The sequence below is a fragment of the Choristoneura fumiferana genome, chromosome 15 (assembly GCF_025370935.1).
Source record: "Choristoneura fumiferana chromosome 15, NRCan_CFum_1, whole genome shotgun sequence".
In the NCBI taxonomy this organism is placed as follows: domain Eukaryota; kingdom Metazoa; phylum Arthropoda; class Insecta; order Lepidoptera; family Tortricidae; genus Choristoneura; species Choristoneura fumiferana.
This window is the reverse complement of record NC_133486.1, coordinates 4,785,440-4,929,618: the sequence shown is the minus strand read 5'-3', so window position 1 is coordinate 4,929,618 and position 144,179 is coordinate 4,785,440. Positions and strand designations below refer to the sequence as shown.

The 144,179-nt window shown below is 38.1% G+C and overlaps 3 protein-coding genes across 5 annotated transcripts in view; 1 reads left to right on the top strand and 2 right to left on the bottom strand.

The window, feature by feature from the left end:
- The window catches only part of LOC141435730 (uncharacterized), an 80,803-nt gene extending 75,750 nt beyond the window's left edge, over positions 1-5,053 (bottom strand). The window contains exon 1 of the mRNA XM_074098495.1: positions 4,315-5,053. Coding sequence (XP_073954596.1) covers positions 4,315-4,798 — 484 coding nt within the window. The 5' untranslated portion in view covers positions 4,799-5,053. The remainder of the gene's footprint in view (positions 1-4,314) is intronic.
- Positions 5,054-23,056: 18,003 nt separating this feature from the next.
- LOC141435705 (protein FAM114A2) lies at positions 23,057-38,212 on the bottom strand. The gene is made up of 10 exons (XM_074098453.1): positions 37,820-38,212; positions 37,253-37,495; positions 36,714-36,896; positions 35,074-35,272; positions 33,823-34,074; positions 32,882-33,007; positions 29,771-29,906; positions 28,889-29,074; positions 28,568-28,691; positions 23,057-26,825 (listed from the first exon to the last, which is right to left on the bottom strand). The coding sequence occupies exons 1-10, from the start codon at positions 38,003-38,005 to the stop codon at positions 26,751-26,753; spliced, it is 1,710 nt and encodes a 569-aa protein (XP_073954554.1). The 5' UTR covers positions 38,006-38,212; the 3' UTR covers positions 23,057-26,750.
- Positions 38,213-41,957: 3,745 nt separating this feature from the next.
- On the top strand, positions 41,958-142,193 carry kibra (WW and C2 domain containing protein kibra). Of its 3 annotated transcripts, XM_074098450.1 has the most exons (20): positions 41,958-42,329; positions 62,097-62,206; positions 75,523-75,617; positions 123,094-123,202; positions 125,552-125,726; positions 125,976-126,821; positions 127,562-127,697; positions 128,017-128,119; positions 128,437-128,538; positions 128,769-128,870; positions 129,363-129,480; positions 129,703-129,886; positions 130,806-130,959; positions 131,557-131,648; positions 133,032-133,177; positions 134,830-134,940; positions 135,707-135,823; positions 136,968-137,117; positions 138,065-138,259; positions 138,696-142,193. In XM_074098450.1, the coding sequence occupies exons 1-20, from the start codon at positions 42,202-42,204 to the stop codon at positions 139,072-139,074; spliced, it is 3,552 nt and encodes a 1,183-aa protein (XP_073954551.1). In that variant the 5' UTR covers positions 41,958-42,201; the 3' UTR covers positions 139,075-142,193. The 3 variants fall into 3 exon arrangements, with proteins under 3 accessions (XP_073954551.1, XP_073954550.1, XP_073954553.1); XM_074098449.1 differs by lacking the exons at positions 41,958-42,329; positions 62,097-62,206; positions 75,523-75,617 and adding an exon at positions 121,171-121,878; XM_074098452.1 differs by lacking the exons at positions 41,958-42,329; positions 62,097-62,206; positions 75,523-75,617; ... (2 more) ...; positions 138,065-138,259; positions 138,696-142,193 and adding exons at positions 121,171-121,878; positions 133,807-133,912 and having other exon boundaries at positions 134,830-134,915.
- Positions 142,194-144,179: the final 1,986 nt, after the last annotated feature.

Here is a 144,179-nt window from a genome sequence, read left to right as displayed (position 1 = left end):
CTGCCACTGAGATGAGACTGTTTCGCTTTTGTAATTGTTTGTTATATTTCTTTTGTTTTATGTTAGTTTTAATGTAAATAATGTTGTATTTATTTTATCTCTTTTGAGTATTTCTGTTTTACCGCACGTAATTTTCACTGTCTGCTTATCCTCTATATAACCAAATGTTTTTTCCTAACTAGGTTAGCTGGAAGAGATCCCTTTTAGGGATAAGCTCGCCTTTGTTCTCCTCTCTGTGTATTTGTATTTTTATTTTTATGTGCAATAAAGAGTTTACATACATACATAGCTCCCAAACGGATGGATCGATTTTAACGCGGTAGTTTTTAATCGAAAACTAGTTTAATCAAAATGGTTTTTAGCTAAGTCTCAATAGAATCGGTTCAGCCGTTTTGAGATATTAAACTTTGAAATGACAATATCAGGGGTGTATTTATAATTTTATTCAGATAGTAATTCGTTACAAATTTCAAGTCAATTTAACCATAAGAAGCGAGTGAAATTCGATTGCAATTTAAAAACAAGTAACTCAACTGCATGTATACGAAAATTGCAAATCAAATAAAAGCTTAGCAAAAGATGAAACAGAATAGGTACTAAAGTTTCATTCGTAAAGGATTCATTATTGCACGAGTGGTTATAGTTCTCCAGACAATATTACATTTCATCGCTGAACACTAAATCCCACAATGGAGCTAGGGCTTTAGTTTTAACACGGGTCTAGGCGGATTGAACAAGTCTGTAGGGCTACTACGAAAGTTCATATATATCGTACTCCTGCCGACGCTTATATTATTTAATACGAGAGTGAGAGGGACGGTCGGTACGATACGATATTCGATTTTTGAATTTCGTAGTAGCCCTGCTGTTTAAAGCTCTACTCGGCAAATAATATACACGTCGTGGTCAGATCTCAATATGGCTGGTCATTTAATAAAATGGCTGAATTTCAATTATAGAGTGACAAGAGAGTGGTGGCAATTAAATTAAATTAGGATTGGCAACACATATTACGCATTAAAAAATATCTGTTAGAAGTATGTAACCGTGGGCACAAATACACTGAAATTTTGTATGCGGACATCAGGGACTCAGTGCAGATGAACCGTGCAGATGAACCCCTCGATATTTTGTCAACGGTTCGAGGTTCGTGCGCACGTCAAACTTCGATAGATATTTTGAAAAGAAAGAGAACCTTTGCGATTCGCGTATTCTTGCGAATGTGAACACCCTGATTTACTTTTGTCACCATTCGATTTGAATTGCAAAGCTGCTCGTGAACGCTGGATTTTCGGGGTTGCCAAAACAAAGTTTGTTTTACATCGCTTGTGCCGAGACAAAACTTGCTAGTCACGCTATGACAAAAGGCATAAAACTTTGAGTAGGACTTCGCTTTCGGACTGTATTAGCGTTCTTGGTACTTAACACATCTTCCACGCAACATTCTTACACGCAGATAATATAAAATTAAAACAATTTCTGCGCTCCTAAATCTTTATGAATAATGATAGGGCTGAACACAAATTAAATTATGTTGAACGATGCGCCAGACACGATGCATCCTGGCTTTATCTCGAACCTCTCTTGGCTGTGTTCAGATAAACATGTATGTGTGTGTAATTCAGAGGCAATACTACCATCTTGTTTAATCAGGGTGTGTACATTCGATACAGCTGTTAGGGATGTCACTGGGTTGGTCTTGCTGTATTGGGAAGAAAAGTGATCGTTGTTTAAATCTCGAGGAGGGATTGACCAAGAAGGTTCTTGTTAGCTAAATATTGATATTTTTAAATTATTCTTAAATAAAGAACACACCACAACAGCCGTGGAACTAGTAGACAGAGGGTCCCGTTAAGAAAAAAAGCTTATGCTTAAGAAAATATCGGAGCAGCGATCAAAAAAATAAAATCTGATGCTCATGAAAGTTATTTTTAATGGACAATTCAATTCAATTTATTCCCATAACAATTGACATTGTGTTGGATATTAAAAACTATAAAATTTAACACCTTTTAAAACTTAATAAACATAAATATATAAACAAAAAACAACAACTGAGAAACTGTTAGACATCCCTACCGTGGCCCACTTTAAAGAGAAAGGCACTTGTTCAAATAGAAAGACCAAGTGAACTTTTTGAGTCGATTATTTGCTTTCTTTAAAAACAGAAGGAAAATGGGAGCCCGGTGAAGAAACTTTGTGCAGGGCTTAGAACCTTTGTCTTGAGATTCTCACGCGCAGGATTGAGACGTGCCTTGATTATTCATCGAAACTGCCGTTCAGAATCGCGTTGGGATTATATTCAGAATTCCTTACATATTTGAGCAATACGTCAAACACCGGCGCAGGTCCACCGGCGGAGTTTTAAAATTAATTATATCCTATCCTCATCCTATTAATATTACAAACAAGAAAGATTTGGATGAATCAAAGAGTTTGGATGAAGTTTGCTACATAGATGCTTTATATCCTGCATACTTTTACACTGGTAAATTACATAGTTCTCACAGGGTGGCGATGGACAAATTCTTCGTCGACGTATCGCGGGCTAGTTGGATTAGTTTTACCTACTGAATACTCATGTGTCTATGGTTTTCCTTCGGTTTTATTATTCAAAATGTGGTCCCGCGCTTGACGTACAATGTGAGTGAACACCGATCATTGTATGGAATTATTTCTCAGCCACAATTCAAATTCAAATCATCTGTTTTTTTTTGGATCAAAAGAATAATTTGAACTTGAGCAACACTCTAAACGTTTTACTATAAATGGACTGCTATAAAGTTGAAGTTCCGAGTGTATCGGTAAGCATTACATTTAATTTCGGAAGAATGTAACGTTCCCATGGGATAATTAGAATCTCGCTTGAACTGTGAACAGCGGCCGGAACTGTGTTAATTATTTCAAGCTTAATTAAAAGAGAAAGCAGACCTCCCAAATAAAGGTCATGATTTCAAAAAATCTATGGAATATATAAGTGATTTTTACATTCCTTGTTGGAGTAAATCTTTTGAACTTATATCAACGGAATCTCTATTTTTTTTAAGATTTAATCGTAAATTGATAGATCAATGAATCATCTGATCTCGTAGCAAGCTTTAAATTTGCTCTGTGTCTGTTAAAAATGTTGCAATGCAAAAGAGTTTTGATCTTTATCTAGTTGTCGATTGTAAAATTTGGTAGGTTAAAGGTAGGTTGATGAAATGACATAAGCAAAGTTTACACCTACAAGAAATATCGTGCAAGTTGCATTACGTTGCGAGGCCGTAAAAGGAATGACTTTGAGGTGATCAATCGAGCGCAGCAATGTAATGCTACTTGCTCGACTTTTCTTGCAGATCTTAAATTAGAACAAAAGTTGATTCCTGAAAAAAAATTATATTGTACATAGTCAACTTGGTTAACTGGCCATTGATGCACTTTGTTATATTATGATAAGGTTCACAAATGAGCTGAGTTTAGATGAAATATTAGCGATTATACTTATTAAAACAAACAATAAAACAATGTGTTACTGAAATTTATTACCCAAAACAACTACCATAAAGAAAATATTTGTTAACCTAAGTTTAATAGCGATATCGGCAATAAAACATCGATATATTTTGTCCAAATTAACTCTTACTTTGTTGTATGGAGAACGAGTTCCGTTTATTTTAGGAACGAGCGAAATTTAAAATACTTCAGTCGTCCGCAAATCTACTTTGGTAAATGAACTCGAGACTTTAAATTTTCAGACGTCATTTCCTGTTAAATCTACTTTAAATCTAATTGAGGATGTGGGAATTGGAACTATGATTGAAGACCTAGCTGTGCTGAGATGTTTGGGAACAAATACTGTTGCTATAGAAGAATCAGACTTGGAATTTGTATTATAAACATATCAATATGCTTTCTAGAATCTAGATACTATTGTAGTGCAAACGAAGTCATATTAGCACTGTTAAACATTTAAAAATTAACTTTTGCATAAGTGTCAATCATGCCTATACCTCTCTTAAGCAGTATTATCTGTTAAAATTGTATCTTAAGACATAGTTAGGTAATATATAATGTCTACTTACATAGACCCAGTAACTGAACACTTCAAATTTGCAGGAATTAACGATGTGATCTACTGATGTGTTAAGTTTATCTACTTGCAGTAAATGCAGTACCTATCTATCAGTGGATTGGAGTGAACATTTTCGTTGAGTTATGGATCTCCTCGGATGCAACACCTCGCAGTTACACACAACCTTTGTCATAGATACTCGTCATCAGTGGTCCCGTAAAAAAATTAGGCTTTCGGAATGAAGTGAATTGGTATCTTACCTGTCATTTGCAGCTGTCTTCTCGAAGCAGGCGTGCGGGGTGTACGCGGCGTACGCGCAGCGTGAGGCGTGCGCGGCGTGCGAGGAGTTCGCGGTGTTCGTGGTGAACCGCCCGCACTGCCCGCGCGTCTTGGACTCCCCAAAACCCGAAGCTCCGTGTTCCCAACATTCCCTAAAGCTTCCATCGCTGATCTAGGACTCGACTTAGGACTATCCTCTTCCATAAACTTCACCGGCGATTCCATCTTAGACGCCTTATAAACGCATTCCGTCTCAATATCGAAGTTGAATCTCCTGATGAAGCGCTTCCGTTCCCTCGCATACTGCTCCGCCATCATACGCCTTGTTTCATCCCGGTCCGGCGCACCGAACAAACACTTGCAACTCCCGCGCCGCCTCCTCGGTGTATTCGCGTTCCTCAAAGCTGCCATCCCGGTAGACACTTCAAATCTCCTCTGCTTCGGGGTACGTCCTCCCGCGGCCATGGCAATACGAATACGTCAGGTGATCAAGACTGGTTTGCGAACATCTGACTAATAATCTCCCGAGAGAAAACAGCTGTTCACGTCGATGAAAGGGAGGATGTCGAAACGCGTGGGTTAGAGCGGGGTGGGTATAACACCTGGCGATGAAACCGCGCCAATTCTAACCTACAAATTGTATGCGCGGCGTGGTTGGCTGGCGGCGTGCGCGCGCGCTTACTTCCCGTATGAGACTGACGCTTACTTTCCCGCGCTTCGCCTCATGCGCCGATTTTGGCAGTCAGTCACTTGGCGCGCAAACTTAACAATGGAACCAAGGACGCTTTTTGTGCGTCTTGGGGCACAGGTGAAGAAAGGGGATGTTCAATAATATAATAATACTGCCCCAGTACAAGTGTTTCTCAATGCAACAGGCCGGAGTTATTTATAGACCTTGACGTTATCGGCTGTTGATAACTGAGCAATTCGGAACGTTATGTCATGGATTGGATAGACTTGTTTGATTTTCGGTCTGGACGTTCTTTGCCCTTGTAAATCACATTGTCGCTGAGCGGTTAGTTTTAGATAGGACTAAGTAAGTATATGATTGATAATACTAATTACTTGGTATTAATTGCTCGTCTTTCTGTAATAGCTATTGAAAGTGGAATAACTTCCTAGAATTCCTACTTAGTAATACCACGTAATACAGGTATTAATATACTTACTAGGAAGTCCCAACCTTGATATTGTATAGCACAACAACTTATGAAAATAAATATTTTTCATTTTCATTTTAATTTCAAAAATACTAAAATACTAAAGATAAATCTGTCAGGCTAAATCTAAAACAAAACATACAACATTTTGTCGATTTCAATTTGTTTTAATGTATTTTCAATGTATGATGGTCCCATTGGAAGATCAGCGCCATTGGCAAGAAAGGATTTGGGACCGTTTTATTTTTGTTTTTAATTGTGATTTGTGATACTTCGGGTATATAAAGTGTCGTGGTATGTATAAACTTAGCTATAGTTGCCCTCCTCAAAAGCTTTGTTACTATCGCAAAGGCAGCAACTTTTTATCAGCTATAGTTATATGTAGGTATGTTATGGAATAGGTTACATTCGCTGATGAATCATAAACTGGGTAGGTACTGAGGCAAATGATCTAATCGCTTCGTCAAAAGAACACGTAGGTACCTGTGTTCCGAACCACCTACATTATGGTTTGACTAGGGTTACCACATGAACAGTTCAAAAGTCCGGAGAAAAAGCCTGATTTCCGTCAGAAAATCGTGAGAATAGGTCGCGATTTCCGATTTTTTTCTTAAACGTAGTTTACAATCAAGAAAATCAATTATTTATATTATTATTGTGATCTTGGGCCTCGGGGGGTCATGGTCAGTTGACGCGGGTCACAACAAATGGCCAAAGTTGATTTTTGATTTTGTGACATTTTAATGAAAAGATTTAAAAAGTCCTCTATTTTATTGAAAATTCTGAAAATCCTGAGATTTCCCGGGATTCCCAAAATCCGGCCGGAATCCTGAGAAGTCTCAAAATCCCGAGATCTCAGGACAAATCCTGGGATATGGTAACCCTAGGTTTGACCTAATGGTAATATTGTATCTAATACCTTTAAACTTGTAATTACAGTGCGATTCGGGAGACGAGAGCAGGACAAGGCTGTAGAGGCCTCAGTAATTAACTGATTTAACCTCCACACTTTTAATTGCAGTGACCGTACACTTAGAAAATAATTTAATACCAACTTTTTGTTTTCAACATTAACATCAATCGTTCAAAGGTAGAGATCCCTTAAAGGGATAAGTTAGTCTTTGTACATCTCTTTCTCTTGTTAACAGTTAACTGTTAATTTCAGAGTTATACAATAATACAATACAATCTTATTGCTTTTAGCTTTCTATAGTTGAGCCATTGAAATATTATCTATGTATATCTACATGTACCAACAAGTTTACTTAAAAAAAAACGTTAAGTAGTACCTATACTTTGCTTTAGATAGATTGAAAAAAAAATGCAAACTTATTTTTTGTTAGGTTTTATTTTTAACCCCTGACGCAAAAAGAGGGGTGTTATAAGTTTGACCGCTATGTGTGTCTGTGTCTCTCTGTGTATGCGTGTGTCTGTCTGTGGCACCGTAGCTCTTAAACGGGTGAACCTATTTAGATGCGGTTTTTTTTATTTGAAATCAGGTTTTCTAGCAATGGTACTTAGACATGTTTCATCAAAATCGGTGAAGCCGTTTTTGAGATACTGAACTTTGAAGTGACAAAGTCGGGTTTTCCAACTTTTTGTTTTTGGTTAGGTTAGTTGCAAGACTTGCAAGGGATCCTCAGATCTCGAATTCGCCTAGCACTTGGCCAGTTTTCCTGTTAGATCAAACTTTATTTGAATCCTAACATGTTTTCATTTACCTACAGATGTTCTGTTTGACCTTTTTTTAGCATTGACATATTAATATTCTGTACCAATCGATAATTAGAAACCAAAACATTAGTTTCGACGCTGAATAACTTAAAAACCAGAAACGCTACTACGAAATTCGAAAATCGATGTTTGTATCGTACCGTCACTCTCACTCTCGTATAATACTATAAGCAACGGCGGGACGATACGATACGAAATTCAATTTTCGAATTTCGTAGTAGCCCTGCGCAGGCATGATATCATCGAAGGTGTAAGTTTTACGGCCAGGTAACCTAAAAAACTGGCTAAGTGCGAGTCGGTCTCGCACACTGGGGGTTCCGTACGAGTCTAAAAGAAATCGAACCAGTATGATATATACTTATGAATCTGGAAAGAGGAGATTCGTAGAAGAACAAGGGTCATCGACATTGCCAAGCGAATTAGCTCGTTGAAGTGGCAATGGCAGGCCATATTCATATAGCACGGAGAACCGATGGCCGTTGGGGCCCAAAAGTTATCGAATGGAGACCGAGGACGTCCACCACAGCTACACCCGAAACACAGGATCTCCTAGCCTCCTGGAACCCCGGGTCCTCATTTGAGGACATTTTTTTTTATTACTTTGCTTGATTGGTGTTCGGTTCAAATTGTAAAAACAGAAATTTTACGTCGGGCCTCAGGAGGCTAGTTCGGGCAAAGTATCAGATAAGTGATAACTCACGGCTGAAATCGAGATAAGCTCGACATGTTTCGGGCTAATCCGTAACCCTTCGTCTGGGAGCAACGCAACTCGGCGGCAGCTGCAACACGCGCACTGCTCGAAACTCGATTGCAGACGTGAGTTATCCGATACATTATCATTCAATATGAGTCTCACGGTTTATCATTTAACATTTTACCAACGAGATGTACAAAGCAGGGGCCCTACCACGCTCTCTTAATGCGATTCAGTTTAGGCTCTAAACTGAACTGCATCGCTATTTCGTACCACGACGTTACTTTTGCGATTCAGTTCAAGCACGGTTCAGCGACAGCGATACAGACATTTTCATTCACTCACTTCAAGCGGTTTTCGTACCATGACGCTTAACTTGAGTGGGAATTGAATCGCTTCAGTGTCAAATTTAGCGATTCAGTATAAGTTACTCATTCTGTCAATTCTTTTGGATCGCTTCAACTTCAACTAATGAAATAAAACGAATTCAGTGTTTTACGGTGCAAATAACAACTTTAGTATGTTTTCGGTGCATTAGTGGCCATCGAGTGTTGAATTACAGCCCAGAAGTTGCTGGCTCTATTATAAATGCTTGTGCTATATTGCACAATATTTGCAATACAGCAAATCTGCCCATTTTAGATTTGGGACCCTTGCCTCAATACCATAATCGCCGTCTGCAGCAGGCGGCTACCGAGCCGCTGCTCGAGGACGCAGTTGTCATTGATGAGACGGAAAGAAGCAACCCACAACTGCGACTCGGTACAGCCATAAGGAATCGCCTTGTTCGCCGATTATGGGAAGGGAGAAAATCCTTGTGTTGCATTTCTCACGATGATATAAATAAATACCTAAACCTAAAACGATTTTTTGTTAACACTTATTATGTTTAAGACCCCGCAGACTATAAATAGTAATGAGAATCCCACCAAAAACATTTCATATACACGAGAGTGTATGAGTTATTTATTATTAGAGTCAAGCCCCTAGCCAGTACCCTTAGTGTAAGTTTTCAGTTACAAAATACGTCTCGATCGCATTCGCGTTAGAATCTCAATTTGTATGGAAACACGAACGGCGCCTCTAGCGGAACGTTTGAGATGTTGTCACTATGTATTCACTCTCTCGGAATTGCCTACCTACGGGACAGGCCTCGCCTAGTGTAGGAGCCAGTGAAAAGTATTGTGTATGAAGAGCTGTTAATGTACGTTCATGAACTTGCTACCATTGTTATTGTTTTTCACTGTTGTTTTTTCTTTTGCAAGAATGTTTGTATGTTCTTTCCATGTATCAGCCCTCCTGTAAACCCTACTTTATATGCAATAAATGATTACTTACTTACTTACTTATTCATTATTAGGCAAAAACTACGTAATTGCGGAAATCTTCTTTATGAATAACCATATTATATAACAGGTGTAGGTAAAGGAGAAAATGAACACGTTTGGTTTGTTTTCATTTTTATTTCACAAATAATTAATTTACAAAAATTCAAAGTCAAAGTCAAAATATCTTTATTAAATTTAGGCTATAACAAGCACTTATGAATGTCAAAAAAAATCTACCACCGGTTCGGAAAAACCTCTGCTGAGAAAAATCCGGCAAGAAACTCAACGAGGTATATTTAGCCAGTCTGTAAGATGGAACTTTAAGCTTCCCTGTGTTTCTAGTAGCCTTTGGGTTATCGACGTTAGTGGGAAAATCACATATGTTCTTCCTTACATATTCCTTCCTAATTTCTTGCAGTCCTGCGCGCAAGGTCTCATTTTTCTCCCGAGCTATTTCAGTTAAGGCCCGGCGAGCCGTCTCTTGCGACATGGGGGGCTCGCGGCGCCGGCGCCTGGGTCTCTGGGGCGGCGAGCCTGCACGTTGTCGTGCTTGGATGCGGGCTCTTGGACTTTGTCTCGGACTTCGTAGGTACTCACGACATTGTGCTTCTTAACTCCTCATTGATTTTTCAGTGAGAAAGGAGACTCGTCGATTAGTGACAGCGTAAACATTTTATTTGTAATCAACACAACGGTTGCTAAGAACACGAAATGACATAGAGTTATGGTTTTGCAAAATAAAGAGGTTTTAGTATACAAAATTTGGTTTGCATATAGCGGCATCCCTTTCGCGACTTAGCGTTTCAGTTTCGGACCAGAGACAATATCGGTCTTTCATTCACCTGTAAACCATTGAGACTCAGCTCTGAGAAATAAACGTCGTGGTACTAATTTCGACGATTCAGTTTAGGTGCCTAAATTGAACTGCTCTGCGTTTGGATCGTTTGTGAAAAGATCATGGTACGCCTGCAGGTTTAGGGTGGATGCAGTACCATTACCATGAATTTACAGTGACCGTACTCGATAGCGACGGCGTAAATTATTTGTATGGAGAATTGTACAGTGCCTTTAGTGTAAGTTTTCGGTTACAAAATACGTCTCGATCGCGTTCGCGTTAAAATCTCAATTTGTATGCAAACACGAACAGCGCCTCTAGCGGAACATTTGCGATGTTCGTGTTTCCATACAAATTGAGATTTTAACGCGAACGACATCGAGACGTATTTTGTAACCGAAAACTTACACTAAGGGTACAGCGCCTCTACAAATAATTTACGCCGTCGCTATCGAGTAGGGTCACTGTAAACTCTTGATAGTGGTACAGGCCGCTTCCAATCTGTTGTATTTGAACGGGTCCGGCAAAATACCAGGGGGGGCTACTAAGAAATTCGAAAATCGAAGTTCGTATCGTACCGTCCCTCCCACTCTAGTATTAAATAATATTAGCGTCTGGGACGGCAAGATACGAAATTCGAATTGTGCACTTCGTAGTAAAGGGCCAGCGCTGCTGTGGCAGCAATGTCGCACACAGCACATGCTGAATCGGCGCCTTTTGCGCGGCTGTGCCGACATAACTTAATTTATGTATGTACAAGCTTTTGCCCGCAGCTTCGCCCGCGTAAAATTCGGTTATCGCGCGCTGTTCCCTCGGGAACTGTGCATTTTTCCGGGATACAATTTTATAAAAAAAAAACAATCATCTACCTCACCTACGCACTTTATCAATTGGGCTTCAATCACTCCTGCTGGCTCGTGCTGATGGGACCTAATTGAAGACATTCCTAGCGAACGCAAAAAAAAAAAACAAATCGGTTCATTAATGACGGAGTTCTGAGGTAACAAAAATAAAAAAAAACAACTGAATTGATAACCTCCTCCTTTTTTGAAGTCGGTTAAAAAGTAGCCTATCTCACTCTGGCCCATAATCTATCGCTATGCCAAAAATCACGTCGGTCCGTCGCTCCGTTTCGACGTGAAAGACGAACAAACATACAAACACACACACTTTCGCATTTATAATATTAGTATGGATTTACCTAACATATAGGTAATGTTTGTTTTCTTATAATTCTCAAGTCATGTTATGAAAAAGTTTTTTTAACTATATAAACAGTTTACGTTTCATACTAACTTAAACCGGAAAAATCAAAACATTAGTCAATTTACAACCAACAATATCAACCATATGCCACATTTTAATTAGTATAATTTGTATCCACGTGGCCAGTTGACCACTCAACAAAATATTAATAACTAATAACCAAACAGAATTGCCGATACAATAGAGTTAATTGATACAGGAAATCATTACAAGCCAAAATCACTAATTGAAAAGTGCAAACGGATCAGCGACCGTGAAATTAGGGTGCGGTATGTCATAGCTTTAGGGTTCCTTCTTGCATTTTGAAAATCTCCTAATTCTTAAACGTCTGATATACGTGAATAAATAAATAAAACGTGTTAAATGATATTGTAACGGACAACTCACGTCTTAAATCGAGTTTAGCTAGACATGTTTTGGCTATTTCGTAGCCCTTCTTCATAGGAGCACGCGACCCGGCGGTTGCCGCAACACTACGCGCCACTGCTAAAAAAAAGAAGAAGGGCTACGAAATAGCCCGAAACATGTCGAGCTAAACTCGATTTAAGACGTGATTTACAATATCATCTAACATGAGTGTGTCTCACGGTAGTTTCATGTTTAAAATAAAATGTAACATTCAGACCCGAGAGAAAACATTAAAAAAAAAGTTTATTGCCAAAAAACTTAAATTAAATAAATAAAAGAAAAAAATACCGTAGTTTGCTAAAGGTTTGGCAATGGGTACCAGTCTCAGCTTGTGCTTGTGCTGGAACATTCGTGTTATTCATACAAATATCTGCTCCGAACGGGTATTGAACTTGGGATCTAAGCTTCGTAGTCAGTTTCTCTAACTATCTGGCTACCAGGTCATCAGATACACGAGCAAGTTCGCTTACTTGTGGGCTCGACGAACTTTATAACTCGTTAGGTTTGATTAAACGCAGTGAAAAAGTTCGTCTAAGCACAAGAAAGCGAACTTGCAACGCTACTTGTTGGTATGCTTGTTACTTACCTACTTACCTACGTGTACGAGTACCTAACTACCCCTAATTTGTCAAAAATGTACTTTAATTTTATTGTAAAATACTTTTATTTACAAACTATCTAATATACAAGACTAAAACTATTTATAAACTAAACTATGTTACAAAAAAAAAGTCATCCAAATTTTCTGCCCCAGGCATTGACCCCAAGACACTGGCAGCATTACCTCTCTGAACTGTTATTCCTAATCTTTGTCAAAAATTTAAAAGTTCATGATTTAAGCCTCCTCGTAATTTCGGAGTCCTAAAAATTCTATGTATTAAAAAAATAAAAAGCAAGCCTCAAATTGTGTCCATATAGTGTACACTGCCAAATTACACGTAACACGGAAAACTAAAAACTCTTGAAACAGTAAATTTTTGTTACGTACGAATTGTTTTTATCGATTCACAGTTAAACATAATCACGTTATTCCACAGAACCCGCGTATAAATTTTCTAATACTTATTTACGCTTCAGTGCAATGTTTAATAAACAATCTGTCAATACATTATTATTGTTTTGCCTTGTTATTGTTTACTGGGAAATAACATCTGCGATTTTTATTCCGACGCACGCGATAGTTAACCGCTGTTATAACAGAAAAATATACTCGCTTGATAAATTTTTCTTTCGCCATAAACAATAGTAGTTTATTCTTTGAGCGTTTATCGATTTAATTGTTGATATGACCCGGCGTTGTCATTTTCTTGCTCCTGGCGTGGCCTGGCGACGTGGCCGTGGTCCTGAGTGGTGGTATCATGGACTGACGGCCTCTTGGAGAGGCTCAGAGTCACACAACGGTCTTTGCTCGACACGAATATACAGCACAACGTTGTAGCCCGAAGAATAATATGCAAGCCGAAGTGGCCATCGCTCGAAGAATGGATCCGATGGGGCAGAAAGTTCTCGAGCGAAATGTTGGCATATGCAGGCCTCCAATTAAGCGAACCAGTCGTTGGGGGAGAAAGGTTCTCGATTGGCGACCACAAACTGGTAGGCGGAGCGTTGGCAGGCCTCCCATTAGGTGGACTGACGATATCAAGAGAGTTGCAGGCATCCAGTCGTTGGGGGAGAAAGGTTCTCGATTGGCGACCACAAACTGGTAGGCGGAGCGTTGGCAGGCCTCCCATTAGGTGGACTGACGATATCAAGAGAGTTGCAGGCATCCAGTCGTTGAGGGAGAAAGGTTCTCGATTGGCGACCACAAACTGGTAGGCGGAGCGTTTTTCAGGCCTCCCTAGGTGGACTGACGATATCAAGAGAGTTGCGGGCATCCAGTCGTTGGGGGAGAAAGGTTCTCGATTGGCGATCACAAACTGGTAGGCGGAGCGTTGGCAGGCCTCCCACTAGGTGGACTGACGATATCAAGAGAGTTGCGGGCATCCAGTCGTTGGGGGAGAAAGGTTCTCGATTGGCGATCACAAACTGGTAGGCGGAGCGTTGGCAGGCCTCCCACTAGGTGGACTGACGATATCAAGAGAGTTGCGGGCATCCAGTCGTTGGGGGAGAAAGGTTCTCGATTGGCGATCACAAACTGGTAGGCGGAGCGTTGGCAGGCCTCCCACTAGGTGGACTGACGATATCAAGATACTTGCGGGTTTACGTCTTATCTTTAATATACTTATGAAAAAAAATGAATCCCTATTTCCCTTGGTCACGGCATCACGCGTGAACGGCTGGACCGATTTCGCTAATTCTTTTTTTTGTGTTTGCTATTATCAGGAGAAAGTTGTTATAAAATAAGATATAGAAAATTAAAAAAGAAACAACAACGGGGGCGAAGCCGCGGGCACCAGCTAGGAGGTATACTTATAAAAATCGTGCCAAATGAGATATCCTTCTTTAGTCTTCTTATTTTAAGAATTAATTAAAAACAAGCAATTAATTAACAAAGATTATTTTTTCCCGACTGCAAGGAGGGTATTGTTTTTCGCGCGTATCTTGTGTGTAATATTCTTTATTTCCGCATATCTCAAATATCGATACAGGACCAAACACAAACGGTTTACTTAACGGTAGTCCTTCAAAATTTGATGCAATGTTATGAAATGCAGGCGGAGGCATGAGATTGAATGATGGGTACCTAATGCATTTCATAACATCGCATTAAATTTTGAAGGACTACCATGAACATGTGTTAAGTAAACCGTTTGTGTTTGGTCCTGTATCGACATTATTCATTCAATTCTGTTAGCTTTTGATTATTTTATTTTTTCGTCTTGTTGCGATCTTTTCAGTTCATTTTACCTTAACAACTGTTAGGTATATTTTGCAGGCGGGTTTTTTGATTTTTTTAATTATTATTTTTATTTAACAGGCAACTCTTCTTGGGCGATCATTCGAGCGTTTCAACCGTCCCATTTTCTGGACACTTTTCTGTAAAAATGGCCGAATATTCTGATACGTTTTTTAGTTATCAGGAAGAACTACAGGAACTCTAACAAATAATAGAAAACGACATCAAAATCTACAGCCGATTCGTAAAAGATGTAGCCAGGAGGTTGAAACTTTCGAATAATCGCCCTCTTCGATCTTCGTCGATCTCAACTCCTCCCCCACCCTAACTTTATTTTTCCAAATTGTCCCCACGCACAGCAACAGGACAAAACTGCGTAATGTAAATTTTACCAACTTCTTGCGAATATTCTTCTCGCGTTCTAAAAATGGCGGAAACGTCACAATGCACGGGCGGTGCCACTTCCGGTACACACGAGCACATTATGCTGGATTGCGCACCTGTTGTCCCTCTTGCCTAAGTCTTAGGTGTGGTCCGTATGGGCAAGTCTGAAACTATAAGATACACAAAGATCTGTACCTACTTAGGAACCATGCCATCAATTTTAGTAACAAGAAAAATTGCAAAGGTACATAGATTTAAAAAAATTGTACTCAGTTCGGCAATCGAACCCTATATTATTAGGTTATTATTAGATATCGATTGTATAGGGCATACCTAACCAGTATTATTATAAATATAAAACATGATATTAGATATTATGAAACACTAGCAGTTGCCCGGGACTCTGTGCGTAGAGTTCGTTGATTGCTATCCCGCGGGAACTTTGCAATGTTCCGGGATAAAAACTATCCTATGTCCATTCCCAGAACTCAAACTATCAGGATACCAAATCTCATCTAAATCAATTCAGCCGATTAGACGTTATGAGGTAACAAACAAGCAGACATACAAACTTTCGCATTTATAATATTAGTGGGATAGTAGAGTTTATTCCAAAACTTATTCTTAAACATCTTAAAGTAAATCTCTTAACGCTTTTACACTTGCGCACGCGTCTGTCCTTTACCTGCGTGGTGCCAATGATATTGTCTCACGCGGCCACCGCCATTTTTTTGCTAGTACCGACCTACTCAGTACTTTTTTTATTTAATTTTTATGGTCACAATGGAGTGTCTAACGCAAAAATGGATGTTCTTCTGAATCAAAATCAAAAGTTTATATTCAAATTAGACTTTACCGTTCAAAAGCTAACTGGAAGATGTCCCTAGGGATAAGTTCGATTTTGTACCTACGTCTTATTCTCTTACAATAAAGAGTTATAACAATACTATACAATAATATAATGCCAGCAGCCAAATCCTGCCTGTTAGAAAAAAAAAATGAGTTTCTGTTAATAAATCATGATTACTTTTTCGACTTCCATTTTCACCTCGACCTCCGAAGAGGCCAAGCTCAGCTCTTCACCCACCTCTATCTGCCTCTGCCAGCTGCCTCCGTTAAGAAAGCCGCTGTTATACTTAACTTAGCCGTAATTTCGAAGGGCAAGGATTTTGCTTATAGGATTTTAACTAAGACCTTTGTGTACCCATACTTCTGTAAAAGAAATGATAGTAAAATTGAGTATTAAAAGGTTCCACCGTGATACATAATAATAATAATAATTTTATTTTCAGACCAGGTCCATACAAATTACAAAATTAAAATACAATAAAATAAAGAACAGTAGAAACTTAAAACTAAAACTGAACTAAAATAAAACTAGAGGTGCGCATGCAAGCGCCCCCGCCGGCTTAACATAGGGCTGTCCCATCGCTCGGCCAATGCCACCAGGATGGTGTTGGGGCTGGCGCAGAGGCGGGCGCGCAGCCCATCAAAATAAATCAGTTTGTTCGACTGTGAATTGATTGTGCAAATTGAAGTGGCAATGGGCAGGCCACATCGCTCGAAGAACAGATAACCGTTGGGGGAGAAAAGTCCTCGAGTGGCGACCACGAACCGGAAGACGAAGCGTTGGCAGGCCTCCCACCAGGTGGACTGACGACATCGTGAGAGTAGCGGGAAACCGGTGGATGCAAGTGGCAAGTTGTCGTTCATTGTGGCGTTCTAAGGGGGAGGCCTTTGTCCAGCAGTGGACGTCTTCGGGCTGATGATGATGATGATGATGTTCGACTGTAGGTACAGTCTCGTGGTGTCGTTCTCATCCGTTTACTGAGAACTGCGTTCGGTAGCGGTAGCTTACTACTTTATTTTCTGCCATTTCCCATAAATTTGATCAAATAAAACCAGCGTTATCTTCAAAAGAGATAATATTATTCAAGATGCAGCCCGAACTGGTTTTTTAATTAGTCTAATTAGTTGAGCCTTTCCCGCGTAATTAAAATTAAGAGTGGCAGCAATAAAAAATCTACTACCGCTTTATGGTGGGTGTTTTAGGGTAACAAGCGAGGACGCGTTTAGAAATATTATAGTCATTATCAGACTCGTATTTTACATCTTAATTTTACGCCAGTAGAAAATTAAGGCACAATGTGACACGCATACTAAACTTAAATTTTAAAGTTTAGGTTTTTAGGGTTCCGGAGCCAAAATGGCAAAAACGGAACCCTTATAGTTTCGCCTGTGGTTTCGCCATGTCTGTCTGTCCGTCCGTCCGCGGCTTTGCTCAGGGACTATCAATGCTAGATAGCTGTAATTTTGCACGGATATACATATATGTAAATTAAGCCGACAAAATGGTTAAAAAATTCAAAAAAAATTTTTTAATGTACCTCCCTTGGACGTAAAATGGGGTGATTTTTTTTTCTCATCCAACCCTATAGTGTGGGGTATTATTGGATAGGTATTTTAAAACCATTAGGGGTTTGCTAAGACGACTTTTCGATTCATTGATTTTTTTGCGAAATATTCCACTTTAAAGTGCAAATTTTCATTAAAATCTAGCGCCCCCCCCCCCCCCCCCCTCTAAAATCTAAACCGGTGGATGGAAAAATTAGAACAAACTCAGGATGGTAGTAAGTATTTCAAACTTTCAAGAGAGAGACCGCTTGACGCTCTCAATACAACTTTAAGTGCTAATATTTTCAATGGCCATGCCATACATTATTCTCACCTGGCGTTCTTCACAGAATCCTTCCTTCCGGTTCTTATTGCTTATTTTATTGCTAAAAGTTATACATTAGTGATTGGAAACATAATTTATGACCGTTACAAGAGCTCTTGAGTTGGTTGGATTATTTAAAGATGTTTCGTACACCTTTTTGGGCTTAGCCGAAAGGTGTAGAACTGGGTTCGGTTTGATCCTACCCAAAATGAACCACTAAGGGCTTTGATTGTTGAGTATACATGGAACATTTTTGATAAATATTTGTAGTAAACAGTTGAATAGAGTGCACCGCTGCCTACTCTCACATCTCCTACCACGAAATTCGAAAAATCGAAGTACGTATCGTACCGTGCCTCTCACTCTCGTATTAAATATTATTAGCGTACCTAAGCGGGACGGTAAGATACGAAGTTCGAATTTTGCACATATTTAGAATAGGGTCCCTTAGTAGCCTTTTACGACACCCATGGGAAGAGATGAGTCCGTCCTATTTCAAAAACGGGTATAGCAAGGACCTTAAGTCCAGACTACGAAATTCGAAAATCGAATTTCGTATCGTGCCATCACTCTCTTTCTCGTATTAAATAATATTAGCGTCAGCGGGATGGTACAATACGAACTTCGGTTTTCGAATTTCGTAGTAGCCCGTCTGACTTGCAAGTAGTAACATTTTGTCGAAAGTTGACTACTTATCCGACAACTTGTAGGGTTGAGCGTTTTTTTTTAAAAGTGGACCATTTCTTTCAAAATGGGTTTAATTTTTTCATACAATATTAATTAGTCAGTTTTGTGAACCCTATACCGAGTGTAAAAAAATGACACAAAACAGACGTTTTGGTTTGGGACATTTTTATAAACTATCGGAATCGAATGTGCTCTTGATAATAATTGAATAGGAAAAACAATATATTTTCTAAAATTGAAAAAAAAAAGGTAGCTACAAGTTTTAAAGGTAAGCATACACTACAATACATTTTAAAAAGGTAAACACAATAAATCCATCTAGTACTATTATTTGCAAGCTCAGTCGAATTCGAAAGGACCCTTTTGGCTCTGAATACATCATTATGGGCAAGCATGCACTGTGTGCCCTTTTTTGGACACGCGCGGCTGTGTCCGTGCGTGTGTGTGTGTGTGTCCGAAGAATTGATTTGTCATTCAACAACGCCATCGTTATATCCGCCTTTTGTTGTGTGATATATGGATTGATTTTAGGGTTCCGTACCCAAAGGAAAAAACGGGACCCTATTACTAAGACTCAATTGTCTGTTCGTCTGTCTGTCTGTCACCAAGCTGTTATCTCATGCACCGTGATAGCTAGACAGTTGAAATTATCAAAGATGATGTATTTTTGTTGCCGCTATAACAACAAATACTAAAAACAGAATAAAATAAATATTTAGGGGGGGACTCCCACACAACATAAAACGTGATTTTTTGGCCGTTTTTAGTTAATGTCTAATGTTGTATAGCCTCCTGAGACCCGGCGTCAAATGTTTAATGCAAGAATTTTAAACTTAATGACTATAAAAAAAAGTGGACATTTTATTGGACATTATGTGCAAAATTTTGTACGCGTGGACTTAGGAGGTTATATAATGGTACGGAACCCTTCGTGCGCGAGTCGGACTCGCACTTGGCCGGTATTTTATGTTGACGTGAAAATGTTACAATTTTGTAAGAATATCATAAGAAAACAGGGACTACGTGAGTTTCATTGGTAAAGTGAAAATACTAATAAATAAATATGACACTACCGTGAAACTCACTCATATTAAATGATATTGTAACGGATAACTCACGTCTTAAACCGAGTTGAAAAATGTAATAAGAAATGAACCTTCCGAATAAATCGTTTAATTGTCTAAGGAAATCAAGGAATACCTAACATTCCTATTTTTTTTATTTACTTAATCCTTGCAGAACTTGCATTAAAATTTGTCTACTTAAAATCTACATGCAGACATTTCTATGTAAATATCAATGTATATCATATAAATGTATTTTTTGACAATTGTTGCCACTTAACTTGAAAAATAAAATGTCGCAAAAAAGTTGTCCATTTGACACTTTAAAATTAATTGATACAGCGTCAATTAGACTAATTAAAAACGAGATAACATATCTAAATGGACCGCAAAAAAACTTGTGTCGGTATGAGGATAGTAAATCGGTAAATATAATGAGAACCGACTTACTAATTGGAAGGAGAAGACAGAACGAAAAAAGGGCAAGTATAAAAAAATGAAATGAACATTTGGTCCTTTCAGCCGGATGTCATCACTATGTTACATATGTACTTAGATGGATATAGAATATTGCATTATAATAAATAATTATTACTTACCTGAAAGAAAGAAAGAAACAATGTTTATTAACGGTCCCAACAGCTATACCACCACCAAACACAAAAAATAATAATATATAACTAATACAAGTATAATCTATTTGCACTAACTAACTTGCAAATATAGAGACGTTTATATCTTAACATAATACAGGAAACACGTACAAAACATTTGTGAAGTTATTAATAAAATAAATTTATAGCTCGTTTGAAACCGGAAACCTGACAAATTGTCGTTGATCACAGGCAATATTTGACAAATGACACAAAACTAACGACATGCGTGTCACAGAGCAATAGAACGACGCGTGTCAAAATTAATTATCGTCCAAGCAAATGAAAACACGTGTCTTTCTCAATCAAAACAACTGGTCAACCGTTACATGACAGAGACCATATTTACAGGGCGTAAAGTGCATCATTACCGGTCCAGTAATGCTACTATCAATTTTACAGCCGTATAATGATTGCGTTGGCGCACGCTACGTGTCAGGATATTGCCGCTGAGAGTAGGGTAACTATAAATTGAACTTAATTTAAAGTCAAGAAAAAAGGGCAACTTGATTTAATATGTGCTTAGTTTGGAACTGGGGTACCTACTTGATTGACGTAACGTTGGCCCCTAACATTAATAATCCAAATACCTTTATTCAATTTAAGCTATAAGAATTCGGGAAGAGACTCAGCAAAGTATACTTTTTTTCCACAACAGTTCTGCAATGTTATTTAATGACTTACATTACAAGTATTTGACACATCTAATGATCTACATTTTTAACGCAGTAGATAACACTATTTGAAGTAGGAGATCGTCAATGCGGATCGGAATTATTGACAAACATTTGCATGATGATATAAATATTCATTAATTTTACACAACTTCTTAGATATCAATGTATTTACCTTAAGTAAAATAAAAAAACGCAAGTCACAAACAACTGTTTGGTTTTAACCATGTTTTAGTGACTTAAAGCATTCTTTTGTTTCTAGAAGTTTTTGGCTTACGTTAGCTTTGCCGAAATTAGTTTACGGTGTTTTGTTTTATTCAGTGTTTTTTTTTATATTATTTCTACAGCTTTTTATTCAGGTCAGGATCATAAATCTCAGGTCGTCTGTATTAAACTTCAAATGTTATCAACAAAATTCCAAGGTACCGAGATAATCTTGCGGCAGCATTGCGTTACATCATCCAACCACCACTTACAACCCGTTAGCTTAGCGATCCCGCAATGTATACGATTCTTGCGATTTACTCGCACATGGCCTTTAGGCATTGAGTGAATAACTTAGCATTCGAATCTAGACACGTTTTAGGTCATTACTTTGTCTGGAAGCTGTCATTCGATGCAAATTATTCGATGTCGAGTTGAGCGAAATAAATTGCCCGTATGTACCTACAGCCGCATCGACTGTTGTTTTGCTTTGAATATTATGCTAGATTGTTTAGGTATACAGGACGTCCCATGGATATGCCACGTGGAGGAAAACTATCATAAACAGTGTACTACATGAAAAGTTTTCTTGAGATAAGACTTCATTTTGTTTCTAAAAACTGCAATGGAAAAAATTTAATGCTACGTTTTATTCCCATACTAGCTGTTGCCCGCGGCTTCGCTCCCGTTGTTTTTTTCTGTATTTTCTTCCATAAGAATCTTCTCCTGACAGTAACGAACACAACAAAAAAATAATTAGCGAAATCGGACCAGTCGTTCCCGAGTTTTGCGCTAAGCAACACATTTTACGATTCATTTTTATTTATATAGAAGATAGATAGAAGATACATAAGTTCTTAAAAGCACGGCAAAGAAAAGGCTATGTATTAATTTTCGGCCATATCTGCCAAAGGAACGACAACCGTAGTGTAGGCCACCCTTCGGCCAGGTGGAGTGACGATCTGCGAAACGCTGCTGGTGGACGCTGGATGCATCGAGCGGAGGACAGGCCGCAATGGCCCTCATTGAGGGAGCCACAGACCTCGATATAGGTCCAGCCGTGGTCTGTAAGGCTGATGATAAATTACCCGGAAATTATAAATTTCATGGTCTTCATGTTGTTTAATGCTATGTTTTATGAAAAAAAACCGGCCAAGAGCGCGTCGGACACGCCCAAAATAGGGTTCTCCGTAGCCATTACGAAAAAATTAAGTAATATTTTTCTAAGGATTTCGTACTTTGAACGGAATATTCCAAGTTTAGGTATATTTTATACCTTAGGCTACTATTTACTCTAAAACTCACGCGCGCGCTTATCTTTATAATCTTATATTTATAAATTCTATAAGTACCTAATAAAATCTTGCAAGTTCTGCAGTACCCCCCCGGCAGTACCCGATGTTGCATATGTTTATGGGCGGTGGTGATCTCTTACCATCAGGAGACCCACTTGCTCGTTTGCCATCCAATCGATTAAAAAAAAAGAAAGTTAAATTCGACCAACTTTCAGTGGTTGGATTGACTTGAAATTTGGTATACTTACGTAAATTAAAGAAAAGAAAGAAAGAAAGAAAGACATTTATTCACTTACACAGAAGACACACATATACAGCAAAATTAACACAAATAAAATAAAAAATTACAGAAAAACACATGAAAACATTAAATACAATATACACAATGTTGTGTGTCCCCGCGAAAGTGAAACGGTCGCTGACTCAGCATTACGTGACAATACAATAATCTGGTAGTGACATCCTGGTAGTCCGGCCAGGAACGTCTCTACAGGACGGAACTCTTCAACGGTTAATGGCATCGACTTGAAATTTGGCATGCAAATGTAGTTTGGGTGACAATACAAGTAAAGTCACCAAAAAGTACAGTCAGCGTTAATACGCTACTTACTTACTTTTAATAAAGTATTTTTTTTTAGCAAAGACTTTTTTTAATTGTCATCTGATCAGACCGTCCCTCCGAACATTCATCGGACAGCGCCCACTATCGTGTGCCCAGCAGTGGGACGAATTCCGGCTGATCTATTATTGGTCTTTAGAAATATTACAAATAAAGCAAAATCTCATCAATCGTATCTTTTTAATGCTATAAAAATTATAATATAAATTATTGTCTTATATTACAATCACAATAATAATAAAACATAAATAGCGGAAACAGAACATATGTGCTTTGACATACAGCGAGAAAAAAAGCAGTTGTCGTCCAAATCTTTCGATACAAAACGTGAGTACTTTGAAAAAATCTCGTATCTAAAATCAATGTCAACAAAATTGAACCTTGACATAATATCCATAAAGTTCACTCAGAAAAATTATCTATTTTGAGGTACGAGTTTTTTTTTAAGTAGTGACGAAATACTGTGTGAACACTAATTGTGGGGCGTAAACGTTTTTAAAATTACTTTATGATGATGTAAGTACAAACATATGAACACTAAATAATAAATACTAAATTTGGCACTCAAATGTATGCAGTTACAGGTAATTTTGTATGTAGAGTCAAATTTTGTGCCTTTGAGTATAATTTTATTTTTAGGAAATCTGAAAAAAAAAACAATTTACACCAATGAAATCTTGACACCTCTATATAAAATTTATATTACACTATTTCGGCGTTATCTGTATCAGGAACAATAAATTTATATAGGTCAAAAAAAAATAGTAGTAATTTTCTCTCTATTTACCTGTTTTCTGTATCGTTTTCTATTTCTGGTGTACAAATAAAGAGTCATTGTATTGTATTGGTATTTTTAAATGGGTGAGTGAGTAAGTTAAATGACTTCAAGTCCCATATCAATTTCGTGGACTACGTATAAGTACTGACTATACTATAGCAAAAATACAGATGAACACAAACGGAACGCCTAACAACTGACGGTCTGACGGGTGACCATGTCATGTTAAACAATACAAATTGACTGTGAAATTTAACTTGAACGGTTATCTTCTCCAAATTATAGAACTTTGGAACTTTAAGATATTTTAAATAAGACTTACGCGCAGTATAAGGAACCACCGTTTATTTTTTATTGTTTCTGTTACAGAAAACACCGTGGATATTAGTTCAATATGACAACGCTATCTTAAGATTGTCTGAGTAAGTACCTACTTAAATAATGTAACTGACGAGAGCGCAGCTCTTAAGTGGTCAAATTTGGAACTACCTAAGTTCGTTGTTTCCTTATTTGAACACATCAGTAATCTATTATATCGATTTTAATTATAATCATGAATTATACTAATATTCCGAGAATTCTTAATTCTGTAATCCAATTTTTGGCTCTATATTGACGTTAAACTTTCGATTTGGTTTATCCATACCGTTTTGTCATAATCGTTGCTCGTCATATTATCTTTGGTCATAATTTCAATAGTCATCATCCTCTTCCGCCCCCTTTCATTAGTCATAACTATTGAATTTCATACCCTTATTGGTCTTAACATTTTATGTGGTGATTGTATCAAAAGGTAGAAATTCAAAAGGAATATTATTATTTGACATAACGCTTATTAGTCAGACAGAACTATTGAATTTCATACCGTTATTGGTATGGTCATGTATTGAAAGGTTGAAATTCAAAAGGAATATTATTATTTGACATAACGCATTTCTGTCAGCTACTGGTACTTTTTGTAAGGGGTCACAGTTCTAACCCAACCTAACCTAACCTTTTCTGGCAGCTGTTTTTTGTAAGGGGTCGCAGTTCTAACCTAACCTACTTTTCTGTCAGCTGGTACTTTTTGTAAGGGGTCACAGTTCTAACCTAACCTAACCTACATTTCTGGCAACTGTTTTTTTATAAGGGTCCTAAAGTAAGTCCTAATCTAATCTAACCTGCTTTCTTGTCAGCTGGTCCTTTTTAAAAGGAGTCACAGTTCTAACTTTCTAATGTTTTAATGTATGACATGTATTATTTCTGAATTTTAAAATTATTCTTTAAAACATTAGAAAATAAAATGGTATGACTAATAATAATAGTAAATATAAAAATATGACCTACAATATTTATGAAAAATAAACGGTATGCCTTTTGATATTATGCTGATCAATTTTATAACTTTTGTCTTGACATAATCATTATATTTATTTCGCGTTATACCTAACAACGATTATGACTATTGATTATTATGTATGACCAAAAATAATATGGGTACCAAGTTCTGACTATCGAAAATCGAAACAATAAAATTATGGGTGCCGAAGGGATCCCCCAATTTCTACATTTCACCACCAATCTACGTGCGAATTAAGCACACACATTGTAAATATTCTACAAAGTTACATACTGTTTAGTATAGTGTACACACAATACACTGAACTCTGTCAAAGTAGTTTAGTTATGTAGTAGCAACTGTAGGTGAAAGTGGGATATTAAAATTAGTGGATGCAATTAATTTAGGTACATACAAACTTTATTCGCAATAAACACGCATATAGGTCAAGGGCAGATAAATTACGACAGAAAATTTTCAATAAATAAATATCAACTCAACTTTAGTGTATAAGCGAGACAAAGAAACCATTAAGTATTTTTAATCTTCATAAGATAACTAGAAAAAGCAAATTAAAAATGTATGCAAATATATTAAAATTCTGACAATTAGTGTACAAGTTCAATTACAATTTCACAAATATTCCTTACTACTTACAACAATTACTTGACCGTCGGAAATATCTGTGCACCTGGGGGGCTACTACGAATTTCAAAAATTGAAGTTCGAATCGTACCGTCCCTCTCACTCTCGTATTAAATAATATAAGCGTCAGCGGGACGGCAAGATACGAAATTCGAATTTTGAACTTGGTAGTAGAGCCTGACTATTTGACTTCAATGAAAATAGAGGGTAAGCAAACAATATCAGATCAAAATAACAATAACACACTGCGCCTATGCGCTGCTATCGGTGCTAAGCACAGATATAGATTACACTAGATAACGCAAACACCTCAATCTGTATGAAGACCAACCGTGTCACTTTTTTATATCTACTGTGACGGCTCAAGAGCGAATTAGCGATGTGAATTACCCGATGTCCGCGCAAAATCGATTCAAATGCGCCGCCCGCCCGCGCCGTGGGGCTCGAGTCAGTCACTAGTCATGATTAGTCAGTTAGCGGTCAGTCTTTGTATGGGGCCAACCCCGACGTTTGGTCGGGGTTCGGACACGCGAAGTAGATGGATTTGCGTAATCTAGTGTAATCTATATCTGTGGTACTAAGGGTGGTTTTACAGTGACACTTTCGCCAGCGCGGTTAGTAAACGCAGTCCGTAAAACTATGTAAGCGATCAAGCGAAACGAAGTCAAACTGTAACGATCCAAGAGACGCAAAGCGCTGGCGAAAGCGTCACTGTAAAACCACCCCAAGTACGCAACGGGACGAGGTGCGGGACAGTGTGGGGTTACTAGAGATACGTGAAAAATAACGTCACAATGGAAAAATCACAGTGATCCGCCGTCTAAAGCTGGGTCCACATTTGTATAATTTTGTCGTATCGTATCTCCGTCGCGTTGCACCGACGCGTATCAAGATCGCTAACTAGCGATCGCTTTTTGTAACTTTAACGACAGCCGCGGCGATAGTAACGTTTTCACCCATCTCTAGGGGTAACTATAATGTAGTGAGATAGGTGCTTAGATTGAAAATACAAACTGAAATATAGATGCACAGAAAAACCAGAAAATAAGACCAGCACTGGGGATAGGTGCTTAGACATTCCCGACCGGTTTTTTCCTAAAAAAAGTAACCCCTACATTACACGGCACCGATTTGTAATATTGGCAGAGCCAACTGGAATGCATTCTGTATGTATGTAGAACTGTTTCCGGCCTGAAAAAAGAATTAAAACTATATTATTTACGACATAATAATATGTTAAAGCAAATCGACGGGTCTCAGACTCTTCTTCTTCTATGAAATTTTACTTTTAATGTAGTTCAGGATGTGTATCTAAAATGGTTATTCCAATATCTTAAAAATTCATATAAGAGGTTGAGTCAGAAACCAGTCGATATTTGAAACAGTATACAGGGTGGAAAAACGCACACACTGGGGTGAAGACCAAAAAGTTGCACACCGTTAAAGCTGCGTTAGCAGGTAGTTATAATTTCCACTAACTTTTTCCATTGTGACACGAAAATTATCCATACAAATGTATGATTAATTTTCGTGTCACAATTGAAAAAGTTAGTGGAAATTATCACTATACCTTCCGCCGCCTAACTTTGCCTAAAAGTTCATTGCCCCGACTAATACCACAAAAACTATAAAGTTATAATTCCAACAATTGAATAGGCACTATACCGTTAAGCGATTCGAACACAATCCGGGAGTAACGTAAAGACGTCGCATAAAAAATGTATCTCAAAAATGCGTCAAAACTGAGTATTAAGTAATGAACTTTTAGGCAGATTTATATGCCGCGTGGTATACCTGCTAACGCAGCTTTAACGGTGTGCAACTTTTTGGTCTTCACCCACTGGCGAGTGCACTCAAGTCATTCATTGCTCTAATGTAGTGGTAATCAAATGGGGTCACTGACACATACACAAACAATTACAAAATAATATCAAGACGTAACTTTAAAGGTACGGCCACATGCAGCTCCTCGACGCTCGTTTGCAGGGATAAACCTGGTCACGTGACCCTATTTTGAATTTCCCGCGACTCAAAAACGTAGAACAGCAGCGTCAAGATGACTGCTTGCAGGAATTAACTTGGTCTTGGAAGCTGATTTCTTAACCTCCTTTTGTGGCAGTCGTGACAGTGGTACAAGTAAAAGAAATTGGAGTGAATGAAAACAAAAAATAACAGCGTTTTTTCGAAATTGAAGAGGTTATTTCGCGCATGTCACGTGGCTTGATTTGACGCTGGAAACGATCGTCGAGCGGCTACATGTGGCCGCACCTTAATAAAATAAAAAACGTTTTAAACGTTTTTTTCAATTAACTGTACAATCTGATTTTTAGTACTATTGAAGCAAATAAGTAGAAAATCTACTGACTTAACAAAACAATTGACGTCCGAAATCTATGAGAAATTTGCGTTTTAACAGGTCATAAAAAGTACAGCCACAGCGGAGCGTGCAAAAATATTGACACGTCCTACCGGCCCTATAGAGCCAATAGAGTCGTATCATAACGTTTTAACGCATTCACTGCCACCGACGCATATATGCGTTTTCGGAACTTCACCCAGTGCCGCTGTCAATGCTGTCATAATTATTCATACATCTGGAACGCACATGTGCGTCGGTGGCACCTGTGGAAGTCAGGTGGCAGTGAACGCGTGAACGTTTGTGTTTGTGGTATTTTGACTAAGAGTCATAAATCAGATATTTATCAGGTAATTTTGCGTCAATTAATAGAGTATTTATACTCTATAGCAACAGTATTTAACCTTTCTTTTGTATGGACCACAAATGTGTAATAATGTGTATTTTGTGTGTGTGTTGTGGTAATAGTGCAGCGAGGGGCAGCATTGAATGTAAAAAAACATTAAGAATATTTTTCTTTGCCAGATGAGCCGCAGGTTGAGTATAGATAGCTCTATAAATATTATAAGAGTCTTACCTCTAAGAATATATTAGTGATGTAAATGTTAACTTGGTCTTTGTTCTCCGTTTCCAACGTGTTAAGTTTTTCCGTAAACAGCGTTGCCAGCTCGCTGATATGCTTCGTCAGAACGACTGTCATTCTGTAAAAAGAAGTTGTTACTTTAAATCGTCTTTTTCTTTCGCCTCTCTACAGAGCGATATATTGTACTGAAATAATTATAACAAGTAAATAAGATTACTAGTTAAAACTACGGTTTTGGCCACCAAATTCGGCCAAACGAAAATTCAGTGAACGGTCAATTCGGGGAAGAGGTAGTTCGGTGAAACGATAACTTACTGCGTCAAAGCGTCAGATTCGTCCGCGGTGGATCGCCGAGGCTTGACCAGTAGCATCTCAGCAGTTTTGTGGTACACTTCTACTGCTAACGCTGTGGCCTGTGCCAGACTGCTGACTGCTCGCTTATAGACTGTCTTCTCGGTGGCGGAGTCTGCTGATAGCCAGTCTAGGGCTTCTGTGTATTGCCTGGAATAAATTATTCAAATGATAACTTAATTTTGATCCAGTATAACCCCCGACTTCATCCACCGCCTCAAAGAAGTTAAAACGCAAGGGGGCTCTACTACTTATTTTGAATATCTATTTTTATCGATATAAAGGAAAACTGGACTGAGTATAGTGGTAGCGCCACAGAGTTGAGGACACGCACACAAGAGCATGTCATGTAAATCACAGCGGGATTTTGACATTCACTCATTCGCTTAATTCATCCTCCTTTTAGGGAGCAACCACGTGAAATCGCTCGACGCTCGTTTCCAGTGTCATATCTGGTCACGTGACATATAGCGATAAAGCTGAAAATGTTGAGCTTTATCGCTGGAAGAAAAAACCTTTTTAATTTCGGCTAAAACACTGTTATAGCATTTAGCATTGACATTGACATGTTAATTTCTTTTCTTTGATAAAAAATTAAACAAGTTTACATCAAAAGAGGGTCATGTAAGGTTATCATTAAATTGTATTAATCATACATACAATAAAGTTAGTACAAGATTAATCATACTCTCCAACCCTAACATAAAACTGTCATATGCTACGGTTTTGCTATCTCTTTTGTAGGGTATGGTCATCATTCACTGGCACTACCTGTACCTTTTATATTTTATTATAGATTTATCTCTCAGGACTGAGGTAGATGGCTAAGGCCGGCCTCGGACTCACTTGACTAAAGACTGGAACTGCAGCTTCACTCCTATGTCCCTGGTGGCGGCGAGCAGTCTTTCATGGAAGGCTTCGGTTTTTGAGATGTCCTCAGATTCTTCCTCCTCATCCTCTTCTTCTGGCATCTCGCAAAGCTCTGAAGAAACAACGTACAGTTTCGTACAGTTAAGTGCAAAAATATGTTACCACGGTCTTAATTATATTAAGTCGGAAAGTGAGTCTAATTTTTGCACTCGACTGTACCTACGACGTTCATAAACAACAATAATAGACTACCAGATTACACCCGGTTCTTAGTTGAAGTTTAAAACATAAAAACAGACAAGTGCGGGTCGAACTCGCGTGAAGAGGGTTCCGTGCGATGAAATATTTTAATAATTGTATATATTACTAGCTGGTGCCCGCGTCTTCGCCCACTGTGTAGTTTTTTTTTATTTTCTAAGGGGCTGTTTCACCACCCATTGATTAGTCTTAACTGACGGTTAAATGTGATGCCGTCTCCGTCTATTCGAACAAAACAAATAGAGACGGCATCACATTTAACCGTCAGTTAAGACTAATCAATGGGTGGTGAAACAGCCCCTATTTCTTACTTTTATTGGGCAGTTAGTAGCACGCAAATTGTCAAATTTCATAAGGCCGTCAGGTTGACCAACCTAACACTAGATTTTTTTACACTATGCAGGCTAATTTTATAGCAAAAATACTTGTGTTAACTCTTTGGTGGTGCAATTTAAAAAAAACTAAAATTGCAATAAAGGATTTTCATACATTTTTTCTGCTCTAGAGCATAAAAGTCCCGCTTTGTGCTGGGTATTTAGTAGAGCATGAATACCGGTATTCGATAATATCGAAAAACCGGAATATCGGACCAAAATTCCGATATTAACACAACCGATATTGAAATCGTATAATACCGGTATTTCGATATTTTCGATATTAATCTCTAAATAATATTTATTTGGTTTTTTAATAGAGTATTGTACTCTCAACACTCTCAAAAGTCACAAATTAATTACTTATTTTATTAATAGTATTATTTAAAGTAAATTAAATTAGAATCTACGATTTATAAAGATTACCAACGATACCTTGATAGGTACCTATGACAAAACCGCGTGTCATCACGTGCCGTGTCTTATATCTGCACCTGGCCATATAGTAAATGCATGGGATTTATTAAAATAAATAAATAAATAAATAGAAATAGAAACGTTTATTCGCTAATTCGAAAATACATATTATAAGTAAGTACACTTAACACATTAGTACTACTGACAAGGGTCAGGTGGCGTAGCATGGCGTCGCGTTTTAGTAGTGTGTTCCTACCTATCTACCGTGAACCTGCGACTTTAACCAGGTCATCCGTCCATCTCGTTGGTGGACGTCCTACGCTGCGCTTGCCGATCCGCAGTTCTACATCGAGAATCTTTCGGCCCCAACGGACATCTTTTCTCCGTACCACTCCGTACCATACGTCCTCCATTGCCACTTCAAAGAGCTAATTCGCTTGGCTATGTCGGCAGGCCTCTCTTCCCCACTGGGCACACTGGGCAAGCGCCCAGGGCCCCGCGATGGTTTGGGGCCCCCTAGTCTCTCCTCCATTACCAAACGATAACCTAGCTACTCTACTCTCGCCTGAAAATCAGGCTTACCGAATGCAGCATGTTGTGCCCAGGGCCTCTAATAGGTGAAAGAGGGCCCTGTACTCAGTACAGTGTACTGTATGTCGGTGACCCTTGTTCTTCTACGTGTCTCCGCATTTCTGATTCGATCCCGTAGAGAAACACCAAGCATAGCTCTTTCCATAGTTCTCTGAGCAACTCTGAGCCTATTTAAACATATAGTAATCACCACGTCTCGGATATATATGTCATCATCATCACTGGTAACACACATTGGTTAAAGACTTTCGTCTTAAGGTACTGAGGAATTTTGGACGAAAAGTCATTTCCGTGTTTCCCAAACGCTGCCCATCTGAGTTGGATTTGACGATTGACCTTCTTCTCGAAGTTGGACCTACCTAATTGCGGCTTGTCCCAGGTATACATACGCGTCAACAACTTCAAGAATCTAATTCTCAACCAACACACCACACGACACCACATGGACATTCCACATGACCTTCGTCTTGTCCATGTTTATTTTGAGGCCTAGGTACCCGTTGGAAGACTCGATTGAGGCCTTCGAGCATCGTGCTTAGTTCTTCCATCAACTTCGCCATGACCACGATATCATCGGCAAACCGAAGTTGAGTGATGTACTCGTATTATTCGCCGTTCATATTGATGCCTTGTCCTTTCCATTCCAGAAGTTTGAAGGCGTCTTCTAAAGCGGCAGCAAACAGCAGGGCTACTACGAAACTCGAAATTCGAAGTTCGGGTCGTGCGGTTCCTCTCACTCTTGTATTAAATAGTATAAGTGTCAGAGGGACCGCACGACACGAACTTCGAGTTTCGTAGTAGCCCTGCAGTTTCGGAGATATGCCATCTCCCTGGCTTACGCCTCTTTTCAAGGGAATCGCCTTCGAAGTCTGTTCCTTTATCTACTCGGAATGACATAGTGGCGATTTTATACAGACACTTCAACACTTCGATATACCGATAGTCAATACGGCATCGCTGGAGAGCCTCAAGCACCGCCAACGTTTCGACCGAATCAATAAACATTAGTTTATCGGAGTGATACACTTTGGATTGTAAAGCCTTTAACACAAATAAAGTTCAAGATATATTTGAAATAATCTTAGCTACTTAAGATTGTCGGTACCGGAAAGTTTTGTTGCGGGAAAATCATTTATTTTACTTTAATAATACGAATATCGAAAAAATATCGAAATACCGGAAAACCGGTATTTGAATTTTCGGTATCGAAAAAATACCGGTATTGGAAAAAAGGTCCGATATTAGATGCTCTAGTATTTAGTGCGGTTATAATGAAATTAAGGCACAGTTGGAAGAAAAACAAATTTTTAGGTCTTTATTTGTGTCCCACAGCTGGGCACAGGCATCGCCTCTTGACGTCCACATCTCCCTTTCCAAAGCTATATTCGGCCACTCGCTCAGTTCCGCGACCATGTCGTCTACAAAAACAAAACGGCTGAATATTTACCAGCGACCTGTTGCAGAGTTTCTTTGATGTCCTGCCTTTTGTCCGGCTCTGCGCTGCGTAAGCGCTCCTCGATACGCATGCTTACTTGGCGAGATAGCATCTCCAGCGCTTCCAGATGTACAAGGCCTGGAATACCAAATAGATCACGTTCAATAGATACAGGGCAGGGTTAACCATTAACCCCATTCCAGGCCCCGCTAATTTAGCTACGCAAAATGAATCATAGTTTTATATGAGGGACTAATTTAAAGACAAATAGTATTTTTCACGACTACAATTGATTTTGTACCATATTATAAATGTAGCAAGGTCGAATATTTGCGTACATTTATATGGTCGCTATATGCACTATGCCTGGAAAAGGGTTAAGCAGAGTACGCCAAAGATTTAGAAGTTTAGATATATCATACCATAATTTCACCGTGCTCAAATGTGTCAACTTCGAAATAAATGAGCTCACTCCCTTGGAATCATGACAGAAAAAGTAATGTTGGCAATTACTGTAAGACAGAAAGAGATGGCTACTTTCTCAGTAGTACGCCGTAATTAATAAATTAAAATTCAGACTTTGTTAACTTTCTAACCAAATTATAATTGCCAGCAATGTACAGCAAAGTATATTGACAAGTAAGTGTAAATGACAGCCGACAGATACTTTGATTATAACTTGTCAATTTACCTGCTGTACATTGCTGGCAATGGCAATTATAATTTGGTTAGAAAGTTAACCAATTCTCAATTCCAAATTTTTAATTACAGAAATACATAACTTTAACCTCCCTTAAAGCCTGGCTGCCGGTAACACACTGTATGAGAACTTTTCTTTGTATTTTGTTTTCTCATGTATTGTATTAAATTTGTATATATATACACATAAAGAGTTAACATACATACTATTATAACTTATAAGCGATACCTATTGCAAATACACTATATCTCACCTTCAAAATCATCGAACAAGTTCTCATAATGCACTTCCTTGGCCTCCCTTTTCTCCTCCTTGACCCTATCTTCCTCATCAGCTCTGGACTTGGCCTCCCTCAGCACCTGAGACAGCACTGGCTTGTCACCGGCATCCAGACCCAACATGGCCCGTTTCTTGGCCAGCCCTGGATCGCCATCTTGTAGAACTTCCATGGTCTTCTTGCCTATGGTCTCCAGAGTGTCGAGGCCGCCTGCTATCACTTTTGTACCTGGAATATGACATGGTTATGGGTATTTAACTAGTATTAACAGTCAATGAGGTTGGATCTCTGGAATATTAACTCATTTCAGGCTTTTTTTCGCGATATTCTAAACCCTATTCATCGTGCTATTCGTTGTTAGATGATTTGGGACCATTTCGTGAGCGTAATTCAATTCAATTCAAATTCTTTATTTCGGACAAACAGAGTATCCATAGTGTGTTAGTAATTAAACAAACAAAACAAAAGATAATACATTTTAAACTTATTCTAGTGTTAGTATTTAAGGACATACTACACATTGACAATAAAAATGACGATAAAAATGCGGGTAGTTGTGCGCCGGTGTTAGTTTCGCCGGGCAGTCGCGCGAGCAGATCGGTGGCGCGTAGTGTGCGTGTTGCGGCAGCCGCCGAGTCGCGTGCTCCTGTGAAGAAGGGCTACGAAATAGCCCGAAACATGTCGAACTAAACTCGGTTTAAGACGTGAGTTATCCGTTACAATATAATTTAATTTGACATACTTACTATCTATGTTACAAACTGCGGCACACTCTTTATCTGTTCAGTCCAATATTTTAAGATCGGACAATCAAATCTGTCAGCGATTTCCTTCAGTATGCTGTTGGGACTTCGTCTCACACGGCTTAGTAATGAGACTATATCTTTCCGCATTCAAGTAATACGTAATTTTTTAGTTTAATTCTATACCTATAGTATTTTGTGTAATAATGTGTGTTTGTGTATGTGTGTGTATGTGTGTCCCGTGATATTTATTTATTTATATATTTTGAAATCACAATGTCAATGTCAATCGAGTCAATGAAGTCCAAGATATAATTTTTGGGAATCCTCACGGAATTTCTTTGCAGACGAAGTCGCTGGCTACAGCTAGTGTTGTATAAATGAAGACCACTGTGTAATTTTTTGGGAATTCCTGTGGGAATCCTGGATCTATGGTTCACGCAATCAAACTCACGGGTGAAAGCTAGTACTGATATAAACTTACCTGTACTCTCAACAAACTTGGTGACTCCGGACAGCAAACTGCCAAGTTGGAATGCATCACCAGCGTTAGGATCGTTCTCCGTCTTCTGCGGCTCTTCAGATCTGTTTGGCTGTGGCTTAGATTCATTATCCTTGGCCCTCCTGGCCAACTCCTCTGGATCCGGGGCGCCTATGCCAGTTTCCAGGACTGTTGATATGCCCTGGAAATTAAGTACTACATCTATACATATAATGTTCTATCAGTTTCGAAGAATGTAAGTATCTAAACATATACATATAGCGACAAACGAATTTTTCACAGACGGAGTCGCGGGCAACGGCTATTAACACAAAGTATAACAGAAGCCTTAATTAGATAGTCAATTAACCCTTTAACCGGTACCTTATGAGGTGCGACAATGATAGCTATAAATATATCCCAACCATTATTACAAATTAAAATTACATAATTAATTATTATGTTATTAATTTTTATTCATTAGTCGTGGTTGTTCAACTAGATGTTCTTCGTTACCTAAAATGTGGTGTGAAATTTCTATTTATAAATCTATTTAATAGGATTAAACAAGCTATATACATGAATATACATAATTATATGTGGGCGATTTTAGCAGCATGTAGAGATGGACGTTATTTCACATCACCATATACAGTAACTGGTGACGTGCTGAATAACCAAATCACTGGTTTCACATCAAGCGACTAGTGGTGATTTTTGTAACGAGCTATTTTTGTGGTGATGCGATTTTCGCCTCAACATTAAAAACGTCACGAGTAGCACAGAGTAAAAATTATAACCTTAACTTTATACAACGTCAAAGAAACGATTCTTAGATTATGAAATTATTAACATTACACCGAAAAACGATGCTTGTGATAAATAACGTCATAGCTCAATAGATTGTAACAAATTTCGTTAAATTAAATACTAGTTTCATTTCTAATTCAGTTACAGTGACTGTCACAGAACGCGTCACTGCAGGCAGTGAAAGAAACTGGTTACTAAATTCACTGGTTTTAGTAACCAGTGACATGATTCTTGTCACCAGTTTCGTTTTGTTTCGCTCAAATCACGTAACGACCCACACCTAGCAGCATGACAGACTCGCAACCATCACATGGCTCAAAATTTCAAACTAACTATAAACAAACTAAAAAAACAAGTGCAGTGATATGCTGCCAGTGTATTATTTATTTGAATAATAATAATATAAGCCAGACATTCTTAAAGTGTGCTCCAAGGAGCCCGGGGTAACCATGAAAGTTTTACTTTAATCAAAATAAATATTCAAGCGATACTTGGGAGTTTACATAGACCCTTCATTAACCCTTTAACCGCCACTGTCTGAAATATAAGACAACAAATATCTAGCTCATTTCGCCGCAGTCTTCTAATAAAGACAAAATGTCATACAATAGTTTCGGTGTAGGTGGCGATACGGGCACATACAAATAAAAACGTATTGGCAGTTAAAAGGTTAAACGAAAATGCTAGCATCAAGTTTTGATTCATTTAGAGCTTAGACAATAATTTGAGAACTTCTGTTATAAGCAGCAGTGAAGGCTCTTGCTTCTGGCATGCTGCTACCAGTGATAGCCTACTGGTGACCTGTTGTTAAAGCAGCCTAAAGTAAGTTTTACCTGTGAAACTTGATTGGTAATGGTAGAAATGCCAGCAGTTGCCGTGCTCAGTAGGGAGTCTACGCCCCAACCCCATCCCCACCCACTACTCTTGTTGGAGGCTTCTGCAAGACGGTCCGTGACAGCTTTGATGTCCGGTTCAGGTTGCCTTTGCTGTGTTGGTTGCGGTTTAGATGATGGATCCTAGAAATTTAATCTATATAATATCTTGCTTAGTAAGTAACCTCGAAAATCTAGGCAGTTATATTGTATGGAATTTCATTATTGCCCCTTTTTTAACCCCCAACGCAAAAAGAGGGGTGTTATAAGTTTGACCGCTATGTGTGTGTCTGTCTGTCTGTGGCACTGTAGCTCTTAAAGGGGTGGACCGATTTGAATGTGTTTTTTTTTATTTCAAATCAGGTTTTCTAGCAATCGATTCAGCCGTTTTTGAGATATTGAAGGTTCTATTTCCGCGCTGTCTACTGTATTTTAGCCTGAGTCACACAGTAATTTTATTCAAAGCTGACTGATTATGTTCATTTTTCTAAAAAATTTACATTTTTGCTAGTATCATCGTCTCCCCAGTCATCGAAGTCATCCCATCCAGTATCCTGTGTGCTTTCTATTGGGTTCTTTGCTTCACTTTGTTTCTTGATCACATTGGCTTTTTGGTTGTCACTTGGTTTATTTTCAACTTTTTTGCTGGGCGCTGTGTTAGCAGCATTAGTTTGGGAGTCTTTTTTAAGTTCTGCTTCATTGTCATCAATGTCGAAGTCGTCCCATCCATCAGTTTGTTTTTCCTGGAATTTTTGTAATTAAAATTATTAAGTTATATCACAAATAACAGACTGATAAATTGATACAACAAACCTATTTTTGTTTTTAGAACCAAACTTGGAGCCGCAAGAGAAGTAATAAAATAAAAGTGAGTAATGATTGGAGCATACCTAATCAATGTGTAATAGGTACATGTATGGATAAAGAATTTGTAATATTTATTGGTTTAAAGATAATCAAGATAATTAAATCCCTAGATGCAAAATAGGACTAGAATGTTTTTCCTAATTACCTATTGCTGAAAATATTGGGCTTCAGTAGTTAATTTTTTTAGTGTGTACACTTACTTCTTTTTTCTTGGGTTCTTCGATTTTTTTCTGTATCGCACCAGCAGATTTTTTTGATTCCTGATCGGACTCTACAGTATTGTCACTATAGTTCGATGAGGAAAGTCGTTTTTTTCGTTCCTTCTTGTCTACGGAACCGTGTCCCTCGTCTGCACTTTCGAAGTCATCACTATCACTCGATGGCATGATCAAATATCACACTTTTTGATTTATTATTTAAGCAAAATATTGCAATTGAAGTGAATGAAATAAGACTACGTGTTGACGAAAATTTGACAAATCAGCCAGCCAGCATTGACAGCCCACTCGGGTAGCAAATCATTGTAAACTAATTCTATTACATTTTCATAACTGTCATTTAAAACTAAATCTTAAATGATTGAGTTAGAGTAGATACTTTTTTATAGCATTATATAAGTAAAATAACGTAATTAGCATCTGTCTTGTCTTTACGTTCCGTTTCAAGCAAAACACTGTAACAAAAAAAAAACTTGAGATAGTGCTTAGAAAATAGATACAATTCCTTATTGTCTTGTGATTATGGCTTAGGATTTAGGCATTTAATATAAATAAACATCTAAAAAGACTTTTTGCGATTACTTATTTTTGTTTCTAATAAGTACATTATTTTGTCACGAACTGGCATTAAAATTTATTTGCCTAGATCTACATTACATTGTGAAAAAAAAAGACTAACGAGATTTTGTTTTGAACATGTTTTGAAAATTTTAGTTGATATTTTGTGACATGTAAAATCATAAAAAAAAATAAGATTAGTGAATAAAACACTACATAAAAGTGTGCTTATTTCGGTTGTGTAAAAATAAAATTCGTGAGCAAAAACTAGATTTTTATATTGTTATCCTTCCAAGGTTTTTAAAATAAGGCCTAGCCATACCCAGGATCTTTAACTACTTAGGTAGTGGAAAAAAGTAAGAATTTGGAGCATTCCGGTAACGATAACATTAGTTTAGTTTAGTTTAGTACTTACCTATCATGACAGACACGTCTAATCTATTGGCATTATTGTTTTATGACATGCAAACGATTATCAACTTTAGGGTGGTTGACCACATATTTGGCTGATGGTACAATCAACCGAGTGTAGTTATTGTACGACCTGGACAATGCTCGACCGATTTTGTACGACCTGATAATTCAATCACATGTCACTTGGAACACGGGTCGAGCTTTATCACCCTGTACCGATAATGTTCAAGGTGCTATTGGACAACCTGATTTTGTACGACCTAATAATCGGAGCACACTTTTGACAGCAAGCAATCGATTCGCACGATTGATCATGTTTTTCGTGTACACCGAATATTAATAAATTTAGTAGAAAATAACTTAATTTGGTCCTGGCGCTTCACCGGCCGCTGCCGCGGCACGCTCGCTACGCTCGCTCGGCTCGCGCATTGTGGTCACAATTCGACCTAACACAACCTAACACAAATCTATGGTCATTCGATTCGATTGGATTCCGATTATAACGACGTACAATAACAGGTCGAGTATTAACAGGCCGAGCAAAAATTTGGACACCCTAATAATGCACGACCTAATATTGTACGACTTGATAATTCTAATCCAAAATGAGTTCGTATTATCAGGTCGTACAGTGATGGCTGAGCAGTATAGGGTCGAGCATTACTGGTTCCCCAATCAACCTATCAGGATTACGAATTTTTATGCCAAAATCTAAATATGCAGAAGAAAATGTTCTTAATGTGAAGAAAGTATCAGAATATTATCACAGAATATATATTAGTACTTACTGATATTATTCCCATTTCTTGAGTGTTCCTGCTGCCACTGCTGTCGTAACAGAGTATCAGCACAAAATAAGTAATAGTACAAGTATCAGTTATGGATTTCAAAGTGGAAACGGGAGCTCAAAGAAAATACTGATACAAAATTTCCTAAGTGAGTGGTGTCTACAATCGAATATAAAGACTTTCTATAGAGGTGAGACGTATTTACTGGAATAGGTTTTGGTTTGGACGCGTGAGTACGCGTTTCCGCCCGCGATTCTTTTAGCGTACGAGTATTTAGGAGTACGGCGGCTGACAACGTTCCGCCAACTTGAAAACAAGCTGATGTACACTTTTTAATTGAAAAATTTATAAAAATTGCTGACAGTCCTAAGCCTGTATGAAGTATGAAGGGAAGTTTTTAGTCGGTATTTAATATATGTAAAAATTAAAAAAAATATGAGACTGAATTGTTTGTGACGTGGAATTAGATTCGATTTTGTTCGATAATATTCGTAAAACTACAAAAACTAGTACGATGTATACGCAATCACGGGCGGGAGCGTATTTACGGGATTACGCATGAGTCAATTGAGTTTACTCGTAGATACTCGTGGGCCTAGTCTTTGGATCTAGTCTTTTTGTGGACGCGTACTAGCAAGACTCAGTCCGCGTTTTGCCTAATACGTCTCACCTCTACTGTCAACTTGAAAGTTCGACTTTAGCGACATATACATTTGATAGGAACTTGTTTAAGAATTGATAGGTCAGTCGTTATGCTATCTATCAGTGGAATATAAACAGTCCTCCGAAAATATTCGTCGTCAATTGCCTTTTCTATTTTGTAAATTTTTAGAAGATTTTTCAATTTGACATGCAGATTTGGGGGGTGGGGTCATGTGTCCCTGTAACCCTCCCCTTCGGGCCGCGCCTGCTTCACTAATTAAGGAAGCATTACATATTACTTTGTCAGATACAATATCTTTGAAGATATTATGATGTTTGTATTACTTTCTATTCTACTCCGATATCATATCGGCTTGACGACCAGATGGCCTAGTGGTTAGAGAACCTGACTACGAAGCTTGAGGTCCCGGGTTCGATTCCCGCGTCGGGGCAGATATTTGTATGAAAAATACGAATGTTTGTTCTCGGGTCTTGGGTGTTTAATATGTATTTAAGTATGTATTTATCTATAAGTATAATTATATTTATCCGTTGCTTAGTACCCATAACACAAGCTTTGCTAAGCTTACTTTGGGACTAGGTCAATTGGTGTGAATTGTCCCGTGATATTTATTTATATTTGATAATGCCTCTGCAATACTTGAGTAGGTACTTATGATGCCCAGTGTCAAGCATGTAGTTATATACCTATTAAATTTTAGAGTACCTACCCGTTATGTCATCCCAGTTCTGCTGTATCGTCTTTCACATCATCAGTGTCATCAGGCATTGTCATCGCAGCTAAAACCAGTCGCGCATGGAAGTAGGTATTTCATGCGTCAAAAGTTACCTACCTACTAACCCACTCGGCGTGTGTTTTCGCCATTATTTTCGCATACCTTTTTGCGTTTATCCATATCGCTTCGCGGGAATCACCCGTGTTCGCCAATTCGTCTGAATTGAATCAGTTTTCATCATAGATAAGGGTGTCGAGAAACTATAGCGTAATATTTTTTGTAAACATATTTGTAATTTGTTTTACTGCATATTCTTATCAAATTAAGGGGGCATCAATTAATCTAATTAATAAAAACATATTAGAGACTGGAGACCTCGATAGTGCCTTGATACTTAGGTTCTTTCGCAGTTTTTTTTTTACTAAAAGTTGATGGGTACTTATTAGAAAATAATACAAAATAATTTTAAATTGTCATTACTTCATCACTAATCATTTGCTAAATTACTATATACCCTAGAACTATGATCTTTACATAAGCACATTACATCTACATAGTATACATTTTATTATCTCCTAACAAACAACAAACCTCAATGCAAAGTTGCCTACTATAGCACATCACATTACAGTCTATACTTTGGCGAGTAGGTATCTGTAATTTGTATGTATGCCTATACATACCTACGCTGTGGAATGCGCGCTATACACGACCGTCTATATGTATTTATACAACGGAATCGTAAATAGATTGAATGGGTAGGTACGTACCTAATTTTTGCATACATAGGTCGTCTCCTCTCCGCTGGTGTCTGTGACTGTAATCAGAAGTTCAGTGAACAAAGTTGAATCGTGGAGGTTCGCGTGTTTTCAAGCAAGAAGCTATATAATGTAAACATTAGGTTGAGAGGAATGCATTGAGACAGTAGGTACTGCCTGGTTGAATATTATCATGAGCGCTGATAACGTAGCGGCGAGTCGGGGCGGCTCAGTCAGCGATGCGGAGCCGCTCGGTACGGTCGTATGCATCCTAGGTGCGGTCGGTGAAGTGACGTGCAGTCGCGCCGTGTGTTCGCGTACGCGCCGCATTCCATCGTGGGGGCCCTACGCCGCCATTGGTCGATCCTGCGTGACGTCACGCCTCATAATGAGGTATTCAACATGGCCGTGTAGCTAGTTCGCGAGTGTGCTTCGTTATTCGTTTGAATGGATTTAATCAGTGAAATATGCCAAGGAGACGAAACGGTGAGATACCCTTGCCCGACGGATGGGATTACGCGAGGGACTTTGACGGGAAATTGTATTTTATCGATCACAACAACAGAAAAACTACGTGGATCGACCCGCGAGACAGGTAAGTTTTCCGAAGAGAAGTGTTAACCCGTAAGAGCCCCATGTCAAAACTTCACATTCCAATGAGATTTATAACGTTTCCCGATTGAATTTTCGCAAAGTGAACTATCAGATGAAAGTGTTTTTCGTATTCTCGGCCCTAGTGAACTCGCAAGTGGTAAATATAGTTTTAAAATAGAATAAATCGTGAAAAACAAAGTGATCGTTCGTCGAGCTGGCGGTGCCATCTGGCGGGAAATATGCGCGACTTCGTCGATTTCACACGACATTCCACAATTTAGTGACAACAAATGAGCTAAACACAAATTATGATTACCATTTGTTATCCTTCGGTATGCGCTTTGTGTAGTGTTGTGTCGTGTGGTGTTAAAGGGTCGGTTTATTTTGTGAGCTTTGTCGGAACGCGCCTAATGAGGCCACAGAACTGGTTCATAGCAATGTTAGTCGTCGAACTGGCGTAGAAATAATTCTATGAAGCGTTCATGTGCTGGGTATGAATGTGGCATGCTGTCGAGATGGTTGTTGATTTCGTAAGTTGCCGTGTTTGTTGCGATGCGTGGAGAGCGCGGTGGGAGATGGAATGTAATGCATAGGCAAGTTGCGCGGTGTGAATGACAGGCCGTAGAATGCGGCCCAGGCCTGCGGCGATGGTCGCGCCTTTCTAAAGCGGCACCCCTTCCCCCCAAAACCCCCTCACCGCCTCACTGCAGGTGCTCTACACAACCCTATAAAATACCGATCATGTCTCTAGCCGTATCTACTTACCATACTTTAAACGACAGCTGCCTCATTGTCTTAAAAAGTTGACCTTAAAATTTTCGCACCTGCAAGGTGCTGTTAAATGCATGGGCATCTTATTGATCTAAAACTGAAGATCATTCATCCTGTTTTGAGATAAAGGGCCTTTGTTTATTTATATAAACTCGCCTTATTAGGTAGGTATATTAGTATTGCCCTACACTACACTACACATTTATCCTACGTCTGAAGGTTCATATTAATTCATTTGAACCGAGTTGTACTCGTACTTAAGTCTCACATAAATAGGAGTCACTACACTGCTTTTAATATCGTATTCACCGTAATGAGTACTGCATAAAAACAGTTGCCAACAAAATTTGTAGTTAACTGCAATTATGTACTAGTTATTACAGTTAAAGTGTTGCCATCATTGATTTGATACTTAGGTATTTCTGTAAACGCAAACTCCAATGTCTATAAAGATGTTGAAATTCAAAGTAAATTTGTAGTTAAGTGAGAAAATCTCTGGTTTCTGATCTCAGTGCAATGACACCACAATAAAATTCGCCGCAGACGCAGGAAACATAAAGTGTTATATTTTATTGAACCTTTTGGCAAACTGCATTCCGACCCATCGGCTTGTATGAGACTGGCTAAGTAACATACAAAAACTCTTGAGGTTATCGGATTTGCTTGTGGACCATTTAATTAATGTGTATTTTATATTTTTTACTTCTTGTTAAATTCGTTGAACTCAACGAGTTTCATATCTACTGGACTTGGTTCTTCATCAACCTGTATTGGGAATTTGGGCTCGCCCAAAGCCTGTGCAAAACTGTTATGAAGCTGCGAAAATAACACACTCCACAACCACAACAAACAAAGCACAATACGACAATTATTATTCGAGCAACAAAAGAGAAATCCAAATTGCACGTTATTTTGACGTGAATTTTAATTGGGGAGATGTTAATTCAGGCCATATTCCAAACACAAATTGAGACCATGTCCAAATGGAGAACTAACAGTCCAGTTGATGTTAGAAATGAATAATTACTGGCTATTAAAAACGAGATAACAGTTCAAAATTGCCTAAGGACTGCGCATGTGTGAGGGGGTATCGTGGATGTCACTCGACATCCACTTGTGCGAAACGCACACAACAAACCAAGCCACTAAGCCAATTTATTAATGCTAAAAATAACCCGGCTACGTCTCCGGCGCATACTCCGTTATTAACCATATACCTGGAACCTAAACATTTTACTACGAAAAATATGTCCTCACGCGGTTACGTACGACCCACGTGATTCGGTCAGAATTCAATAATTAAACACCAAGAATGTTGATAACTTGGCAGGACTGGTTTTGTTTTACATTTAGATTTCATTCTTATGATGGTTCTGCCAATGTCACATACCTACCGTTTAGCCCTGAACTTTAACAACACAGTAGTTTCAACAAGCAAGATGCTGTTGCGATTGCGATAAGTAGCTCCTAGCTTCCCATAGTGTCTGTGTCTAACCAGTCGTTGCGTGCGAACAAACATTTAGCGTTTTTCGCGGATCTCACTGGTGTAATGGCACCCGAGTTACGAGAAGAGAGGCATTTGCAAAAAGGCAAAAAGCTAGAAGTGCAAAAAATAACGATACAAGCGTTCGACAGCTACGCATTGTAAATTGAGGAAAAAACAGTCATTGTCTCGTTAAGCAAGGAAGACAATGTAGCGTCGATTAACCAGCGAATGGGAACTTATACCTGTGTTTGACGGCGTTTATTACTTTAATTGTATCGGTTGAATGCAGTTTCACTGCGGCAACAGCAACACATTGTTTGAGTCGCATTCCAGTCCAACGTTTTGATTATATTCCACTCCTTTTTCTTTGCCACCTCTGTTGGTTCTTTCAGGTAGTGATCTTAATATCCTTCGACTATTTTATCGTCAAATTATTTCACGTTCACACTAATATCTGATAGAATAAAATTACGTATCTAACGCAACTCTATTCCGTATAACCGTTGCAACGTATCACATATTTTTAGTGCTTTGTCTTATCTGATATAATTGCCTATGACTACTAAGTGTAATGTGTAGGAAAGGAATATTTCTGCGTACTCCAACCCGTTCATCGTTGATGCATAATTCCAGGTTGCTAGTGAAATCTGCAAGCGAGTGTAACAATGCGTGCTCTAGGTGTAGGCAAATCAGACGTGGGAAACCTAAGGATGCCTGTAATGGAATTTGCAATGCGGATTTGTATGTAACACCGGATAATGCATCCCGTGATGGCTAATTATTACGCCTTCAGTGCTTTAATTAACTTATTAAGCGTGGCTGGATTGTTCTTTTATTGCAGATTTCTTTTTATTACCGCTATTTCCTAATAGAATGCTAACTCGTGATTAAGGAATTTTACGTCTGTTGCGCAACATGTTAAAGCGGTTTCTTGGTGAATGTTTCTTAAATAATCAGACTTTATAAATTGCAATGTTTTTGTTTCGTTTAGTATCAAAACAGTATAAATCAACGAGCTGAGTGCCGACTGCCGAGGTTAGCTATATTAAACTGATCTTACTTTTGTGTCGGCCCAGTGTTCGATTTCTCATAAATATATTTGCTTATTGGTAACAACGAAGCTCTCTTCGTAGGATTGTGTAACCTAAGTGTGTGTAAGGCATCTTGCGGATACTTCCCACGCACTACACGCGTTCCCTCAAGCGTGACGTGTAAGGGGCTGGGCATTTTACTGCGTTTCTTGACTCTAATCGTGTTGGCACTAAATAACTCGGTAATTTGTAAATCTGGCTCTAAAGTGGCTTATAATCACATGCTTAAGCCCTGGATCACTGTGTAGTTATTAAACTCTTTATATTATAGCTATATTGTGAATGTTTAAGTGATTTTACTATGTTTAATTCGATGTTATGAGATTTCCGTTTACTTTGTTAAATATTACAGTTGTGTAAAATTTAGCGGTCCATTTGGAAGATTTTAATTTGTTGTCTGGTTCGTCTCTGATCAAGTTGCAAATCAATTTGTAAACATAACGATGTTGCTGCCTACTAAAGGTTACTGAGTAGATACCTATTGAGAATCGAAAGTCGTCTTGACTCGCCGCAGTTGTCATAACAACACGTTTCGATGTAATTTTTCGATCAAACAAACTGGCGTACCGGAAAAGGTGGTTTAATGATAGTATGACTTTCAAAACAAAAGACCAAATTTTACTTATCATGCGTTTTAATAGGTATTTCTTGCAATTTAGCTGCATCACCTACCTATGCTTAAAATAAATTGGATACCTACTTCTTTGTTTTCAAGGGAACTGGTGAAAATGATGGCATTGTTCTTTTAGGGCGTTGTTTTAACGATACCTAAGATACGATCTGTAGCTTCTGATGATGCATCTTTTACACCCATTTCCAAGACAGCCTTTGTTTCCATGTAAGATTGTGACACAGAATTTGCATTTGGTTTCGTTCAGGCCTGTTAAGACGTGGAGTATGTCAATGCTTTATCCGGAATTATGTTATGATCCTTTGTCACGATAAAAGGGTTGGCCACATTCTTGTCTTCAGTAATAATGATAACCTTATATTTTTAATTGCTTAAATTTATTTATAGTTTCCGAATGTTTATCAAATTTTAGGCCAATATCACTACAAGCACATTCTATTTAGAGAAAGAAAGGTTAGTATTACGAAACATATCAATCAAGACTACTAATAGTAACAACTCTGAAAGTCAATGGTCATTGCGTACAGTCAAGTTCATAAACTTGTGAGCAAAAATTTTACTATTAAAATATCCTAATACGCTCCTACGCCGTTAACAATAGTCGTGTTCAGATATTTTTGATCAAATTTTTGCTCACATACAATGACAAAATAATAAAACATGTTTCACTCACAGTGTCTTCACACAACCATAAATAAAGGGTAAGAAATACAAATAATATAATACAGAATGATAATCAAAGGTACCCAACTGAAGTTGAAGTTACCCACTAGGTTGTGAAAATACTTTCAGCAGTGTAAATACGAACCGGCAATTACATTTCTCTTTGACACCTCATATTGTAGATACTAAAACTTGTGTATATTAGTGTGATGAGCAAATTACCCGCTCCTTTATGTACTCATTCCCTGAAAAGGATGGACGGTGACAGAATGCGCGTATGCAAAAGTTGGGCGCGTCTCGAGCGAAATAGTGTACAACATTGTTTACTTTGCGCATTCCTCTCAGATAAAGATGTCCTTGGCGGTGTGTGTGCGCATGCGTAGACGCACGCGAGTAGGCCAATTTTACTGGCTTATTCGTGAACGCGATTTTAGTTGAACCCTTTGGTAGATTTTGTCGTTTAATCCGGCTATATTCAGGTTATTTTTATGTTTGGGATTGTAACAGGTTGAAATTTGTCGTACTTAATTAGCATCTTGTAATGTTATAGCCTAGATATTATTTAAATTATCTTCAATGTAGCAATTCGTACGTATTATTAGTTCCTAGTTTTAGAGGGTTCGTTCGTAATTAATAGTAATAAAATACATGGCTGTGTTTTCTTCAATCTTTGTACAGTTACTTAGGCAGACGATTGGGTCAGTATTTCTATCGTATTTATTTATTACCAGCATGAGAAGAAATAAAATGATTACAATTTATGCACAACGATGGAATACCTGCTATTTATGTGTAAGTCAAATGCGTACGTTTCTGATCTGCTATAAGTATAGTAAATCCTCATAGTTTAAAGAAATCGATGATTCAATTTTAACTTAATTGGTGAATAGTTAGACTTTCTAACATAAGCTCAGGCACGTAGTGCAATTAGTTAATGCCATGCTGAATTCTTCATGCAGTTGTTACCTACTGTTCAATGCTTGGAAGGTTTCTTAGAAATATTCGCGGTTTATCAAAGTGTGATGACAGAGTAAAGTTAATGTGTCTAAAATCACGCGTGTTTAAAATTTATCTGTATAAGTATGTGATAAAACGTGTACTGCTCCCGTTTCTAATCGAAATTGGCATTCCACGCTTATCTTTGCCGTCATAAAAGTTAGTTATTTGCTCATAAAACTTTTCACAGTAATAAATATAAAACAAAATGTAAAGAGATTTACTCATTTAAAAACAGTTTTACATAACAAACGCTAATATTTTTTTCTATGCTCCTATAAAAGGTTTGAAGTAAAATTTATAACTCCAATGTTCGATTGAAGATGCTTTTACTATTAATAAAAATGGAGAGATAAACTTGCAAAATATGGTGTGTCGTGTCGACATACCTAGCTGGCTCTGAGTACGGGCCTATGGAATTTCTGTTTGTCTTTCCATATAGGGGACTGTTGATAAATCGTTGATACTCGTCGGCCATAAAACTGATTAACTATTTGCATGATTTGCATAAGATCATTTGGTCACGTCGCCACAGGAGGACGCCCAGACTAGCTTAAGAATGTTGACCATTTAATGTTTCCTCTATAATGAGCATTTAAGATTTAATGTCCACCGTAAAATGTGCGATCCTAATCTGCTGGGTGATAGAACGAAAGCGATTTTTTACCGCTATTCGACTTAAAAACGTCAAATAAAAATTAAATTTGTTATTTAATGTCGCGTACATTAATGCTGATGTAAATTCTTTTATTGGACGGTTAAGATAATCATCTTCTTAGACGCGACTCCACGGCAATGATAAATGTGTCTGCTGCTGTTGGCTAGAATCTAATTTCCGGGGCGTCTCAGCTATCATTTGCAAGCCTACTTTTTCAAAGAAAACATTGTGAAGTTTGTCACTTAAATTGTACCTATGTAATCTTCGTATTGAAAGCGAGAGGTGCGTTTCCTATTGCTAAATCAACGTTCATCGTCATCTTATTTTAATTTTAAATCGATAATTTTAAATAATTGAAATTATACCACGAATGGTTTAAATTCTTCTCGTACAAATACGGAGGCCGCCGGAGGCGAACGGGCACAAATCCTTGATTTTGAATAAATTGTTAGCGGCTCGCGGTTTTGAGCGTGGGCGAAATACGCGACCGGAACATTTCAAACGATATCAGACCTTTTGACATTCTAATATGTACCGTAGCCCCACGAAATAGAAGGCTGTTCGAACTGGCCCGCCCGTAAAACTACGTTGGTAAGCAAAGTGATCGTAAGCGCTGTGGTATGCGAACCACCTGTATACTTAACGACGATAAGGAGCTGACAGAATATGGCCCTGTTGGTTGAGCTCCATTATACGTCAAAAGTGGGCTCGAGCACGTTTACTAAACACGTTTCTAAAAGGCGATTACTTGTACAGACATTACTGAGAATAACTAATTGCTAATCGACGTTTAATGATAGAATATAATAAAGGGGTATCAATTACTTCTAACAATACCAAAGATAATTTTCCAAATTAAACAGTTACAGCATGCCGCCGTAGATTTGCAAGTGCCAGTTTCCTTCCTAACCGAGCTATTAAGAAATATAAATCGCTGCGAAGACTGAACATTTTTCAAGGCACATTCGAGTTGCCCATTCACAAAACAATGGAACGAAGAATTTTGCGAAGCGACGTTCGCAGAAAGCGGGCGTCCCCCATTCATTGCCGCGGCGACGACGTATTCAACGCGCTGGTGTCGCTTATTATTATTATTCCCCTTGATGGCGGCCTTAAGGCTTGGGCCAGTGTCAGTTACGATGACAGGGTTGCGGTTTATTCTGCAGAACGCCAACAGTTTGACAGGAGCAAGAAAATAATTTTGGGAATAAAAATAAAAATAAGTCCTTTTCTGCCGAACGCTGTTGCAGGAGTCACGACACACTACGACAAAGACAAAACATGTTATTATTGGTTAGAACTATAGTCTTATGTTATTAGAGGATATAAAATCGCACAGAATGACAATAAAAGGAGAATATACATAACGAAGGAGGGATTTAAAGTTAACAGGGCGAGGAATATAAGGGGGAGGAGGTCATACAAAGAGGATGACAGCTTCGAACATTCGAAAAATAAATGATCAAGACAGCCTTCATCTAAACCACATTCACACAAAGAGTTGTCTTTCACACGGATCTTGTGAAGAAAAACAGGAGTACATGAGTGGCCCAGTCTCAGTCTACATATTGTTGACGTGGTTGCTTTATTAGCGGCACGGAATTTAAAGAACCAGGGTTTGGCGGGAACATTATCTTGGACATCAGAGTAGTGAAGTCCTTTCATCTGACTAGATCTTGTCCAGTGAGCGAGCCAATCTGAATCCAGTCGATCCTTAGCTAGAGAGGTCAAATCATGGGAATAGCACCTGAACTGGTCTAGGCAGCCTGAACGGGTCGCATCTTTAGCAAGCTGATCGACGGTCTCGTTGCCCCGGATTCCAATATGACTTGGGATCCAGGCCAACGAAACTCTCACATTCTTACCAGAGAGTCCATTAAGAATTTGCTTAATTTGAAGAATGACCGGGAATTTAGATTTACTACGCAATTGATTAGACATTATGGCTTGTAGGGCGCTTTTGGAGTCTGAAAAAACTACGCAATTATTAAGATTGTGCGAGTCTATATATTTCAGGGCCTCGAAAATTGCCACCGCCTCGCCAGTAAATACAGATGAGTATATCGGCAATTTATAGCTCAAAATAATCTTGAATCTGGGTATCCAGACAGCAGATCCTACACAACCCTGGCTTGGAAGCTGTGAAGCATCCGTGTAGATAGAGGTCCAGTCAGGCCAGTCTCTAGCAATGACACGACTTAAGTCTAGGTTAGGGGAGGGGGATTCTCTATTAATACCAAGGTCAAGTGAGATATTAGGGCGGAACATGATAGCATCATATGGGGTTTCAAAAAGAGGGTTTATTAACCTACACTGAAATATAGGGCACGGAAGACGAGTTATTTTTACGAAACTATTGACCAGACAGGGGGGTCCTTGTGAACCCAGTAAGGAGAGGCAGAGATTAATTCAGAAAGAGACCGAAGTTTAGGGATTAGAGGGTGGGAAGAAGATTGCATAATTTTGATGACATATTTATCAGAGAGGAATTGTCTTCGAATAAAGAGGGGAGGGTCGACACACTCAATTTGGAGAGCATTTGTGGGAGATGATTTCATCGCTCCAATCACTAAACGAAGACTTTTATATTGGATTTTATCCAGGGAACTTAAACAAAATTTATTACAAGGCTCTAAGAGAAAGGACCCATAATCAAAGTGACTGCGGATGAGGGCATTATATACAAGTTTTTGAGTGTATGGGTGTGATCCCCACCATACGCCAGACAAAGAACGAATGATGTTCAAGTTCCTCTCACATTTCTTCGCAGTATGATTGATGTGATGTACACCTGACATTTTGGTATCAAGCCAAACGCCAAGAAATTTGACCTTATCCTGAGCAGGTATACGGGTACCATCACAACCAATAGGGATATCTGGAATGGACCTTTTACGGGTGAATGGGACTACTGCGCATTTTGGGACAGAAAGAGACAGGCCATGCTCTATTAACCACACATTCAAATAGTGAAGTGCCGAAGAAAGGGGAGGGACAGCATCGGAAATATTGGGAACTACGGAATATAAACAAATGTCATCAGCATACTGAAGGATGTTACAAAATGAATTTACTGACAATTCCAAATCATAGGTATATAGGCTATACAAAAGAGGACTAAGGACAGAGCCCTGAGGGAGGCCCTTATAGACCACTCTGGGGGGGAGGGAGACATTATAAGATGAGATAAGGACTGATCTGGCCAAAAGAAAGTTGATTGTGAAGTCAACTAACCTCTCCGGAAAACTCAGATGGTGCAACTTTTGCCTGAGAAGAGGGAGAAGTACGTTATCGTATGCAGAGGAGATATCTAAAAAGACCCCCACTACAGACTCACCTTTGGAGAACGCAAGGCGAATGTCGGTTGTGAAAATGGAGAGACTATCCATCGTACCGAGTCCTTTACGGAATCCAAACTGACTTTTGGCCAGAAGGCCCTTACTTTCTGCCAGCCATTCTAGACGGTTTTTAATAAGATGCTCTAAAATTTTTGCTAAAGCAGACGATAAAGCAATGGGGCGATGACCTGAAGGGTCATTACATAATTTTCCTGCCTTTAAGATGGGGACAACTATTTGCAATTTCCATTCCTCAGGAGGGGAACCAGAGAGAAAGATATTGTTTATAATCCCAAGGAAGAATTGTTTAGAATTTGAACTGGAGTTAACTACAAAGGAGTAAGGGATCCCGTCCACGCCAGGGGATGAATCCTTAAGCTGATCGGTGGCTGTAAGGAATTCCTCCATAGTAAAAGGGGCGTCGAAAGAACTAAGGGTAGAAGAAGAGGGAAGAGACCAGACTGGAGATATTTCCTCAATGGATGGGACAGAGGGGGGTGCTAACTTTAGAGCGAATGTTTCAATCCACTCTGAAGGATCATTTGATAGATTTGATTTCGGGGTAAAAGCGCCACGAAAGCGCCTGATACCTTCCCAGACTAAAGAGGAGGGGGAATTAGGAGAGAGACATTCACAGAATTTTTGCCAACCTAGCCTTTTTTTATTTTGGAGGAATTTGGAGGTTTCCTCTGCTACTTTCTGGTAATGCAAATAGTTCTCCCTCGACAAGTTGGTAGAAAGGAGAGCTTCAGCTTCTCTGCGCTTTTTAACAGCCGCAAGGCATTCAGCGTCCCACCATGGAGGAAAAGGGATCTTTTTTGAAGGATTTTTTTTTAAAGGAATTGATTTGTCAGCCGCAGACAGAAGAGCTTTTTTAAATCTTTCATACACTGAGGATACATTATTGGGGTCAGGGGAAGGAATAAGAGATATTTCCTCGTCTAAGGCAGATCTAAAATTGGGCCAGTCTGCTTTTTTGGTTTGATATTTGAGACGAGGAGGGAAATAAAAGGTGGGAATCGGGTCAGGAAATGATACCTTGATGGGGAAATGGTCACTCCCCAATGTGGAGGGGATCACTTGCCAAAAGAGTCTAGAAGAAATTGAGGGAGAACATAAAGTAAGGTCAACAGCACTTTTTGGGTTTTGGGAAGGAAGCACACGCCTTGTTGGGGAACCATCATTCAGGACACATAGATTAAAGTGATCAAAAAGGTCAAGAAAAGCAGAAGAAATTGAGTCACTAGTATGGGAGCCCCAAGAGGTATGATGTACATTAAAGTCTCCTAGTATGATGATGGGGGGAGGGATGGAAGACAAGATGGAGGAGAGCTCAGCAATCATACCTGGATGGGGATCAGGGATATAGAGAGACAGAAAGGAAGTATTATTAACCCTTACAGCAACTGCACTAATAAAGTCGCTATGAGGGGGGATGGGAATATGACTAAAAATAATAGAGCGGGCAACTAATATAGCTGCACCACCATAGCCATCCCTCCTATCATCCCGGAGACAGGCAAAACCATGCACTCTAAAAATAGAGTTAGGTTTCAGCCAGGTCTCCTGAATGGCTAGGAGGAAGGGTTTATGTTTATTAATCAGATAGATCAGTTCATTTTTTTTATTGTAGATACTACGACAGTTCCACTGGAGGAGAGCTTGGGCCATTTTGTGAGGAAACAAGAGATAACAGTTGGTTCAATTTATGATGCATGTTGTTCGGTAAACCGGAGTCAGAAAAGCGTGACAAAATGTTAATTAGTGTGTTGAGCAGAAGCTCAATGAGATTATCATTAGGGGAGTTAGGCTCTTGATTTAGTGCACAACCATTAGGTTGGGAGGAAATGGGATCACGGACAATATTATTATGGGCAATTCTGTCATAACCTGGGTTACACGGAGGAGTATGAGTTTTTCTATGAACTAAAATAGTTTTCCGGTATGATTGGGATGAGGATGGAGCTTGAGAATGAGATTGTGATTGAGGGAAAGGGGGAGTATTATTAAATGAACCAGGGGAGGGAGAATTCAAAGTCTCAGAGAAGGTCTTTCTTACCTGAGGGAAGCGAGCAGAGGATTCAATGTAGGAAAGGTTTTCCTGGGACATCACCATTTTAATATTGCGCTGCCTTTGTTGTTCTGGGCAAGAAATGTCATTAGCACAGTGGTTACCAAAGCAAAATAGGCATTTAAGTGTAGGAGAATTACAATTTTCACCAATATGGTCAAGAGAGCATTTATAGCACCTAGATTTGGATCTGCACTGAGCTTTGACATGGCCAAAACGGCAACAGTTGTTGCATTGGATCGTTGGTAGGAGGTAACACTCCACAGGCAAACTGTTGTAGAAGCAGAAGACCTTTGGAGGCAGACTACGGCCACTGAATGTAAGTACCACTGATCGAGTAGGAGTCCACGTGGGAGAATTATTCTCACCAATGGATTTCCTACTTAATCTGCGGGCCTTAATCACGCGTCCGAAGCCCTGGGGGACAGTCACATTTTCCACCACCTCCTGCATCGACCACTCAGGAGAGATATCCCTAATAATGCCCATACGGGTCACGTGGAATGTGGGAACAACTGCAGTATACTCTGCTGAGGTAAGGGCAGGATGTAATAGGAAATTGTTTGCATGTTCCGCCGAATCAAACTCGACTGAAAAACGGTTGCGCCCGATTCTTTTCACTCCGTCCCTAACAACGCCGTAGATATTGTTTCTATATAAGAAATGCCCGAAATTTATAGCCCTTAAAGCAGTACCTGAGGCTGGGTCACTCTCTGTTCTCTGGACGTTAATAATAAAGGGGCCAGAGTCTTCTGTTGAATATGATGACTTCAGCTTTTCGAAATCCGGATGTGTGAATGTCGTTTCGTAGGAAACTGCAGGAGAATCGGATTTTTTGGCAGGAGGGACATCGGGATCGACTAAAGGTCTTTTACCGAGCAGAGGAGTTTGAGGCGCATGAGCTGCCTGGTTTGGAGGGATACGGGAACAGTCAGGCCCACCACCGGGATCTGGATCCAAAGGATCCAGGTCCATGTTAAAACTACCAGAAACACTTACACTAGGACACTCACAAACAAATCTAAATAACTACAGGATAACAACAGCGGTTCTAGCACGAAAAAACTCCGAAATACTAAAACCGAAACACAACGCTTGCTACCACCATAAACGCTGACAGCAGAATCCCCCTTTGTTTTATTATTTTTCTTTGCAAAATAAATATTATATCTGCAAATAAAACTATAATATAAACTCCTGGTGTCGCTTACTTGTTTAACCATACCATCCGGTCCTGTCAACTGTCAAACACATCGTTCTAATAACAGCAGTGAATGAAACCACTTGAGTATTATTGCTAATGTTTAACTTTCTATCGCTGGGAAAGTACCTATCATTTGTGAAGTCGCGGAGCCACGGACTAACGTAGTTACTGACCATTAGCAACATTGCTGGCATACTGGCAGGGTCTTTGTAATTGCCAACTACCTAAAGCTACAACTACGTGCTAATATAAATTCTAAAGTTGTCCAATTACTGCTGTTTTGTACTGTTCTCTAAAGCTATTTGTTGTGTAGTTACACTGTTAATGCTCTACAAGGAATCTCTTCCCATAAAAATGCCTTTAAAGTATATGGCGGTATGATGGAGCAAGTTTGAGATGCTTTGCGGAATACACGCGCATCATTAGAGAGGTATTATAAATACCACTAACTATAACGATTCAACTACTTTTTAATTCTGCTATAGATATAGGCAGAGCGGAAATAAGTTAGGATAGGAGGGAGTCCAAACTGACTCTAAAACCAGAATATAAGGGAGTGAGTTTAACGTAATAACAATTATGAATTCCTAGATCGTTGCGATAGTGCAAAGCAAGAGCAATTCGTCATTGTATCGAGACATTATTTAGACTGGGTTTCGTGTTATAGTAGCTGAGCGGAACGCGGTCGTGATACCGTGATATTGTGTAGCCGGCGACGACGGCGTGACGAAGGCGGCTGGCATGCGTCGTGAATCAGAGGGAAACCTTATATATTCTCTGTTTATGCAATGCAATCCGCTGTCCGTCCATCCGTCACTTGGAGACACCGTGCAACATTTGAACAGGTCTAACCACTTCCGAATGTGCAGGTTTACTCTGATGAGTTTTTACGCGTTAGCTATTTCGATGACCTGATCTAGACTAGTTGGAAAGAAAGTCAAGGTTCATCTTAGCATATTATGACGTTGGAATCTGTGTAAGTCTTGGGGCATTTGTTTTTAACGTGTGAAGTAAAATTTTAACGCAACGCAAATCCCTTTGTTGAATAGAAGTACCTAGAAGTTAAACTAACTTTTATTTATAATCCGAAACACGTATTTAAATGATACCATCAAGAGCTAAAATACATTCACAACAGCTGCTGTCATTTTATGTCTGAGTTCTTGACTCTTCCTTCGTGCATTAAGGTTATTAAAAGATGTTTGCACTTAAAGCAATAAATGCCTAAAAGGCGTTCTGTATCGATAATATTCAAGACGGACGACTGTTTGGTCTTAACATTGTAACGCTAAAGTGGGAATAATGAATGTTTTAACAGAAATCATTTTGAATTCCTGAGCATTCAACGAATATGATATGTATGAAGGACACATGAATACATGCGGTCGCAAGACGACTCTGATGTATGGGCGTTACACGTCTCAGTCTCGACACAACACACTTCACACTAAAGGCGCTGGAATGTCATTTGTCAATGATCGAATAACGTGTGACGTCAAAGCGACACATTAGCTCCCCGTCCGCATGCCATCACACTATTATCGTAATTTTAACCACTTTCAAAAGATTGCTGCAGCAATTTGGGGAATAAATTGGGTGATAGGTCATGACGTAAGGCGTAAAAAATGTTTATGTATGCGGTTGCTGCTTTAATGCATGGTTCGGTACAGATACGAAATTTTATATTCATGGATTGGATCATCCGGTCGGCATGCTTCGTCGAACTCATTGCAAGTTGTGTTTAATTTGATTATAACCGCGCTGTAGCAATGTGTCAGCGATATGGAATGCGAGAGGAAATCACGTTGACCCCTAAACACGCTTCCTTTTTTGGACATCGGAAAGTCTGTAATCATCCTGTCCGTGAGTTTGCTGTTTAAGCAATGTCTGTGAGGAATACGTACGGCCACAAATAAGCGTATGTGTATGACATCACAGCACGGCCGTAGAATTATTTTGTTCTATTGAGGAACAACTCACCTAGCGTTATTATCCTTAGCGTTGTCCACTGACACAGTTACAGATGACGGATTATCTTACCGCCGACAAAAATCTAAGTAGGGCAATGCCCTCTCTGGGAGTAAAGGAATAAAAAACCCGAGATTGTTCCCAAAGCCCAAGGGAATGTGCATTAAACGGGCCATCCGGATTAAAATATTTCCCTGGTGGTATATATAGAGCATTGGTGTGTGTGTCGGTCTGTTGGTCTGGTCGGTCGATGTGTGAGACAGCGTGGCACCGCCTCCGACCAGACGGGATCCAAGTTTACTGTTATCCAGGATTTGGTGTCGTATCTACTTGTGGAATTCCAGTAACATTAGACGGTGTCCATCATATAGCACTATAATCTTTCAACATAATTAACCAACAGTTTGTTTCCTGGAAACGCTCTGAGTGTTTCAGTACAGAACAGCTTTATTTTAATGCATCTAACTCAAACATCTACATAGTTACACTACGAGTAGGTAAGTATTCTTCTACGTATAAGCAAAGTCTAATTTTCACTGTGGTATAAGTATTTTACCGCTACCTATCTGTTGGTATATCTAGTTATTGACTTTCGGTTTTCTATTCAGAACAATTTATACAATGAAACAAACAAGATATTATCGCGATCGCTTTTTTAAATATAATATTAGGGATATACATAGTTAGTGACTTCTTTTATAAATTCACATAACTTGCGCACAACTATATTTTGGCTGCGAATATCTCACTCAGATTCTCTAAGGTATATTTAGAAGGACCAAATGGGATTAAATAGAGCCTTTGAAACTCGTCACCAGGAGCAAGTACAGTACGAACCTTCACATCTATTTGCGGCGGCCGACAGTACATTGGCCTTCTGCTGTGCTATTTTCCAATGAGACCCGATTCGATGACATATCGAACAGAAATGCTTACGAATTAAACATTAAGTGGTAAAATTAATTCAAAGGGTAACATAGATTAGTCATAGTTTTATCCGTTTTTAACGGCGTAGAAGCGTGTTCAGATATTTTTGTTGAAATTTTTGCTCACAAGTTTATGAATTCGACTGTATATTAGAACTTACCAACAGGTCCCCAAATTTTGACATCACACCAAGGTGTGATGCAAGCACACATGCCTCTGTCTGTGTAATGTTTATCAGTGTGGGCTAGGGATTCCGTGACAGGGGTCACCATTTCCGAGAATTTTACTCGACTTGACATCCCGCTGACAGGACTGGTTTTGCCGTTCGAAGACGCAACATAGTAGCGATAGCTATCCCACTCCCTCGCACAAAGTTGCTGCTTTCTCGGTCTAAAGCGGTGTGTTCGATGCGCACACGCACGCGCCCTCTATCCTCTTTCGATAAGACTGATCGTGTTTTGAAATGGACGCCGAACGTTCGGTAGCTGCGAGGCAGTCGAAAAGCCATTGAAGTAGACAAGGAATTGTAATTTGCTTGAGTGAATTATGTTCTGCTGCGAAGTACCTAACTCTTATACACTATGCTGAATTATTCTACAGCTGTAGAGCTGAATGATTATAGATATGTAGGTACCTTAAGATCTTTTACTATTACATACATTTGGTGATTTGGAACACGAACAAAGTATTTTGGGGTTTTCATAAACGTAAAAAGTGTAAAGATGGGGAAGGGGTTTCTAAAATTCCCAAAATAATAATAAACACATCATAAAAACATGCTCCTCTGACCCTTGACGTGCACTAAATATCAAAGTACTTTACCTGTTTTGTTGCAATTTCATAAATACTTAACTGGATGTTATCACGCAAACGTCGAAAGCGTCAATTTTAAATGCACGAACTGGACATAAAGGTGGTCAATTAAACCAAAGAATCTTACTTAATAACCGACTACCGTATAAATGCCATATTAAAAGCCGAGAGAACCGTTAAGTGCGATGCGTATGCGACTCGAGGTTTTGTCGATTTCGTCACAATCGGAAAAGTGGACCCGCTTTTTTTAAGTGGGTTGTGTGGTGAATCATTGGGCTCGAATCGGGTGAGGTTTAAGTTGATCAGTGGGTTTATTTTGCACAGCTGAAGCGGAAACTCCTACATTTTAAACGTATTAATGTCATCTATTCCTCTGCTACATTTGTTGACTTTTAGAACGAGGTTTGTTCGCGGCTCCACTAGCTTGGACCATTAGATTTTAATTAAAATTAAGTACTTAAATAAATTCCTGAATTGTAGTAAATCCCATGAAAACTCCTAAAATTTTACCATTGTGATTTAGCGATTTACCGTGCGTACATCGCGATCCCGTGACAATACTGGAACATAAATAAACTATACGTTCCCGAAATAAAACTATAATTATTTACCTACATATTATTAGGTAACAAATTGTATCCAGGTCACCCACCCTTTTTTTTTTAACACAAACAAATTTTATAACAATTGTAGGAATAAGTATGATAGGTAGGCGGCCATCCATTATTACTTCACACCCATTTTGATCATGTTTTTTTTCCATCAAAGTAACACCGCATTTTCTAAACGCAATGTTGTAGTCGTAGCACCCTCTACTGGTTATCATTAATTATTCTCTATACTGTAGAGTGCACACAGCATGCCTGCATTTATCTGCATAGCTACAACTCGAAACCAGACCTTGCACCTGTTCCGATACTATGTACAGTCAAGTGCAAAAATAAGTATCTATTCGATACACTCAAATATGTTACTGCGGCCTTATTGCGTCAGAATAAGAGTCCGTGGTACTTATTTTTGAAACTTTGAATAAGTACATATTTTTACACTTGATTGTACCTGCGCTACGCGCAATTTAAGTAATGGCTATGATTTGATTTTAAGATATAAAAGTCAATATGCAGCCGACAAGGTTATTGTTTTGTAGGAAAATGTCATGACGGGCATAGACGTAGTGCCACGAAAGTTGGCCCAACTATCCAAGTTTTAAGGCTGGCTGGCTACACTTTGCTATATTTTATTGTAAATAGCTAGAGTGACGCAAAAATTGGATGTAAAAGAGTAAGTAGGTAATATTGTAGATTATTTCCGATGAATAAAAATAAATATTTTCAAAATAAAATTAATGCATGTTCCGAAGTAAGTAAAATCATAAATCAGCTATTTCTGCACTCTGCGGCATTCGTTATGTACTAGGCTTTTTACATAGGTTGGAGATACCTTAATCAACACGTTTCCATGTTTATCGAGACGGTATAGATGGTATAGAGACGTTGTATACAACAGAGCCTTTTCTTATAATATGATTCCAAATTGGAAACCATTGATTATTTCTTGTTGCTACATTTCTCAAGCATCAAAAGTAAAGTTAAAAATCCATTGTAGGTACACTTTTCCAAACATAAATCAAATTACTGGACCATATTCAAAACAAAATCACCAGTGAAATGATCAGGTAGAAAGATTCAAAATAAGTGGTAGCTTATTATTTGGAGCTAATGATGGTTCTGTGTTGTATTTAATAGCTCTGTATAGTCGTGGGAAAAGTTCACTTGCCATCTGGTTTCTTTTAAGTCTGTTAAGTTTAATTTGATATTGCTCGGTGCGTTTGGGCCGGAACTTAATTTGATTAATTTATTTTCGGTTAATTGCTTCACATTCTTATTTGGGTTAAGGAGAGATACAAATTAAAGCTTTTTTAAATATTTTTCGAGGGTAGAATCTTGATAACATAGTACATACTGCCTGTTTGCCTATATTCTATTAAATAAATTGTCTTCTCTTAACTAGGTTAGCTGGAAGAGATCCCTTTTTAGGGATAAGTTCGCCTTTGCTCTCCTTTCTGTGTATTTGTACAGAGTTTACATATATACATAATCCTACTAATATTATAAATGTGAAAGTGAAGTGAGTGAGTATGTTTGTTACTTCTTCACGCTGAAACTGCTGGACGGATTTGGATGAAATTTGGCAAAAAGTTAGTTTATAACCTAGATTAAAACATAGGATAGTTTTTAACCTGATATTCCCACGGGATAGGGATAAAATCTCTAAATAACAACCGCTGACCTTAGAGTCATAAAATTTGCTATGTAGATAGCTGGACATCTGGAATAAAAAATAGCCTACTTTTTATTCCGATATTCCCACGGGATAGGGATAAAATCTGGGACTGGAAACAACAACCGCTGGGCTTAGAGTCATGAAATTTGACCATGATTGTTCTTATGAAACGTCAATGAAAACAACTATTTAATTTTCGGGAATTCCCATGGGAATTTTAAAAATCCCGGAATTTCAATTCAGCTGCTGGACCTAATGATTTACGTGAGCGAAGCCGCGGGTAAACACTAGTATTTATTTATAAATGTGAAAGTATGTTTGTTACTCCTTCACGCTGAAACGGCTGGACGGATATGGATGAAATTTTGTATGTAGATAGCTGGACATCTGGAATAAATTAATAGGCTACTTTTTATTCCGATATTCCCACGGGATACGGATAAAATCTCGAAACTTGTTGATGCTAAAACAATGGGCTTAAAGTCATGAAATTTGAAATGATATTTTTAATGTGACGTCAATGAAAACCACGATTTAAAACCATTTTTTACTCTAGTGACAATTCAATCTGCTAACGTTATACTTTACTACCTGAAGATAGCATCAATTTTCGTTCATTCTATTACGAATAAATTAGCTAGCTTGTTTTTAAATTCATCAATTCCTTTTAACATTTAACGTCAACATACAAAAGATGGCAACAATGTTATATGAAAAATCTCTTCCTTTATGTCAGCTATTTGTCCACCCTTAAAAGCCTTGGTATTACATAGAGCATCTATGCCTTTTAATCGTAATGGTCTGAAAGAGGACAAATGCTACACATGAGTAGAATTTTGGCCTTGTATTAATAAATTCGTCATTGCAGATATACGAAGCCTCAGACGTTCGCGGACTGCATTGGCAATGAGCTCCCTCTGGGTTGGGAGGAGTCCTACGATCCACAGATCGGCCCGTACTACATCAACCACGTCAGTCGTAAGTATCTTACAATATTATTATTAGTTAGTAACGATAGTATATTTTATACATTCTATTGAATTAGCGATTTCATACTTAGACAGTGTTGGAAGACAACTAAAATTAATCTATATGTTATCAATGTAGATTAGAGACGTAAAACATTCTTTATTTTCATTTAATACGATCGGGTATTTAAACCACGGCAGCACCCTTGCCCACGATTTAAGAAATAAAAACATTCTGATTGTAATAGATTGCCTTAAATTATACTTAAATTGACACCCAATACATTTCTGACACCTCTATCCAAGTCTCATTTTCATTCAATTCAGTCCTCAACGTTGTTGCAAATTGCATATTATCACAAACCCATATTTCATGCGTTACAAAGAAACTGTTTATTACATGTAGGCTTATTTATGATCAGTATTATTTAGTATTCCGATTATTTAGTATGGCGGATGAAAAATTGTCTACGCGGGGGGCTCATGAAGGAGCTCAGTTATTCTGTATGAATTATGGATCAACTTGATTCATGTCTAGCTCGCCTGTAGAATGTAAGAAGCAAGGGACTCTGGACGGATCATAAAGTTGGTAATGTTTAAGTAAAGTAAAAAGAGTAGTTGACATAAAGTAGCTCCCGTGGTTACACCCAAAGCCTCGGGCAAGTCGAAATATTTGTACCTTACGTTGTGTCCTAGTATAATATATGGTTAGGTAATAAATAAGGATTTATAAAAAAATATAATTAAATCTCTTATTGTGAAATGCTTACCTTAGATCAATTTTTTTCAAACTCGTCTAACTTTTGGATGTGAAGCAATGGCAGCGTACACTCGAATGGCAGCGAATCTAGCCTAGCCGGTAACAACCAGTAACGGTACGCGAACGCAGGCTCGCGTATATTTTCGCACGACACGCGCATTCCTATGCATTATTTATAAGACTGCTGGGAGCTTTCCGCCATTTTCTCAAGTTTTTCAACCTCCGATAGGACCACCCGGCTTATCAACGATCATCGCAGGATAGTGGCTTGTTAGACCGTTTTGTGAAGTAGCTTGGGAAAGGTTGAAGCAATTGAATATCTAAGGCTCCTTTAAAAAAGTATTGTGTGTGTGACTCTATGTTTCTAGATAAACGTCTTTAGGTAAAATTTTAGACATCAAGTTAAGGCTCTGATGTCGATAAGTATTTTTGAAAGTTCTAGGTTAGATGAATGATTTAGAAAATATAGTTTAATTTTTTGGTAAATATATTTTTAGATAAAAACAATCACGTCATAATAATAATATGTCGAAACAAACATGTTATTTCCTGTCATTCGAGAGAATTAGATATTAATATTAAAATTAATTCGCGTTGTATCAGAATTTTAAATGCTGGAATCAAACCAGTTGGAAATATTTTACGTTGACTTTACGCAAAATATTTCGATGATCAAGTTTACCTACGTTTTAATCAATTCATCGAATGTCAAAACAATTTATAATGACAATAATAAAATAATTTAGAATCGCTTTCACGATTAGATACTTTGAATCTAAATAAACGAATTTAATAAGTTTTTCACGTAATTCTGCTGCATGTAGTTATTACTATACTTATAATGTTTTCTAAAGTAAACTCATTCAAAGTAAAACAAGAGGTCGTAAATATAAAACTATAAACTTCAGATTAAGCATAAATTATTGCCAGCTGAAAATATATTGGAATGAAACGAATAAAACTGATTATGTCTCGAATACTTTAATTTAATCCGAACATGTTGGGTAAATTGAGTCCTTATTTACGGTGTTGTCGTTTGCGCGGTGTTGCCATAAGTTAGCTGGTACATGCTTGCACGCAGGGGGGCTACTACGAATTTCGAAAATCGAAGTTCGTATCGTACCGTCCCTCTCACTCTCGTGTTAATATAAACTTCAGCGTAACGGCAAGATACGATGGTTGAATTTGCACTTCGTATAGTATAGAGCCAGGTTCTGCTTCGCATTTGCTTATGGCATGGCGATATTGCCATGTTGCTGCGCATTTTATGGGGACCCAGATTATAAATAACACATCCTGTATTTAATTGACCTTCGGAATGTGATTTTAAATTTTCAACGTTTATTTTGAACAGCAATAAAAAAGCTATAGGTGTAAATGACGGTTGACGGTAAGAATCAAATATACACGCTATGTTCACGCTATAAAATGTTTTTAGGGATCCGGAGCCAAAATGGCAAAAACGGAACCCTTACAGTTTCGCCATGTCTGCCTGTCTGTCTGTCCGTCCGCGGCTTTTCTCAGAGAGCTGTAATTTTGCACGGATATATATGTAAACTATGTCGGCAAAATGGTACAATACTCGTAAAAAAAATATTTTTTTAGGGTACGGTGACTGTACCACCACCAGTATCTGACACAACAAGCGTGCATAAATATCTGATACGACTCTATTTCTAGGGCCGGAAGGACGTACCGTGTCAGATATTTTTGCACGCTCCGCTGTGGCAGATATTAATGCTGGGGACTGTACCTCCCATAGACTTAAAAGTGGGGGTGATTTTTTTTTCTCATCCAACCCTATAGCGTGGGGTATCGTTGGATAGGTCTTTTAAAACCATTAGGGGTTTACTAAGACGATTTTTCGATTTATGGTTTTTTTTGCGAAATATTCAACTTTAAATTGCAAATTTTCATTAAAATCGAGCGCCCCCCCCCTCTAAAATCTAAACAGGTGGGTGGAAAATTAAAAAAAAATCAGGATGGTAGTAAGTATATCAAACTTTCAAGGAAACTATAACGGCTAAGTTTGCTTGAGAATTATTAGTAGTTTTACTCTTAAATAGCAGCCTATAAGGTATAAAATATACCTAAACTTGGAAGATTCCGTATAAAATACGAAATCCTTAGAAAATATTACTTAATTTTTTCGTAGTGGCTACGGAACCCTATTTTGAGCGTGTCCGACACGCTCTTGGCCGGTTTTAACTCTGTTGACTGCATAATACTGCAGAATTCCCTATATCTTCGGCTCTTCCCCTTTTCTAGTTAATTGCCAGATTGAACATATGCAAATGCCCCGTTTATGGTCTTCCATGACATGTTATATGCCTGTAGATGTTGTGATAACGAACCATGTGACCATTACGGTTAGTTATTGAATGGTCTTCGCTAATTATGGATGAAAATCGTAAATTAAGACACAGGATGCATTTATTTGATGCTGTATACAAATTTGTTACGGTAGGTCGTATGTTATAAGATGGTGGATACTCTTTAGTCTATATACAGCAGAGTTTGTAGATTTAATGCGTTCGCTCGCTTAGTTTGTATCTCTCCCGACCAATGAATGATTAGAACTGATGATACATTAGGCCGTTTAATAATACATTTTTGTTATAAGAATAATTTATAATACAAGATTTTTTGCTGACTGTCATCCATTAATACCGAATTTTCATTTTAAGTGACTAAATAATAATAATAATAATAATAATAGAAACGTTTATTCGCTAATTCGAAAATACATATTATAAGTAAGAAAACAAACAAGCTGAAATATGTGGTGCATAGGAGAAATTAGTGTCTCCTGTTCAGTGGCGGTAGAGAGGTATAGCACGCAGCACGGAATGCTGAGGACCTGGGTTCGAGTCTTTCTGGTTTTTCTGTGCATCATGTTTCAGTTTGTATTTTCGATACCAAATATCTAGTCAACCCGACCACTGGAAGTGGATCAAAATTAACTTGCAAGATTAAACAAATACCAACACGAGATGAAGTCAGTTAAATAAAGCTTGAAAACGGTGATATTTACGCAGTGGAAGCGAGCGACTTCTGTAAGTAAAAAAACTATATACTATATAATGTCGAACGAACTGAATGCACACAGTCATAACATGTATTTCCTACAACTAACCTAACCTAACATGTTAATGACTAGATGGCACCACTGGTGACTGGCCTTTGTAACATTTAGGTAGTTTGCACACGCCCATTAAGTTTGATTTTCAGACGAATTGACACAAGTAACTACTTGCATGAAATTGTGCATAACTGGCTCGGAATGCCGGTTATTGACAAAGATTTTCAGCATAGCATTAGTATACACAACGTATTTGTTTAAAGAGAATAACTGTGCAAGCTTTTACCATGGATATTAACCCTAAAACCGAATAGCGCTATGAATCACCTAATATACTTCTCAAGCGTAGTTCAAGATTACTTCTATAATATGGCTTCTGTCGAGAATGTTCTGTTGTTTTATAGCTAAAGCTACTTGGGTACCTGTACAATGTGTTAAGCATTTTCACTAGCTATTATGTTTAATTAAAGTTAGCGTATTGGTAAAGCCACACAGTGGGTATTGTTGGAAGCAGCATGCAGTTCACTTGCGAAATAATGCATTGCATTTTAGGTTAGATCGTTGATTGTTCAACAATTTGTTAATGCAAGTAAAATCCCGAATTCAACCACTATATACTTGGTTTGAATAGGTTTTTAACTAAATGTAAACAAACTTCAGCTGCCAGATTTGATACATTCAAGGATTTTAAACATTTTACTTATCTATCACTGTAATATAAACTAGACTAGAGTATTTCAATACAGAAATGAAAATGTTTAATGGGGGAATTTCAATATTTATTTATTTATTTATAATTTGCAAAACTTAAATCTATCATTACAGTCATGCCCAATGCCCAATGCGATAGACAAGTCAGATATATGTATATTGAAATTCTAGCCTAAGCAATTTAAGACACTAATTGACGTTGTTTTGTTTACATTTAGTTAAATACCTATCCAAACCAAGTTATAAGTCTGGAATCTAGACTTTAGAGAGATGAAATTTTGCACACATGTTCTTCTTGGCTTGCGTAACGTAACTTAATAGATGGAGACCTCGATGTAATTATTGGAATTCGCCATGGGAATTTAATAGAAACTCGGAATTCCAATCCAACTGCGGATGACGTAGTTTACGCGGCCGAAGCAGTGGGTGCCGGTAAACATGTTGATAGTAAGGGATAATTTGGAAAGTTTTTATGATATTTCCATAGGTATTTTTTAGAATCTTGATCATCAGAAAGCAAGAGCGTAAACAACTGAACGCCTTGTTGGCTATGAAGGAGATAAAACGTGAATTCCTTTTAAATGTTTGCCTTTTATGTACACGCCAGATTTGGCGATCAAATAATTATTGTTGGAAAATTCTTGAATTGTTTCTAAATATAGTTGTTTAAAGCCTTGTGACTGTCAAGTGACACGCGTAATGGCACTAATGGCATCTCGTGTTTATTCACGAGACGATGACTTATTCCGAAAATATTTGAAGTATCAAGTTACAAGAGGCCATTTTTTCAAAGTATTTTTATACTGCGTTCTAGCAATGTTTTTCCTTAATCGCTGAGATGTATGTAGTACCTACTCGAAAATTATGTATTTTTGGTAGTTGACGGAGTGTTTCAAAAAATTATTCCTCCACCATAAAGGGATGAGTTTTTGGTAGTCAAGATCTATTCAATCCACCAAATACCAATCCTCAATATCTATGAGTGTGTTGAGGCTGCTGGTAGTGGATGGATGCGTGTAGCCGTATACAAGGCGCAATGGCACTCATTGGGTCCTGTCCAACAGTAGACTGCTATAGGCTGATGATGATGATGATGATAAAGTTAAAACTTAAGTTTGTTCATGCTAAAAAACCTGATGAGCATCCAATTCGGATGTCTTTTAAAGACGGAAAACATGTTGTACGTTCTGAATATCATGAAAATTCTAATGGTGACCCGAGAAACGTAGACAGAACCCTCTTCCCGTGGCGTCGGGTCATAAAAAGTGATAGAAGGCTGCGTGCGGCCGATGGTCTTTTGTTTTCAAATGAGTCACGTGTGATTCTAGCACCCGACGTATTTATAGATCTGTCATGCATTTCACGTTTTGTGTAGGCTGATCGTCCATTGGGGTGTACTCGTATAGCTAGCGAGTAAGAAGCTGTAGCAGCAAATGATGAAGGTACCCATGACAAAATTAATCCGGAATATTTTGGCCGGTGATTGATTCAGCTGATACCCATATGAAAGTTTTTTTTAATTTTAATTGAGGTTGACTAATGTTTCGACGTATTTATTATTACTTTTTTATTTAGTACCTTGATTTTCATCAAAGACGTTATTTAAGAAATTTGTTTGTTTACCTATGCTTCAGAATTAAGTCTAACGACGAGAATAATACAAGTAGTACCTAGCAGGTAATTCCTGGTGTAGCGACAATATTCTTCAAGAAATGCTTCGAGTAGCTACTTGTTTATATATTGTTCAGGGCTTACTTAGATATTAATATAATGAGCGGCAATAAAAACTGGCCCTCGCATTATGCAGCAATAGGTAATTTTGTATCAAGGGTGGGCCAAATTTTGTGCCGCTGAGTATAGTTTATTATTTTCAATGCTAACATTGACAACTGTGGGTAGTTTTAGTTGACTCTACTTACGTTGTAGTTCAAATCTTAATTCAATCCAACAGCTGGAAGTGGGTGACGTTCGACTTGGAAGAACAAAAAAAATGCACCTTTCAAAATAGCTCACCACGCGTTAACAGACTGACATTTTCAATAGCTTTTATAGCATTCATCTAGTCTTCACGTATTGGACAGTAGCCTAACTCTACGGTTTACACTTATAGTTTACAGCCGTAGATGCCGCACCATTTTCTATTGATAAGTACTGCGTGTCTCGGAATCACGATTCTGAACTAATTTTATGAGTACACTGTACCGTGAATATGGACACGAGTAAACACCTCTCCTACTGTTTAATGGTTTAATTGTGAATTAAGGGCTGTAAGGAAGGCTTAAGTCTCTTGTTCAGCTTGTAAAAACTACGTTACGACCGAGGCACTCAAAACATCTGGATAGGACCCTAGGTTTAGGTCTTTCATTTTCATTACTAATAAACCTACTGGTAGCACATTGTACACTTGAAATAGCCTCATTTAGGCTTTACTTATCCATCACTATCACTGGAGAACACTAAATTGAGAAAGGCACTTCTGAGCATTTGCACTCTTGCCCAGTAGAACAGCGCATTGCCCACGTATTGTTCCTTAATAGGGTAATTCATATATCATTTACCTATCACTCCACATCGCATTGATTGTCATTTGTCGCATTGCATTGGTATAGAACCAGCAGTCATCTGTATGCAGTGGATTTGGTTAGCGATGGGTACTTTCTTGAAATCAATAAACGTTGTACCTAACATATATCAACTAGAGTACAATCACCAGCACCAATATCTGACACAGTCAAGCGTGCATAATTATTTAATTATCTGATACGACTCTATTTCTAGAGCTGGTGAGAAGTGTCAGATATTGTTGCATGCTCCGCTGTGGCAGATATTAATGCAGGTCCTATCAAACCATTTGATTCCTGGCCCATCGTAGAAAGTTATCATTGTCAGGCTATGCGATGTCACTGTGATTATTACTAATTTCGTGATTTTTCACTTATATGTAACTATTACCACACCCGATCTAGGTATTAATGACCACGGCCACTGCAAAGTGGCTGAAACGTCACGGTAATTATTTTTTTTTTTGGCAAACGAAAAAGTGGGTCTCCTGATGGTAAAAGATCACCACTGCCCATAGACACCTTCAACACCAGGAGGATTGCAGATGCGTTGCTAACCTAGAGGCCTAAGATGGGATACCTCAAGTGCCAGTAATTTCACCGGCTGTCTTACTCTCCACGCCGAAACGCAACAGTGCAAACACTGCTGCTTCACCTGACTTGTTAGCGTGATAAGTCCCGGGTGGTAATAGTTATCTAATCCGTTATTTTGTGGTTAGTATTGACAGTATTAAGATTAAAGCCGAGGACCGCATCGAAAACGGCACTTAATCTGCGCCACGGCCAGTCATTTGGTATCGTCCTTGCGTCCAGAATTGAGAATAATTGAAAGATCGACTCGTGCGCACTTTGGCTGTCACGCGGACCGCGAATGATGGAGTGATGCAGCTGCCATGATTACTGTCGCTATGTGCGGTTAAAGGTTAGCTGTAGCTAGAGCAGACTAGAGTACAGTCACCGCACCAGCACCAATGTATGAACAGAAAGCGTTACCGGTTCACTACAACCAAATGTCATAATACCAAGTTCCTAGTACGCCGCAATGTCAAAACAGATTAGTTTCAAAATGTCTAAAATTTGAAATGACTGACATCTACTTCTTAAAACACCGTATTCTTGACATGACTGTAATTCAAATTAACTTGATCCAAAAATGTCTCAATGTCGTTCTGAGCTGTCTTAATTTCGTAATCATTGTTTTTCATAAATATAGCGATGAATAACTAAATTAATTATCAACTTTGATTTCATCCAATTTTGTCTTGTTACTATTTTTAATTATAAAAATATACGATCGAAAATTTAGTACCCAGACTTTAGGTATATGAAACTACATAATACATTTTCACCTTCAGTCTTAATAATAATTCGACATTTGAAGGAGTTTTTCTTTTTACCAATTATATATTTTGGATATTGGATGTAATGTGTAAAGGTATCCCAAAAAAAATTCTATTTGAGAAGAATTAATCTGTTTTCACATTGCGACGTACTAAGAACATGGTATAATGATAATTTGGTTGTAGCGAACCGGTAACCAGAAAGCGTGCATAAATATCTGCAGGGCTACTACGAAACTCGAAGTTCGCATCGTACCGTCCCTCTCGCTCTCGTATTAAATAGTATAAGTGTCAGGGGACCGCACGACACGAACTTTGAGTTTCGAGTTTCGTAATAGCCCTGCTGATACGACTTTATTTCTAGGGCTGGTAGGACGTGGTAGATACTTTGGCTCGCTCCGCTGTAGCAGATACGCTATAGGCGCTATAGCAGGTGACTGGACGATTCGCACCACGTAGTTCAAATGTGCCTATTGAACGGAGAAATTAAAGAGATGAAAATAATTAATTTATTGAATCAGGCGTTACGAGGTTCATATCAATTGTGTGAGTCTAACAACTGGTAGCATGGTGTATGTACGGTTGTGTCACTCTGAAGATGAGCTCTGGTTGAGTTCGAAACGCGTCAGTGTATTGTGGTGGTGGTGATGTATGTTTGTGTGATTTGTGTGTGTTCTTACAGTGTGGAGGTGGAGGAACTGCATGAACACGCATATTTTGCATAAGCTTAGCTATCGTAAGGTCGCGGGTGAGCAAGGAAATTCTTTTAGTTCATGAAAATAATTACTGAGTTGACTCCCTTGTCCTAACTCAGGTGTATATAAGATTTAATTTTGTAGATCGATAGACTCACTAACAGAACAAGTCCGTCGATAAAAAAAACTAAATAGTTCGGCATTAAACTACGAACTAGGTTTATAGTGTTCTAACCTTAATGGGACAGTATCTTCTTAATAAAAAGTCGTCTGAAAACGTCTAGGTCGTGGTAATTTTCTCAAATTACTCCACGAGTTCTTAGTATCTCTGAATTAACTTCACACTAAACTTAATCTAATCACATTAAGTAGCGTGGTTAGTAAATCACGCTACTTAATGTGATAATCGTTTTATAATAACTTCAACACATCTTTACTAGGCGTTACTTAATTTATACAATTGTAATTTGTTAAATAAACATCGTTAAACATCCCAACGGTGCTTGCTGTGGTTTCACGTCAATTAGAATGTTTTGATTGTACAGCATTATTTCTTTAATGTGTATAAAGCTACTTTACTACTAATCCGCGATACTCATAAATATTAATCAGCTTTATCAATGTTACGTGAAACTTTACAAAAATCATTGCATTCTTCACTTATGATTCATGGTAAATATATCAATTTAATCGAATACGCCCTGACATGTGACATTGAGGTGTGTGTTTTATTGGGCAATTAAATATTCTAGTGAATGCTAGTTTGAAGTTATTCACACCTTTTTACAGGCTTTGGGTTTACTTATCGTTTACAAATACGGCACTGTTATTAGTAAATAAAATGATATTGTTCTCATCAAGAGAACATTTTTCGTTACATTAAAGAATCGGATAAATAAACCGTTTAACATTTTATTAATGCTTCATTCTCGATGTTCTACTCTCTCTCTCTCTCTCTTCAAGTTTAGTATTTTAACTGTTACTTCGTAATCCGCGAACAGCAATCAATTTTAGGTCATCATGTCCATTTGGCTAATTAATCTGCAGACATCTGTAGTAGCATTTCCTTAGAAGTTAAGGTGTGTTGTTTCACCAATCATAAATTTTATGTATATTTATGTGATGCCGTCGTATATGGACAAGACATCACCGATATCAGTCACATGAAATTTATCAATAAGAAGTAAAACAAGCCCTTACTCTCGTATGTTAAATTTCGTTAATCCTTTATCTGTTTATATTGTTATATCCATGAGTTTCCTGTCAACTTTCAGCGTCTGAGACCTCTCTTTTAAACAATTTGAAAATGAGTAAGTATTCTAGTTTCTAAATAATTACTTAATTGATTTAGGCGTTACTCTGCGTAGCTCCATGTCAATAAATGAACTATCTTATATCTTGCTTCTCAACAAAGGTTAAATGGAGTAGGTACCTAGAGCTACTTAAGTATGTTTGTAGTTCATTCTAGTTCTTATTTTGTCTGTTTTATTTTGCTGACTGCACTTGATTCATGCGTGCATGGTTGTTTAACTATACTGGCGTTATGCAACAGTTGCAGTCCATTTAACTTTCAACCCAGCTATGCGAGCCAAGGTCCAAAGATGGCCGGTGGTCGGGTCATAGCAAGGTATTCTTGCAGTATTTAATGAAGGAGTTACGGGCTAAGAATCTTATAATTATTGTGGTAGGCAAAATAGTCAGGTCCAAAATATTTACTTATCTAAGTGTGTTTATTCTTTGTCTAATTAGTACGGGGACGTATCTGAAAATCGAAAATTAATATATCTGAAGTTAGAAAGTTGACGGTGAAAATATCGAAAGTAGGTTAGGTTAGGTTCGATGTTTGACGGTCGATATTTTAACTATCGATATTACAGTTTTCGATATTCAGATACTTGCCCGTTAGTAGTAGTACTATTAGTTATTCTGTGCCGTTAGTACCCATAGACTAAGCTCTTCTTAGTTTGAACAAGGTCAATTATTGTCTATTGCCCCGTTATGTTTATATTTTTTTGTTTTTAAATTCCTGTTATTTTTTGCCCTCTTATTTCACGTAAATCTGCATTTTTACTAATTTTCATTTTATTATTTACAACGATCGCTACCGATTTTCATATAAGCCTACTTGCGACTTTAGTGGGTTAAAATTGAGTGCATACCTACTTTTCGAAAGGGCAATGCGCCCTTTGACTGGTCGCCCTTCCATTTGCAAACTTGACCTAAATACCTAGTTATGTGTACACTGTCCTACCTGATAATATGTACTAAGTACCCTACTTACACGTATAGCCTGTGAATTCGTGGGTGCTAGTTGAATCATGTGCTTTATAGATATTTTATGTATTATCTGTATAAATATCTATGCTTATTCGTTGTTTAGTACCCGTAATACAAGCTTTGCTTAGTGTGGGATTAGGTCAATTAATTCCACCACTAATATTATAAATTCGAAAGTTTGCAAGTCTGTTTGTTTGTTACCTCATCACGTCTAAACCGCTGAAACGATTTAGATGAAATTCGGTATAATAATAATAATAATAATAATGATGATTTATTGTACAACAAAAACAGTAATTTACATTCATATGAGTTTAGATCTATTAAAAGTACAACTGGGAAAAGGTCAACTTTCTGTCCCCTAAACTAGGTAAAAACCTGTATCTTAGGGGCTAGAGCATTTCTCCGACTTCTAACAGACAAATAAAGAGTGAGGACGGAGTTCCAGTCAAACGAACAGTACAATAAATTTACTTAAAAAACTAAAATAAAACTTAATTTAACACTAATATACACCAGCACATGCATACCAATGTGGTATGGTATTAAGTATACAGATAGTTTGAGCCCCGAGAGAGGACATAGGCTATTTTTTTATAAAATTGCATAGTTCCCGCGGGATAGCTATAAATGAATTCTACGCGGACGGAGTCGCAGGCAACAGCTAGTATTGTTAAAAAGTCATCAAACTGTTATTATTAATCCTTGAAATCTTATGTGCCAATTAAAAAAAATACCATGACGAGCAAGTAACATCAGTTTCTATAGAAAGTTTTTGCTGACTCTTAGGCGTGACTAAGGGTGGTACGTGAGGCCAACAATGGTCCTCTGACTTGTCAGCAACTTGCTAACATGATAGGATACAATGATTGAGCTCAAGTACGATCCTGAGGCTTTCATGTTTTTGTCACAACATCACGCGAAGGTGTCAAGGACTACGAAAACAGTTTGTGGCCGATACGCGACGCTGGAGGCGCTACGATATGCACATGAACTGCAACCTTTTACTTTGTTCTTCCGCTACCACAGCGGTGGCAAAGGTTGTAGTTCATATGAACCTCCGTAAAGTATCGCTTTAATCAATCAATATGATATGTGTAATGTTTAATATTCCGTAGTTTGAAATTGACCCGGTTAAAATGTGTATAGGCTTTATTATACACAAACAAATACACAAGCAAAATGAAATAAGCCAAAAAAAATGCTGAGGAAATGTGTCTTATAGTTAAGCAGCGTTTCCACCAGAGATGTGCGAGGGTGTGTTGCGAGGAATATGTTTTTCATTAACCAATAGAAACGCTTCATTTACCTCGCCTCGCTCCGCTCAGCTGCTTCCACTAGAGATGTGCTCAGCTGTGCGAGGATGTGTAAATGAAGCCTTTCTATTGGTTAATGAAAAACACATCCCTTGCAACACATCCTCGCACATTATTGGTGGAAACGGTGCTTAAGTGTTTAATAATAACCAATACATATGTGAGACTTTCGATGTAGATGAGGCCGAAGTTTTAGCTTACTAGCTGTTGCCCGCAACTCTGTCCGCGTAGAAGTATGAAAATTACATCCTATTCTCAGACCTACCGAATATACACAAAAAAAAACATAAAAATCGGTCAAGCCGTTTCCAAAGAGTTTGGTCACAAACATTTTTGACCCGAAAATTTTATATATTAGATTAGTTCATAGGCCTAAATTCTAACTATCTGGAAATATAGACGACGGAAGCAAGCAGGTCTCACCCCGTCTCGCGAATCTAGATGGTCTTCGAATAAACATTCCTTTTTTTTGTTTTTTTGTTAGCCTATTTTTGTGTCCCACTGCTGGGCAAAGGCCTCTCCTCTCTTGCTCCACTCTTGCCTATCAAACATTCCTTTAACATTTTTTTTTCTTTTATTTACAGAGGTGACGCAGTTAGAAGACCCTCGCTTAGAATGGCTGAGCATACAAGAAGCTATGCTGAGGGAATACCTCAATACGGCTCAGGAGGCGCTAGAGGTGAGTCAATCTATGTTTACAGCTGACGGTTTTATTTTAGCGAATGGTCGATCAGTAAATTTTGCTTACTGCAGTCGGCGCTTAGAGCAAACCTTTTGAGTAGATTTGTTCAAAATGTTATTAATACCTACAAGAACCATATCATTTTTACCTTTACCTTTTTTAATTTCCTAAAATGTTATCCCTAGTAGGTGTGAAATCTTCTCTTTTCTATCAGTTTCTAAACCTCAAACTCGATTAAAAGATTATAGACGATAGTCGAAATATTTGATGGCTAGACGCCATTGTATCGTCTTATCACAGCCATCGGATTAAGCATCCGAAACTATTGTTTACTTATCAAAGGCCACAGAGCTTCATTATTGTAATCAGTATCTTAAGTGGATGATGCTATCGTGCTACTGGCTTCGATATTGCCTCGATGGAATCCATTTTAATGCATTGTCTGTTACGTTCAGGGTGGAATCGTGAAACACCGGTTTGTCGGCTTCCTTTGGCGTTTAGATTTAATTATAGTTTTTTTGCTGCATGAACAATTCAGTTGCATACTGTTCAATTTACGTATCTAATGTGCGTATTGTTGAGGCACTACCTTAATGCTCCTCTGTTACTTCATTACTTCGACAGCGCTTCACTGTGTTTTGTTTTTGTTATTTACGTATCGTCAGGATCTACACCGCGTTGAAAGGTGCGCAAGGGAACTGTTCACGGACCGGGTAGACTCTTAGACTCTTTTGGTAGATTGTTGTTGTATCTTGCCATCCAGTCAAATAAAAAAAAATACTTCTTATCCTATAGGTTGGTGTTAATCGTAAAGAGAGAAGGAGAAGTCAATCTGTTATTTTTAGATTTATCATAATTTATTTTCTTTAATGAATGAACGTTCGTCTGCAGAATCAAAATGGAGGTTGAACAAAATTAATTACAAAGAATCTTGCAAATTCGTCAAAGAATGATGAAATCTAATTTAACATCTGTCTATGAGGCTCCAATGCATAAGTGGCCGTTGATAACAATGGAATGCGATGATACTGATAAGGTGATGATAACAGAAGTGGCTTATCTCGCGTAATTGTTCAAATTGAGGAGATATTGTCTGTTAGGAGAAATAAAGGTTGGCTTTTTTTGACAAATTTAAGGGTATAATTTCGACGTTAGCGACCGCGACCGCGTCACGTGACCCATAGCTGAAATTAAATGGTTTATTTTATCCATCTACGGTGACTTATTACTTATTACAGTGATTAGACAGGCAGTAAGTACCTATATGTACTTAAAATTAACACTGTTTCATGTTTTCAAAGAAAATTACATGTCTTGTAGAATGACTAGTTTATAGTAGTAGCTTAGTGAACTTAGTCACGCGACGCGGGTGCCTGCAAGTGCTGTAAGTGTTTCATAGTAATTTTTACTAAGCATTGGCTAGCAAGACTTGGTCGCGGTCGTACGTCACGGTCGCCGTCGCGGACACCAACAGAAAATGCTTCTTTTAGGGCAATATGGCCCTATATATATTCTTCATTCTCTAGATGGTTTTGTAATTTTAAGGGTGGAAACGTATATGAGACAAAGGGTGTAATGATCACAGACAAGTTTTTAAACACTTTTGTGTCGAGCGTGTCTGCCACGCAATGAACAGACAAAACGCTCGCTATGGTGACGGTCGTCCGCAACCGTGGTAGGTCCGTTAGAAGGGAGAGCCACACTATTTTCCTACACGTGCTGTGGAACCCTGTCGCGTTCAATACCACATATTTGGGTTCTCATCAAATCCGTTGTTATTATGATTTTAACGAATCATCTCACGTCCGTACAAGTCGCTGGCCCGTGAGAATCCCGTTATCGTATATAAACATCTGGCCGTTTAGTCGGGCTACGTGATGGTGCCTTAATATTATGAATGTACAAAAACGTAACGAAGGAACTACGTACAGACAGAACCAGTTGATGATTTGTAATGGTGTTATGCATAGATGGTGCTGTTATAAAATAAATTGAGCTAATAACCACTTATGGATTCCGTAGCAAGAAACATTTTGCAAAGTTTGCTAAATTTTTCGTCCCTTGGTGCATTGATTAGATTGAAATACATAAATTTAAATAAATACACCCCTTTATTTGCAAACCACCACTGGCATTGGAAAACTGTGGTCTGTTTTTTTACATACTTACACATAAATACTAGCCTTGTATTGGGATAGGCATAAGCAAAGACTACATAATGTCAAACGCTATGACCTTTTCTCATCAATTTGGCTTCAGTCGCACACAATCGTTTCTTTTTATTTCATATAGCTCGTCAGTCGGGCACATCTGCTTTTTTACAAGCTTTTATTTTAGTTTCACCTCTGTCCCGTTGTCTGTCTGTCTGTCTGTACTTAATCAAATTTTGCAAGTTAAATTCGACCAACTTCCAGTGGTTGGATTGACTTGAAATTTGGACTACTTATGTAAATCGCGTGGCAATACAATAATTTAGTAGTGACATCCTGGTAGTCCGGCCAGGAACGTCTCCACAGGCCAGAACTCTTCAACGGTTAATGTCATCGACTTGAACTTTGGTATGCAAATGTAGTTTGGGTGACAATACAAGTACAGTCAGCAAAAAAAACTTGTATTAAATATATATTTTTTTAAATAAATAATAAATATCACGGAACAATTCACACCAATTGACCTAGTCTCAAAGTAAGCTTAACAAAGCTTGTGTTATGGGTACTAAGCAACGGATAAATATAATTTTATAGATAGATACATACTTAAATTACATAGTAAACACCCAAGACCGAGAACAAACATTCGATTTTTCATCAAATATCTGCCCCGACACGGGAATCGAACCCGGGACCTCAAGCTTCGTAGTCAGGTCCTCTAACCACTAGGCCATCTGGTCGTCATTTATGTATTACTTTATCTAAAAAATTTGAACTACATACCTATCTTATGATTTTTAATAGTGAATACTATGTCAAAAGAATTTCCATTCTATTACAGTTTAATGACATCAGATTAAAGGTCATCAGTGATGACCGCGAGCCTTGATTGACGTCAAACGATTGATAGCGCAGGAATGAAAATAAACAAAAAGATGACAGATCGATCAGTTACAGTCGCCGTTGACCTTTCGGTCATTTTTATGTGTCACTTTAACGGTAAAGTGGAAATAGAACTTTGACCTTGACCGTGTCCCTTGTGATTAATTGCTTTAATTAACTCAGTTTAATAAGCTCACGCTTCTTATATTTGTTTGTTTTAAATTTTGCAAGTAAATCTTGACACAGTGCTCAGATTGACTAAAAGGTATTAAATGTATTGCGTTTGATGAGAGTGTAATAAATAATGAAGTACATATTTACCGTTAGCAAAAAAAGGTTGTATTTTTTTATTTATAAAAACTTACCTTAAATATTCCGAAAGAATATGAAGATACCATGTATGGAAATTGGAGCTAAGCGATATATTTAAGACCCTGTTTACATTATTCTAGTGAAATCGTTCCAGTGGCATGACACTGCGGTGTTCGATCGATGTCTTGTGAGCATCGCGACCCCGCAGTGAACGACACACGAACGATTTTACTGGATGTAAACGGGGTCTAACGAGTTTTTTGCAATCTACATCAAACATTATGCCCGGTTCACATTGTTCCAGTAGCATGACACTGCGGTGCTCGATCGATCTTGTGTAACTAGTTTGGATTGTGACCCCGCAATGTATGGCTACTGGCAACATTGTACTGGAATAATGTGAACCGGGCATTAAGCGCGTTGCCGCATTCTTGCCAAGTGCAGCAGCTAGCGTTATATCCCAGCCTTTTATATTCGTATAAGATATTTGTGAATGAGACTATTATCTAAAAAGGAAACGAAAATTTAATGTCAGTGTCCCTAATTGGCCTGATTATGTAACCAAACTGGTTTGGTCAGCCGTTAAATGGAAATAACACTCCCACGATTTTCGTAATGTTTTCGCACATTTATTTAGAAACCAGAAGTCGTGGGACTAGCATGAGGTAAAACTTTTTCGGCTCGTCATTTCGTAGATACAGTGCACATTAGAGCCTTAGCACACTGGCGATTTGCAGGCGAGTTGAAAGCGAAGCGAGCGCGCAACGTTTTCGCCGCGAGCGACCAACAATTTCGCCGCGAATTAGCGATTTAGCGACTAAGTCACTAAGTTGGCAACTGATATTGCTGTTCTGGTTAATTGACTTGTTGTTGGTCACTTAGTTGCTAAATCAGACGACTTTTGGTACTATGTCAAACAGTTTTTTTTTCAAACGTTTCATACATTTTGGCAAGTTTTTTTTGGTTACTTTCCAGTGGTTTTAGCGACATATGAGGTTAATTTCTCATAAATTGGTGACTTTTTGAAAATTTACTAGCGACTTCACACTTCGACCGAAAAGGAACATCGAAATAATTCACTACATCCTGCGTTGGTTGATAGAAGAAAATGTGTCATTTCTATTGTGCGTCCTTGCCAATTATGTAGATTAATCATCGTCGGTTTCAGTCACAGTCCTTTGACGTCACTGTAGTTGGTAATAGCATCAAGGATAGCTAAAGAATGACAGGGTACGTCACTGTGTGCATTTGCTGGCTGAGTACGTGCTGAGCACCATTCTTCAACTGGGGGATAACACCGCCGCAGTCATTTGTTTTGTTTTCTATGTTCGCTTCTGCTGCTTGCAGTGTCACATTTACGTCATTTCATGAGAATCAAGTTGCTGCAGATCCATTGACATTGAATTCCTCTGTTAAATTTCATTTAATGGTCGCTCTATATCGCTTTTAAGACTTTGCTTAGAATAGGGCGTCTTTCTAGCGACCTCTACATCAACATCAGCGAAAGGTAGCTGAAAGAAGATGGAAGCAAGAAGCCGTAGATAGGAGGTAATGACGCGTTTTAGGGGAGGCCTATATCTAGCAGTTTACTGCTGTGAGCCGGTGATGACAAAGTCTTATTATAGGTTAGTTAGTTAGTTCTTTCCAGCAGTCTACCAGTTTTCATCTCTCAAAGGTGCCTGTGATTCCCTTGAATTGAGCTGTTCACGTTAAACTAGGCTTCATTTTGTCTGCAAAATTTAGATCGACTCGTCGATGTGATCCATTGCCTGTACCCTTTATAAAATAAGGGACCTGCTAGAGTTAATCAGAAAAAAGTAGAACATTTCGCTTTTTGATTAATTAGCTTCATTCAACTAAATTGTTACCAAGTGTATGTAGTTCATTCAACTAAACTGAATTTATTATTATAATCCAATTCCTCCATGCTAGCGCTGTTAATGTCGTAATAAACCACTTGTTTTTCGACCGGAAAAGCTTCGCATACCGACTATGTTATATTCCATTTTATCGTCCTATTATATACTCTGTAAACAGTCTTAACTAACCGCACACTTATCGCCAAGTTTCATGCTAAACTCAACCTCATGTCTTTGTGCTAAGGAATATATAATTCTTGAAAATTATGCTCACATGAATCACTAGTGTAAAAATTCAATGATATGACAATGATGACAGAGGATAAGATGAAATACACTTCATTGAAATAGGGTCTCATTGAGAAACTTTTTAACACAGGCTTGCACTCATTCATGTTTAAGATAAGCCAAAGGGAGGACATAGTTGGCAAACATGCAAACGTCCAGAACGCGATATCTTATTGATTATGTGTGACGGGTTTCATATTTTTTTTACTCATGACGGAAAGGAGAAGGTATACGCGTTTAGGATGAGATTGTTTTGTTTGTGCATAAAATGAATGTTACCAATTTTCTGGCAAAGGTTTGCCGAGTTACATTCCGTTCTCTGTAAAGGGTGATTTATCGACTATGGTTGTTAGACAAGTTTTATACAAATAACATTTTAAACTTTCATGATTTTCACTCATAGTCAAAATACCACAAACGGGACTTATCACGCTAAAACACACGAGTAATATTTACCTCGACGTTTCAACCACATTACAGTGGCCGTGGTCAGTGGTGGTGGTGTGATGGGGTGACAAATATAAATGATCAACTGCGGGTAGTTCGAGACACTAGTGTCGGTACTTTTTGTGATCCAAGTGCGGGTAGTTCGAAGGACTCGCGCTGCTAGGCAGACTTGACATCCTACACTTCAGTCTACTCGTGATCACGGCCACTGGAATGTAGTTAAAACGTCGAGGTAAATATTACTCGTTTGTTTTAGCGTGATAAGTCCCGTTTGTGGTATTTTGACTTTAAGGTTGACTTTCCGTAGGGCGTTGTAGTTGACATTTTTTTTGAAGGAATAACTTTTTCAAAACTTAATTCGAAACGGTTAGTTTGCCTGTTGCTAATAAAAGATGGCGTTGTATTCAACAAGCTCGCTGTCGCTAAGCCGGCTACACTCCAAATATATCGCACGGTATAAACAAAATGCAGTCGGTTATTCGGATCCGAACCGTGAGTCAATCATTCGATAAGCGACCCAATTCCTAGTAAACGAGTGTGCCGCGAATAGACCAGACTGCGTACGCGCATGATAGGCCCCTTTAGACACAGAGGTTTTGATTTTACTTGATTTATCACAGTTTTGATATTTTGATAATAACGGACGTACAGCCCGTTTAATTTCTTTTTATTCGAATCTTACTTGAGCGGCATTGTAAAATAAAGTATTGAAATGTGGACTTTTATTTGTAACAGTACCGAATTTAACGATTCTAGATTAAATTCTGCCAACCTTTATTTCGTCGAGCCTCCCCGAACCAAAAATAATATTTTCATACCCCCTTAAGTTAAGTTCGGAAGTTAATTTACCTACCTAGATTTTTTCTGAAATGCACACAGCTCGCTCGCTCATGAGTCATGACATTCCTCTATGCCCCCCCTGGTCTATATGTATCGACGATACAGTATCTTGAAGATGAAATGAAAGAAAATAAGTGTAATGAAACTCGCTACTTTTGTTTTGTCTTAGTACCTATAGCTAAAAGTTATAAGGACAGCTTAAAAACATCCAGCTTGTGTGGGTTTGCTCGTGAAGAAATGAATCTTGATTTAAAAAAAAGTACGAATTGTACCCTAGAATTGAACCAATGAGACATCTTTAGTAGTACAGTAGTACGTATTTTGTTATCTGTGGCATTTTCCACTCTGTAGCTGTGGTGGAGTCATTTTATGATAGTTATTGTAAAGCTTCGTCAAAAACGCCCTTTCTGTTTTATTCTATTCACAAAGCGATGGCCATCCCCCATAACATTACCAGTAGGTACTTGTAACGTTCGAGAGAGCCGCATCAAACATTCGAAACACACCAGTATCACATCGCATAACTTTTAACCCGTCACGTTGTGCGGGAAATGTCCACCAGTTGTCTACCAGTAGTCTCTAGGACATTTCCCGCAAAAAAAGTTAGGGACTAATGTAGTCTCTAGGACGAGCGACGGGTTAAGAGTTTGCCTAATAGTCCACTGCGGTTAATAGTTCATATGTGACACTCGAACATTTATATGCAATAGGAAATCTGTTACAAAATCCCTTATGATGCACGTCACGAATAGTCACGATGAATTCAACACAAAAGGATAGAATGACATGTCTTCACGCTTACAAAACTATAATTCATTTTTCAACAAATTCCTTTTTAAGATGTATCAAAAGGCAAATTTCGCAAGCCCATTTGAATATTGCATCTGAACATTGCATAACAATGTAATTTAATTCTATGCCATGCATGAATAAAAATACGGCAACACCAGTGTAACTTGAAGCTTAGTAATGTAGAAAGTGTTAGCGCCCAGGTGTCGTAATATGTTGGCTCTTCTATGTGATCTGGCTGTATTATATGTTGCCCAGTAGCATCGCGACACTATGTGTACGTGAAAGCATTTACAATTGTTCCTGCGGCTATTAAACTAGCTGCATTGCTAATTTCAACCATAGATCGACAGTTATAAGATCCAGGGTTAGTTTTTCTAGATGAATGTGTGTTGTTGTGTAAAACACATGCATGCTCATTTATGGAAGAGAGTGTTTGCACAAAGATGCCGGTGTCCTTTGGAGTATTTGGCAATGGCAAATAGTTTGTGCCAATTAAATGTTTGAAGATTTTTTTTCTCAAACTTTTTTTTTCCGGCTTCGCTCAACAATGGCTGTCATGTTCTTGCAATGTAAGCTATGACTCGTAGTTCAGCTATTTAATATTTATTATATAAAATTACCGATGCCATGTTCTTGCTATAAATAAAATTAATAATTTAAAGTGTCCTTATTCCTGTGGTTATCCTTGTTGAAATAATGTTAAATATTTATTTTGTTTTTGTTACATTTGAAATTTACCACGAGCTTTGCGGTGAAGGAAAAAAACATCGTGAGGAAACCTGCACAAACCTGCGAAGCAATTCAATGGTGTGTGTGAAGTTCCCAATCCGCACTGGGCCCGCGTGGGAACTATGGCCCAAGCCCTCTTGTTCTGAGAGGAGGCCTGTGCCCAGCAGTGGGACGTATATAGGCTGGGATGATGATTTATTTTGTTTTGTAAACGAAGAATTTGTAATTTATTAAGTACATACTCACTATTTACCCCCAGTTTCGGATGCGTAATTCATTAGATCCACCAGAATTGAAATTCCGGGATTTCACAAAATTCTCATGGGACGTACAACCTATAGTAGGCTTCATTCGCATTTCACATAAGACACCCGTGCCACTTTTTATATTACTCTAATTTTAGCGCTAAAAATCTTAGCTTTTTATCGCGATCACATTGGAATATCGAAATAAAAAGTAGCCTGCTAGTCCAGCTATAGGTCAAGTGCAAAAATAAGTATCTATTCGAACCACTCTAAAATATGTTACTACGGCCTTGTTGCATCGGAATAAGAGTCTGTGGTACTTATTTTTGAAACTTTGAATAAGTTCATATTTTTATACTTGATTGTACCATCAGCCAAATATGAGGTCTACCACCTCAAAGTTGATAATCGTTTGCATGTCACAAAACAATGATGCCAATATACGTGTCTGTCAACTTGAAAGTTCGACTTTAGCGACGTATTCATTTGATAGGAACTTGTTCAAAAATTGATAGACTACTTATTTGGCTGATCAGCAGTTTTAGCGCAAAGGATATAAAACCGCAGCCATTAGTTTTACTACATTCTTAAAACTTGTTTTTTTTTTCAAAATGAGATCCTTTAATACCTAATAATAGTCTTACTGTAAAAAAAGTGCTATAAATTTAAAAATGCCCCATTCAGGATGTGTAAAAATTTGCTATTTCCGTTAAAACGATTATCTCATAAAAATTGTTCTATCGAGTGGTTCGGGGAAGACAGAACGCCCTGGAACTGTTTCGTGGAAACCACTCACGCTACATTCTTATATGATTCAGATAGGTTCGGTTTTAGGGAAGTAGGTAGTGCTGTACATTCATAACTTATTCTAACTGTAATTTTATATAATTAAGCGTAAGCGATGTGGGAAACGTAAGATGTGGGAATAAGAACAAAAGTAAATTGAATGCGACCATGAAGTACCTAATGTACTTTTATATAAACGATTAAGTAAGACATTCATATAGGTACATTCTTAGTCGCTACAATCTTGTGGTCGTGGTCGTTGGTCGATGATACTGATCCTGAGGTTTACTACTGAGTAAACCTACATGACGAGTGTCTTGTGAAAATAGTGGCTGTTTCCCCCTTGCTTTCCACATCCCAGAACTGGAGTCCGGAGTTTGTACTTAATAAAGCTACATATAGGTATGCTAGCCAATATGTCTGAGTATTATTTACTAGCTAAATTTGATTAGTCTTGGTGTCTGTCTAATCGTCATCCATCATCATCATCATCACGGTGTCTGTTTGTCGGTAGTCAAGTATGTACTCTTAGCCTTGGACTCACTTCTAGTTCTTGAATTCATTTTAAAGTTAATATTCATGTGTAGGTTGTATAGCAATATACATGCAGTCAGCAGTAAAGTTTGTATTAAAAATGTTTGTTTGTTTATACTCTTTATTGTACAAAAATGAAAAAACAAAAAGGTTACAAAAAGTGTTAAGTACAAAGGCGGAAAGGCGGATATGTATTTTTAAACAAAAACTTATTTTTACTCATAATCAGGGTTCGTAAAAGCGAGTAAAATTCATTGAAGTGCTAGGGTTGTCATAATTTGCCATACGAGTACGTCATTTCAATCGATGTTGGTAGCATTTTACGATCTCAGGTGGGCTATTTATTACTAAATTCGAAAATCGAAGTTCGTATCGTACCGTCCCTGTCACACTCGTATGAAATCATATTAGCGTCAGCGGGACGGCACGGCTAGATACGAAGTTCGAATTTTGCACTTCATAGTATAAGGACTTAGGTACTGCTCATGTAATGTACGTAGTATTTATACAAATGTGTAAATAAGAAACCGTTGAATTCAAGCCGCTGGCATCGACCAATATAATCTAATTTAACTGTTATATAGAACATTATATTATAGGCAGTTAATTTCCTCGAAAGCCTCAGCACCTCCATCTCCCGGGCCTTCCGAGAAGCGATGCGCGTGAGTCGATCCGTCTCGACTATCATGTTACATCTCTTATTATGACATTAAATTTAATTGCTCTGAGCACTTTGCAACTAACTAAGCGGTAGATAATTGTAGTTAGTCTAATTTAATAACGACATGTTTCTGTATAAAGCTGCTTTTGACTTTCTGATGTATTAAGTGAATAGACAATGTCTAATATTATGATTAAGCTTCTTAAAAGTTTGATTAATCCCCAGTTTAGATCTGCAAGAATCGTGCAAGTTGCATTACATTGCGGCGCTCGATTGACCACTACAAATTTGTTGGCTTTACGGCCTCGCAATGTAATGCAACTTGCACGATTTTTCTTGCAGGTCTAAACCGGGCTTTATTGAGACACGTAACTTGTCTGAAGCTACATATCGCCCGTTAAAGTGCATGGACATTCCGATAGATGGCGTTGATAATCAATAAGCAATCAAAATTAGTCTTGTTTGGTAGCTTTCAAGAATGCCCAAATGGTGAAGATTTTAAGAAGATTAAATTAGCGTGCTAGATTCATAGATGTATCAAGTTTTATCGCGTACTTAACTCTTCAAAGGGCCCTATTAAAGTAGACGCTATGTAGCAAAAATACATTTACAGTTATTCGTAAGTGGGCGTTTTGAAAAAAAAAAACTGTACCTTTTTTTGAAATTTTTGAAAAAATATGGGTTTTCCTACTCAGAATCAAGAGCACAATCGATTCCGATAGTTTTAAAAAATGTCCCCAAAAAAAATTACAGTTTTGCGACGTTTTTTTCATCTCACTCATAAAATTTTGTATGAAAAAATGGGGATATTTTTTTAAACGATCGGAATAGATTGTGCTGTTGATTCTGAGTAGGGAAAACCATATATAATCCAAAATTTTAATAAAAGGGTAGGTACACTTTTTTTGAAAACGCTCAGGTAAGGAGTGACAAGTCGCTGATAGTGCAAAACCGCGTAACTGACAATGTCTAATGCTGCGTTACTTACAAAAATTAGCTAATTTGAGCTATCACGGCTTGTATACATAATATAAACACAAATTTATATAATTTTTAAGCTCTCCTGTAAAATTTTGTCTTTAGTCAGATACGCGGCATTAGCCATTGTTGGTTACGCGGCATTGTAATATCATTGACGAAATAATTTTATTAATTAAATTCGGGTTTTGTTCCGCGTACCTTGATTTTAGAGCAGCTCGATATTTCGGCACAGTTGCATGCGCCATGATCACGAGACGACTGGAGAATTACAGGTATGCTGGTAATTGCAGGTGGTAGGACTTTGTGCAAGGTCCGCCCGGATTGCTACGCTAATTCCGTGAAGCACAGTGCTTGTTCTTTGTGTTTCGGCGTGGAGAGTAAGACAGCCTATGCAATTACGTCAGTTTACGTAGGCCTCTAGGTTGGCAACGCGTCTGCCCTGGTGTGTTTATGTGGTGATCTCTTACCATCAGGCCCTTTGCTCGGTCAAATAAAAAAAAAAAAATGAGTAATGACCGCGATAGTCTAAAATATTGTATTGACGAAATAGTTTTTCAAAAAGTATTTTTTCAAAAGATATTTGTATCATGTTATAAGCACATAAGTACCTAACATTTATTTTAATAGTAAACCCATGTGGTCGATAAATCTTTGCCCTGAGAAGGATTATGTAAACCACTCTAAAGTAGTAAAATCGAAGCTGAACGTAAAAATACCATAGTTTAGTTTACAACTGGTACCGTCACGGCCACGCTTGAAACGGAACACGTAACACTCGATAACTTGCAATCATTATTTAATCTAGATTTTGCTCATGATCCTGACTGAGGTCAAATGACCATTACATTAGTAATGAGTCATTGGCCGTTATAGAACAGTTAGCCGTGTCTAGAATTGCCAAGGCAGAGGTATTCGGAAATACTTCGCTCAAAAATATTAATGGATCAATGTATGAGAGTATGTAATTATTAACCCCTGAATGTGTTCTAACATCGCTTCCGTTCAATTTCTAATCACGTTAATTAAATTTGGTTGATCAGGACAGGTCTTTACGACGATGACATGAAAACTTTGTCACCTAAGAATAAACCTGCTACTCCCTCAACTTGTCGATCTGTCTATGTCAGGAACCATCTAAAGTGACCTCATACTGCGTATATTTTACTTAAGAGAAGTGCTAATACTGGGTATTCTTAGAAACCTACAAATTTGTACAATAAACTCGATGCGCGAGTCTGATTTGAACTTGGCTGGTTTTTCATCTATATTGAGATTTTGTATAAATTCGAAACAAGTTTTTATTAAAAATGACATTTTTAATTCAAGCATTTTTTTCTGACTACTTTTTGTCAACTTTACTTGCAATGTCACCTAAACTACCTTTGTATAGCAAATTTCAAGTCGATGCCATTAACCGTTGAAGAGTTCCGTCCTGCGGAGACGATCCTGGCTGGACCACCAGGATGTCACTACCAGATTATTGTATTGTCACGCAATTTACATAAGTGTGTCGAATTTTAAGTCAATCCGACTACTGGAAGTTGGGCTAATTTAACTTACGAGATTTAACTACAGACAGACAACGGGACTGGTAAAACTTAATAAAAGCTTGTAAAATCGTGAATGAAATATTTTTTTTGATTCGTTGTTAAGTCATCAATTCAGACAATGATCCAGTACTTAGTTAAACTATTACGATCATCTTTCTTTATTGCACTATCTATTGTAACTCGAACCGTCTCTGTCCAATGTTGACAGTGTGATGTCATCACTATGTCATCTCTTAGTGTAACGCTAACATAATGTTTACATTGTGTTTTTAAACCGAATATGTCCGGTCTGTGACTCATGCTGTATTTCATCTCATAGTCCATCTTGTGGTGGCATTTAAGTTTGTTCTATTTTAAAATATTCCGGTCCAATGCATTTGTATGTATGTAAACTTTTTATTGTACGAAAGAAAATAAACAAAATACAATAAAATTGACAAACTTGTAATCGCAGTTTCAAGTGACATTAAATGTTCATCGTTAAAAAATGTTTCGAAAAACTGGTGCAAGTAATTTTAATTTGAATATAATAAAAATATGGGCGAAGTACTTTTCATATTAGCTGTTAGTGATAGTTTATAGAAAATTATAATCTGTTTTTTTTTAGGTTAATTGAAATTTTTCGTACAAATTAGCTTTCTACGTAATTGCTAACGAAAAGTACCTAAAAGTGGCTAAACGTTTTTAGATATTAGCATAAATGGGTGTAATTGTCCATGCCATCTATAATGCCACACATCATAATTGACCTAAATCATGGTCCGTCACAATATTCGTAACAAAAAAATACTGTCAACCGTACACATCCCAACCACACAATTATTTAAATGCTCATGTAAAACAAATCCTAATACATATTTAAATGTTGCTGCCTTTTATGCGCTCTAACGACCGGTTGTGCCGTACAATTTTGAATCGAAATGCTCAAAAAAAGGGGTACGTGTAATTTGTTGTATTTTGATTATGATGGGGGGGGGGGGGTAATTGGTGGGTGCTGTGGGTTATTACTTCTGACCCGAGATGGCGTGATTGAGATCAGTAGGGCAACAAGAAGACGACGGTCGTTACCTTAAATATTATCTTGAAAACAAAGACGCTGTTTATGGTTTTTGGAAGTAGACCTAATAATTCAATACCATAGGTGCTTTTATAATGATTCTAATGAATAACTAAGCTTTGGTTTGTCGTACATAAGCATGACCCCTTTTTTTAATTAATCTGTTAGAAACAACTTGTAATAGTTGCAATGTCATGTTAAAACCAAGGGGGAGACCCCTTATCGTGACAAATTGTACCGGAAAGCTAGCTAGCAAGCTTTATTAGAAAACTTAAGTAATGCCGTTTAAAAAGAGAGTTTAAAAACGAAATCATTTACCCTTAATCATGAATGAATGGCAGTTCTATACATTCTCACAAGTTATTACTTATTTAGAAGAAGGTTAGAGCAGTTATTACTTAAAATTGGAGTAGGTACGAGTAGAATCTAGCCGAAAAGTTCTGCGGGTTCAAGTAGATGCAGGCCGCTGCCAACCGAAGCAACTGGAGGTACGTAGGTATATGGAGAAGGTCTATGTCACAGTGGACGTGCTACGTACGGCTAATATGATGATGGATGACTATCTGTTCAGTTTATTCTGTTTCTCGACCGTATTTCACTCTACTGTGCCCGCAACGTTCTGGGAAGGTTGTCCCGGACCCTAAGGCGGGCACATGAGTGGGAGGATCCCGGATCAAGCTTCCAACTTTTTGCCCCAATAATTATAGGTTAAATTGCTTCAGGGGTTTTAGGTAGTCGTATGGCCTATAGTACTTGGAAAAGGCCACGATATTCTAAACTGTTTTATCTCTTTTACTCTCGAACTGTTGAAAGACAGTGTGAGAGAGAATTTGAGTTTGTTTTTTTGGTGTTCATGTCTAGAGGCACTTTGGTATGCTCGCGTGAGATTTGAGTGGAAATGAGAAATGTTCTAAAGATCTTTGTATTTTTTGGATGATATTTACTATTGTTGATCGCTAAAAGCACTTCCGATTTTATTTCTGTGTGTTTATGTTGTGTGCCGCTTATGACAATAGCGACTATAGCGACATTTGACTTGGTTTAAATCATCTTCTTTATCTTTAATCTCAATTTCCCATTAGAAAACTCAAATATTGCGGACTTAGTAGCTCCCAGCCTCACTCTATCAAACGGTAGTCACGAAAGAGTAAACTAGCGCATTCATAACAATAAATAATGTAAATAATTAAGAATTTTACTCAAAATTTTACGCTGTTGTGTTATTAAGAAAATATCACTTGCTGTTGCCACAGAAGCTCATTCTTGACGCACCTTCAGGCTGTTCGTGGAAACAGTAATTGTGGTCATTATGACAACAAAAATGCCAAACTGACTCGGTGCGGTGCCAAGGTCCTGAGTTTCAGTTGTTTTGGATTCTCGCTTGTGTTGTTTTTTATAAAAAAAAAACAACTTAATACAATGTATTTAAAAAAACTAGAAAATGATTTACGTGGATGACATTTATTAGACAGAATTTCTAACTTAGTCTGACATACTTTTTGCATATTTTGTGAAATTTTTAGTGCCTTGTAAATAACACGTTAAATGACAATTATTTTATCATTTTATTAAGCCGTATTCAGATTGCACTAAGTAAAATTGAAATTTTTGTCTCGACTCTTACCTGTTTTAACTGAACACGTTATAAGAAAATCAAAAAGTCGACAAAATCATATATATAAAATTATTGTCATAGGTCTACAAAAAATTCATATCTATCTTTGATATTGCTGTCAAGTGTGTATTAAATGTTACTATGAAACACTATGTGTTATTTAGTTTTAAATATTTTATATGATTTAAGTTTGTATGTTGTCCTTGAGAAATGAGAAAGTCCGCAATGTCGACAAATTTCACACTAAAATCTGTTACGTAAACTCCATTCCCACAATGCAATTAAAACAAAAATACCTACTAACTTTATTAACCAATTTGATTTTAACTGCATATCTCCATTAAATTAAAGTAAATCAGTGTCTTATCTGTCTTTTATTTTTCACTCTTTGTTATATACACAACTTCATTAATTTGTATATCTAACAACCTTCCAACTTTTTGACCTACTTACACATTTAAAAAGATAACACTATTCTAAGGCGTTAACTAAGGTTTTTATCTATTAAGTTATCTGTAGTATTTGACCTGATAAATTACCTATGGCTTGTGAACAATTAGTCGAAATCCTTTGCAATCTTACGTTTTATCTTTCCAAAGTTTTACAACTTCTTTCTGAATTTAAAGCGAGGCCTTAGTTTTTATTTTGCCAATTTTTCTTTAAATGTTGTGAGCAAGGTTGGTATGTGAATGAAATTTTAATGATTATTATGCTATGTTTCAAAGTACACTTCTACAAATTGACAGACGAATAATACGATTAGTAAAAATTTCTCGAAATATTTGAGCTCCGAAGTAGCGTTAAAAATATTTTATTTTCCAAATTATACTTACCGAAAGTATACGAATTTACTAAAAAAAAATCAGGCATTTTATCTAGCAAATTGCTCTCGCAACTCTGGCAACACGCTTAGCTTACTTTTTATGAGACATTACACTTTAAGGCCATACACCACATACAGTTTTGTTAATAGTTCGACGATATCGCTCTGTGATCCCAGTGAAAAGAGGGATACTTTCGAACGGCTTGCTGTAAGGATACTTAAAATCAAGATGAAGAATCAGGACCTTCTATGTCTCATAGATGACGAATATGTGTTCTAGAGTGTTCAATTAAAAGTCATTATATTGTTGTGCATTCACGTTAATTGGCTTAAGATTAAGCACATCAACATATCCATAACCCAACAAAAAAGGCGACAGCCTCCTCACAAATATACATATCGCTTCGGCATTTTTATTACCAAGCGCATATTTATACGTCGGGTAACTTTTTGCCCGCAGCGTAACTTGGTGGCTGGACGTAACTAATATTTATTATGTACGGTCGGTTTGTTTCGTATTAAATTTAGTGTAATGACGACGTTGGCTCCCGGCGTGCGTCCGAGTTTAATCGTCTGGTCTGGACTCGTAAAGGTCCGCTCTAAACATTGTTGCTGTCCGTGCCAGATTTACTGTCGAGGGCACCTCGTAGGGCTGGCTAAAGCAACGCCCATTTGCAATGTTATTTGGCTTGCATTTTAGTAACTCGAGTAGAATTTTGACACTAACATCGGTACTTGCGTGCGTGCGTGCGTGCGTACCTACTTTTTATCCCGACATTCCCACCGGATAGGGATAAAATCTGGAATAAACAACCGTTGGGCTTAGTCATAATTGTGGCATGGTTGTTTGAAAACCACGATGTAAATCCCACTGGAATGAACTGAAATTTTGTAAAATCCTGGAATTTCAATTCAACTGCTGTATCTTAATTAACGCGTGCGAAGCCGCACGTTAACACTAGTATGTTATCTCCACGGAAGAATAAAAACAAGTGGAAGTGCAATGTTGGTGCAACGTGCGTGCCACAAGTAAGCGGAGGTACGTTTACTCGATGCCAGTCGTGTTCAACATTGCGTAGAGTATGATCACGTTTGGTAGTGTCGCGACATTCCTTGTTTAACAGTAATTATGCCGTATTGCTCAATTCTGGAATGTAAAAATGAAAGCAGGAAAAAAAACTTACTAAAGGAGGATTACCTACGTCATCGAGTAAGCGTATCGCCCCGCTTACTTGTGTGTGGCACGCAACGCTGCACCTACTTCCACTTGTTTTTATTCTTCCGTGGTTATCTCTAATATATAAAATTCTCGGATCAAAAATGTTTGTGGCCAAACTCCTTCGAAACGGCTACACCGATTTATATTAAATTTTTTGTGTCTATTCGGTAGGTCTGAAAATAGGATGTAAACTATTTTTCTTACTTCTACACGGACGGAGTTGCGGGCGACAGCTAGTATCAGTATAATAAATATAGGTCAGTTTTATAATGAAATAAATACACTATGCCGTGGCAACCCTACGCTTAGGTCTCAACTCGTCCTTTTACGAGTTTCGGTGCACCTGATGGATTTTTTTGTTAGAAAATCAATTTAAACGCTCGCGCAGCATACACACGGGACACGGCGGCTGTTACGATCGTACTTTCAACTTAACGGCTTTAGGTTAACTTTACAGCTTTTAAGACTCGCTTCCGTGGAGAGGTGTAGGATTTGAAAGTAGTGTTATTGGGAATCCATATCTCGCTCTGTTCCTGTAAAATGACAAGGTGACGTTTTTAATATAAGGTAATTGTACGTGTGCTCGTCACTGTCCCAGTAGATGGAATCTTTAATCATTGTCATTAGCAATAGATTTGACAGTAGGGTGTCGTTTATTGGGCTTTAGCGTGTCGAGCACTCGGACGATTACCTTACTGTTTTGAATATTTGAATCGTTATAATGAAGAGGCAAATTTTTTGCTCGTTTTTTGTTTAGGGGGCACCTAATTTCTGCGAAGTTACAGCTGGTTGCAAATGAAATGGCGGGCAACTGCTAATTTATTCATTTATTTCAGGATTTTTTTTTGGAAATCCATTTTTTTTTTTTTCTTTATTTAAGTCGATGTTCCATGTCAATCAACTAATTAAATAATTTGTATTGTTATCAACTATTGTGCTCGTTTTGATTTTGCCCGCATGTTCGCCCGCGTGGAATTCGGTTATCGCGCGGTGATTTCTCGGGAACTGTGCATTTTTCCGAGATAAAAAGTAGCCTATGTCACTCTCTGGCCCATAAACTATCTCTATGCCAAAAATCACTTCGATCCGTCGCTCCGTTTCGTCGTGAAAGACGGACAAACATACAAACACACACACTTTCGCATTCATAATATTATATTAGTATGGATATATAAATTTTATTTTGAATCAATAACTTCGAATTAATTTTAAGATAGTGCATAGATCAATGTGAGTGGTTGTTTCTGCATATCTCCGCTCCGCTTCGCTCCTGTACTAATAAGGCCCACGACTTGTTACGAATGACCATCATAATTTGACATTTATTGTCAAACAAGAAAAGGAAAACATCGTGAGGAAACCAGCGAAGCAATTCAATGGTGTGTGTGAACTGTGAAGTTCCTAATCCGCACTGGGCCCGCGTGGGAACTACCGCCCAAGCCCTCTCAATGTGAGAGGAGGGCCTGTGCCCAGCAGTGGGACATATATAGGCTGGGATGAAGAAAAGTGGTACATTTGTAAAAATGTAGTGTAGCCTGGGCCTTACAAAGCCATAAGAGCTCACCCTATGTCAGCATTAATTGAGTAAACAACAGCGGCTGCGACATGGTTCCTTTTGTCCCTCACTTCACATACACGGTGAAATGGGTGACATGAATCTTCTCACGTTTGCTCACTTGAAAATTATCGAAGACCGATAAGAATTAATGCTAAAATTTAAATAATCACGTACTACGTCATATAACAAGAATGTCTTACGTCACATGAAGTTAGATGATACAAAAAATGTAGGTACTAATGAGGTGATAATATATCTATTTTGAGTGCTCTACCGTCAATATTGACGCATTAAATTAATATGATTATGATGCACGTATGTGGAAAAGAAAGATATATATTAAATTATATGGAAATCTTTATGACACCTGTTAATTGTTGATAATGTGTTAGATATAGCGTATACGTTAATTGCATTCTAGTATTTGTTTACTATATCGACGCATAAGGTAGATTTTTCACAACATAAAAACTTGTTTCGTAATTTATTACAGTTCGCCTTCATGTTCTGTTTAAGAGCGCCATAACATGCAGGAATGTGATGTGATTGTTTTTTTTGGTGATACATAAATACTGTGGGAATGTTTAAAAATATTCATACTGATACATGCCAGTTACCGTTTCGGCTAATGATGTCATATTACAAGTTTCGTATAATTAAGACGTTAGCATAATTAAAAAAGAGAGCGGCCCGTGATACAATTTTTGTATCATGTGTCACCGAGTCATTTTGAATTGTAAATGTAAAATGCTTTTCCACAGCATTATAAAGGTGACTTAATAGTTCAAATTTTATGTGAATTGTGTTCGTTATTTTTTTCTTCTTTTCACTTGCTTACTTTTTGTATTTTTTATTTCAACTCCAAATTTGTTACTTTTACGGGTATCCGGGCTAGTGTGCTGCTGCATAAGTAGCGTATCGTAGTAGAAATAAGCAACCTGAGATATGTATGCATAGGAAAAATTCGTGTCTAGATTCCTGTCCAGCGGTGGTGTAGGGGTTATAGCACGCAGCACGGATTGCTGAGGACCTGGGTTCGATTCCCAATGCTGGTCTCTTTTTCTGGTTTTTCTGTGCATACATGTCTCAGTTTGTATTTTCGATACTTTATAATTATTATAAACACACCCATAAGCTTAACGTGTATTTGTTTGATAACTGAACTAAGGGCACGCTTTTATCTCTTTACTAGTGTTTACCCGCGGCTTTGCACACGTAAATCATTAGGTCCAGCAGCTGAATTGACATTCCGGGATTTTTTAAAATTCCCGTGGGAATTCCCCAAAATTAAATCGTTGTTTTCATTGACGTTACATTAAAAACAATCATGGTCAAATTTCATGACTCTAAGCTCAGCAGTTGCTGTTCCGAGATTTTATCCCTCGGGATAAAAAAAGCCTATGTGTTATTCCAGACGTCCAGCTATACATACCAAATTTCATGACTGTAAGTCCAGCGGTTGTTATTTAGATATTTAGTCCCTATCCCGTGGGAATATCGGGATAAAAGGTATCCTATGTTTTAATCCAGGTTATAAACTAACTTTTGGCCAAATTTTATCGAAATCCGTTCAGCCGTTTCAGCAACTCACAAACTCACTCACTCACTCGCAAACTTTCACATTTATAATATTAGTAAGAAGTAAGATTGTCTTCGGTTCCATTTAGCATTTAGTGTTTAGTTTAGTAGTTGCTGTAACTTGCTTCATCATCTTATCATCACATACAAAGAAAAATAGCTGTGTGTACTTGTGTATAGTTCTTTAAAAGAAGGATTGGAAAATTAAATAATATAACAAAATAAACGATTAACGTAAGACCCGTTGATGTCTTTTGTATCGAAAACCGGCAAAGTCAAATAAAGGTCGTTTCTTGAACTTAACTTTTTAAAGTCACTTCCAATTTTGATGTTTAGACAGTATAAAAAAAATGTTTTGAATCTTCCTGGAGCCTCTGGCATCGCCTAAGTTATGTTAATGGCGGCTGGAGAAATGTGATCAATGCGTCTGAGATAGGGTCTTACATTATACGGTAGCCGGACGGCGCAGGCGCGTTATTTATTACACGAACGTAGGGAGACGCCATCTTGTGGGAGGATGGATTTTAATAATTGGGTTGGGTTGAGCGTTGCGTTGGTGAAGGGATTTTGAGAATAAGGAATTGGAATTGTGAGTGTTAATCAATATAATGCCCGTGTACTAAAGCTAATCTAATACTACAATTTTTTTTCGTATACTGAATAATACTCACGCGAAATACTACTCTTATTATAAATAAATACATGTTGGTGCGTGTGCGTCTGTTTGTTACTTTTTCATGCTAAAAAAGTTGTATAGATTTCACTGAAATTTTGTAGTGGTAGGTACCATCAGTCAAAAATGTGGTCTAACACAATAATAAATCGTTTGCATGTCATGAAACAATAGTAGCAATAGACGTGTCTGTCAACTTGAAAGTTCGACTTTAGCGACATACTCATTTCATAGAAACTTGTTTAAAAATTGGTAGACCACTTATTTGGCTGTTGGTACATTGTATCTAAGGAATAACATGTAGGATACTTTTAGATATTGTTACGGCGCCGGGATAAGGTTGTAAAATCCACAAGCCTCAACTAATTCCTCTGAGCCCAGTTTCTCAGAGCATATTAGTTTAATAATGTTTATTAGTAAATTATTAGTGTTTTTTCTTGTAGATTGAACGGAAAAATTAAACAAAACACTAATATTATTAGACTAATATGCTCTGAGCAACTATACTTGATTTGGATAGGTATTTAACTAAATGTAAACAAAACAACGTCAAAATGATGTCTTAACGCATTCACTGCCACCTGACTTGCACATGTGCCACCGACGCACATGTGCGTTCAAGATGTATGAATAATTATGACAGCGGCACTGGCCGAAGTTCCGAAAACGCATATATGCGTCGGTGGCATTGAAATTCCCCCATTAAACTATCTAATCATTTACATTTCTGTATTGAAATACACTAGTCTAGTTTGTATTAGAATGATAGATAAGTAAAATGATTTAAATCCTTGAATGTACCAAATCTGGCAGCTGAAGTTTGTTTACATTAAATTTGAATTAAATACTTATCCAAACCAAGTATAGGCCCTATTTATGCTGGGTCACGGTCTGATTTCTATAAATTCTTATGATAATTTCAATTACATTTTGATCCCATAATTGTTCTAATGATTTAGGTAGTATAATAATATTATATTTTCAATTCCCATTAAAACACTTATCTAATTATTTGTTCAGAATCATAGGCTAGTTTAATTATGGTTTAAACTGTAATAACATTTTTAACTAACATTTAAACGACAGTTAAAATGAGAGTGTAACTTTCCATGCATTGTATACTTGCAATCTAACTCACTGTACCTGTTTGTATTTCTCTTATACCCACTTTGATTTTGTTAGCATGACCGTTTGCGCATTTAATTTAGTTCTTTTGAAAAATATGTTTTCTCAGTACTTAAGTGATTTTGCACTTCTAATGCTCGTAAAGTTCGTGTTTATGCTGGATCTAGGCGACATAAAGTGACTTTTTATGCTCTAGTGCATAAAATAATATCTTCGTCTAAGACCAAGGTAATCAGGCGTCAACAGGCACAAACAAAGAAGTTTCTATATATTTTTTAAATACATTTTTAATTTATATAAAACTAAAAATGTATAAATATATAGTAATGCACGAAAAATAAAATGTACATAGTAAGTGAACAATTGTTTCCACTGTTGTTATTTCATTTCCTCGCCATCGAAGTGAAAAGCAGAGTGTAAAACTCGAGCATTAAACCCATTTTCCCCTTGACGTGTCTATCCACCCTCGCCGTACCGGCTCGGGAATGTCTTCGGTAAAATGGTTCGTTTTATGCTCTTGTTGTACAATCTACTATTTAATCTTATGAGGAATAATAGGTATAAACCTAGTGAAAAAATCATAATTACTGATTAAAATCGAATGCGTAATTAATTTACTATCATGCTTTGCTTACGTTGCGTCGTCACCACATATGATATAATTTTCACAAAACTGTACACTTCAAAAATATATCTTTTTTTAATTTACTCTTTATTCCGGTATTGGAATAGTACATCTTTGCAGTCGACTGTACTTTGTCGATGGGCCGGGGTCATGAGGTCAGTCGATTTGAGCTGAGATTCCACGGCATGGAATGACTTGAGAGATTACCGTAAGATTTTGGTTCCGTATTAGTAGTTAAAGCAGCTAATTTTTGGTTTGGATCTAAATATAAATTAACATAGCGCATACAATTCGAAATATTCAAATTTCCAAAATAAACTTTGTATTAAACAAAATCTAGTTTCGTTTTAAAATGAGAGTATTTCGGATTGTGCCAGTTTCATTCTAATATTAGTTTTGTTATTTGACTACCGGATGGCCAAGTGGTTAGAGAACCTGACTACCAAGCTTGAGGTCCCGGGTTCGATCCTCGGCCGGGGCAGATATTTGTATGAATAATACGAATGTTTGCTCTCGGGTCTTCGATGTTTAATACGTAGATATTTATCTATACATATAAATATGTTTGTCCGTTGCCTAGTATCCATAAAGTACAACATTTGCTTAGATTGGGACTAGGTCAACTGGTGTCAAATGTCCCACGATATTTATTGTTATTATTTCATTATTATCTTGTGTGAAATATTTTCTAACAAAAAAAGTTATGGTTGGACAGTTTAAATCGAAATGTCACTTCATCAGATCACGATTTAATAAGCTCTAAACTTTTTTTTTTATACAATCTTCTAATCAAGTAATTACAATATTAGAACATTCCTGAGACCCTTCATTATCTTCTTTGAGACTCTACTCGGGAATTCGGTCTTTGTCCAGTGTGTAGAGACGCACGTATAAATGTCCAAAGTACCTCAATCGTTTTATAAAAAAAAAAAAAATATTCTTACTTTCGTTCGAATTATATAGAAAGATAATTATAAATTATTAAATAAAGATGAGACATTCAGAACGCGTATGGCACCCAAAGAACCCTAGCACGTGCAATGCAAGGCTCGCAACACACGGCATGGGCTGATGGTTGCTACTCTGTCCATTCCAGCTGTGGCTCCCCGCCTTATATGTCTCTGCATTGCGGATGCAAGATTTGACCTGACGTCTGGGTCTTTTATGTTACACTAGCGTTTACCCGCGAATTCGCTAGCTTCAAAATCCATTTCGACAGTGAAAAGGAAAACTACCAAAGCGCCAAAATGCAACTTTTGGGAAATCTCGTATTTTTAATTTTTACTATAAAATTAATTTCAAAGGAAAATCTACCAAAGTGCCAAAATACTATGTTAAAGCTCCATTTCCATATATTTTGGTCTGAGAAGGGAAATAAAACAGTATTTTAGAAAAAAAATACAGTATTTTTTTTCTTTTCTTTTCAACAAATTTTTGGGTGCTTCTCGCACAACTTATTAATTTAGTATCATTTTTAAAAGCCGCATAGACCGCGTCAGAATCAAAAATAAAATTAAAATAGATAAGGAGCTATTTTTTTTTTGTTGAAGTTAAATTTTGCATTGGCAGATTCGTTTTGAAACAGCACTATTGTGACTATGCTGCACTGAATTATTGTGTGCTTAGTGTTAGGCATTTTTATTTTGAAAACAGTATTATGTATATTTACTTTATTTTAGTTTAACAGTAAAAAGTTTAGTTTAACAATATAGTTGGCAACCCTACTCGTAACCCCTAGTATGCTTAACTCCGCTTATTTCTTGACACAGATATTATTATGTGCCAAATTTAAGGCTATCTTTTTGTATTTAACTAAAGTGACGTTTATGTAACTAATAATAAAATAGTGTCAGGTATTCTTGATGTGAATAATTAAGTTAAAAATGTGGTGGTTTGTACAATTATGTATGGTTACCGGTAGCCGGTCGTGAGTTAAGTGGTGATTATTTTAATTTCTGGAGGCGACTTAGCAAGATAAATAACTGGTAATGCTAACTGCGATACAAATGTATGCGAGTGAGAGATTATGCTTCATAGTTTTAAAAAAGTTTTCTGCGCGTTCGACGAAGGGTGGATTTTTGTTGCCTGTTTAGTTTTTTTTTAATATGGTTCTGTCCATCGGAACGCAATTTTGCCAGTGTCTGGCTTTTGCCGTCGTGAATTAAAAAAAAATCTAGTAGTGGTGATGAACGATAACAATGCAAATAGGTGGATTTCGGATTTTGCAGCGTCTGAACAATCTGACGGTGCCAATGTTGCCAACTTAGCGAATTTGTCCTTAAGTCTAGCTCCTTTTTTCATAGTTTTATATTTTTCAGTGAATTTTTTAAAAAGATTGGTGACATCTACGGGAATTTTTGAGTTGGTCACGATTTTGAATGGGCGACTGTTGAAGTTAAGTTACTTAATAGAGTTCTAGACTACTAAACTTATTTTTTAATTTAAATTTTTATACATATAAAGTTTTTTTAAATTAAGTATGTATAAAAAGTAAGTGTGTGTGTGTGTGTGTGCATGTCGTAAGAGGCGACTAAGGATATAGGTTTAAGGTATACCGCAGGCAACAGGGTAGCAACCTGCCACCATTGTACCGTTTTTGTCAAACTTAAAACCTAAAATTGCTAAAAGTGGTTCCGAAGCGGTAACGTTTCGTGCCTACCCCATTTGGAAATATAGGCGTGATGTTTGTGTGTGTGATGTATAACGAAAAAACTAAGAAATGACTATAGTCCCGCATGATTTACGCGCAAAACGCGGCGTCATATTAAAATTCCTCAGATAAACCTGCGTAACCTTTAATCGTTGCATCGGACGAGGCGTTAAAGGTATAATTAGTCATTTAAGTATTACAGTAAATGTATATCTTAATCTAAAGAATTCCTATTACAACTTTTATGGTAATCGTTTGCGGCATCACGAGTGGACTCTACGCATATTTCTCTTATGACTAGGTAACTTATTTCCAATGCCAATGACATCGCATAGATACTTCAATGTCATTGTAAAGTAGTAACATTGTAAAACGGATTTTTCCGAGTTTGTCGTGTTACATATGGTATAGGTAGCGCTGCTGTATGTAGACAGACGTGAGTTCTATAATGGCCTGAGCCTGATTAACAAAAAAATACTTATTAAAAAAATTTTTTTTTTGAGATTATGAAAAAGTAACCGTTGCATATTATAACCAAGTTAAGTTGAAGGTGTCGTGTTTTGAAAAGTTTAGGAACGCTTGGTTAACTAGCGAGTTGGGCTACTTGGACTCACAAAGTTGGATTCCTTGCAAATTTGTAGCTATCTTTGAATATCCAGTGTTAGCAGAGTCAAGAGGCAAAATGTACTTGATATATGAAGAGGTAGAGGTTTAGAAGAAGTGAATTATTATATATACATCCCTGAATTATTATTGCTAATTTCATATATTTTTTTTCTGTTCTGTAGTATTTAAACTGATTTCAATAATTGATAAATTCATAAATAAATACCAGTTTTTAATAATAACTATAAGTTTTTTATCATCCGGTATCCGGCCGGATAGTACGCAACTATCCGGTATTCGGCCGAATAGTAAAATAGTGGCCGGATAGGCCGGATACCGGATAATGGCCGGATATCCGTTGCATCTCTACTTCATATACCTATCCTCGCACAGCACATCTCTGGTGGAAACAGCTGAGTGGAACGAGGCGAGGTCAATTAATCGTTCCCATTGGTTCATCAAAAACACATTCCTCGCGACGCATCTTCGCACATCTCTGCTAGAAACGCAGCCTTAAGGTACGGAACCCTAAAAAGTAAAGTTATTCCGGAACGCATCCATAATTTTATTATGAAGCATGAACGCGGGTCACAGAGCAGCAGGGCTACTACGAAACTCGAAAATCGAAGTTCGTGTCGTTCCGGCTCTCTGACGCTTATACTATTTAATACGAGAGTGAGAGGGACGGTACGATACGAACTTCGATTGTCGAATTTCCGAGTAGGCCCTCAGTAATGCAATGGCGTCTCGAAATAAAACGCTCGGAATGTTTATCGTCCGAAATTCTTTAAGCAAGGCTCGTAAAAGAAATGCCGGGTTATGTACTAGTATATTTTGGTCTTACGGTTTTACTGTATCTATAGCCGACCAGAAAGGTAATTTTACTAAACTCTTTCATGCATCTTAATGTTCGTCGATTGTTTTTGTTTCTTCATTTTTCGTACGTTAAATTATTTGCGTGCCGTCAGAGAAACTGAATAGCGTATAAGGTGGAACCGTTTCGCTGCAAAAGTCACGTTGACATCCCAGGCATGTGCTAGAAAAATCTTATTAATTATGAAAAGGTTCCACGCGATTCAGTTTCACCGACTGTACCTACTAGAAATGAACTAAGTCTCGCTTTCTCAAAGTCAATACAAGCCATGTCCTTCAGGGCGACTAGCAACAGTGAAGGCTGCCCTCGCGTCCTCGACCCGCGCGACGCGTGCGCATTGTTCCACCGCCGTCTTATGTTACACGCCGTCATAAAATCACGCTGGTGACACTATACTTACTGGGTACGGAAGGACAAGTCTCTAGGGCTAGTTTTTTTTTAACTATGGCAGTACAACGACGTAATATACAAACGAGGAGTGCCCTGTACCTGTAACTATTAATTGAGGTATTTCTCCACTGCTGTCATTGACTCATAGTGATTGTATTGTCTTTGGCAGCTTTTATTTGAAAATTAACTATGTCTGCTCTGGCCGGCTGATAGTTGATAGGTGTATAGGATGTGTTAATATCGCGGATTCTTCTTGGCAATGATGGACTTTCCGGAAGCGCTGATAGTACAAAAAAGTGACATGTAAAAGAACCTTTTGCGGCCTACTTGCAGAATAAACGTTTACATTTTTTTATTTTAATTTCGATATGTAGTAACTTTTGTACGTGCTCTATGAACTAGGTTCGCAACTAAAATGGGCGCGACACCTTTTACAGTTAGTGTGAAACTACAAAGAGCTGTCAACGTCAGCTACCAGCGCTGCACTGAGAGGTGTAGTAATATTTTGTAAAGAAATCAATGAACTACGAGTAAAACTCTTTCCCTCACTACTCAGTTTCTACACTTCCAAGACATGTTTTTATATAGAAAACATGCAGATACGGAAGCTTATAATTTCTTAAAATTACAACTTACGTATGAAAATCAATCATAAGTAAACAATATAGAATCATCATTTTTTTATAGTAACGTTCTTAATAAGTGGGGGTTGACAAAGGGTTAGTACCAAGGACGTGTCCGCGGAAAGTCCCGATGCGCTCCCACCCTACCCCTATGCGCTGTAACCAGAGATTGTTTTCTCGTCGCGTGCGCATGGTCGCGAACGACCTCCGCGCCGGACCTTGCCATCGCAATTATGCATTTTCATACGTTTTAACATACATAGCTTTAAGTATCATAGAGTTCGTGGGTCAGTAGTTAACAGCGAAGGGATTTAATCATGGTTTTGTTATTTAATGACGTTTAATACATAAACTGAGATTATGGAAGTACCATTTTAATGTCTCGTAAGTCCAATCGAAACCTAACACCGCAGACAGATTTATTATTGTTTTTTTTCAATCAACATGACTTCACGTCCTTCGAGGCGCTAAGCTTTAAACACTGGACTATCAGAGTAAAAGATAAGACAAGTTGAATTTACCCGGTCACCAGCATATTTTGCATGTATTTTCTGACATATTGTGGTTCATTTAGGTTCCTACTATGTCAAAGTATAGTAAGTTAGAGCACAATGAAAGAATAACTTACGAGAGAAATGCAATATCACTGAAATAAAATTGCTCTACGTTGACGATATTATTTCATATTTCGAACGCATTTGTTTTTTGACTTGCAACTCTGAAAGGATTCGCATGTTCATTTTCAAATGTTGAGTATACGATGAACAGTTAATTTTTTTTAATGCCTTCTTTTATATATTTTATGTATTTATATTGTTTCGATTATATTAATAAAAAAAAAAAAAAAAAAATAGGGGCAATTTAGTTTATTTCCCGTACGCAATTTGTAGAATCCCGGTTTAAAATCAATACGCAGTCTCCGGCCAACGTTCATCGTATTTACAGGAATACTTACTCAGATTCGCAGTTATTTTCCATTTATTTCAATGTAAGTTACTCGCGAACGGACCGCCTAAGGCCGAAATAATAACGTTTGACGGTAATACATTTCATGGAATTACACAAACGCTAGCAGATAATCAAGGCATTTGATTATTGGATTCCATCTCGCCTGTCACATCGATTACAACTGACTGACGTGTGCTGGTTTGAATTTAATACAGAAATAGACGCGTGAGTTATAAATGCGTAGACATTGCTTTGAGGAGGTGAGATTCGTATCGAGTTTGACGTAGGTACAGGAGAAATGAAGCACATACCTTGGTTGAAGCACAGTACCTTTTCGTAATCAATTTCGCTGTGATTTCTTTGGCAAATGTATGGGATATCAACGATGACATTAGCAGTACAATAGTTCCAAAGGTACGCGATTCTGTTTTTATGACTGTATCTAATAGTAAAGCGTAGGTTTCCTTTTGTAGTGTCTCTAAGAGAATATTGTCAATATAAGCAAGTAGGTACCAAGTAAGTAAGTAAGGTAGTTGCCACTTAATTGACTGCCTTTTAGTTATCATCACGGCAAACTTAGGTATGTACACTACCGTAAAACGGGGTGAGAAATGATTGCGGGGGGAGTAGCGGATAGAACTAATATTTTGTGTTTTCACTTGCTACTTAAAATTTCTGGCTCAGCTTGCTCTAAAAGTAGCTTAGCTATATTTTTAGATATATTATATATATCTCCTTTTTTCTGGTAATTTGTAATCGTCTTTTTTTATCCCTTCTGGACCCCACTACGGGGTGAACTGGGATTTGTCTATATTGTCGTGTTTATTGTTTAAACTATGAAACTAAACGACAGATAATCATTATCAAACTAAAATTCATACCACCGGAACATTTTTTATCTATAAAAATCAACTTGCCGCATATGAAAATATTCTTTTATCTAGGTTTGAACTTCAATTTTGTCCCTAGTCACCCCGTTTTACGGTATTATTCATAAATAAGCACATTTTCACACTCAATAATAATCGTTAAATTTGTTTATTGTTCGACGCGACACTACAGTATGAGACTTCAATTCTTCATCCTTGTTCGAGGTGGGCTATTATGTATACCTATCAATTGAAACGAAAGACCATTAGGACAGAATATTGTATTGGAAATTTAGAATTCAAGTACAATTAAAGAAGCATGGAACAATAATCATGAAATTGTACAGTTGGTTTTCGTATCTATTCCTCAATGCATTCAAACCCTGTAATCTCTGCCTGTGCCTCAAGGGCTGAAGCAGGTTGTCTTCGAACTATAACTACCCGAGTGATTTATAACCTGTTTAACTGATGTACAAATTGCTATTCCTAAGTAAATTGTATTGGCAATTTGCTAAAGGCTTGTTGAAGAAAAATACTTGTGAAATCGTAAAAGATGTTTAACTTTTGCTGTGTGGATTTCCTTTTAGCTCTGTAGTCTACTCTGCTGGTTTGTTTACGAATATTATTTAAGTACTTGGGTAAATTATATTAAATTACTAGCTGTTCTCCGTGACTTTGTTTATGGAGAATTGTACATCGTCTAACCGCGGGAACTGTGCAATTTTCTAATAAGAATCTTCGTCGAATAAGAAAAATTGCCGAAATTGCCAGGCGTTCTCAAAGTTTGCGCTTACCAGCATATTTAGTAATTCATTTTAGTTTATATAGATGAAAATAAAGAACAAATAAAATGTCATTTATTATAGTGGTAGTAACTACTAATAATACCTCCTATCTAATATATAAAATTCTCGGGTCAAAAATGTTTGTGATCAAACTCCTTCGAAACGGCTTGACGGATTATTATGTTTTTTTTTGTTTATATTAGAATAGGATGTTAACTATTTTTCATACTTCTATGCGGACGGAGTCGCCTGCAACAGCTAGTTTTATGTAAAATACATTAGTTACCATTAGGTGCAGATCAACAAACTTCTTTATAGGTAGGTATAGATACACTCTAATTTAATACAACAAAAGCATAATAGAGTTACTATAGCAAGGAATGCAACTCATTATAAACGATTGACGCGTTAGAATCCCTTTCAAGTCCTTTAATATATCATTGGATGTGCCATACAAAGGATGGATCGAAATTCACTCAAGACGTAACAGTTTTTTTTATCAACAGCATGGCACGCGAATTCTAAGAACCTACGTTTCCCAGCAGCGTAGTTTTTTTTGTCCTCTCAAAAGGGAGTTCACTTTTTCATCGAATTCCGAAGATGTTTATATTTGAAGGTCGCAGGTAGACGGTTTGCATCCCGGCTATGCCACATTATACACAACTCAATGCTCAATGGTATACGAAAATCTGCATTGCGGACAGACTGGGTTTTAAGACTGCAATAGGTTTGGGGAAAAAAAATGGTGAGACTAGCATTTGCATTACTTTATTCCAGCTCAGGTTATTTTAAAGAGACAAATGTGTTAAAAAAATAAAGTCGCATTTGAATATTGAAAATGTTTTAGCGAGTTGTTACATTCGACATGTTGTATTGACGTGACGATGATGATGATGATTAAAATTGTCGATGTTTTAAACGTGACGCGTTATACAAATTTAATTTATATTGTTACATTTACATGATTTTATGGCCGAATACCTAATTACTTCCGCATAGCTAAAGCACGTGGTTATTTGATTTCAATCACGTTTTTACAATTTAAAAGCTCACAGGAATTACTTATATGATTGGTGGTAGGTATTTAGTTACTTATTTCAAAGCTCAGTTATACAGTAATTGCCACTTTGCGAAAGCAATCGTCGTGCCGTAGAAATATGTTGATTATTAGAAAATATTTACCTATCGGATAAATTGGTTTTCTTTTCCTATACAGTTTGAGAATACTGCGTAGATTTGTATTCATGGGTATATCATTTATATACGAGTGTGTTCAAATACGGTGATAATACGTAGTTTTTTTCTTCAAAATTATAATCATTGTCATTATTCGCAAACTTTTTTTGGGGCTGTATCAAAAGGTATTAAACCTGTTATGAAGGGATTAGGAAGCTATACCGATAGCTTTTTCATCGTCTGTCGTCATAATATTTTATTTTGACGGACGACAAGAAAAAAAACAAGGAAATAAAATCAGTCTACTGTTTTTACTGTTCCAAATGTTTTTTTGTATTATCGATGTCTGTTTGACTACCTAATGTTGACCCTTGAGAAAGAGAATTCTGATCTTGTTAGTCTGAAGTTTTTGTGCAATACTTTATCAGCTTACCAGCATACAATTACTCCCTTCCTTTTATTCTAAGAAGAGGCTTGTCACCAGCTGTGGAACATATAAACTGGGATGATGATGATGATATGAAACTTTACTCTAAATTAAAAGTGGATGGCCAGTTTGTCACAGGCAAAGCTGCTAACAAAAGAGGGTTAAAATGTCACAAAATTAATAAAATGTGTCAGTTTCTGCTCTTTCGTACGTCTACACCGCATTCCTCGGCCGTAACACCGGGAGCGCCCAGCCCAATAATAAGAATACGAGTGTAAAAAACGAATACATCAAACCCGGCATTTCGTGCAGCCACGGTCTTCTGTCATATATTTTTTTACGGCCTTTTTGCTTCTTTTTCATTTTTTAACTTACGGACGTTTTCTCTTCAGGATAATCGTGTATAGGTAGGTATGTACAATACATGCTAGGCTGGCTTGTGGAACTTATGGAGAGCGATTCTGTAAACGTTTATAGTCTAAACTAATGGTTTATTGTAAGAGTAGACTGTTTGTAAGCAAATTGTGATTCCTAACCGTGAAGTCGTTGAAGAGATAAACATCTCAGATATCATGCGAATCAAATTAATGTTAAAAGCATTACTTACTTGTATTCTATTTGGATTTGTATTGAAGGATACGGACACATTTTGCAAACCTATTTTAGATACCGATTTTCTTCGTAGATATCTATAATAAATATCGCTGCTCTGCTAGTCAAATATTTTGAACTCTGACCAGAAAATGATGGTTTATTGTGACACAATATCCTTAAAGCATTAGAAGGTCGCCTTTTTGCGACTCTTGTACATATAGGTAGGTCTGGTAGGTATACCTATATTTACGTGAAAAGCTTAAGTAAATCACTTGTTGTAATGTAGTGCAACTTTGACTTATAAACGTTAGCTTCATCTTAACTAACTAACAAAAGATGTGTAAACAAATCTTGCAAGTTTTATATTTACCTACTCATTTCTAGCGGTCCGATTGACTTGAAATTTGTTGTTTGTGCAAGTTCGAGGGCAAAATGAAAATTTTACCTAAAATTTTATGATGGTCGTTACTTACGGTATGCTGTGGCGAGTTGTTTACAAGTTTTATTCATGTTATTATGATCAATATTTAGTACATTCCTTAGTCGAGGCGAGAATGCTGGGGCTCTAGTGATAAAGGGGCTAATTCTGCAGAAGTTGAACAGCTGATTTCGACTTAAACCCCTTTACACATAAAATAGAAAAGGGCTGTGTAATTTCTGCAGACTTAACCCCTTTTTCACTAATGGACGGGCTTGCTTGATACACGTTATGGATAATTGATTTATACTTTTTATTGTACTTACATACTCTTTGACGAATACGTCTTGAACGTTATTTTTTTTTATTATAAGAGGGAAGCACACAAGCATGCAGGTCATCAATTAAATGCCGTGTTAAAAACAATGATTATATGTCACTTCAACTTCTGCTGGTACGTAGGAATAACTCTTTCGTAGAACATAGGCATAATTTTCACTTATCCACGACAACGCCAAATGGCCTAGTGGTTCAGGCGTCGGTCGCGTATTGACCGCGCGCGCTGTGTGTCTCGGTTCGAATCCTGGCATGGTTCCACAGATGGTGCGCTTTATAGTCACACATCTTCTAAGAACATGCAATATAAAATAACTGTTTTCCCTTATAAATTGTTTCTCCTGTAGAATCAATTTCAGAGGAAGGCTTGTGATATTTTTTTTAAAAACGATGTGATAGTTTTTTAAAGTATAAAAAAATCTTTACGTGTATTTTTTTTTAAATATAGGTAACTTTTTTAGTGTTGTCAAGTTGTTAAATTACAATTAAATTATAAAACAGATTATAATACCTACTATAGTATAAATAAATGGTAGTATTTTAATAATGTTCTCAGTTTCTAAGAAACAATCATCCCTGAAGTTATTAAATTCTTAAGCACTTTTCAATTCATACAATCTTTCACAAAGCAAGAGTAATCGAGAATCATAACCGTCCGTAATTATTTTTTACTTTTAAATGAAACTTTTGGTAAATTTGAGGATCAATGCACGAACATGTATCATTATTACGTGCCTCACCTCCAAAATAAAACCATACGAACCTGAATTTCACTCACTTTTTAATTTGCCATTCCCCTTATAATATGTATGGTATTTTCGCGCGGGCTGGCATGCCTTCGTATTATGTTGTAATGGTAATCATTTTTGTAATATGCTAATGCCTGGCATGGCTACAGGCCTGGGCTTCTTGGTGGAGATTGCTCGGACGGGCCAGTGGCGTGCGCGTGCGCTTATAAACGGCGTAGAGGCGGCAGCGGGCTTAAAAAAGTTTTTTTTTGTCACAAAGAGACTGAAGAACCTTTGTATAATGTGTAGTACTCCAATGCTTCTTCTACTTTTTACCAAAGCCCAGGTGAACAGTCATATACGAGTAAGTTTTAGGGCTAACGGCCTTTATAGATTCTGTATGAACGCTTCTCTGGGAGGCAATAATTTTCTTCCATTGGTTATGGTCAGCTCTTTCCACCTCAACGTCAACATAACCTTCTCTTGTACTACGGAATGACGCCAAGTCAATTTAGGACGAGCTCTATCACGTCTTCAGGATTCATAAAGAAAAACTTCTGTACTATAAAGTTACTTTTGATACCAAGAAAATATTCAAAAGACTGTTGTTAAACCTTGCCATTGCCTTGCGATATGAACAGATCAAGAATTATTTTTCACTGCACTCATTCCGCTTACCACAGGCCCTATACTTCGTCGACGGCAGTCCCGTTGACGTTTTTATTATTAAATACGAGAGCGAAGGGGACGGTATGATACATACTTCGATTTTCGTTCGTTAGGCCTGGGCTTCTTACAATGTATACTCGGCTTGTTATTTATAAATTTCACTAAGACAATTTATCAGCGCCGTATCCCCTATACTTTACGTTTTGATCTCCACAACCGTTACTCAACTTAAAGCACTTAATATTATAAATAAAAGGTATGCAACAATAAGATACGGTGCCGATTGTGCGGTCTATGGGCATCGCTACGCCCAAGGGTCGGAGGCGTGAGGCATCCGAGGAATTTTAATCGCATCCAAGCCACTCGGACGAAAGCAATAAAAAAAAAACTCCAACCGACTCGGGCAGGTTGAATTTTGGATGTGGACGGACATTATCTAGCACCAACCTTCGAGGCTTTGTTTCGAAGTACGGATCGACTATTGTCTTAAGCCGTATCAAATTGATGTCGGAATTTCGGAAGATTACTTTGCTTCAATCCTTACCTAAGTACTTAAACTGTACATTGTGTCGTTAGATTCCAAATACATCTTAACGACGCATTGACGTCAGAGCTAAGGCATTAAAAACCGAAGTAATGGGAACTTAGTATAAGTATAGACGTCAAGATCTTAAAGCATATTTTATTTGTATAATGACTTGAGAGCAAAAAGTTTATGCTAGTTTTTGGAGCACACGAATGTCGTATAAACCAGGCATTAGACTTCGATGAGAAGATTCAAGCAGCTATAAGAATGAACGAGATAGAATTATAGAGTTAACGCACCGAGCGCGAGCGGGACGGCGGAATGGTAGTGCGAGACAAAAACCGGTCCAAGGGAGGCAGATGCTCTGTAGAAACCCCCAGGGCAAAGTTACCAACAACGAGAAAATAATTATTAAAAACATTTCCAGTGAAACTCTGATTTTGCTTTTTACGGGAGTGCTATCCCGCCTCTCACATTTATTGCTTTCGTTTTAGGGATATAAATGTTTTTAATACGAAACGTTTGCTTCCTGCAGCTGCTCTTCAATGAAATGTTTGTAAGTGATTTAGGTAGTTTTTTGTAAAACTACATCGATGGTGGAAGTCTCAATTGGCGTAAGGGACAAAATACCGAAAATCACTTTTAAACATAGAAAATTAGAGTTTTTTTTTCTCTGTCGATTGGTAGTATTCAAGTTACGATACGGCCCTTACTTTTACTGTTATCAAGATTTATTATTTTAAAATAAAATAGCTTAAGGGACATGATATAAAATATTTGAGCTGAAAAATGGCGTAAATATATTATTTTTTTAATTTTTGGGTCGTAAGGGGCTGTGGCAGTCTCATATGTCCTTTACGACTCGGCTCATGTCGTTAAAAAAAAACCCAACAAATATAATAAAAGGGCGTATGGGTCAATTATTGTTTCATTGCCCTTTACACCCCAACATTTTATAACGAATAAGATAAAAAAGCAAGAAGTTGTTGGGCGTAACCTTACCGCCTGTACCTATTTCTTGTACCTAACATTAAAATACTAACGCGTCTACCTACCTTCCACGCGCCGAGCGTTTGCGCATTGCACATTCGGTCAGTCGTGCCAGACACGTCACACACGGAGGACGTATTTGATTGCCTACGTTTGTTCTTTGTCAACGCGCGTATTTTTTTATAAGATGCCAAAAGCAAAACAAAAAAAGAAGATTTAAGTTGATGGATCCCCTAATGGCTTGACGTCGAGCTAACATTTCCGTAATGGAATTTCAGTCAAGGATGTTGAGGTAAATTTCTCTTAGCTACTTTGTTTATTTTAAGCTATCCTGACAGCTGTCCTGACAGATCCTAATAAAGGAAGCCTGTGCCCAGCAGTGGGACGTATATAGGCCGAGATGATGATGCATATATAATAATAATTGGCCTGTATAATTAATTATGTATTTAATGTATTAAATGGTATAATCGGAACGTCGTAAGGGACATTAAAAAACAGCAATTTATAAAAAAAGAAATACTTTTATGGGCGTAAGGGGTATAAAAAGCAAGAGCTAGAGTAAATTGTCGCTCGTAAGGGACAGTAGCAAACAGACATTTTAAAAAAAAGGTGTAATTGGTACGTCGTAAGGGGCATTAAACAACAGCAACTTATAAAATAAGGAATACTCTTATGGGCGTAAGGGACATCAAAAGCTAAAACTAGAGTAAATTGTTGGTCGTAAGGGACAGTAACAAACAGACATTTTAAAAATTGAGGTTACTTTATGGGTGTAAGGGGCACTTAAAGTAAAATACCTTGCTTGCTTCTTTTAGTTAATTAAAATACATTGTTAATGTTAGGTCGTAGGAGGCATCAAAACAGATGGTTTTTAAAACTTGTAGTGATTGAAACAACAACTCAAGCAAGCATACTCCCAAATGTGCAAGAAATAGTGCAAGCAAGCATGCAAGAAAGCATGCAAGCAAGCAAGCAAGCAAGCATGTAAGCAACCACCTAAGCAAGCTTGCAAGTGAGCATGTAATTTTGTCAATCAACTCAACAAACATGCAATTTTATCGGCCTGGGTTAGATGAACATCGCGGGCTACCCCGATCCCGCGATGACCGGTCTATGGTATCTCCTCCAGCGCTCATGAAGCGGGCTGGCGTCCCACTCCCTCACAGCTGCAAGCAGTGTGTTGGAGGAAGCATAAATAGTGCAAGCATGCATGCAAGCAAGCGTGAAGCCAGAAGGCAAGCACGCATGCAAACAACAAATCAAGCAAGAATACTCCCAAATGTGCAAGAAATAGTGCAAGCAAGCAAGCAAGCATGTAAGCAATAATGCAAGCAAGCAGCGTTAGTACGCCAGTGGTGGTAGTGAAAATCAGTTCATCATTATCGTCATCAACAACATCATCAGTTCGTTTACCGCTATCCTGCCGGAACTATGCTATTTTCCGGGATAAAAACTTATTTACTTGGCGATTTTTAACAGCTGCAATATCTTCCTTGACCCTCTCAGCTATAAACAAACAAGTCAGCCATAGCCGAGCATTTGATGGAGTCAGGACCAAACCACTGGATTGAGCTTCACAATCCCAAAATTCTGTCCACGGAACGTCATTTCTACTCAAGAATGGTACGTGAAGCAGTTGAAATAAAAAAGCATAAAAATGTCAACCGGGACAATGGATATAAGCTTTCATCTTCGTGGAATCCTGTTATTAATAAGTGTCGACGTCGGGATGAGTGTTGTGTGTCGGTGTGATAGGGTGACTAATAAAAGTGACCAAGTGCGGGTAGTTAGTGATACGAGTGCTGGTACTATTAGTGATCAAGTGCGGGTAGTTCGAAGGACTCGCGCTCATAGTCAAAATACCACAAACGGGACTTATCACGCTATTATTACACAAGTAATACTTACCTCGACGTTTCGGCAACGTTACAGTTGCCGTGGTCACGAGTAGACTGAAGTGTGGGGTGTCAAGTCTGCCTAGCAGCGCGAGTTCTTCGAACTACCCGTACTTGATCACTAATAGTGCCGGCACTCGTATCACGAACTACCCGCACTTGGTCACTTTTATTAGTCACCCTATCACACCGACACACAACACTAACAACGTCCGATCGTCCCTCCGAACATTCATCCCGACGCCGACACTTATTAATAACAGGATTCCACGAAGATGAAAGCTTATACCCATCGTCCCGGTTGAAATTCTTATGCTTTTTTATTTCAACCGCTACACGTACCATTCTTGAGTAAAAATGACGTTCCGTGGACAGAATTTTGGGATTGTGAAGCTCAATCCAGTGGTTTGGCCCTGACTCCAACAAATGCTCGGCTATGGCTGACTTGTTTACCTGGCGATTTTTAACAGCTGCAATGTGTTCCTTGACCCTCTCAGCTATTGTTCTTTTCGTCTGTCCGATATAGGAACTACCACAACTACAATCAACCCTATAAACACCCGGTGTTTGGAAGGGAACGACATCCTTGGGTGTCCTAATATGCCTCGCAAAAACTAAAACTAAAACTAAAACTTAAGAAAATGTTACAAATTACATATTTTTTAAGGGGACGTGCAAAAAAATATGGCTTTTGCGCGTTATTTTAAATAATTAAAGTGGTTCTTTGAGTTAATTCACTATTTTTTTTAATTTTACTACTGGAACTTACGTCCAAATATGTAGCAAATAAAATATAGTATGTCCTATAAGACCAAAAATCGGTTACTACATTATTTATTTATTTACGGTTTATGAGTGTAAGGGGCTATGACACCCGTATGTCACGGGCGTAAGGGACAGCTATTTTTCTTATTAAGCTTTTTACGAAAATGTCTATAGTTTCACGTTGAAAAGCAAGAAAATTCAAGATTTTACGTAATTATAACGTCCTGCTAAGTTAAACATTAACAATGCTGTGAGGGTTTGAAAATTACCAAAAACTTCTTTTCGCTCTCCTGAAAAGTAGCATTTTGTCCCTTACGTCAATTGAGACTTCCACCATCGACATCTTTTATTCGCTCTTTCAATTGTATATCGCAATTGTATATCTTTATAATTTACGTAAACAACTTCTAATAGATTTTCGAATGTCATAAACTTCATTGTAATGATGTTTAAATATTGAATTTAATCTCTCGCATAAATGGATCTTATCACATAGCATGTTAATTAAAATGACGGAGAGGACTATAAGTAACCGACGGACGTTCAATCAGTTACAATGTTACGCGATATCAACCGTTTAAATTTGTCATGTAACGTTGGTCTAGAATTCTCCAATTTGTTTGTACCATAAACCGCAACGTCAATACCAAATGTATTTTTAATAGTATTTACCCCAGTGCCAACAAAAGATATTTGTGCTACTTCTCATAATTATTTATCTTGTTACCTGGATTTTGTGTTACGGCAAAATGATCGGTACATTACACACGGCATACCACGCGGAGGAATGTAGGCAACTAGCCAAATTACCTGCCTGTTAAACGTCAACTGCAGGTACATGGTAAAATTGCCTATTAAGATGGGTATTTCGGTATGTGAAAGTTATGCTTATGTTTATGGGAGGCGGACTGAAAAATTACACGTGGCATGGCGTTTTGATTGAAATACATAGGTAGAGATTGGATTAGATTTATTTATTAATAGATTTTGCCCGTCGCTTCGCCCGCGTAGAATTCGGTTATCGCGCGCTGTTCCCTCGGGAACTGTGCATTTTTTCGGGATAAAAAGAGTTCTTTATCTCTATGCCAAAAATCACGTCGATCCGTAGCTCTGTTTCGACGTGAAAGATGGACAAACATACACACAAACACACACACTTTCGCATTTATAATATTAATAGTAAATAGTATGGATTGTTTCGAAGAAACTTCACGAAAAGTTCGTTAAGTTAAAATAAGCTTTAAGTTTTTTGAAAATTTTCATTTTTTTAATACCGGCACCTGTTTTTTTGCCGGGACCGGACTATTAGGTACAGTACATTGTCAGTTTTTAATGATTCGCGTTAACCTAAGTAATTTCAGTTATATCCCGTAGCAAAAATATTTAATGCATTGTTATAGTTATATTGACGACCGGACGGCCAAGTTTTTACATCAAATCCATATTTATTTTTCTAGATAAAGACACACGGGGTATTTTACACGCATAGGTAAATGTAGCGCGTTTCATAAAAGCGCATTTACGGCGCCATACATTTCCAAAAACCTAGTATGTATGTATGTATATAGAAAAGTGACCGGGTGTCATATTTGAAGCACATACGCTACTATTTTCATAAAACTTTCGCGGTAACTCTATTTTACAATTGGTACAAACGTTTTCATTCGCTGTGCCATTTTATAATGTCACGTTGCATCGGTATGCTGTCTCATTCCTTGAGTCTATGGAAAAAATCAAGCACGAGCCCGTCCATGTGAGGCTTTGGAATCATGCGGTTTGTTAGACAGAAAAAAAAATGCCAACCATCGTCGAGACTCGTGAGAAGCGTTCGCTTAGGGCTTTACCGCGTTTAATTTAGATACTGTTGTTATTTATACGGGTGTAGATACTGTAGAACAATTTGATTTTCCCACCATAGAAAGTACTCGATAATATTTTTTTTATAATGAATGCCCTCGTTAGCGATGTCACTATGAAGTTTTCTATGAAAAGTTGCACAGTTTAGCCGATTAGGTGGTGCAGTAGCACATACTTGTCTATCGCTAGTCATGTTTTTGTTAACTGAAATATTTGACCTGTGACTCGAACGAGCAATATTGTAAGATGTTCGTCACATTACATGCTTAGATATTCAACTATTAACACCAAACACTATCAGCATATTTTCTTGCGCTTTGACTTCTGTCTGGAGCGTGTGGTGTTCGTCCTTTTATGGAAGATGAAATTCTTAAATAGTTGTGCATCTTTCGTACATTGAAGATTGTATGATTGGTTTTTTGGAGTCTTTTTGTATTTTTTATTTCAACTCCAAATTTGTTACTTTTGCGGGTAGGTATCCAGCAGTGGTGTAGGGGTTATAGCACGCAGCACGGATTGCTGAGGACCTGGGTTTGATTCCCAGTGCTGGTCTCTTTTTCTGGAACTAAAATAATTTCCCTGCTCACCAGCGAACTTACGATAGCTAAGCTTATGCAAAATATGCGTGTTCATGCAGTTCCTCCACCTCCACACTGTAAGAACACACACAAATCACACAAACCCATCTATCACCACCACCACACTACACTGACACGTTTCGAACTCAACCAGAGCTCATCTTCAGAGTGACACAACCGTACACCATGCTACCAGTTGTTAGGTCTTTTTCTGGTTTTTCTGTGCATCCATGTCTCAGTTTGTATTTTCTATATTGAAGATTGTTACTGTAATGTACTGTAGTGTACCTTGTTATTTCATTGATAAATAAACAATAAATTGAATTTTTAGGTATACTGTAGGTATTTTAAGTGAATACGACAATTTAGTGCAGTCAGATTATCAGGCGGCTCTAAAAGAGCAATGGAGTCTATGAAACAAAGCTTGCCCTTTCAAGCTGCATAGCTCTGCTTCAACGACAAAAACCCGAGCATTGACAATGCAATCCTTTATAAACGCGTCACGAATCCCTCAATGCGCAGGATTCGGATAGGCGAGGAAGAGGCCCGGCGAGTAGGGTAGTCGAGACGAGATTGCAAATGTGAGTAAGGTATTCCTGAACAGAAATGCACGGCTACCTACCCTGGTACTAAGCTACCAAGTGCAAAATTCGAATTTCGTATCTTGCCGTCCCGCTGCCGCTAATATTATTTAATACTAGAGTGAGAGGGACGGTACGATGCGAACTTCGATTTTCGAATTTCGTGCCTGCTTGTGATCGTGCCGTGCTGGGGTAGGGGCTTTCGAGAAGTGAGGGGCTACTACGAAATTCGAAGATCGATGTTCGTATGCTACCGTCCCTCTCACTCTTGTATTAAATAATATTAGCGTCAGCAGGACGGTAGGTACAATAGCCCTTCTGAGCGAGTGACAGTTTTAGTTTGCTTCGCTCAATGTTAATCTAAATCTAAGCGTCCCTAGACAAAATTTAATGTTTTGACTAGTAGTAATAATTATGGTCATGAAATACCACTACTACTAGTGCGTCTCATGTGATATGTGGTATTTATGAAGTAGCTGGCATAGGTAGTTATTCACTGTGACGCGTGCCGTGGTTCTTATTATAATAAGTTAGATTAATAAGTTTTGCAGGTGGTAGGACCTTGTGCAAGGTCCGCCCGGATTGCTACCACCATCTTGCTCGCTAATCCTGCCGTGAAGCAGCAGTGCTTGCCCTGTTGTGTTTCGGCGTGGAGAGTAAGACAGCCGGTGAAATTACTGGCACTTGAGGTATCCCATCTTAGGCCTCTAGGTTGGCAACGCATCTGCAATCCCCCTGGTGTTGCAGGTGTCTATGGGCGGTGGATCTCTTACCATCAGGAGACCCACTTGCTCGTTTGCCATCCAGTCGAATAAAAAAAATATACAATGTCATTAATGTCTAATTTTGTCAAAATCACGCGTCTTCTTGGATGACACTATACCTATGTAGAGTGATGAAAAAAATGCATTTTGTTTCAAAAATGCGTTTTTTTTCATCATTTAAAATGCTTATGAGTGAAGATGTGTAAGTAGTATAACCTAAAGTAATTTGAACACCCTATATATAAAGCGAAAAGGCCGCCTATTGCTTACCTTAGAAAATCTCTATGTATAATACTTGTGTTCTCTGTACTGTTTACTGTATTGGTGTGCAATAAAGAGTTATTGTATTGTATTGTATTGTATATAATTTTATGCGCTTATCCATATAGTACGCGAAACTTTAAGTATCATCCGTGCAGTACAGTAGTAACTGTACAACAACGCAATGTAAGGAATGTTAACTGCAGAGTTTTATTAAAACCTAATTACTTGTTATGCCTATTCTTGGTTGATGCGATGCGTCATTAAGATACTCGATGGTTTGCATACAATTAAGTGTATTTTATGTTTCAATAAATATGGGAAGGATAAGAAGATTGGAATTGGAAGCCGTGGTGGCCTAGTGGTTTGACCTATCGCCTCTCAAACAGAGGGTCGTGGGTTCAAACCCCGGCTCGCACCTCTGAGTTTTTCGAAATTCATGTGCGGAATTACATTTGAAATTTACCACGAGCTTTGCGGTGAAGGAAAACATCGTGAGGAAACCTGCACAAACCTGCGAAGCAATTCAATGGTGCGTGTGAAGTTCCCAATCCGCACTGGGCCCGCGTGGGAACTATGGCCCAAGCCCTCTTGTTCTGAGAGGAGGCCTGTGCCCAGCAGTGGGACGTATATAGGCTGGGATGATGATGATGATGATGATGATGAAGAAGATTGGGGATAAGTGTGGATGTATTGGAGAAACGATGTAACCAAAATGAGCGCATGTAAGGTAAACGTACGTGTGCTTGTCACTGTCGCAATAGTTGGCAACTATAATCGTATGTCAATAGCAATAAGATGACAGCAGGGTGTCGTCTGGGCATTAGAGTGTTGTGCACTCGGACTTCATACCTAACCTTGTTTTATCACGTATATATTTTATTATTATAATTTTTTTCCTTCCTGCTATAAAACATTATTTTTAAGATACTCAACTCATTCCTTTATATAACACTATTAACATTTATATAACACATATTATTATTTTTCTTCGTCTTCTTATTTATTCCACTGGGCTCTCCGGGTCCTGGCAGAATACCAGCGCTGCGGCTTCCGAAGCTTTATGCTGAGTCAACACCTTTCTTTCAGAACACATGGCTTTCATACTTAATCCAGTTTTATTCAACATTTTAACTTGTTTTCTTCCATTTTTTTTCACGATTTGTTATGTGTACGTCGATGTTTGAGTGTTTTTCTGTTTTGTGTGCCCGTGTTTTGAAAAATAAAGTCTTATCTTATCTTATCTTACCTTATGATTATGATGTACTGCGAGTAAAACTCTAGGAAGTTTTGCTAACATTTCTCACGTAAGTTTACGCTCTGTTGATAGTGTGAACCACCCTTCGAACCGCGTAAATTGTGTACTCGGAAAATGCGAGAAAATCTCCAACTAGCAACGTGATGCATGTGAGATCGCCGCGTTTTTTGCATTCCGGACTTCTGTCGCCGCCGCGGCCGGCGTCTTTGCCTGAATTGCTGCACTTCTTGCTAACGAGCCTCTTTAATAAATATGAAGCACTTGTGCTATGTCTACGGCAGTCTGAATTCAATTAAAAGCGCATGTTCATCTCGTGTACTCGTTTTAATAACTACCGGCATTCAAAGCATGTATAGTTGTTAGTTTTTATTGCGTTTTACTTAGTGAGCAATTGTAGTTGACCACTTTGAATTCTTACGTGCTACCTACTGCACCCGGTCCTGATTCTCGTTCTTGTAGTTTTGATAGGGGATAAAGTTTAGGATTAGAGCCAAGAATTCCCAGGTAGCTTAGTCAAGGCGGAGCATATAAATGCTACAGAGGTTATAACATCGAAATTGGTTGAGCGATCGCGTGCGGAGGACACGGACGAGGTCATTGGGAGCCCGTTACAGTCCGAGTCCGACCGAGCCCGACACCTCTCTTCTCCGAACTTATTACGACAGATGGCCGGCACGGGAAGGCGGGAGCTGTGCCCGGAGAGATCGACCTCCGAAATGCGCCCGAGATCGCATTCTTTCGGCGGCGCGGGCGCATTCCGCTGCGCGCCATCCGAGCCCGCGCGCCCGCGTCAGTCGTCGCGCGCCCTTTTGGGGGTTAAGATGTGTCCGTCGCGGCGGGCGCTCAAAATGTGGTCCCAGCCGCCCGTTCCCGAGCTCGAGCCCTTCCGCGAACGCGCTGCCACCGTCAGCGCGTGGTGCAAGGGATGCTTCGGCAACCAAGTCGCTAAGATGGTGCGAGAGCCGCCCGAGTACGGTGTCCGCGTCGACCCTACCTCCACCCGGCCGGCCGGCTTACGCGTCCGCGATGAACCCCAATACCAGAACTTGGAGGAGCTCCGCAAGCGTCCGGAGTACTCGAACTTGGACGAGATCAGCCGCGAGTTTGGTTACCGTTTGTGTCCCGAAGGACAGAACCTCGAAGACGAGGCGATATACGAGAACATTTTGTCGGTTCGTCAGATTCGCTCCGCGGAAGTGCGTTTAGTGCCGATGTCGGAAGTGCCGTACTACGAAGGTCAGGGGTACGTGGCTACGCAAGTGCTGAGCCGCAATGGGACGTTTCCGCAGTGCCCTCCACATACCTGGAGCCGTCTGCATCACACCGTGCGCCACACTGGATCCTTGAGGGTCTTTACTGTAAATATCCTATGGAACAAAAACTCTGATAGATCTCGTATATTTAGCACTATCTTGTTTCTCACTGCTTGGTTTTTTTTTCATAGGTTTTGTTGTTGTTATAATTTTACTTAATTTATAAGTGATAAGTTCATGTTGATGGTGACTATAGTATATTTTGTTAATGTTATTCGAGGCTTGGTTTTATTTCATTTTGTTGTTTCACATGTTCTTAGTTTCTTATGCGGGCACTTGTATTATAGTATGGGTGTTCCATTTGCGAGCATGTACACATCTATTGATAACTATCTGATTATTCGATAGCATTTCGATATTCGATCAGACGCTACAGGATGTACCCGTATGAAATGATGTAGTTGCTTTTTTACACGCATTCCAATCAAAAACTCGTTGCTCTGTAGGTATAACTATACCCAACGCTGTAGTTAGTCTGACCAAGTTTTTTATGCAGTCGCCGGCGTCTCTCCTCTCGTTTCCATTCCCCTAAAAGCGACGATGGTGATTCTAATTTCGATCACCGGCCAATTTCAGGGACTGCAAAAAGGCCTTGGTCAAATGAAGCGTGGCCGCAAAAAATGAGCTCAGGAATTTTGCTCTAATGACTCGTTAATTTTGGTGAGGTCTTGATGAATTTCGTACGGACACGTGAAGTTTGACCCGTCGGCGTGACGTTCATTGATTTGCTCAAAGCTGCGAATTTGTTATTGTCAGTTTTTTCGACGGGTTAATAATGCGAGCTTTTGACACCCATTAATTCTCGATTTGCTCTTTTGCTTGCAAATAAGCGGGTTTGATGGATGTTATTCGGACACATACTTATTCTTTTGCTTTTAAGGAATTTAAATTTAAGCTGACTTGATTTATTTTGGCATTTGGTACGTCATCATTTGAGGCGCAATTAGAAAGAAAGAAAGAAAGAAAAATGATTTATTAACGGTCCCAACAGTACCACCACCAAACACAAAAAACAATAATATATTACTATACAAGCAAAATCACAATAAATTGTATGGTGATGACACCAATTGTCACCGAAAAAGGGTCTCCACTCAGCATGTGCAATTAGAAACTTCGTTATATGATTTTACGTTTTGCATATTGATATTGATTTTGATGTTGAAGATCAACGGATAAAATAACGTTTCAAGAGTTCAAGTTACTATGCTGGACGATTGTAATGTGATAGTGGTATAATTTTTTTTTCTTTGTCTACAGGCGAAGAAGGAGATGTACGATGTAAAGAAACAGAGGCTGTGTTTGGCGCAGGACGAGTACAAACATCTCAACAATGCTCTGTCCACTCTGGCTGCCTCCAGGACCAGTTGTAAGTACCACTTTATTCAAACCTAGTCTCACATTATTACTAAAGCGAGATTTAAAAAAAATGGTCGGAGTTTATTAAAATAAAAATCGTTAAAATATTGACTGTTCTTACATTCAAATCTAAACTACATATCCGTACCAAATTACCAGTCAGGTCGATTACTAGAAGTGGGTGAAATTAGATTTGTAAGATTTTACCTTAAAAAACATGCATACAAAAATTGCTAGTTATACAGGATGTCCCACGGCTATGCCACATGGAGGGTAAAATATTCTAAATATTGTAGATGGTTTTTTTTTTACTGAAAGAAGGTTTCGTTTTGTTTTAAAAAATAATTTAAAAACTGCATTCAATTTTTTTATGAAGAGGTTTTTTTTAAATACCTACTTAAGTTTTTAGAAGCACGGCAAGGTACCGTGACCTTAAGGTAGTAGAAGTATTTTAATTTATTAAGTACACGTATGAGAGACTTATCAAAATTGGTACATGAATATTCACATTTCAGTAGAGTTAACAGAACAAATATTTTAATAGTCTTAAAACATAGGTGACTTTCAATTAACTTTTGTGTTTATACGTTTCGACTGCAATAAAATACCGCTGTACACGCAATGCACTCTTATCTTCTGCCTCGTAAGGTTCATGATTGTTTACTATGAACAAGTCAAGCAAAGATTGTAAATTGTAATCATCGCGAATGCAAAAGACATTAAGATTGCAAATCGCACAGTTGGTATGTGGATAGGGTTTGTTTACACTATCGAGTCGCTAGCGTGCTAGGCATAGAACACGGTACCTCTGCGCATACACTCAAACATTGGCAGGTGTACTGCGATGTTGGACGCACTTTTACATAGTTTCAGGACGGTAAACATTGGTGTCTGTAATCGCTAACTTTAACTGCTGTAACCAAATCTGTGATTGATTGACGACTTTAGAAGACTAATATTGTGTATGCAAGTAGAAACTTAACGTTCAGTGCAGTAAAATTTTAGCCACTTTGAAAGTGTTTTTTTTTCTTTTCTTTAGCTAGCCTTATTTCATTATATATAAATATATTTACATATATACGTACAACTATTAAAAATGGGAAAATAATTCTGTCTGTCCTCCAGTCTGTTGCCTCGTCACTTTATTAGATGAAATTTGATATGAAGATAGTTTGAAACTCTGGGAAGGACATAGAATAGTTTTTATCCCGAAAAATTACGTGATTCCCGCGGGATAGCGATAAACAAATTCTTCGCAGACGTAGTCGTGGTCAACATCTAGCTCTATCTATATATATGTATTTAATCCAAACCCGCCATTTTTGTCGACTCAAAAAGATGAGCGTTGGAAACACTCCATTATAACCTCACACTAAAAATATCTTACTATTAAAACATGTATTATTAAAACTCCAAGCTTAGCTCTTATCATATCATCAAGAATTCGCTCCGAGAACATTACACGCAAGCGTCTTAATAATGTGCTACGTTCCTATAATGATTTCGCATTACCAGCCCATACTGGTGTCTATTGAATGAATTTAGTTTTGTTTTTCCTGTTCGACATTGAGCTGCTAGACGTAAAGTCACTAACTTAGTGTGTGAAAAAATCTCACGTGCTTATTGAAATACGGAGAATTCGATAAATTGCTGTGGATTTTCTGATAGCGTGTCCAAAGCACTATAATCCATTTATAACTGCACTACATTGCAATCTGGTTTTAGTTTTCTGATTTTGATCAAGAAAATGCTTTATCGTATAGGAAAGGATTTTTAGCATGAACGAAGCGGTTCGCTTCATCCTTCCTAAGGTGAGTAGCTAGGGAATAGAATTTGTTCCGATCGTCTGTTTTTCCGACAGATACAACCTAGGCTTTTTAAGGATAGTGAATAGGCTGTTTCTAAACCAGTATGTTGCACCTTTGGCTTCATCTGTACTTTCTATCAGGTGAAAGATAGGGGTCAATCAATTGCTGGTCATTGTAATTAAAAAAAAAAAAGAAACTAGTGTTTGTATACTTAGGTACTTACCACAAGAAAGCATTTATGACAGAACATAACAACAATGTACATTTTTAGTTAAGTGTTAAGAATTTGCTATTATAGCTTTCATTTCATTTAAATCACCCCAAATTCATATTGTACCTAATAATGACTTGTGAGCAAGTGTTAATATTGTACAAATTCAGACAATAAAAAATTAAAAACACAATCATCTCGCCGCAAAACCATCCGTCTGTGCGTGTGTTTTTTACGAGATTCGTATCAACATGAAGTACAAGTACTTACTTTATAAAATGAAGCCCCAAGACCCAGGCACTTATCCAACCATTCAAGTCAAAACCTCTCTTGATTCCAGTATGCTCCTCAACGACGTCCGTCACGACGACGTCGACAACATCACGACACGACCCCGACCTGTTGCGTTCCGAGGTAACGCAGGCGCGCGGTCGAGTCGCGCAGCTGAGGAAGGAGCTCCGGCAGGCGAGAGCTGAGGTTGCCTGCGCAAGAAGAGGCGTTGATACCCTTGCTGAGTGAGTTTTTATTAGATCTTTTGGTTTTGGAATACGATTTGGTGCTTCGTTTGATGGGAGGCTTGAGATCAAAATAGAGGAGAGCTGCGTCATTATGTAGTATTGTAGGGAGGTTTGTTTATTTAAGTTTCAAAAAAGCTTATTAAGTTGTTAAGGGATATCATAGATCAGACAATTTTAACACTGCAGAAATGGTTGTTGCTTTTTTCGCTTTGAATTGATGATGATGATTATATCCGTTATTTTCAGAGTGGAGCAAAAACTAAGCGCCCAACAGGGTTGCTACAATATCACCGAAGCTCAAGCTATTATGACTGAGTTGAAGAATATCCAGAAATCTCTCACTTCAGGAGAGAAAGAGAGAGCAGAGTTAATGCAATCACTAGCTAAACTTAAGGATGATCTGACGAGACTACAACTCGGTGACGCATCTCCAGATCTTTCCACTTTAAGTCTTCCTCAAGAAAAACTAAGCACTGCCTCTCAAACAGATTTGTGCGCTGACTTAGTACCCATCGGTACGAGGCTAGCAGAAATGGCAAGAGTCCGTTTACAATATGACGAAGCTAGAAAAAGGATACAGCAGATACAACAACAATTAGCAGATTTAGAAGACAAAGTTCAACCTGGGCAAGCGGAATCGGACAAAGACCGACTTCTGCTTTTCCAAGAAAAAGAACAGCTACTGAGAGAACTTAAAAGCATAACTCCAAGGACGAGATCGAAACAAGAGATGACAGATATACAGATCGAATGCAAAAGGCTTGAGCAAGATTTAAAGAATGCCTTTGAAATGTCTAACAAATGTATAGCGGATCGATTGAGATTACATGAAGAGAAGCAATTATTATTGCAGCAATTGAAAGATGCTTTGACCTCAATGACTACTCTAGAAGGACAGTTGAAAACATTATCGGCTAGTACGCTGTCGGTTTCGAGTAGTTCGAGTCTTGGGTCACTTTCGACGGCCAGTAGCAAAGGATCTTTAAGCTCTGGCATCAGTTTCACGGATATCTATGGAGGTTCACAGATTGCCAGTTCTTTTCAAGCTGACAAGCCTATTGATATGGTTGATCTGCATAGAAGAGTTGAAAGGTTAGTTTCAAATCAATTACTTTGAATTATTTTTCTTCATTTTCTATAATGTACTTCCTTGTTTGATTACATTCTTCCTTCTTACTACAGATTGTCTTTATCACCATGGATACTGTCAGTTACAGGTGATTGTAACGGCCAAGTTAAATTGACAAGATTTCATATTTCTAAGACTATAATTTGATTCGTTCTCTGTATTCTGTTTGGAAAGAGAAAAACGCTGATATTTTTAAAATTTCGCTACAACTATTAATTAATTTATTAAAAAATTTTTAAGATGTTCTTATTCTAAAAGGGCATAACTCCAAAACTACGACACAATAGATCCATTACTTTTGTCTAGTCTCTTAAAAAAAAGATCACGTAAATCTGACGTAGACGTTGCATAGAGACAATATCAAAATTATGACAGCTCCTTTTTCTGGTGATAAAGGCAAAGGAAACATATCTATTCTGTGGTAGTGTTGGCAAATTCAGACATATTTTTTCAATTTTTTGTATTTTTTTTAATATGAAGAAATCAATTATAATAAATATTTTCCCATGTTCAGGAGGCAAAACTCTTTCGATTCCTGTAGTAATTAACAGATGTTAAAAAAATGAAATCTTGTCAATTGTATCGAAGTAATCTTATTTTATGGAGTCACTTTTTCCTAAATTTGAATTGAAATATTCTTCATAGATCTCACTTAACTTTCTTTGCTATACTTGAGTGCTTATCTCTTAATATATTCATTCAGGTTACTCCGAGGCACGAGTTACACGGCAGACAGTGCAACTCCCGGCGCTGGGAGCTCACCATCGCAACCTTCATTATCACCAAGAAGCAGTCTTTCTTCAGCCAGTCCTCCACCGCCTCCGCCATCGTATACTCAGGTAACTGAATTCTTATTGTTCACTGTTGTTACCACTATTATTTTGATATCATTCGCTCTATGCTAACTGGTTGGCTATGTTAGTTTCTACCTTATTAATTTGATTAAATAATTTCATCAACTCTGTTGCTTTGTCAAGGACTTTGTTAAGTTTTGTGTCATCATCAACTGTCCAAATTTTATCAGATTTTTTGTGTCGCTTTCAAATAAGTACCTTACCCCTCCCGGACCTTACTATTTCCGTTAATTAACACAAGTTCCTAACATATGCCTCAGTACCAACTCTCAACTGTGTGATTTTAAATTTTAAACGTCAACAGGTGGAAAAACAGAGGCGTCAGCAAAAGGAGTTAGAAGAAAAACTGGCTGAGATGAGGATAGGAGTCGCTACTGGACTCAATGAAATAACGGGACTTGCTACAAGTAAGCTTATAGCAAGATAGTTTTATGAAAATAAAAATCGATTACGGGCTTTACTTGTGTAATTTGGGAAAGAATTCGTAAGCCTTTTGAAGCTCATTCATTAACCAAATTTTTCCCACTGAAAAACAACGTCGCAGCTTACCGTAACATTATGCTGAGCGTGGCCTAATTTATATTGTTTGATGTTGATTAGTATTTATTCGTTCCTACTTTTTTTTCTGTTGTAAATGTTTCTCCTCTTGTTCTTCAAATAAACAAAAAAAAACCCTTTTCTTGTGATATAATAGTTATAATGTTTTTTTGTTTAATTTTTTCAGTCCCAGTGCAACTTCAAGGGCCAGGGCGACCGTGCGAGCCTCTCTCGCCGATCTCGGAGACTCCACCGCCACCGCTCTCACCTAGGACTCCCTCTTCTAGTGGTGAGGATCATTTTCTATTTACATTTTAAACAGACCCTAGAAACCGCCGTAGCAAAAATTGCGTGCCTTGTTAGGTACCCAGGGGCGAATCGTTTTTGAATAACTATCATTATATTGGACAAGTGGTGAGTTGTCGTTAATTCAGTCAGAGCGTTAGGCAATACGGCCACCGGTTCATTAATTTAATAAATAATGACCATTAATTTTTAATTGTCAATTATCTGTTACAGGTACAAACACTAGATCAGTGTCGGCAGCAGTGAGTGACGAGTCTGTGGCGGGTGATTCTGGCGTCTTCGAGGCGGCACAAGCAGGGAATGACGCTGGCCAAGGTAGCTGAAGCTGGTGGCTGAATATGATAGGCTCAACATTTTTACAGGCTTTTATTTATCTTGCTCTGTATGTTGGGACAAATCTTGCAAGTTCTTTTCGACACACTTTCAGTGGTATGTAAGTCCGCTGACAATAGATTAATCTGGTAGTGAAATTCTGGTGGTCCGGCCGGGATCATCTCCGCAGGATGGGACTCCTTAACGTTTAATGTCATCGACTTGAAATTCGGTACGGAAATGTAGTGTGGATGACAATTCAAGTATAGTCAACAAAAGGAGTTAGCCAAAAAAGCTTGTATTAATTAAATATGAAATTTTTGAAAAGAGTTATTCCTGTTGCCGTAACAGATTTTGTACGAGATTTTTGTGTGAAGTTGTCAATTAACGATGCGCTCGCGTGGCAACTTCAATCCCTGTGGCTTGTATGATTTACTAATATTGTTAGAATTTTCTATTTTTGTACTGATACAATTGTTTTGTTTGTTGTTACAGTGAACAGTACGCAAATTGAGATCAAATTGCGCTACTGTCCAGAAGACAGCGCGCTTGAGATCAGTATACTGCGGGCGAGGAACCTCAACGCACTGTTTATAGACGTTGGCACTGAAGTGTAAGTGTTATACTATGATTTGCTAACCAAATTTTAATCAGACGACATGCGTTAAGTCAGTTTACTTATTGATCAATATTTCTTCGAAGGCTCTAAGTTATAAACCTGACGGTACAAGTGTCAAAGGTTTTCTTCGTAATTTTCTATACTTTTGTTTTATTGGTTACAACAACTAGTTGCAATATCAAAGTAACTTATCAAATGTACGTTTTTTTATTCCAGTGCGGTGCTAGGCGCGCTTGTGGTCGGCGGTGGCACTTGTGGCATAACATTTAGCAGCGCTTCTCTCCCGTGGCGTGGCGCAACACTAGCGTGGCGACACGTGGCAAGAGCCGGCGTGGCGGGCAGTAGAGCTTTGAGAGCTGCCACGCTGCAAGTCAACCTCGTGTGTCGCGCTGAGTGCTTGGTAAGTGATAGAAATATTGTTCTCTAGTGCGGTGCTAGGCCCTTGTGGCGTAATCTTTGGTAGCGCTTTTCTACTGTGGCCTGGCTCAACCCTGGCGTGGCGACACGTGGCAAGAACCGGTGTGGCGGGGAATAGAGCTTTGAGAGCTGTTACGATGCAAGTGAACCTCGTGTATCGCGCTGAGCGCTTGGTAAGTGATAGAATTATTGTCCTCTAGTGCGGTGCTAGGCCCTCGTGGCGTAATCTTTAGCAGCGCTTCTCTGCCGTGGCATGGCAAAGCGGAGATCATCATAGCGGGCAGCAGGGCTGTGAGAGCTGCCACATCCAGACCCTTCGCATGAGCTTGGCTCAATCTAAATTAAAGAATATTAAAGTAGATTATGACACATTTATGACAGATATTTGTACAGTAACCAGCACCAATATTATGATAATATGACACAATAAAGCGTATATAAATATCTGATATGATTTTATTTCTAGGGTCGGTAAGACCTGTCAGATATTTTTGCATGCTCCGCTGTGGCAGATATTAATGTAGGTGACTGTACCCCTCGTGTGCCTTGTTCCGTATCTATCCTGCGCCCGCTTACACTGTTGCGAGCTACTTTGCCATGCAATATGTGTAGGTATCTACTCATTACGCACCAGATATAAAAAGGGTTGAGCATTCTTTATTAGATCGTGCCCTAGAAACATTTATTGCTCAATATTTTTTTTATATAAAAAAACTACTTATACCTACCACTTCTGTTACAAGCTTATTATGATGATAACTAGCCAAATTTGAGTATTCAGCTTCCCTGCTTCGAGTACCATGTGAATTCCCAAGGCGAGAGCGATACCACCTGAAAAATTGCCACCAAAACCACCAAAACCCGTCAAATACCCCCCCAATGACACCAAGTTTTGTTTACAGGGTTGCGCCCAGGTCAGTCTTGCTGATTTCGATCCTGACGTGGTGTCCCAGAAGTGGTACAACGTGTTGAGCTTCAGGTGTATGAGGAGGGATGAGAGCTCGGACGAGTCCACGGTTATATCATCGCAGACGTCTACTCTTACTAGGAATAGAGGTTAGTAAAATTGATAGTAATTGACTTTCAGCCAGTGGCGTAGCGTAGTTGGGGCGGGGGGCGGTCCGCCCCGGGGGGCACTTTTAGGGGGCGGCAAAATTTTCTTCTGCCCCGGCGGCTGATACTCACGCTACGCCACTGCTGCACCGTGGCCTTAATTCGCGTTCACTCCCGAACTTTGTCACGCTTCATCTTTATCATTATTTTGTTTAATTGACGAAAGATAAAATAATTGTCCAATATAACTCAAATCTAACTCTCGGACTAATTGTCATTTTTTAGAATAGGTACTGAATATTACAGGGCCGACTAGGAACTTTTTTTTGGAAACTCGAGTCGCCGAAAAGGTCAAAGACACTGGGTCCTTGCTTTTGATTACTTGTTATTTATTAGTTTACAAATTTTATTTGTGAGTTCTTTGGAGATGGGAGGGTGCAGTCCGGGAAAAAACCGTTATGGACGACTGACAAGAACCCAGACAGTGCCGGAGTCTCACCGGCTAAAAAACCCGGCTGCACGTACGCAACTCCCTGGAGCTTTTTACGGAAGATTAAGAACTTAACAAATCTCGTCTAATATTGCTTTTTGTTTGAAAAGGTCCCGAGAGTATGACCGGTGCGGAATGCAACGTGGACTGTGGAGAGAACTCGGCTTCGGAAGACGAGGAGTCCAGAGAACAGCTTAATCAGGTAATTTATCTACTTATTCATTATCATCATCGTATCAGCTGTAGGACGTCCACTTTTGGACATAGGCATCCCTTATATACCTTCAGTTGCTTCGGTTGGAAGCGGCCTGTATCCACCGTGAACGTGCGGCTTTAACGCTGCGCTTACCGATCCGTGGGCACCATAGTAACTATTTTTACCCGACTGCGAAGAAGGTTTATGTGTTTGACCCGTATGTTTGTATGTATGTCTATTCCTATGTCCTCTCGTAACTACTCGACGGCTGAACCGATTTTGATAAAAGATACGCCATTGGATTCGTCTTAAAATGATATTCTTAAAAAAATGAAATGGCCGATTGTTGGCGCCAAATTGTGAGTCTTTTAAAATTTATTTTTATTCATACCTATCGATTAGGGTATCAAAATGAAGGGATTTAAAAACAGATTATAAAAATATGTACAAGTTATGTGTTTTTATTTATCGTTTTCCTTTTTGTTAAATAAAGAGTATAAACAAACAAACAAATATCATCTATAGACTGTTAAACTGTCCAGTGTCACTGCTTGGCAAAGGTCTCCTCTTCTTCGCCCCGATTGAGAGCATGCTTCTTCCACTCTACTTGCTATGCGTCCAAGTCGTCCCGCCATCATTTCTTCAGTCTGCTTCTGTTTCGATGGCCAGTAACTATGCCATAATAGTAGATTATTGTCGTGGCCTGGAAGTAGGCAATTGCTGGCTGAGTATGAGTATTAAACGGACGAGCTTGCGAGTCCGTTTAACTAATACGAAGCCAGCAATTGCTATTCCAGCCGAGACTAATATAAAGCTTTTCTCAAAAATGGTGAATAATTCTGAAATAGTACAAACTTTTTCTCAAAATATATTATAAAATTTAATTTTATTCCAATATTTTTCTTATGCTTTCCCGCCTTTTTTCATTAAAAATAAACTGCAGGTGTATTTTTCCACCGAAAACACCACAATATTTCAGACCCAATAGAAAAATTCCAGAGTTCCAACAAAATATCTGATACCGGCCATTAGACTTGGCTGTATACGACTTGTGCCAACATTTCCATGGCCTTTTTAACTTAAAAAAAAAAGTGACTGATTCTGCAATGCTAATTCGCGCTAATTCATTATTGTCGAGCTAGCGCGCCTGCAATCTTTTTAACTTTTTAATTTTTCACTGACCATAAGCTATGCACTTCACCTTCTGATATGTAAAAAATAATGTCAACTTTTACGGACATTTTTGAGAAAAAGTTATTGCCATAAGTTTCAAAATTGTGCAACGTTACTACGTAACAGAGTTTACTATAAGTACAGCTGACCTAGGAAGCTAGAACTGCCAGATCTCACGCGTCTTATCTGTGCAACGAACTTTTTTCTACCCAACAGATAGTCGAAGAAGATTCACTAGAAGATTACATTCCCGAAGACGATTTGGCGCTAGAAGAAGAATACCTGCATCCTACCACAGCCGAGAAAGAGACCAACACGGAATGCAATTTCTGTCCGGAGGGAGCGAGACAACTGCACAGAAGGTACGTTTGGTATGGGTTGGATAGAGACGGGTGATGGATTAGATGAAGGTTATTGGGCTTTTGTGACTAATTTCTTATTTTATAACGATGTTTCTCTATTTATTTTAAGTATTCTGAATTCTAATCTCCAATTAGATAATGGTTGCCATTTTACATTACCCCTGTTTCACTACTCTGTAAAGCTCCTGTTATTTATTTTATGTGAGAGATGTCTCAGGTGCCATCGGTTGTGCTACAAGAGCTGCAAACCGAAATAATTGTAAATTTTCTCATAATATTGTAATTACGTAAGCACTTGTAACATTTGTGGTATAGGAGACAGGTTTCATAGGTATTTTATTTGCATAAAAAAATAATAGGAACTTCATAAAAAGAGACGTTACCCCCTGGTAAGGGTTTTGATGATGTCCTTACTAAATGGATTAATTGGAATCCAATTATTTGGTGTTTTATTTCAGTATATAAAAGTGGTGTTGGTCTTATAAGCATCATCATTTTGACTCATACTGACAAAATATGCAATTTTCTGATTTTTAATGTCAATTTCCAAAAAAGTGGTCCTTCGAGCCGGATGGCCAAAAACTAACAAAACGGTGCAGGGTATTTTAGTATGATTGTGCTTTCTCCAGATATATGAAATGCTTTAGAAGAGTTGAGGCAGACGGGATGCCCCAGGATACTGCCTTAGAGAAATAAATAATCCGTCCAACGTTGTACATAGTTGTATATAAATAGGTATGTTTACATTGTGTTGCACGGTGTGTTTTGCTTCAGATTTTTTTCCCAAAGTAGATTAAAATCGCCTGATCTGCTTATGTTCTATTCAACGCCGAATTGTTTTGGCTATTTTTTAAAGTTTTTATCCACATAGTCCAAGCACCAGCAATTATCACAAAGCTATAATTAGCTTTCGACATCTCACACTCGTAACATACACATGTTAGGATGCTGACATTTGACAGCACACCTGTCAGAGTGACATAACGAACAGCTGATCGCAGTAAATTGTATGATTATTATCTTATGTCAAAGGAGTTGGAGTGAGGCCAAAATCGCGTTGCATGTTACGAAGCTCACATACTACTTTATATAATAGTTTGCATGAATCGCATGGGTCGTGCCACAATGTGAATGTATCTAATATTTATATTCTTAAAATTCTTATAATTAAAGAAAAACTTTTTGTCTAATACATTACGAATTTTTGTTTACCTCGGAATGTCATCTTTGTATTTATTTATAAATAAAATAAATATCATGGGACACTTGACACCAATAGGTATATACCAACCCTTTTCTTTTCATAAAAACTAATATTTGTTTTTATCTGTCCTTGTGCGTAAAACGTAATTTACTTATTTAACAACATAACTTTTTATGAATAAACAGAGATTAGTTATTAAAGGTTGTTAAATTTTTTAAATGGAAATCCAAAAGCGTATCTGGAACACAGAATTCGACTTAAATATAAATAAACATCACTATTTATATGTAGATGGAGTAAAATCGAAATGTATATTTTTATTACTTGTTTATTTTTTATGAACTCCGTTCATTTTCAAAGACAACTACATATAAAACTCAATGATGAAATCTATAAAGATGCCTGGAATCGACGCTTTTTTCTAAATTATTATTAATTTATTTTGTAGGAAAAGTCCGCAAGTAAGCGCTAATCAAGAGGAGTCGCTGGCTACCATCAAGAGGTCGCAGACATTCTCGCCGCAGCCGCAAAACATCGGCAACAGGCAGTACATATGCAGGTAAACTATACAGCAATCATAATCATGATTTTTTGGACACTTGACACCAATTTTGACCTAGTCGCAAACTAAGCAAAGCTTGTACTATGGATACTAGGCAACGGATAAACATACTTATATAAATAAATACATATTAAACATAACAAGCAAACATTCTTATTATTCATACAAATATATCTGCCCCGGCCGGGAATCGAACCCGGGACCTCAAGCTTCGTAGTCAGTTCTCTAAACACTTGACCATCCGGTCGTCAAATGTATGTAGTATTTGGTTTTCAGTCTCTTTGAATTTATGAAAAAAAAAAAACTATTGGAAGAATTCCTTTTGGTGTGATATTTTTTCTTCAAATTAAAATAAGACCCAACGGGAAGTTCAAGTACGTTAGAAAAAAAAAACGCATCGCCATATTAATAAATGACGGAGACTAGACATAACTAACAAAAAATACAACTAAATATTTTGTTAAAGTCTGTCCAAAGTCTACATAGAAATTTAATTTTGACAGCTGATAACAAGTACAGTCACCAGCATTAATATCTGCCACAGCGGAGCGTGCAAAAATATCTGACACGTCCTTCCGGCCCTGGAAATAGAGTCGTATCAGATATTTATACACGCTTGTTGTGTCAGATATTGGTGCTGGTGACTGTACTTCATTTGATTAGTACTCGTAGTTTCAAACCCTCTTATTATGCTGTCACGACGACGATAAAACCTCAATTTTACTGTAATTATTTTGCGACTTATCTTTATTTATTGTTGCAGGCTAAACCGTTCGGAGTCTGACTCGTCAATGGCGCAGCGTGCCCGGCGCGTGACGCAGCCGCCTCCCCCCACCGGCATCCCCTTCGACCGCAGCGTGCGTGAGCGCAGGTCCCTCCGGTAAGTTCCTTGCTACAAATAGTGGGCCAATGTCTCAAACAAATTTAATTAGATTTGTCAAAATTATGAAGATATTCCCAGTTAGGGTTCGGCGTGGCCGTCACGGATTCCCACCCTTGCACTTTGACAAGCCATCATACAAAATTTTTGGTGGTAAAGTTTTTGGTGCCACCTGTAAAATTTGATTTAGTCACGATGTCTGACACTAACCGATGATACGCCGAATAAATATTTTCTTTATTTCTCTCACCCAAAGGGTGCCAACGGGACCCTATCACTGAGACTCCGCTTCTGTCTGTCCGTCCATCCGTCTATCACAGGGCTCTATCTCTTGAGTCGTTATAGCTGGACACTTAAAATTTTCACAGATTATCAATTACTGTGGCCGCTATAACAACAAATACTAAAAATAAAATAAAGTTAAAAATTAAGGGGGTCATCATCATCCCAGCCTATATACGTCCCACTGCTGGGCACAGGCCTCCTCTCAGAACAAGAGGGCTTGGGCTATAGTTCCCACGCGGGCCCAGTGCGGATTGGGAACTTCACACGCACCATTGAATTGCTTCGCAGGTTTGTGCAGGTTTCCTCACGATGTTTTCCTTCACCGCAAAGCTCGTGGTAAATTTCAAATGTTATTCCGCACATGAATTTGGAAAAACTCAGAGGTGCGAGCCGGGGTTTGAACCCACGACCCTCTGTTTGAGAGGCGATAGGTCAAACCACTAGGCCACCACGGCTTTTTTAAAGGGGGTCATACCGTCGTGTTTTTTTTTCAGTGTTTTTTGGTTACTAGGCTTTATTAGGCGTTGTTAGGCGGTCAAGGTGACAGCCGATGCTAGGGTCAACGCGAGTGACCTTATGTTGTTGTTTGAACTCGATCAGTCTTAACGAGTACTTTGGTAACCAAGGGCAAAAAGTACAGTCAGCAAAAATCTTGTATTAGAATTTTTATCAAAAACGAATAAGTATTTAAAACATTGTACAGTCGAGTTCATAAACTTGTGAGCAATAATTCAATCACAAATATCTGAACACGCTTCTACGCCGTTAACAATAGAGTCGTGTTCAGGTACGGAACACTTCATGTACGAGTCCGACTCGCGCTTGACCGATTTTTGTAATGTGGTCCTCTCTCCACCAGATGGGGCCGCGTGGCGGGCGCGAGGCGAGCCCCCGCGCGCAGCCGCTCGGCGCGCACGTCCCTCGATCTAGCGCTGGATCTGAGCGCGCAACACACCAAACTGCACGACCTTCGCACTGAAATTGCGCACCTGACACACCTTAAAAAGAGGTAAGTCTATCACTAACTGTTAATTTTCCTCTGTCAACTACGAGTAGGTTAGCTGGGCTGGAGGCATCTGGAATATTAGGGATAAGAAGATTACGTGAAGGTCTGAACTGTCAGAGCCCAATGAGGGCTATCGTTTTTTGTCTCTCTAGATGGCGCACTGTTGCGTGAGGTTTTTAAGTATGGCTTTCAAAGTCTGTTATTACGGGCGTGAAAACAAAGTTTAGATTAAAATCATATTTAATACACCTTAAAACCTTAACATAAAAATAACGAGCATGCCACAGTGTTGTTTAGTCCCCGTTTTGTTCGGAAAAAAGGGAGGACAAAGGTTTCCGAAAGACAACACTGTCTCAAAACACAAACATTCATTGCCCCGGAACGCATATTTGCCATAATTAATTTCAGATATTGCAAAATATTCACAAAATTATTCTAATTATAAATAAACCCGCGTAGCTCACCCAAGAACTATGAGATTTGACATTTCGGGGACCTCACGATACACTAGCGCCTCTAGTGGCGAATTCATACGCGATAGCCCTCATTGCATAACAAAGTACAAGTAGTATTAATCATCATCATCTCAGCCTATATACGTCCCATTGCTGGGCACAGGCCTCCTCTCAGAATGAGAATTCATCGTTGAATTGCTACGCAGGTTTGTGCAGGTTTCCTCGCAATGTTTTCCGTCACCGTAAAAGTCGCGGTAGATTCTCTAATAACGTAATCTCGCAAGTGTTGATGTTGCCAGACATGCCGACCGTAGCCCGGCAACGTCACGCCACTTCACCCGACGTCGTTGGCTGCACGTGCCACTGGACATTTTTCCCCCCTAGTGTATACCTGGCTCTAGTGTACACAACTTGTCATACCTACTTGTCATCACAGAAGTGCATATTCAAAAACTTTCACATCTGTCATAAACTAACCCACCTTTTGTCCAACAGATTAGAAGAAGCCTGCGCGCGAGGGGACCCAGCCATAGCGTCCTGGGTGGCGGAAGACGACACCCTCCAGCGGCTGGTTGCGCCGGCGGAGCCCAACGACCGCGCCTCCAAGCTCCTCCATCGGACCTGTCGGGAGATATACCGCCTCAGGAAGTCGCGGCAGGGGGGGAGGAAACCAGATCTGGTCACATTCAAGTGAGTACTGCTTTTTCCTCAAGATAGATGGATTCGATATCATCAATCATCTTTTTCGGAAGGTTTACAATACAATGACTCTTTATTGAATACTAACACCATAGTAAGCAATACATATACACAGGTATATAGAGATTTTCCAAGCTAAGCAATTGGTGCGCTTATCGCTTCAGAGTGGTCTCTTCCAGGCAACCTTTAAACAAAAGAAGGGAGGAACAAAGGTTTGCAGGTATTGTAGGTTTAGATTTGAAGCTTTATCACCGTTGAAGTCACTGACGATCTCAACAAAACTGTTGGTCTATATTTCATCCCCATTGTAAAAATCGCCGATATTTTTACATTGGTATTTCGTTGTGCAAGCAGTTTTTTAATTACTACCTATCTGACTATTTTTCTTTGACTCGACAGTGTTTTATAACTAACTTTTTTTTTACAGAGAAAAAATGGCTTTCTTCACACGAACCAAGACCACCGTGCCGGTGCTCGACGGCGAACCCGAGGATATCCTTTCCGAGGACGAATGGGAAGACGAGTTGGAAGAAAGACGCACCCCAGACGGCCGCTCGTCAAAAACATCGTACGAGCTCCGGCGCGACCATCGCTGTGCTGATGTCAGAGAAACTGCGTGCCAGAAAACAATCGGGCAAGAAGAAATAAGTCAGACTGAATGCCAAGAACAAGTAGTCGAGTGTAAGAACCCATGCCTTAGCACCCGGTTAGAGGCCGCGGACGAAAAAACTGAACTAGAAAAGGAAAAGACTGAAGAGGATAGGTATGAATTTGTTGTTGATAGAGTGTTCGGTGTACAAGTCTGAGTGTAGCGCTGTTTTGAATCCATCGATCCTTAGTTAATTGTACATTCATTAGTTTACTGCTCGATGATTCAAAATGAGTGTAGGTACTATTTAAATTGTTGTATAGGTCCTTTATCCAGTGAAAGGGTGTGATTAGTTGGTTTTAACAGACCAGTGTTTTTAGACTTCTTTAATTAAATAAAAAGAGGTCGTATTAAGTATTAGGGCACCACATGAAAAGTAATTTTGCAAATTTATACTGTGATCAACATTGCCTATTGAGATTTCTGGATTGAAGACTGACGAAAGTTAAGTTATGTATTATTATTGGGAATATAATTATATACATTTATCCTACATCAGGACTCTAGACGCGTGCAAAGCAGAGTGCCATAAGTAAGAATCTTGGAGTTACATCTATATCTATTTTTTTATATAGACGACTTTATGTATTGTACAAAATAGTGCCTTGAATTTTGGTGCCTCGATAGAAAAGCTTTTGTGCCATAGCACGGCATGGGAAGTGGGATAGGGTACAAAATAGTTGTATGAGGAGTCACAAGATATATGCCAAACATTGTAATGTAATTAGATGTATGCGGCGGTTACGACTATTTCATTTTGTACATAAACGTGTATATGTCTTGAAGCGGCTGCCCACCGAAATAGTTGTTCTGTAAGGTAACTTTTAAAGGTTTATTAAGGAGTTTTCCACCGAAATAGGAGACGTTGTGGAGAAAAGTGAGGTATTTTCACGTAAAAATATCTAGTGCTAATATCAAAATAGTGCTAATATCTATTAGCACTATTTTGGACTTATTTAAAATTTTCGGCTCTTTTATCTTTTCATTGTACTCATAGTGTCTACTCTTTTTCTGATATCCTGTCAATCGTTCAAAGGTTAACTGGAAGAGATCCCTTTAAGGGAATAAGTTCGCCTTTGTACTTCTTATTATTGTTTTATTTGTTTTTATGTACAATACAATACAATGCAATATGGCATCTTAAAACTATCAGTTGCAGATTTAAATTAAACAGTTTTAATCAAACTGTCAGCTTTTGAAATAATCCTTTGCTCTGTATGTATGGCCCTCTGATTTTGTCAAGAGGGCTGTGGTCAGCATTTCAGCAAAAAAAAACTGTACTTTTGTAAAAGAATGTCAAATAAATTAGTTTCATTCATACATAGGCCTAGATGATGATGATGATGATGAAGTGTATGGTTGTAGAGAGAATGCTCACTTTTCTTCAGCTACGCAACGACCTGACAGGCCAAAAATGCTTTGTAAATACGAGCTCACGATTCGATACCCATTTCTCTGGCTCACAAGTTAATTTGTCTTCAGTAGCATAGTGTTAATCATCGATTCTCATTTCTTTCGGGACAAATTGTTAAATATGTTAAAGTTCTTCTTCGTTTCATCCTCTTGACACATTAATGTCCGTCAAGGCATATGCGTCAAACGTATATGCGTTTGCGTTATTTACACCAAGTGCCGCTGTCACAATCTATAAACGCGTATGTGCATTCGTGGCACCAAACATTTTGGTGGCAGTTGACATCGAATGCGTTTTAGCTTTAGGAGTAGCGATACCCAGTTCGAGAATCGATGAACTAAATTATGCTTGCAATAGTGAAATAAAATCTAAAATATAATATAACTGTAATGTTACAGAAATGAAGCTTCACTTTGTTCTAAAAGAAACACCAGTGATATTTATTCATTTATATTTTGACCAATAAAAATTGAGGCTTCTGCAACTTATGCCTTATCTACACGGTGCGGGAATGGCGTGTGGGATTCAATACATTGCGGGCCCACGCAGCTCTGGTTTTATAAGCCATCAAGCATCCACAGCAGTGTATTGCAACTGGAATTGATTTCTCGTTCGGTCTAAATAAGGTATAGATCTGTTGAAAAATGTTTTTCCATCGCAACTTGTCGGAAATGTTCGTATTTGTCTTGCTTTCCCAACTAGCTTGCTGAAGTTTCTTCTCTCCTTCTCTTCTTTTTCTTTGCTCCATCCCACTTTAAGTGGGGTCGGCTCTACTTTAAGTTTTTTCATACTGGTCCACCAGGTTGACGGGGGGCGTCCCCGGCCTCTTTTGTTTTGACGTTTGTAACGTTTTGGCATAACGCTTTTTGGACCACGTGTTCCTGATCTCTACGCATTACGTGGCCGTACCACCTCAATCGACTTTCCTTAAGCTTCTCGGGCATAGGGACTATCTTGAAGCTGCCACGTATATGTTCGTTCCGGACTTTATCCCATCTTGTTACCCCTCCCGACCATCAGCATTTTCATCTCTGCAGTATGCAGTTTTTGTGCATGCGTCTCTTTCACCGTCCAGCAATCGGAACCATACAGCATCGCTGGTCTCACCGCCATTTTGTATACTGCCCTTAGTACGAATAGGCATGCTTGCTGAATTTTACTGAAGTTAATTGAGAAAGCATGACAAATACAAACTTATCTAGCAAAATATGATGGCAAAACATTATTCACTACATCATGTACTATTATAGTTATTTTTAGTCGGAGATTTTCGAATTTGAAACTCGGAAAACAGAGTTCCGTTCCAAAGTGCAATAACGAACGTACATTTTATATTCCATTATTTTTGTTTAGAGATCTGAATCCGCGCTGAGCGATGTCTAATTTTATTCAAATGTTTCGCTTCGAAACTAGACTATTTTAATTTATCTATTAATTTACAATTATTTGTACATTTTGTATCATATTAGATGTCCTAGCGTATTTGTAAATAGTTTGAGACTAATAATTCAAGAATTTGCATATCTATATTCTGATGTTTTAAATATAATTTTAATTAAATTAGTGTATTAGCAATATTATTTGACGTTAAGTATTTTTTCGTAATAACGTTAGTTTTCTAGGCGATTTTGTAATCTGACGTTACATTTTTGTAAAAAATGTATATTTTAGATAAACATTTATGCAAGTTTTATACATACATTTTGTAATTGTTATAAATGCAGGTGAATTTGTATTTGCCAAATTAAAATATATTAAGCCTTGTTTTAATTCTTCCATTACAGAATGATTATATTTTGTGAAACGATACTGACGATAGTAGGAACTTGATATCGAAAGTGAAAATAAAAATATAAAGATTATTTTGTGTTTGATTTCTTATAAAGCCGCTAAACATGGCAATTTATCTGCTAAAAGAATTTTGTAGAACAAGAACTTGCACATTCATGCAATTACTACATACACAAAGAAACCAAATTTCATCACGATTAGTTGAGTATTTTGTCGTGAAAGGACAACAAATAAAATTAGAAAAATACACACTCATCCATACTAATATTATAAATATGAAAGTGTGTGTGTTTGTATGTTTGTCTGTCTTTCACGTCGAAACACAGCGACGGATTAACGTGATATTTGGCATAGAGATAGTTTATGGCCCAGAGATGAACATAGGCTACTTTTTATCCCGTAAAAATGCACAGTTCCCGAGGGAACAGCGCGCGATAACTTAATTTCACGCGGGCGAAGTACAACATAAAGATAGAAACATAGATTCGCAAAGATAGAAACTCCATACACGTAACAGAAATTGTATTTTTTTTTAACTCGCATCAACGTGTGGCACATAGTTCGACAGCTCTTTTGAAAATATAGTAAGGTTTCTCAAAAACTTTTTTGATTAAGTGAAGATTTCCGGAAATAATCGCTCCCAAAGTAGCAAAAATTGTGCCCCCCCCCTCTATCTTGTAAACCGTTTGTCCAAAAAATATGCAAACAATATGGAAAGGTAACGCTTAATAAATACTTTCAACGAAAATTGGTTTCAACATGATCGGATATATACTGTTTTTGAGTTAACTGCGCTTCTCAACAAAACGACGCAAGTGCCGTGAAGATACGCTCTTTTTCTGGTAATAGATTTAAAGACTGTAGTAAGTGTTTTAATTGTGTTGTAACGCACAACCTACTTACTTACTTGATTTTTTCCGTAATGGCTACGGAACCCTATCTTGGGCGTGTCCGACACGCTCTTGGCCGGTTTATTTAGTGACTAAATCTTCTGACAGCGTTGACTTAGAAGTTTGATATATTCACTGCTCAAATGGGTAGCAGTAGCAGACTTCTGTATTTAATATTCAATTAAGCTTTCTTAATACTTTCACGTCTTCTCTTTGTGCTTTTGAGAAAAGGCATCTTGACAGATATACCTACGGACGGACAACAAAGTGATCCTATTAAACCCAATTCAGACCTGCAAGAAAAATCGTGCAAGTTGCATTACATTGCGGCGCGCGATTGACCACTACAAACTCGTTGGCTTTACAGCCTCGCAATGTAATGCAAATTGTACCATTTCTAGGGTTAAGTTTTTGCCAATTGAGGTATGGAACCCTCAAAACGGCATAATATGGGCAACGAGAGAACCACTAAAAATATTTACGGCCGAGGCATTATAACTCAGAGTACGGCGGTGCTTAGGCAGCACGCAAACAAACGATTCCCATATCTGCACCCACAATCGCTAGATTACTGGGTAATGTGCGTTCAGCCGAAAATGGAGCAATCGGGTACATTCCTAGAAAAAATATATTTTCTCAAACATGACATGAAATTTTGACGTTGTGTTACAAAATTAAATAATAGGCTGAGAAGTATCGCGCTGCAGGCGCTGCGGCTCGCCTGCGCGCGGTCACTCTAGCGGCCTGCAAAGAGATTTCATACAACCTTGCAGGCCGTTGGCCGGCAATGCGACCGTCTTTTGTTTCAACGCGCGCTCTGCGACACGGCCTACGCCAGCACCACCGCCACAAGCCAAGCCTCGGTCGGAAAGTGGGGTCTATATCTGCTTGGCCGGCAACCCCCTACTTCCCCCCTCTACAGTAATGTACTATTAGTTCCGTCAGTTAAATTATCAGAAAATATTGGACATTTATGTTTACTTTTGTCAATCAAACAAAAAGGTGACAAAGATGAAGCGCAACAAAGTGCAGGAGTCCTCACTCCCGGGATCTAGGGTGTCAGCTACCTCCATACTAGATTTCATCAAAATCTGCCTAGCCGTTCTTGAGTTAAGACAATGGTGTAACTAACCCGATTTTGTTTTATTTATATAGATGATTTTATTT

Excerpts from the sequence above, each read along its gene's own strand:
- kibra (XM_074098449.1), top strand. The coding sequence starts at position 121,186 with ATGGCCGGCACGGGAAGGCGGGAGCTGTGCCCGGAGAGATCGACCTCC. Across the intron at positions 123,203-125,551 it reads GGCTGCCTCCAGGACCAGTT|TATGCTCCTCAACGACGTCC; the intron begins GTAAGTACCACT and ends TCTTGATTCCAG. Across the intron at positions 126,822-127,561 it reads CTGCATAGAAGAGTTGAAAG|GTTACTCCGAGGCACGAGTT; the intron begins GTTAGTTTCAAA and ends ATATTCATTCAG.
- LOC141435705 (XM_074098453.1), bottom strand. The coding sequence starts at position 38,005 with ATGCCATCGAGTGATAGTGATGACTTCGAAAGTGCAGACGAGGGACAC. Across the intron at positions 35,273-36,713 it reads TTACCAATCAAGTTTCACAG|GGCATATCAACAGTCCTGGA; the intron begins GTAAAACTTACT and ends CTTAATTTCCAG. Across the intron at positions 34,075-35,073 it reads CAAGTTTGTTGAGAGTACAG|GTACAAAAGTGATAGCAGGC; the intron begins GTAAGTTTATAT and ends GTCATATTCCAG.